The sequence below is a fragment of the Peromyscus maniculatus genome, chromosome X (assembly GCF_049852395.1).
Source record: "Peromyscus maniculatus bairdii isolate BWxNUB_F1_BW_parent chromosome X, HU_Pman_BW_mat_3.1, whole genome shotgun sequence".
NCBI classification, from domain to species: Eukaryota; Metazoa; Chordata; class Mammalia; order Rodentia; family Cricetidae; genus Peromyscus; species Peromyscus maniculatus.
In genome coordinates, this window is record NC_134875.1 from 35,635,743 (window position 1) to 35,764,859 (window position 129,117).

The window sequence follows — 129,117 nt, forward strand, 5'->3', positions numbered from 1 at the left end:
ACTAGAAAAAATCATCCTGAGTGAGGTAACCCAAACCCAGAAAGACAGTCATGGTATGTACTCACTCATAAGTGGATTCTAGATATAAAATAAAGAACAATCAGACTACAACCCATAGAACCATGGAGGCTATATATATAGCATGGAGGTTCCTAGGACGACTGTGGCTTATAATAAATTTCGGTTTTACTCAACTACTGAGCAAGCCTCAATGAAACATCTCATTATTAAGATAAGAATACATACTCTATCAAGATGATGATAGAAAAATAAATAAATTAATTAATTTTAAACAATAAAAAAGTGGGAATATATCGGGGGTTGGGGTGGGAGGGGGGAGAACAAGGGAATCTGTGGCTGATATGTAAAATTAAATTTAATAAATAAATTTAAAAAAATCATTGTACTAAATAATTATTATGAGTTTTTTCAATTAAATATTCTTTAAAATGTAAAAAAGTTTAACCCATCTAAAAAAACATAACATCAAATATATTGTCACTTAACAAAGTCACTAAAATGCATAAGGCAAAGTTAGACAACTAAATGGAAAAAATAGGCAAATCAACTAATATCCTATTCTTGGGAATGAATACACAAGAAAATGGAGGACTTGACCAGTAATAGAAATTGAACAGCTTTAACAGTTATGTGTAGAACATTCTTTCCTACACCAACAAAACCCATATTCTTCTCAAGTGAACACAGAATGTTCTCTTGAGGTAAGTAAATTATATGCTAGTCTAAAAACTAAGTAACAGTACACTTAGGATGTTAGAAATAATATAAAAAATTCAATCGCTGTACAAACACAATATAACGAAGTTAGAGGTTGACAACAAAATTTCAGAAATTCATGAATAAATGAAAATTAACAAACTGATTATTAATCTATGAGTAAATTATAAGGGAAACTAGAGCATAACTTCAGATGAATGAAAATGAAGGCTTGGTATATCAAAACTTACAAGATACAGCCAGCACAAAAAGGTAGAGAAATTTCTCATTGTAAACACCTATATTTACAAGTGAGGAAAGGACCCTCGCCCACCATGCATGAGGCGCTGGGCTCAGTACCCAGCATGTAAAAGAAGAAAAAGGAAGGGAAGAGAAGGGGGAGGAGGAGGAAGATGAGGAGGAAGGGAGGGGGAAGAATCTGTGTTGTTGGCACTTGCCTGTAGTACCAACACTTGGAAGGCACAGGTGAAAGACTCACTTGAGTCCAGGAGTTTGATACTAGCCTGGGCACAGTGCTCAGACTCATTTGGACAGGAAGCCAGGAGGCAGAAAGGCCACAAGTTATTAAATTAAGCTTTGTAGTGAGGAAGCTAGAAAAATAGAGCAAACTAAACATTAAGCAAGCAAGAGGTAAAGAATTAAAATGAGAAGAATGAAATGAAAAAACTATGCAATAAAAGTAGAGAATATGAGCAAAATCATAACCTTGTTCTTTGAAAGGATCTATGTTGACCAAGAGGAAAAAAGGCCTCGGATTACTAAAATCACTTGCTAACTACATCTACAAAGGAAAGAAGTAAGCGATGTTTTTTTTAATTCTTAGAATGCTTTATTTATTTCCTTATTTATTATTATTTATTATTATTTATTATTATGCATATGGGTGCTTTGCCTGCATGTATGTCTATGCACCACATGCATGCAATGTCCACAGAGGCCAGAAGAGGGCGGAGAATCCCCTGGGACTGGAGTTACAGACAGTTGTGAGAAGAGTTGGTGGATGGAAAAGAATATGATCAAAATACATTATATGAAAAAAAACTAAAATAAAAATATTTAGAAACGAAGTGAGAGAGGATATTTCTCTTCTTTCTCCCCCCCCCCAAAGCAAGAGTTAAGAAGGGGGATAGGCATGTTTCCTTGACCTCTAATGCACCGTTGTCCGTACAGAACTCCCGTTGAAATCAAATCAGAAGATAATGAAAATCAACCTTCCTTTCTTTGAAAGAGGACTGGCTACTCTTTCAGAGGACTCAGATTCACTTCCCAGAAGCCACATGGTGTCCCACAACTGCCTGCCAATTTTTTGAGGTTTATTTGTTTTTAATCCTATGTGTATGGGTGTTTTGCCTGTGTGTCTGTGTACCATGAATGGTACACATGGAGGTCAGAAGAGGGTGCTTGATTTCCCACTTGGAACTGGAGTTAAGGGCAGTTCTTAATCCCATTTGGTGCTGGAAATGGAACTCGGGCCCTCTGAAAGAGCAGTCAGTGCTTTTAACAGTTGAGCCATCTCTTCAGCCCCTACCACAGGTCTTAAAATGACACACCATCTCCTCTCCATTTTGACACAGTACTAAATCTGTCCTTACATATCAAGTCTCCATATTATAGGAATCTGTTTGGAAGTACTCTTTTTTTTTTTTTTTTGTTCCTTCTGGCCTACTTCTGCCAATATTACACTATCTTGTTTACTGTGTGTGGCTTTATGGCTTTACAAGGAGCCTCTGATCTTGGGCTGAGGAGCTGTACAAGCATGAGGAGCTGAGATGGGAGCATGTAAGAAGTTGGGCAAGGTGGTGCACATATGTTCTTTTAGTACTGGTGGAGTAGGAGGAGATAAGAGGATCCCTAAAACTCATTGGCGAGCCAACCTAGCCAACTGGTGAGCTCCACATTAAGTGAAAGCCCATGCTTGCACACACACACACACACACACACACACACACACACACACACACACACTCACACACATGTTTATATGCATACATACATGAACACACGCATAGACAAATAAACAAAATATTTGTTTTAAGAAATAAACCTCATATTTGGGAAAGTAAGTCTTTTATTTTCTGCTTCTTCAGAAATGTCTTAGTTAATGCTTGCATTTTTCACATGAATTGCAATATTAGTTGTTTTGGTAAAAACACCTGTATATCATTATATTGAAAATGACAGGGTGGAAACAACAAAATCACATTTAATGTGAAATATGAATAATTTATTCCTCCAAATTGTGAATGTAAACTTCCTCTATTCTGAATTTAATAGTCTAAAACTAAGTCTGGAATTTTTGTGGTGCTGAGGATGGAATCCAGGTCTTCCACAATGCTGGGTCAACATTTGTTGCCTTTCCACTAGTAAATTCAGCTTTGTGCACAGTTACGCCTTTATACATATTTGTGCATCTAATGGATCTAACAGATTGAATGCATCGTAACAGACTGAATTGTGGGTAAAGATGACTTCTAAAGAAGCCTCTGTCTATTCCAGGAAGGAGAGCACTCCAGACTGCCCCGAGGGTGGGCAAGGGGAGGAGAAATGGTACGTTAGCACTAATGAGTCCAGATATTAGAGGCAGCCCTTCGCTGTTGCTGCTCTGCGTGGTGCTCCCTCCACCCTGGAGGGTGTGTTTACTTTCTGTTTTTCTTGTCTGCTGGAATAAACCTTGATTACTTGCTTGCTTTACCTGACCTCCAGCATGAATTCTTCTTTAGAGGCAGGAATATTGAGCGTGCTGCGGTTGGGATCAGAGGGAATGTGAGAATAGGCATTTTTCCCCAGCCTCTCAGTTTTCTTTGTCACCCCCAACATACTGCTTTCCAGACACCTCAAACTCTTCACCATTCTCTTCACATTACAAGGACTTTCATGATGCTGAGGCCATATTAATGCCATATTTAATGCTTTTTGCTCTGTCCATACTTACTGTTCTCCCAAACCACCCATGATGCTACTTGAAGTTCCTCAAGACTCTTTTTAAGAAGATTCATTTATTTTAAGTTGATGAGGATGAGTGTTTTGCTTGCACGTATGTCTGTGCCTCTGAGGAGCTCCGCCGAGAACAACAAATGCCCTGGAACAGGAGTTGCTGATGGTTGTGAGCTGCTGCTATGTGGGTGCTGGGAACCAAATCTGGGTCCTCTGGAGAGCAGTCAGTGATCTTAACGGCTAAGCCATCTCTTCAGTCCCTTCTCAAGATTCTTGAAGGCACAGTTTATCTTTCTGGAATTTTTTTTGTTTTATATGTGCTAGAGGGTTTGCATATTCATTTACAAGTTTGTGTTCCATACTAGGCTGTGAATCTATCTGGGGTGGAGTAAATGGGATATTTAATTTTTTTTTATCACTAGTAACTAACACACACTAATCTACTCAAGGAGCCAGAGATATGACACAGGGGTTAAGAGCATGTACTACTCTTCCAGGGGACTTGCATTCAAGTCCCAGTACCCATTTAACTTGACTCACAAACACCTGTAACTCCACCTCCTCAGGGACCCAACACCTCTGGCATCTTCAGGAACCTGCACTTATGCGCGAACACACACACAGATGCATAATTAAATATAATTTTTTAAAAGTTTAAATAGACTACTCAATAAATACTAAACTAATTTTCAATTTACCTCCCCTCCAAAAACAGAATCAAAGAAGAAAAAAGAATCAATTAAGCATTGAAATAATAAAGGCTCTAGTGGTGAAGTTGATGACCAGGAATGAAATCTGTGGTCTGTAGCACCTACGCCCAGAAAAAAAAAAAAAGTATGACATTAGGAAGCAGTGCTTTGTAGAGCCATTACATGAGCCTTGAAAATTCGAGAACTTTAGAAACACCAATGAAAGATTGCCCCCAAATTGTGTCTTTTGGGATTTGGAATCCTGTGCATTGCTGCATAGCAACGTCAAGAACTACAAAGGGTCTAAGGTTTCATTTTATTCTATTTGTCAAAGTTAGCAAGTTAGGCCATAAGATTGTTTTGTAAGTTTGTGGTATTACATAGGTATTTTTAAAAACAGAGATATTCTCTTAATGTCAGAACAATTATGAAACTCAGAAATGAACACGGATACAATAATATTATTAGATGTGCCAAATTTTTATTTTAAATTAGGTTTCAACAGTGCTGAACTAGTGACATTTGTAACAAAGGAAAAAAAATGGTCCAGGATCTGATCCAAGACTATACACAGTATTTAATTACTATAACCTTTTAGATTCCTTTAAATCTTTCACAGTTCCTCAATCTCTGTCTGGATGTGACTTTTTCAACAACTAAAGGTCTGCTATTTTTAGAATGTCTCTTAATTTGGGATTTTCTGCTGATCCCTCATTATTAGATTTCGTTTAAGCATCCTGGACAGGAGTGTCACGGAACTGCTGTTGTTTCTTTCTCCTTTTAAAGATTGATTTATTTCTTTTCGGTGTACGGATGTTTTCTGTGCATGTATGTCTGTGCACCACTTACATACCCAGTGCCCATGGAGGCCAGAAGAGGGAGTTGGAACCCCTGGAACTGGAGTTGCAGATGGCTGAGTCCTCTTGGGAGTTCTGGGAACTGAACCCACGTCCTCCACAAGAATATCAAGTGCTCCTAACTGCTGAGACATCTTGCCAGCGCTGATGTTTCTATACAGTGCATCATACTGGAGAGTGCTTTATCCTTTGGTTCATAATTTAAACTTTGTTTACTTCTTTAACATGGCCCCAAACAGGTGACTCCTTCATTTCACTGTAAAGTTACACACCACATTGCAATCAATACACATAATTGAATAAAATAATTATTTCACTGAAATAAATACATATTTATGGATTCTTTGAGACTTAAGAAAGCACTTTTTCCACCCATAATTTCACCTGCTAGTTTCAGCAACTGTTCATGGTTCTTGCCCAAAACAAAAATTATTATGGTGGTTGTCAAATGGTAATTTTTGAATTCCATCATTCCTCTTACATTTCTTAACTGGTATTTTACCATATGAAAGTGTTTGATTTAGTATGTACTTGTGAACAGTTTTTTGTCTATGGATTAAAGTTTATTGCTATCTCTATGCTGTTAATGAATTTGTCATGTGTTTGGCCAGTTGGTATCCTTTCAGGTCAGCTTCTGCATCCCTTTGACATTTATCTATCCGGTCTTCAGTATCTCCTTATTTTCCAGTAGTGTAAGCCATATGCTTTGTTTCACCCTGGATTCAGCGATTTCTCCAAGTTTTCTGTTCCTTTACTTAAGGATGATTATCTAGATATCAGAATACATGACATAGATGTACTTATTGCTACTGGGACTTATTAGTTGTCAGGAGCAGCCACATGGTTCAATAGTCATGAATTCACACTGACTACAGTGCTCCAGTGCTCCAGATCCCAAACAACAAGGCTACCTTCTAACCATCCTTCTTTCTATTTTGTGACTCCTTGCTCTGACACCAAGAAACCTCATAATTGTTATTCTCAAGTGTATTTACAGCAACTTTCAGACCTGTTGAACTATATCAGTGCATAAAAATATACCTAGTAAGTATTATTTCTTACAATTTCTTTGTGTTTAACTTGATGACATTCAGTCAAAATGGTGTGTTAAAACATTTCTTTGTATATTTTCCTCTATGCATAATTCCCAAAATGATTGTTATGTATATGAAATATTGCTAGGTTTGTTTGCTTCTGCTTATTTTCCATTTTAGATTCCCATCTCACCCTCTTAGTTTTGGAATTTATTTAGTGAAACAATATCGCTGTATAATTAGAAAAATTTTTGAAGCCCTTACACATTTTTGTGCAAATATTGCCTAGTATTTTCATTGTATTGCTTCTGTACAGCACCAAACATACAGCACAGCTTTACTTTGCTTTTTTCAGATGCCCCCCACTTAACAGCACTTTCCTACTGTTCCTTCTTGTGACTGTGACTTCTTTCTGAAATGAATTTCTTTTCTTGAAGTATAACCTTTTCATTTTTTACTGTGCTTGCATATATGAAAGTATCTTGATTTTAATACTGTGCATGCAAAATAACTTTCCTGTTCATCAGTTCAAAGTTAACAGACTTATTAGCCCTTTAAGGAAATTCTTGTACTGCCTTCTGCCTTCCATTGTTGCTATTGAGAAGTCTCCTGACAAACTCTTTCCCTTGTAGGGGTCTCGTCTTTTCTCTCTTACTGCCTTTTTAACGCTAATTTTTATGGATATAGTTTTAGTTTATATATTGTTGTGAAAATAATGCAAAGATAAACTTTGCCTACTATTGACAACTTCTGAATCATTAAGGGGCCCACATTCAGAACATAACATTCAGGAGCAAAGCAAAATATTTTAGATAGGTACAGGTATAAATAAAGATTTACTGGTAGAAAGATAAAAAGAGCTTCAGGTACCCAGAATTAGGATTATACATGGATTCTGTTTAAATCATGTTAGAAGGCTTTAGAAAAAAGCCTAGATTTGAGCAAAAGTTCAAAAGATTAGTGAAACAGACAAATTTTTGTCTGATGGATACAACAAATGTCCTGAATGAAAAATAAAGCAGCTGCTAGGCCAGATAGACACAGCTGTGATTCCATATCAGCAAGGAAGATGGGGACTCTATTGCCTTCAAACTATGGATGACTGTCAAGAAGCCCGTTAAAAAGCCAAGGTTTTCTGGTTCATTTCCCCTTTTGATCATGCCTTCTTCGCCTCAAGTTTCTCTAACTCTTAAGTATTTCTGTTCCTTAGAGTTCTGTCCTAAGACCTTCAAATCCACTTGAATGACATCTTCTACATTTTTGTCTTTGTACTAACTAGACTGCTTGCTTCCAAGCTTCAAATTTTAATACAGCTTCCCTGTATTACAAACTGCTCAAAACTATCAGAGTGATGTCAGAGATAATGATGTGGTAAGGAAGAAAAAAATGTTCCACAGAAGGAACAGGGTAGTGGTTAAAATTGTAGGAATCAGGTTTTTTTTTTTTTTTTTTTTTTTTTTTTGTCGTCTAGGTTGTGATAAGAATAAGCTTGGGGAATGGCACTTGTTCCCCAGCATTCACATGGTGTCTCATAACTCTAGTTCTAGGGAATCCAACACCCCTGACCTCTGTAGACATCAGAAAACATATGGTGAAAATACATGCATACAATGCAGGGAAAACACTCAGAAACACATACGTGTGTGTGTGTGGGTGTGTGTGTGTGTGTGTGTGTGTGTGGGTGTGTGTGTATACATGAAGCTCTTTGCTGTTTTAACTTGTGACATGACTATTCCCTTCTCTCCAGCTCTGGAGTTTTTGAAAACTGACATTCTAGAATTGTGTGGAAACACAAGTACTGACAACTGTTAGAAGAGGCAGAGTGGAGCTGCAGCTCCTATAAAGCCCTATGCCCTTATTATGGTCATTAATTGCCCGGTCTTATCATTTTCTGGAAGAACCTATTCAAAAATCTGTCCCTATTTGAACTAACTCAGTTTCTTTTCATTGAGTTGAAAATAACAAGTGGCCGGGCGGCGGCGGCGGCGGCGGCGGCGGCGGTGGTGGCGCACGCCTTTAATCCCAGCATTCAGGAGGCAGAGCCAGGCGGATCTCTGTGAGTTTGAGGCCAGCCTGGGCTACCAAGTGAATCCCAGGAGAGGCGCAAAGCTACACAGAGAAACCCTGTCTTGAAAAACAAAAACAAACAAACAAACAAACAAAAAAAACAAAAAAAAAGAAAAGAAAAGAAAAGAAAGAAAATAACAAGTGGTAATTGTTTGAAACCAAAACCATTTGATTAAACAAAGATTGGTACAAACAATGTAGGATGACCCCCCCAAAAAAAGATCCCAAAATGAAAAATTTGAAAATAAAGGTCCATAAGGGTGCTGATAAAGCTCTGCCAGACCTGTCGAACCTAGAAAGCTACAGACATGAATAGGGCTGTATATTCACAAGAAAGACCTGCAAAGAGCTCAGATCTTCACTTCAAGCTGTACTGAGGCTCCACAGAAATAGATATCAAGAAGTTTCAAATTGTGAAACTGAGTATTGAATGCCTCTGAGTGAGCACAGAGCACCTCACATAAAACGATCAAACTTCCTGGTTCCAGCATTTCAAAAACGATCTCTAATCATTAGTTGATCACCAAACTAAATGGAGACTTCAGTTATCACATGTGACAAAGAGTATGAACATCACAGAATTGCTTCAACAGGCCATCACATAAACAAACAGGAATAATAACAAAATAATTAGTGATTGAAATATACCCCAGGCTTATGAAAGAATCTAATTTCTGTGATTGCCATATTATATGACTTATAATATCATTATTAAGAAACAAAGTTGAGACATAAAAAAAAACAGCAAAGGATGGGTGATAGGCTGATGGAGAAAAATAATAAATAGAAATGGTCCTTGAGAAAGCCCAGACATAGTACTTATTATATTAAGTTTATGAGTGCTGAAATAGAGGAATTCAAATCTACAGAAGCAGTATATGATATCACCAACTAGAAATTATCAGTAAAGAGGTAACAATTATAAAGTAGAAAGTGTGGAGTTGAGCTGGGTGGTGGTGGCACACACCTTTAGTCCCAGGACAGTAAGGGCTACATAAAAGAAAGATCCTGGCTTGATCTGTTTGGGAGGCATCTAGGCAATGGTACCAGGTCCTGGGCTCATTGCATGAGTTAGCTGTTTGAAACCTGGGACTTATGCAGGGACGCTTAGCTCAATCTGGGAGGAGGGGACTGGACCTGCCTGGACTGAGTCTATCAGGTCGATCCCAGTCCTCGGGGGAGACCTTGATCTGGAGGAGGTGGAAATAGGGGGTGGGCTGGGGGGAAGGGGAGGGGGCAGGAAGGGAGAGAACAAGGGAATCTGTGGCTATTATGTAGAACTGAATAGTATTGTAAAATAAAATAAATAAATAAATAAATAAATAAATAAATAAATAAATAAATAAATAGAAAAAAAGAAAGATCCTATCTAAAAAAATGAATAAAAATTTAAAATAAAAAAAGAAGAAAAGAAAGTGTGGAGTTGAAAAGTAAAATAAGTAATGTAAACTAGTCACTATAGGAATAGGATTGAGCAGGCACAAGAAAGAATCAATGAACTCAAAGATAAGCTAGTAATATTGTTAAGCACAATGGATACAGAGAATAAAATAAAGCATAATAAACAGACTCAGACCAGCTGGCCATGGCATACCAACATGAGCACAATGGGAGGCCGAGAAGGAGAAAGGAGAAAACATGGGGAGAAGCATATTTGAAAGAATGCAAAAACAAATCTGAATTTCTTTATAGTTGCATGATAACATGAATCTACACATCCAAGAAATGAAACGAACTCCAAATAGTATAAATTCAGAGTTCCATGCCTAATTATATCATAACCACACCATTGAAAAACAATGAAGTTTGCAAACAGAAAGGGAAAAGCAACTCATTACATACAAAGGATTTTCACCAAAATTAAAAGTTACATTTCTTATGAGAAACTGCAGAGGCTAGAAGGCAGTAAAATGGCATTAGATATATTCAAATAAAATGATTGTCCCCCTAAAGACTCTATCTAAGTTGAAAGAGATAGTGCATACCTAAAATCCCAGCTACTTGGAGTCTGATGCAGGAGAATCACCAGTTCAGGGCCAGCCTGGGCAACATAGTGAAAGGATCCCATGGAAGGATGTGATTAGCTTGTTTGAATAATTTCCTGGGCTCCAGAGAAGGACTGATGCCTTCTCTCACATAGGGATAAGCAAGAACTGTGCTAAGATCACATATTAAAAATTGGGGGTTGGCTAGGGATTTTCTCTACAGGAGCATAGTGGAGGAGGGAATTTATGGTTAAATAAAGCCTGTCTTACAAAAAGTAAGACTATTCATTAAAATGTAAAAGAAGAAGCTGAGTAAAGTGGCACATGGCTGTGATCCCAGCCCTCGAGGAGCTGAGGTAGAAGAATCACAAGGTTCAGGCCAGCCTGAGCTAAAGGAAGATATTAGCTCAAAGAAAAAAAGGAAAAAGAAATAAAGTCATTTCCAGATTAACAAATAGATATATTGCTGGTAGACCTGCCTTACAAGAAATGAGAAACTGGGAGCATTCATGCTGAAATGAAAGGACACTAGTAACTTAGATCCACATGAAAAAAGCCAGGAACTATGTAAGTACGCATAAATGGCAAGATGTTTTTCCCCTTTGTATTTCCTTATTTGGGTCACATCTTTAATTCATTGGTGAAGGATGGATGGATCCTCACAGGTTTATCAAGATAGTTGAGCACATGACACGTGATACTGGTCAGATAAGACTGACAGTAGCTTTGAAGTAAAAAATATTGACAGCCCCAAGGAGAAGAACACTTTGTGACATGCAAGGCCACAAGAAATTGTACTTGATAACAGAGTGAACAGCAGGGTTTGTGGGAGACAAGACCTTGTAGGATCATGATTTTTATGTGCTCTCTGGTTCCCACGGAAAGATGTGATTAGCTTGTTTGAATAATTTCCTGGGCTCTTCAAGGACTGATGCCTCCTCCCACATAGAGATAAGCAAGAACTGTGCTACGAAGTTCATATATTAAAGATTGGGGGTTGGCTAGGGATTTTCTCTACAGGAGCATAGTGGAGGAGGGAATTTATGGTTAAGCTATTTTATACCCTTGTGGTTTTTCTGGATGTCAAAGAAGTGCTTAATTTTAGGGCTTGTGGCAGGATTGACCCCTTAGTATCATCACACTGATTTAAACTGGTGGCAACTGAGACTTGTGGAGGAGTAGAAGCATCTTCCTAAAAAGTGAAGTAGGTATTTAATTAGGTTCATGAGGGTCATGTGGTTAGGTGGTCTTTGAAACCCATGAACATTACAGGTATCCCCCATATAGCTAATAATGGCATTTGAAGGACCTATATGATATTGATGTAGACAATACTTGCCATCCTATACATAAATTTAGATTTATTAGTGCCTATGGTAAAAGTGACATTCAGTGGGGTCCATTTGTCACTTTTCAACTTAAGAGTCTCTGAAGAGCCCATTATGCTTTCAATTAAAGCAGCTGCCCGTGGGGTGGGAGTTCTGCTGAATGCCTTCTTCAAGAGCCTGGTATTTTTTTCTCTGAAAAGCAAATTAGTGCTTTTCCTGCTATCAGGGCTTGAAACTGCAAAAGGGATAAGAACTATTTTGGTAAGTGCATTTACTGTGACCTTAGTATATGCAGAAATATGTATTATATTGATTTACATTTTGAGGATCTATAAAATAAATTTCAAGAGTCCTTCCTTCCAAAAGAGACAATTTTAATGCAATAGTTCAAGAGCTTATACAAAGTGTACGTAGGACCATTTGTTGACCAGGGAATCCAGTTGACTGTCTAAAGTGTGACCAATTATGCTAACTCTTGGTCATGTTCTTCTCAGAGAATTTCTGGCAAACAGAAGAATATCAGCATTCTATTGAACTCTATATTGTGTGATGGTGAGATGTTGTCTATAATGAATGAATTCCTACCTAGCCAAGGGCTCCTGAAAAGGTTGCCTTCCCTCGATACCCTGACATCTAGCAAATGATGGAGGATAAGAAAGTCCAGTCTCTCCTGTTGATAAAATTTACTAGAGGGCCCAGATTTAGCGAAGAAAGGAGGCCTCAGTGGCTTGCCTATGTAATGTGTAATGGCAAAGCCTTGTAAAGGTTTATTGTGTCCTTTAGGAGATGATGGCAAGCTACACTCAGAGGTTGTTGAAATAGACATTGGCTAGAAATACAATCCAACCCTATAATGACCTAGTATTTACTGATTGCTAACTGGATAGCTTCATCAATTTCAGTAATGTTGGCTATTGGGCATAAGGCCCTTAATGGATGTGACTTGTATTGAAGTGCAGCTACCTACTGAGGCACCATCTTTTCAGATTTAAGAAGAGGCAAATTTGGGATGTTAAGTAGAAAAGCAATTGGAATAGTTGCCCCTTTGGCGGTTAAGTCTTATACAATACTTTTTCATTATTGAAGACCTTGCTATAAGTCACACTGTGCCATATTAATTATTTTAATGAAACTATTGCATCTCATTTAACTGAGCCAAGTTTAAAGTGCCAAACATTTAATTTTAATTTATTACTCAGAATGACCATGCCAATTTATAGGATTTTTCAGCATAATGAGTACGATGACCATGGGGAATTTAGGCCAAATAATGTTTCTGATAGTTGAGTTGAGGCACATCTATGTGCCCTCTCTATTTAATAACTTCCTTACCATGGGAGGAGGGAGGAGAAGGGGATCTGTGATTGGTATGTAAAATGAATAAAAAAATTTCTTAAGAAAAAAAGAAAAGAAAACTTCCTTAGTATTGTGGGGAGTACCTTGTTTAAAGTTCATGGACCTCTAAATATAGCTATAATTTGATCCTCTATATTGATTCAATGTATAAAGCTTTACTAATTGGTGCATTTCAGCAAAGGATGATGTCACTTCAGAATCTATATTGTAATATGGAGGTACAAAGGCTAGTCTGCCTCATTTTGTGCTTCACTGTATAATCTTAATAAATTTTGGATTTCCAGTTTTGTCATATTCTGCATCCACATTTCAATCTTTTTTTTCTACCTCCCTGAAAACTGGGTCCTTTGTTGCAATGACAGCATTAGTAATAGAGTGACAGTGTCAGAGAGCATTAGGCCTGCCATTCTGCCATGGTTCTATTGCAGGCTCCCAGTTTCCTCCCCCTTTTCTCCAGAAAACTTCACTTACAGTAACTCAGTGGTGATCATCTTTTTACACAAATCACACCACATGATTTTTTTTCTGATTTAAGAGACAAGTGCAGAAAGCAATCACAACAAATCTACACTGCTACTCATCTGGTGTATAAAGATGTGATTTGTAATTTATATGACAAGCGTGAAGGGAGGAGAAATGAATGGAGTAGACTGGACAAACGTTCTTTGTCTCTCTTTCCCTAGTATTTTTATTTTTTTTTAAAGTTAATTTTTAAGTTAGCATAGAAAGAAACAGGCTTCATTACAACAGAAAATGTCTGTTTAAAAAGGATCCAAAGGATCTTATCCAGATGTGAACCTTACAAACTTCAATATCAGCCATCCAAGCAAGATTTGTCTACTTGTGCTATAGTGCCTCAACTGTTATGGGGACAGTTAATCACTCTGTGACTAAATTTGAGGCCCACTCCACAGGAGGGAATCCATGCCTAGAACTGTAACCCAGACAAACGCTCATGGCTCGGGAAGTCGGGCCCTAAAGGAGTACCTAATTGTTGTTTAGTTAAATTGACATAGACTCAAACTGCCTTCTAAATCCCTATGTTCATACCCATAGATAAAAGCTGCTCTCAGCCTTGATCAGCGAATAGCAGTGAATGCAGAGACTCTCAGCCTTAAATAAGATATTTGTAACAGCCGCTCTAAGACTCGTGGAGCATCATGGAAGAAGAAGCAGAAAAAATGTCAGTTTCAGAGGAGAGTGAGAGGGATATGGAATGCCATCGTCTGGGCATGGCACAGCCATTGCTATGTTTTATAGCTACTGTCTCAGCCAGAACTGTGAAGGGAAAGGAACAATTCAGTAGTAACAGTTGAAGACCTCAATATCCTACTTTAATACATTTACATAGTAGATCAAAAAGGAAAGAAGCAATCTGAGTGATATAAACCTGTTAGTCTTTTTTGTTTGTTTGTTTTTTCCAGACGGGGTTTCTCTGTGTAGTTTTGGTGCCTGTCCTGGATCTCCCTCTGTAGACCAGGCTGGCCCTGAACTCACAGAGATCCACCTGGCTCTGCCTCCAGAGTGCTGGGATTAAAGGCATGTGCCACCACTGCCCGGCCTGTTAGTCCTTTTAAAGATTCATTTTATCATTGATTTTATGCGTGTGTGTAGTGTGTGTGTGTGTGTGTGTGTGTGTGTGTGTGTGTGTGTGTGTGTGTGTACAGGCATGGAGGCCAGAAAAAAAATTGGTTTCTTGTAGTCAGAGTTACAGGTGGTTGTACGATGCCCAGCTTTTTATGTGGGTACTGGGATCTGAACTGGGGTCCTCATGATGGTGTAGCAAGTGTTCTCAACCATTGAGACATCTCTCCAACCTCTAAACCACCTACTCTTGACTGAAATCTATATAAATACTCTTCGTCATGTATCTCAAGTGTTTAACACATAGGTTGGGACATATAACCAGATATCCATTTGTTCAATGAGTATTTATTGAACTATAATACTTCTGGTACTACCCTCAGCATTAGGCATACAACAATGAACAAAACCAGTCCCTGACTACATTCATAGAGAATGCATGAATGAATAAATTCTTTAATAATTAAGTCAGTAACACTTCCTCCACACCTCCAGCCTATGACCCCTTTCCCAGTCTTTTCTCAGTAGCCAACACACACTGTTTTCAACATTCTTAAATGTTTATATTGAGAAAAATTGAAACAGAGTCTTGCCATGCAGTTCAGAGAAGTCTCCAACCTGTGATCCTTCTGCTTCAGGTCTTATGGGTGCTAGAATTACAGGTATGTGCTGTTAACCCTGGCTGAAATAATTTTTCAAAATCTGTCTTTCCTATTTCAGAGAGCAGGATCTGCATTTTCCTTATTTCTAGTCCCTAGAAAATACCAAGTGCTCACGGAGGGTCTGTTCTACACTATTTGCAGTGTCTTAACTATGAGGAGCATTTCTGCACACTTCAGCCCTTCCTATTCCATCTCTATAGCTCTCCTTTGCCACAAACACAACTTAATATGGCTAGGAACACTAATCAGGCTTCTGTTTTTTTTTTTTTTGCATTCCACACTTATCTCATACACAAGGCCCTTGGTTAGTACATCAGGAGAAGTGCATGAATCTTGAAGTATTCTCAATGTCCCACAGAACACTAGACTGTTCAGTCTTTGATGTTAGAGAAGGTTATGGTTGTATTCACTTTGACCTTGCACAGCTCTCTTCTAACTGTGGACTGTGGACTTCCTAGTTTCAATTAGTGCACTTATTTGGACTCAGGTAATTGTTATTCACGGGACACTCTGGAGAGATTCAGTGAAAAAAATTGCAACTAGGGAAATAAAGTCCAGCAAAGAAATTGTGACCAGCTCAACTGTATTATCTCTTCTATTAGGAAAAATATCTTCCACTACAGAGCCACACATCCTGGCGAGGAATGCCTCATGCACTCAGCTTGAATACAGAGTACATTATTTGAGTGGTAAGAGATGTCAGTCACATAGGCCTATGCTGAATTTTCTACATATTACAGAGTATAATAGTGAGCACAGAATTTCTGCAAGTCAGTATAATCACCTCTGTGCTTCTGATGGGAAAATAGGGCAAGAAGGGTTAATTAGGCCTGAGAACTCCCATCATGTTCTGTGAAGAGAAGCTTTCTTTTTTCACTTCATTTAAACCTTGAGTATACCTATGAGGGGAGGGGAGGGAGATGTGTTTGTGTGTGTGTACAAGTGTGTTTTGAGGAAGCTGTCAGTGAAAGCCTTGAAGCCACAGAGTGCTGAGAATGATGGATCTGAGGGTACTCTGGGAATGGATAATGATGGGGGGGGATTGCTGACAAGAAAGACCCTAGGGGTGGGAAGGAAGAACTGACAGTTTGCCTGTTATGACCCTATGCATAGCCACGGAAGGGCCGATGGTGTTTGTTACATTTCCCTACTAGTTGATCTAGTTAGTGTCCTAGTTGGGGCCCTGTGGTTGAACTAATAATGTACGTGCCCTACTACAATGCCAACACATCAAACAAGCCACCATTAGAACAGGATCATTTTCCTCCAGGCAGCTGCTTGCTGCAATCATTCTGCTGATTAAATTTCATTCTGGAAAGTACTGCACAGACATTAATCAGGTGTCACAGCCACTCCATCCTATAGAGCCAAAGCCTCTCTGACCTTTAAAAATACACCAAACAGTTGCTAGAACACATCTCCCGGGAAGACAGAGCCTCGGGCTGACCCACAGAAATCTATGCTATTCTGCCCTCTTCCTACCAACCTTCCTCTCATTTAGTGAGAATAAAGACTACCAGAGATCTTTCTGACAATTGTGCTTAGGGGTCTCTGGTCAGCTTCTTTCTTGATGATAACATCATCTTCTACATATGTGGGTTTGAAGGCCCGGAAAGGTTTCCCCATCACAATGTAGCTCCACTCTCTGACATTTTTACTGTAGTAAGAAGTCTTCTTATACTCTATTATCCCCAAATCCAACCGAAATAGTATAAGATGAAACTAGTTTATCTGGAACAAATAATTCATAAGGAATATTGACATCTTACAATCAGAGAACCCTTCCTTACACCTGTAAGATAAATGATTATATAATATTGCATTTCTTTACATCAATCCTGTGAGATAAGATATTATGAAATATTGCAAACAAAGATCTGCATGGTCCCATTTTACAGGCATTAAAACAGAGGCTCAGAGGCATTTGTTGATTTGGCCAAATACATATAGATAGAAAGTGGTCTTCTGATCCTAAGATTGCCAGTACAAATGAATACTAGTAGCTAGATGTTATAAAAAGAGTAAGTTTTGATGGGGGTGTCACACAATGGCTAAGGAGTTCACCTCCAAGCAGGCTATCAAGATGAGGGCCTGTAGACAGCCTAAGAGCATGTTTGAAACAATGAGTAATTGTTTCAATTTGGGTAAGGGGAGGCAGACAGAATGGTAAATAACAGAAAGCAGCAGGTCTCCTTTACCAGTTCCGATATTCTTTCCTCCTTTCCTGTCAACCAATAGGTGGCAGATGCCTTATCTGAAATTAGTCCTTCTGCCAGAAGCTGGAGAGATGCTGGGTGTGACTTGAGAAGCGACAATCACACATCTGTGTTTGTGCTACTCTGGGTTGGGCTGCCCTTGGTCATAGGTACCATCAGCCTCCCTCTGCTCCCTCTCTTCAGACAGTGCTCATTCAAGTTCAGGATATTAATACCAAGATAGGACATTATAACACTGTATCAATAATGTAAGACAGCTCCCTGTCCTTAAAGCACAATGTAATTTAAAATGCAGTGTGTAGTAGACTGCAACTTAATTGGAAAGGATGCCTTGGACTATTCGGGATGCTACAGAACATTTGGCATAGCCATTAAAAACTGTTCTCCAGAGCCCAGGAAACTAATTGCAAATGGTTAGGTAATGCATATCTGATGGAAGGAAGATTTTCCCTTAAATTGATTCTGTGGTGTGCACACAGGCATGTTTACCACATTGCTTATAGGTATGAAAAACTGGAACTAAATTAAATGTCCAATCATGGAGGGGTTTGTTTTTAAACAAACAAACAAACAAACAAACAAACAAACAAACAAACTAAAAAACTAAAACCCTATGGAATAATATGCAGCAGGTAATAAATGAGGTAAATTTATATAAAGTGACATAGAAAACAGATCCATGAAAAAGTGTTGGGTTTCTTTAAGTATGCTACAGAATAATATTTATAGTACAATTCAATTTTTGTTTGCTACATTTATAAATATGTGTGAATCCATGTGCTTGTTGTAATATATACATCAGACTTTCAATAGAGGTTACTATCGGAGAGTGAAATTGGGGTGGGGAAAATAATTTTTAAAGCAATTTTTGTATTATTTAAGATTTGCCTGTGGATTCTACTTCTGTCATTTGGGAATTTTTGTTAAAGGAAGGTGGCCTTTCCTCAACACTCCCCTCCTTGGTATAACAAATTCTGGGTTCCTGACAGAGAGAGCAAACAGGCATGGATTTGGGTGTGTTTCACCTCCAATAGGATTTCTTACAGGCTCAGCTCTATTTCATTTAAACAGTAACACACCAAAATGCAGTCTTGCAGGGAAATCCTTTCTAGCAAACATAGTTGATGGCTGTATCATTTCTCTATTCTGTCTTGTCCTCAAATTTCTGTCCCCCTTCCCAAGTTTTCTGCACAAAGTTCCTTTTATCCTCCCAGACCGGCCAGTTTTCTAACAAACTGTTCCTTTCAGACAATCCCCAGAGTAGGCAGCCCTCTACCGGTGTAGTTTCAGGGGCATAAACAGCAGTACCAGGATAAGTACATGCCCACCTGCCAGCACGAACAAGCATTAATCACACCAATGAGAACTACAAATTCCCTTGAAAGAGGTGTCACATTTTCTGAAACTTGTACGAAGGCAAAGGAGACTGAAAAATGAGGTGTGTGTGTGTGTGTGTGTGTGTGTGTGTGTGTGTGTGTGTGTGTGTGTGTGTGTGTGTGTGTTGGGGAAGCAAACAGTACACCCAGAGTGACTCCAGGCATACACTGCTTGGCTGAGAATATAATTAACACCCACCCATTTATTTAATTTGTTTATTGAACAGAATTGGTTGGTTGGTGGTAATTTTATTAGGGTGATTTTTTTATATATATATTTGAAAAATACAGGAAAGCATAAAAAATAGCTGTTTCCCTATTCAGATCCAGTTAATGTTGCAAGTGTCCTTTGAGTCATTTTATCTGCATACTTGTGACATTTTAAACAAAACTGGGATCAAAGCATACATGCACATCTTAGCCTACCCCTTCACTCATTGTTCTGTATGTTTTTGGGTTCTTAAATATTTGAAGACACGATTTTCCTAGGTGTGTTACAAATTCATCATGTGGCTGTGGCATCATCTCCTTAATCATTCCCCTAATTTTGAGCATTTCAGGGCTTTTTCCCTACAATTTTTAGGCTGTAAATAACATTGCCATTGCTGTCCTTGCACATAAATCTTAGTCCAGATTTCTCTTTCCCTAGCACAGATTCCCAGAAGTGGCATTACTGGGTCACAGAGTGTAAACATTTTTCAAGGTTCTGTGGAGCAGTTTTAACTGGTAGCAAATCTATTGATCCCCAGAAACTACTGAACACAGACATCCTCTCCAGGTTAAACCTGAACGAAGCACTTGGACCCACACACCCCTGCCTGTGACAATGCCACATTTAATTAGGAGTTTAATGATTTTTTTTTATGAGAAAAAGGGAAAAGGATGTACTGAGCTCAGTAATTAATTAGAGGAAGGAAACAGGGTAGTTATGGCTTAGCTGAATTCTATTGTATGTATTAACCCCACCAACTGCCACGCCATCAGGTAAACCGGGGCATTTAAATGATGAGATACCCTTGAATGTTCCCCCAAAATAGTTCCTATGGGTTTAAAGCTGTCCCCTTCATCATCTTCCCCCTTTTCTTGATGAAGGAGTAATAAGCATGGGGAATTTTTCAGCATGGTTGTTTTTCTTTAATAAATATTTACTCTACAAAATACTTTAATTAAATTTACTCCTTGACTGATCTCACTCTGATTTCGACATTATTATTAGTATTAGAGTCTATTGCATTTATTCTAAAACTCCAGCATTGTCTAGCTCTTTTAATATCACACCGTCTTCAGTGTACCCATTGTTTTATGCCTCATTGTTCTCTGTTGCACTTTGGTGCCTTCACATTAGGGAGACGTGAAATTCTGTGGGAAAACAAATACTTTGACCTTACAAAGAAACTATCTCCTTCCTGTAGTAGGAAACAGATTGCTCATTCTTCAGAACACTCCTACAAGAATCCAGTAGAAGTATGTATCCTTGTATCATTGTGATGTTCGCCTAATGTTTGCAAAAAGAGTCATTTGAAATAACAATGATTTTGTTTTCTTAATTTTCATAGAATTCCCCTGATGCTCTTCACCACACATTAGTGATAAGAACGGAGATGGAATTTCCACTCCCTGCCTGTAACAAGTCAATATGTATCATAAAGTTGGAGGAGGTTTGGTTAGTTGAAGATGGACTTCCGTGTGTCGCATTTGTGAAGTGTTAAACATATCACAATGATTAATAAAAGATTTACTGCTTTGTTAGTTCAAAAGTAAAAATATTCACAGAAAAATTCTGGAAAAATGAAAACCAACCTGTAGACTCTTATTTTTATTGTAATCAGAACTGTGGGGAGCTGGGAATCTGCTGCTCTGTGTAACTAAGCAGGTAAGGAAAATTTTATATTGTCTCCATTTATTTTAATAAGCAGAAAAAATCATAACTACAAAGTATTATATTCAACAAGTATTTAAATGCCAGCTCCATAGCAGGTACAGCTGAGTAATTAGTGTAGAAAAACTGAAAGCTACATATAAAGACTAGGTGTGTGCAAAGGAGAGCAACAGAGAATATAACAAGTGGGGATTTAACAAGGCAACTCCATGTAGTTTATCTGGTAGTTAAAAGAGGTTTATTTCGGGGTAACTCACCACCAGTAAGGGGGTCGGTTACAGGATCCAGGAGAGGTGAGGTGCAGTCCAGGGTGGTTCTCTGGAGAACTCTGACTTGGTCTGTGATCCAGCATCCAGGAACATGAGGAACCAAGAGGGCCAGCACATAAGGATCCCAGGTCTTAAGGGCTCCTGTCTCAGCCATGCCCCAGGGGCAGGTCATAGGCAGGTGTGGCAGTTACTGGCTGCCTCACTAGGGGCAGTGCTTCAAGGTCAAAGCTGGAACAGCTACCCACTACAAACAAGAGGACCTGGGTTCAATTCCCAGCACCCACATGGTGGCTCTCAACTGTCTGTATCTCCAGTCCCAGGGAATCTGACATCCTTCTTTGGGCACCAGGCACTCACAGACATACACTTGAATAAAACACCCAAAACATTAAAAAAAGAATACAATGATGGAAACATGTGAGTAGTTGGAGGATTCTAAGATATTTGTGGGCTGTATGCTGTCTGTCTCCTGGGACTGCCTTCAGCATCTGTATTCTTCATCTGTGGTGCCTACTGGGTGTGTTTTGCTCAGTGGAACCTCAATTTAGCTTCTTGACTGTATATTTATGACTCTATCTTGGTGGATCTTCAGCTAAGTATCCCCTTTCCTATGGCAAACCCAAATGGTATGGTGAACTCAGACACTTTCATGTGCTTTGCTATCAATGTTTTGGGGGAAAATCTGACAATATGTATCTAAAGGTATTTGGGATTCAGGAGGCCTCAGTTCTACACAAAGAACTACAGGCAACTGAGGAAAGTTTGGAGCAGAAGAGGTGATCCTCCCCAGGGAAGACCACACAAATTGGTTGTCTGGTGCTAAATGGTCAGCTTGGAAAACATACATACAAGTAACATATGGGATTGACAGGCTATATTTACGAATATATATGTATATACAAATACGTACATACATGTAATAACAATTGATGGAAAGAGAAACCATGAATTTGAAGAAGAGATGGGGTGGGGTATACAAGAGGGATTAGAGGGAGGAAAGGGAAGAGAGAAATATTGTAATTAATCTACATTACAAAAATAAACAAAAAATATTTGGGCTTGATGATAAATATTAGAGTACTGGTAACGTCTTGGAGGATAACTGAGAAAGGTCATCCATGTCAGTGTGTATGTGTGTGTAACTGTATCAGCATGTGCACTTTATGTATGGGGATATGCATTTTGTAACTTTTGATTTAATAATCCCACTGTAGTATTGTAGCTTCTACTAAAAGGACAATGCAAGATTTAGTTCATTATGCTACTTGGAAGTTTGAAAACTGGAAACCTCTAAAATGTCTGATAATAGTAGAGTGGTAAGTAAATGATGGCCCATCCACTTAAATATCACATTATGATAAATTGCTCAATGCTGTTAGAAAATAGTGTTTGATAATCAAAGCTCACTATAAAATGGAAAACAATAACAAAGAAGAGACAAAAACAATACCACTGTTGTCCCCTGGTGCTATAGTTGTTTTCCTGGTACCTAAAGAAAATGACCAGCTGACAATGAGAATCACTCAAGTTTCATGGTTGAAATGAAACCAACTACGGTTCTCTTGAATAAAGACTCATCTTGTGTTGTAGACACTGGGTACTAGCCATTGACCTAAAGTAGTCTGGTAGATACAATGCCTAAACTCAATTAGGAATGTGTGGACTCTGAGGTGCTCCATTTCTCTGAAGCTCCTCTGTATCTTTGGTCAACAGAAGTCTGAAAGCTGAGAAGTAAGTGGTAATAATCAGTGTATAGAGAGAATAGTTTAGATGCCCATACATATAGGCATGTATGTATGTATGATTATGATATGAATATGTGTGTGACCATCCATTTTAAATATACATACATAATAAGTGTGTGTGTGCGTGTGTGTCGATATGATCCTTCTGGTCCACAGTCCCAAATTTGGAGTTTGGAACGTACTACATTAATTTAACTAAGTCAAATTGATCATCAAAATAAGGAGGTGATTGTTTTGAGTATTCCCAGGGTGAATGTATTAGAGACAGAGAGAGCACCATCTGGCATTTTTCTCGTCTGAAGGCTTCTGGGAAGAGTCTTCATTATTGGCTTCAAGAAGATAGAGAGAATTAGGCTGCAGCTTCTTTGGCAAAGTTTCCTGATGCCGTAAAATAGTTTGCAACCTAGGGCAGCACTGTATGCTTGATTAAGCTTGCAATGAAAAGGATTTATTTTAAGCCACTATAATAATTTCTTTTTTTAATCAGAAACTAACCAAGCAGTTTTACAGTAGCCTCCATTTGCATGAAATACCTGTTCCTTCATCTGGATGGTTTGTCTATTGGTAAAATTTATAAGAGTCTATTTATGCATAAAATCTGCACATGTTCTGAAAGGAAAAAAAAATTGGGATGAATTTCTTGAAAAATTGCCCTTTGCTTCTAATTGTCCAGCTCATTCTGAAGTCAGATAAACTTTATTTTGATGAGAGAGAAATTTATATACCTGAAGTAAGGTCCCCACGGTGTCCCCCTACTCACTAGTTATCATTCTAGCCCCTCTCCTTTTCCCAGATCCAAACATTTCTGGGGAGGAGACTGCTACTACTCCATGGCCTGTCACAGCCACTGCTGCTATCTCTGCCTGTGGTCTCGAAGTCATTTTTAACTTGACTGAGTGCTATGTTCCATGTTCCATACCGCTCCTCCGCTGCCAAGAGATAGTATGGAAGACATATACAGAACGCAAGCCCTTTAAACAGCTGGCTCCTCTAGTTCTTTTAGAAATTATGTTCAGTTTTCACACAAGACTCAGGAATACAGATACTACAGAAGGCAAAGCTTTGCCCTCCCCTCATTAAGCGTTCCTCACTGATTTGTGGCTCTTTTTATAAAGGTCCAATACCATATGCTCTCTGTCTCACTTGATGGGTAGGTGCATTTCTTTCTAAAATGAAAAAAACTTCCTTGAGTCCACTTAAGGCAGCATGCTACAGCAACAAGCTTGTGTTTGGCATTTTTTCAGGCTCTCTGGCTGTATGGTTGCTATAGGGGAGCCGCACATTGCTAAAGAAGGTGGTGGTGAATAGTCTTTTAGACTGTATAAAAATCTCTTTTCCTCAAGGCTACTTTCACAGAAGCAAAATAAGCTAATTATGAAGCACTCCTGAGAAATCAGTGCTGGTTGCAAGAGTTCCTCGCATTAAATATGAGATATTCGGAGTGGTAGAAGGAAGAGCTAAGCAAATGGGTCTGAAAGACAATCATTGCTACAGTATAAACACAAGTTTTCTTTCTGCCTTCATGGAGCTTCTGGAGAATGACCCACACGCCAAGCTTGATTAAGACACACATCTTTACAAGAGTGGCCATCTTGTCTCTATCTAGGACATATGCCACAGATCTTTAAACCATGTCTGTAGTGTAGGGCTGCTAATAATACTTGACACAGCATTCAACCTGGCCCCCGGGGTGCCCAAGTTCTTTACAAAAGCCTTCCTTTTTAACCTTCAGGAAGAATCTTTTCTTCCTTTGGAAGGTGAGAAAGGGCAAGAACCTTTGGTTCCATTTCCTGGGTAAGGAAACAATGTTTGTCCAGAGTCTTCCTTAATCACTCTGTGCATCATATGTTTGGAGACAGGATTTCTCACTGGACCTGGGACTAGACAGCAACCCCTGGGCTTCTCCAGGTTCTGCCTCTCCAAGGCTGGGTTTTCAAGCAAGTGCTGCTGCACCTGACTTTTAACTTGGGTTCTGGGGCATGGGACTCAGTCTTCATGTTTGCAGAGCAGACACTTTACACATTGACCCATCTCCCAGACTATTTGGAGAATTTTATACTTAACTTGGATTGAGTTGTGGGAGCAGGGATCTGGACATGCTTTCATAGCAAAAGCACTTGACTTGAGATCCAGGTGTGAATCACAACTCTGTTACTTAGTAGTTGCAAAGTCACAGAGATTTTTCAACTTATATTCAGTTTCTTCATCTAGAAAATGGGGTTACTAATAATTCCCCTTTCTCCCTTGCATGGCTACTATGGTCTAAAAAGCCTACCTGGATATAAAATTGTCCTGAACAAAAATGCAAACTTGAATACTGACATAGTGTCATGTTTTCTTTAGCAGAACCTCCTTCTAGCTCTTAGGGGGCTGTTGGTTCTAGAATTCTCAGTTGTGATGAATAAGGCTGTGTTCTCTGTCTCTAACTGCATAATTTTATACACTCTGGTCACATCTCTTCCCAGCCTTCATCATTCTAGACTAAAGAGTAGGAATTTGTTTAATCTATCTTCATAAGGCATTCTGCGCCCCCCCCCCAACCATCACCATTCTTTTGATTATAGAGTGGCCCTTCTCTGGATCATCTCCAGCTCCATTATGTCATTCTGGAAGCCGTAAGATCAGACCTGCATAAGTGTGTGTGTGTGTGTGTGTGTGTGTGTGTGTGTGTGTCTGTCTGTCTGTTTGTCTGTCTGTCTGTCTGTGTCCCTGTGAGTGTTTTCCAGCTCTGAACCTCTGACTCTGTCCCCCTCCCCAATTATAAATCTTGTAAAAGGTTTGTTGTCCAAGACCCTCTCTTTAAACTACAGAGGCCAGTTGGCCCCAGGCTGAAGCCTTCTTTTTTCTCTGCGTAGCTTTGGCCCCAAGGGGCGAAACCGTCTCCCTGTCTGGCTTGGGAGGCAGGGAGGTGGATAACTAGGATGGGGAGGCCGAGGGGGAGGGAGGGGGGGGGTCTTGCGCAAGCGCACAGTGCTGCAAGGACGCCAATGCTGCTGCCTCCCTGAGCAGAGGGAGGCAGAAGAGGAGGGAGGGAGAGGAGGGGAAGGGAGGGGGAGGCAGCACTTGGGCTGCAGCTCTCAAGCCCAGGCAGTCAGTCTCTCTCAGCGCTCAGAAAGACCGAGAGGCAGCGACGGAGTAGGATGCTCCGAGGGGCGCTCTGAGCCCTTTTGAAGCAGATTCTGGGACCGGGGCAATTGGATAGCTTTCACCATGCATCAGTCCCTGACTCAGCAACGGTCCAGCGACATGTCCCTGCCCGATTCCATGGGTAAGTCTAGCCGCTAGTCCTGTCCTCCAGGCGGGCGGCGGCAGCAAGGGGGTAAGTGCGTTGTCCTCCGGACAGCCAGCTCCTGGCTGCCCCAGACCAGAGAGAGGGCAACCGGGATGGGGGTCCACAAACTCGAGTGTCTGGGAGGCGGACCAAAGCCCCAAGGGAGCGGCCCAGCTGTGATAAGGGTGACGCGCAGAGACTGGAGCACCAAGCTAGGGTCGGAGTAGCCCTACCTAGCCCGGAGTGTGAGTGTGTGCGTATATGTGTGCGTGCGTGTGTGTACAGACTTGCAGCCAGTGGTAAATCCCAGCTGTGTGGGCATCAAAACACTTCCTTCAACCTGCGACTTCGCTTTCAATTCAATTCTCCTTCTTTGCAAAGTCCTCATCACTTCTAAGATCACGACTAATGATAATTAGAAGAAGCAGGGTTTTCATCGCCCCCCCCCCCCAAACTCTCTAGGTGCTATCCTCAAATTCAGACCTGCAGTGGTGGGGGGGCTGATTTACACTTCGCAGACGGGGGTGGGGGTGCAACCCCAGGGAATGGGGGTGGGGGAAGAAAAAAGGGGATGCTGGCGGGACGGGAATTCCTGTAGAATCACTCAGACAGCCCAGCCCTGACATACGCAGCAGCAAAAAGATCAACACTCCTTGAATTTGATTCCTCTCCTGCTCCAAATACACAGAATGTGTGCGAGTGTGTGAGTGTGTGTGTGTGTGGGGGTGGGGTGGGGTGGGGTGGGGTGGGGGTAAGAGCACAAGAAAAGAAGATCCAGCGCAAGCCCGCGCATCTTCTGAAGTCCCGCTTTTCCTCTTCAGCAGAAAGAAGGGGGAGGGGCACCTTTCAACACCTTTCTAAAAACTAGGGGATTGCTACCGTCTTGCACCAACTTGGTGGCTTCTCGAGAGTGCTTTTCAGTTACTACAAACGAATTAAAAAAACAAAAACAGAAACAGTTTCCTTTAGCTGTTAGACACCTTCTTCCCAAACCCTGTGATTTCGTTGGGAGAGATTAATTTGAAGCCTGGGAAAGCGGGAGGGTATTCCACCTAATCTTAAAATTTGCCTTGGATACACTTCAACAAAATTCAATCCGTCTTTTCTATCACACTTCACATCCTGCAAAACTCCTCTGTCCCGAATTTCTGCCATTTAGTTCTTCTCAGATCTTCTCCGATGAATTTGCTGGAACATCCACAGGGGAGGGGCTGGGAGAAGATTGAGCCCAGTGTGAGCTCTCTGCTGCCTGCAAAAGACTCAGTCGCAACAAATTTCGTTCAAGGAAGGGGCCCCTGAAAGTGTTATCACCTGGATGGTGGAAATATTCTCATTTCCAGTGTTTTGGCATACTTAGTATAAGCCCTGTGCTTTTCATTTTTAAGGTCGTAGTTATTTGGAACCGGGTACAAAATGAGGCCAAGGACTGGGGTCCAAATCCAGAGCCTAGGGGTACCAGACTCTCCAATACCCCCGCCTCCCATGCCACCCCACGCATACACAAGCACACAGAACACTAAACGCACTCCTTGCCTTGGCCAGCTGTGGCGCTAACATAGCCCAGGCTTCCAGACATCAAGCTACAGCGCGAAAGAGAGCTGGACGCAAGAGGGCGAGGGTTCCGCAGAACCCATTCTAACTGCGTGCAACAACCACCTGCAAACCAACCCCCACCCCCACCCCCACCCCCACAGTCGTGTGGCTGCAGGGACTGAGCAGACTGGAGGCCCAGGGCTCAAAGGCTTGCTACTTGACACTGCTCTGGGGGTTTCAGAAGAAGATGAAGAGAATTCTCTCTTTTATTCTCAGGGGCACCCAGCCCGTCTTGCATTTCTTTAAAGGTCTGCGCAACAAGAAGCCGAGTGGGCTTGCCAAGCTCAGGTTCGCCACTGCAGGGAAGGGAATCATAGATCTCACACAGACAAGGAACCATCGCCACGAATCGCATTTTGGTAAAAATCCACAGGCAGAAGTCACTAGAAAATTCTTGAGTAGAGTGATAACTCTAGGCTCCCACAGTTTGGACAGGGATTCTCCTCGGAGTTCCCTGGCGTTGATCCCGCAGCCCAGGCCTGAATCAGCATCTAGGGTACTCTCACTTAACTAAGCTCTGGCAAAGCCACCTTCTTGTGCCAACGGGAGGAGGAGAAGTGATGGGTTTGTGTTTCTGCCTCCAAGGGCAGCATTTCTGAGGGGATTTCTTTTGCAGACACAGGTGCAGCCAATATATAAACAAGCAAACAAATAAATAAAATGTAACACGTACCCCACACTACACACACACACACACACACACACACACACACACACACACACACACACACACACACACACTTCTGCACTACTTTTGCTGGTTGCTTTGGGATCATCTGTTAGGCCAAGGCTCTAAAGGAAGCAGGCACTTGGGAATTATGAAGATAGTCATTTAACTGCTGCGCCCCTCCATCATCTCCCAGCAAACCCCTCCTCCACTTTGGCAACAGCGCCCTCAGGCGCTAGTGCACCTCTACTACACCAGGGCATTCTCTCCACCCTCAAAAACACATTTGTAACTTACCGAGCCATTTTTGATATCTCCGTGTCTTGAATAATTTACTAAAGAGGTGAAGGTAGTAGATTTCAGCACCTTCAGGTAAGTGTTTGGGAGACTGGCAGAGCATTAAGGCTCTTGTGTGGGCAGCCACCTGTTTCCAGGGATGCTCAAGTCTGGGACTTCTGAGACCCACTCTGCGGCAAAGCTGACTCAGGTAAGCAAATCCTAATCCACTCAAACATTCAAGCCCAAGAATTACCCTGTCACCAACATGGCAGTATACAGAGCAGGATTCGGAGCATCTTTGCTACATCCCAATAAAGATTACATGGCCTCTTTTCGGAGGGGGCTATCAAGAAATACACACAAGGTCAAGCACAAGTGTGCAGAGGTAGCATCCTATCTTATAGTAGCTCACTGCTCGGCTCCTGTCAGATACACAGCCCTGGAACTGGTGGACATCATGTGAGTTGTAGAAGAAACCTGCTGTCACACAATTCGTATACTTACTGAGTAAACCCTCTAGGACATTCGAAACTGAGCTAATGGGTGATTGGAGTAGGGGGAGCTTGATTAAGATAAATTTCATGGTGGAGGAAGTTTTGAGCTTGCTTCAAATGAAGAGAGGGATTCAGATGCAAATACAGATGGGGGGGGCTTTGATTAGAGGGACCGGAGGAGGGAGAAGCTGATCCTATCTGGAAGGATGAAGCCAGCAAATAATTGGATGCCTCTCGAGCTATATCCTGGCCCTCCGGTGTCTGGGGTGGAGGTGGGGCACTGCAGAGGGGGGAGGGCTGCAGCAGCTCTGCAGGGAGACTGCTGGGGGTGTAGGAAATGCCAATAAGGAGGTCTGGGACTCTCACTGCTGCTGGTTGCAATAGCTGTTTAAATAGGAATATACTAGGTACCAAGTGGATATGGTGGGGAGGATCTTAGGATTTTGACACTAGTTAGCCATAAAGCTTTCAATTCTGGGGAGCCAAAAAGTGTACCCAATTTCAAAAAGTTAATTCTACGAGCATGACCAAATTTCTTTGCACAACTCCCCCCCCACACACACAGATGTTTTCACTAGAAGGGAAACAATTCTGAGATGTCATCACTTGTTTATTCAGCAACTATCAGCTACTTATTTACTGTGTATCTGACACTCAGCAAAAGGCTCTGTTCTCTAGCCCTTGAGGCTATTTTAAAGTAGCTCATGGTGTCTGAGCTTTTTTGTATGTTGATTTTTTTTTTTTTTTTTGGTTTTTCAAGACAGGGTTTCTCTGTGTATCCCTGGCTGTTGTGGAACTCACTTTGTAAATCAAGCTGGCCTTGAACTCACAGAGATCCACCCACCTCTGCCGTTTGAGTCCTGGAATTAAAGGCCTACATCATCGTTGCCTGGCTTTATATGTTAATTTGTTAAACAAAACCTGAATAAGATGGTCCTGTATTCACAGAATCATCTAAGGCCAGCCTCAAATTGTACCCTAGTAAGAACAGGGTTCTCTTGCCTTCTAAAATCAACAAGCAGGCAAATGAAATACGTACATACAATTATCTGCCTTTTAGGATCCCTGGCCACAACTTCTGAGTACCTTAAGGTATGTCTTGCTCCAAGTAGAAATGGACTTTATTAAGTCAAATTGAAACCACAGGTAAATTGGGAGGAGGGTCTCTTCATTTAAGAAGAATTTACCCAGAAGTTCTTTAAAGTAGTCACTTCTCAGCCAGGCAGTGGTGGTGCATGCCTTTAATCCCACCAATTGGGAGGCAGAGGCAGGCGGATCTCTGTGAGTTCAAGGCCAGCTTAGTCGACAGAGCAAGTTGCAGGACAGTTTCACAGAGAAACCCTGCCTTGAAAAAGCAAAAAGCACCGGGAGGTGGTGGTGGTGGTGGTGGTGGTGGTGGTGGTGGCGGCGGCGGCGGCGGCGGCACACACCTTTAATTCCAGCACTCAGGAGGCAGAGGCAGGCGAATCTCTGTGAGTTCGAGGCCAGCCTGGTCTACAGAGTGAGTTCCAGGAAAGGTGCAAAGCTACACAGGGAAACCCTGTATCGAAAATCAAAAACAAACAAACAAACAAACAAACAAAAACAAAAAAGAAAAAAGCAAAAGCAAAACAAAACAAAACTCCCCAAAACAAACAAACAAAAAACCAAAAAATAGTCACTTCTCCAAGTGCAATTTAAAATATTTTGATTTTATGTAGTTAAGGTCCTTATAATAGAAATAAAAAGTGACTGGCAGAGCAGAGAATAGCTAGTCAATCTAGTGTCCTAAGAGTTGTCTTAGCAGTTTGGTCTAAAACCAATCTTATCCGGAGACAAGCCCCCTGTAGGGTGGAAGGATCTTTGGGTTTTTTAACAGACAGAATTTCATTTCAGATTCTAAAGCAAAGGGAGAAAAGGATTTTCAAATGACACCATGTGGCTTGCTGAGTCACTTTTCTGACCTGGCTTCTGTGCTTTTAAGAATTAGAGTGAATTGCAAAGGAGACTCCAGGGCTGTGGATAAGATTAAAGGTCACTTGGTAAGAATGAGCAGGTCAGCGAGACAACAAATTAGTAAGATCATGCAGCCATACATACTCCTCCAATTTAGTCTCTAAGGTTACACAGTTTCTGTGTAAGATGCTCTTACTTTATTCTAGGGCAGAGAAAGGCTAGAGTTCCCATGTGCATGACAAACAGGAGAGCAAGAAAAGAATGGGAGGCTGTACTGGTAAATTTATGTTAGAGTCCCAAAGTGGAACCCTGAGAGACTCACCAAGTATGTATCATGAAATAAAATTAGGAACCCTGGTTTACAGACTCCTTTGGGTGCTCTGAAGTCAACAAGAAGGATAAGGAACCTGCAGGTAGATGAAAGAAATAAATCCTGCCCACTCCAACCCTACCCCTCTACTAGTCTCTTCCCAGAACTTGGCAGTCCAAATTGCCAGCCTTTGTTCATTAGTTTAGCCACAATCAGGTTGTCCTTCGCATCCCTGATAGCTACCACAAACAAAGGACCCTGATGTCACAAGTGTCTAGGGGCCTTTCTGTTTTTCTGCATGGGGGCTGGCTTCCTATTTCCCTGCAGAGCACACTCCTTTACAACTCCCCTTGCCTCTGAGACCGGAGCTTTAGTGGATGACAGGGCCTGGCCGGCTTGAACCGCCTTACATTTTGATGTAAAACAGTCCTAGAATAGTATTGTATTAGACTTGTACCTGATGAGTCACATCCCTTAGTTTCAAGGATGACGTCAGGGGAGACCGCCAGGCTCTCCTGTCTCCCTCAGAGCCTTCAGCAGAGATAACGCTGGGAAACCCAGGGTGGCATTTTTGACAGTGTTCTTCTATATGGAAAGATAGCTTCAGGAGGCTGTGAGAACAACCCTAACCCCTGCTCTGCGTGAGCTCTCAATATCAAGTCTCTGGGGTCTCTCTGGACTGGTTTTCACCCATACTTCTACCCTCCTCCTTCCCTCAACTCCCAGTAGTGCAGTCTGGGCAGCTTCTCTGCTCTATAACTTGCAGAGGGCGCAGTGAGGCTTCTCAGAATGCTGGGTCTTATGAACAGCAGAACCAAAGCTTCTCTTTAGGGCCATTCATGATATTTAAGGCATGGGTCATACAGCTATCTACCGCTTCTTGTATCCCTATCTTCCTTATGGCTTCAAGAGAACTGGATCCTAATAGTGTTGAGCATTGGGTTATTATTTTTTTTCTGAGAACTCCTAGGTGGTTAATTCTCCCATGGCATTTCCTGTTGAGGACCCCTTCCTTGTGCCAGAGAAATGTCTGCATAGTATAAGGCAGTGCTTGGTTCCTTAAAACATTTAAAATTGAAAAGTGGGCCTAGATACCATTTTTCTAGCTGACTTAAGCTTGGTTTGGAAAAAAAATATTGGTTGGTGCTATCATGTCTGATAAGCCCTGAGTAGGAAGGAGCATTTATATTTATGCCATCCTCACATAAGCATAAATGTGTGTAAGTTATAATCCTTCTGATCTGCCTTCATGATACAAATCTTCGTGGACTAATAGCCTTCAAACATTTACTTTATTTAGCACATTTGTTATGTGGCAAATCTGGCCAACACACCATTTTTAAGTTTATGCATGAGGTAGCAAATGTCAGAAATAAATGAAAAATAAAATGCCAGTACCTGGCTCAGTTCTGATATTTACACTAAAAATTAAATTTCATATCTCTAGCTTCTAAGAAAAAAACATTCTTGGTTATCTACCGGCTTTAAAATATTTTCATTTAATACCCTCATAAAACACTTCTCATTCATCATATGCTTTTATAATCTGCCCCAAAAAACCCTCCACTAAGTGAGTATGACACATCTTTTATAGAATGTCAAAAACACAAAATTGTTTTGCTGTTATGTAACTGGTAAGTTTTCTCCTGTTGTTTATTTTCAAGGAAGCAACATATTTTTATTAGGAAAGTGGCACCTGCAGACTGCAAAACAGAAAGCTCCATTCTTTCCCTGTAATTCCACTCCCTAGAGATATCCCCAGTTACCAACAGGGAGAGGAAAGAAAAAGCCTATAGTAAATTTTCTCTTCTTTTCCCAGATGAAATGAGCAATTTCAATGTCTCTATTCTTACAGGAGCCTTCAATAGGAGGAAGCGGAACTCCATTTATGTCACTGTGACTTTGCTTATTGTGTCTGTGTTAATTCTCACGGTGGGCCTCGCTGCAACTACCAGGACCCAGAACGTGACTGTGGGAGGTTACTACCCTGGAGTTATTGTAAGTACAGAGAGCATAGGTCAGTCTCTGGAGCTTGATGGCTACAGAGTTCATGACTCCACTGTGATAATTTTCAATTCTGGTTGAGTTTCTAGTGTTTGCTGAGATTCCCTCTCTTTCTTTGTAACTGCATGGAGAGGCAAGTCTCCTTAGAAAAAACAGGACTGACTGAGACTAGTCCCAGTGTCTCCCCTAACCGGGACTGAGATCCTAATCATGTCATTTTATTGTCTAGGGCTTTGGTTTTCTGGTTTAGGAGATGGTCCTTTCTAGCAGCATCGGTTTTAGCTAAGTGCCTGCTTTTCAGTGTCTGTTTTCCTATATGTGATAGAGGCCACCTGATCTTGCCTGGAGTTTAAGGATACTGGCACCTCCACTTTTTATGGCCAGCAGCACTCATTCACTTGCAAAGTGGTCCTCCTAGGAAAACGTATGGGAGACAAATTCTTAATACATGCATATTTCTTCATTTGTAAATGACATACACACTCACAAAATGTATGTAAAATGGAAATTCAAACCTTAGATGAAAATGAAATTCCAATTTTAGTGTCTTTTTATACAAACACTAAAATGTTACAGGATGTTATGCACTTAGTGTGAAGTTTGTCATTAAAGATAAGGCCTATAAGCCCTAATTTCAAATGGCCCATGAGCTATTTGTGAATATTTTGGCTGGATTCTTATCAGACATGTTTAAGTTGTCATCGGAGCCACTGGTCTTTAAACAATTCTTTAAAAGATGGCTCTTACAATGTGTATGACTAAAAGCTGGTACAGGAGATAGAAGTAGCAATGCTGCCATTTTTCATTGGTCATTTGTTATCAGGATCACCTACATTTGTAATTCCCCAATAGGATTTCCAAATCTCACATCCATTTTGTTAGTACTAACTTGGTTAAAACTTGATACTATAATCTGCTCATACATAATGCCCTACCATTAACAATTCACTGCTTGGAACTTGCCCTCTTTGAAAAGGATAGCACCTATGATCTAGCCTTTCTAGAGATAGACAGATGCCAGTGACAGTCCATTTGTGGAACGTTAGTAATAACTTCTGTTTTTTAATTCAGATAAACAATACATAAGAATCAAAGTTCTGATGGTTTCCTTTCTTAGTCCAGTGGATTGTTTACCCTCCCCTGCAATCCACTTTTTTCAACAATGGAATTCGCTACATCAAAATAATCTCATTGATTAGCTTGGTAACATAGTGAGACTCTGTCAAAACAAACAAAACCCGCCCCTATGAATAATGCCGTCGAACCCCTAAATCTTCAGTCTAGAGATTGAATCTTATTTTAATACCAATTAAGTGATTCCTGAATTGTAATTTCTAGAGAACATAAAGACATTAAAAATGATGTATTTTTTTAAAAATATATTCTTTAAATAGATTTTTTAACTGAGCAAAGAGATCAGACATGGTTTTAGGTCTCTGTCTTTCTCACTCTCTCACTCAGAAGAGAAGGGGTTAAAGATGATGCCTTTAACAAGCCTTCACTGTGAGTGACCAGCTTGGAGCCTGTTGCCTAGGTCACCAATTCTATTCCACCGTCTCCTCAAGAGCCCTTTCAAAGACTGGGCTTGATGTTGGGGCTGACATAAGCTGAACCTCCTTCAAGCCCAAGGCTGCTGACGAAAGTTCTGCAGTTTGGGGGGAAGGTATGGCTCCCCCCAACTTAGGGCAGGTGTCTCACAGACACCAGTTGGTACCCAGTGCCCTTTGTTAAACATGTGATGTGAGAACTCACTCTGTCCACTTCCTGTGGTGAGGCAAGAAAATCAGCTGTCAGCAGAATTGGGCTTTATTTTTAAAAGCAAGCAAAGGGGAGGGGAAGAAAGGAGGGGGGGGGGAAGAGCATTTCAGTGGCTTGGAAAGGAATTGACAGGCTCTGTGTGACTTTGTGTGCTTCAGGTAAGCTGCATTAGTGAAATATCTCCAACTGAAGAGCAAATGCTCAAGCAGAGATCCAGAGTAGCTGCGGGCGAAGGGAGGGTATTTTTCATGTTAGTACAAACCTTTTCCGTAGAATATCTGGCTGTGGGAGGCTAGGTTGGAATATATTAACAAAGGAATAAGGACTCATGATTGCTGTTATTCAGGCACTTGATGTTCAGCTAGCACTAGAAATTGAAGCAGTAGGGGCATTTCATATTCTCTCTCTCTCTCTCTCTCTCTCTCTCTCTCTCTCTCTCTCTCTCTCTCTCTCTCTCTCTTTCACTAAAAGCAAACTTAATAAGAGAGCCACCCTGAGAGGATTGTGTAACCCCCCCCACACACACACACTCATTGGTTTAACTTTTACAAATTTGCTCTCTGAATGTCTGTGGATCATTTCTTTAAAATGGGTTTTAATTATACAGAGTGAAGCAGAGAAGATAGCAGTTTGAACAGTCAAAAAATCCATTTACGTTTATAGGTCAGATAGTGTTATAGCAAATACAATTAGGACTCCTACCTCTGCAGCAGTAAATGAGAACCTGGATTTGCCTGGAAATGGAGTGCTTCGCTAATTGAATAGTTTTGGTTATTAGGGAATAACTATATGAACTCTTAAACCTTTGATTTCCCCACCCAGGTATGGGCAAGAATGATCTGTGAAAACTGCAGATCTCTCCTCCATATCCCCAGAGATTCTGATTCTGGTGGACTCTATGAATGTGATTTCTTTTCATAAGCTAATCTTTGACCAAAAAAGTAATACAAGCTAAATATACATTTTACTAGTCACCCCAGGGAAATCTAATTTAGGTGGACCAGCATCGAGATGGAGAACTAAAACACGCTAAAACACACTTAGCAGTAAAACCAGGTAGAGCACAGACCGCAAAGAGGATTCTGCACTGACAAATTGGTCATTTTGAATATACATTGTAATTGTATGGATCTGTGAAAACATTTCAAGTTATCCTGAACTCAGCCATTTTGTTCTCCACTCCAACTAAATGTATTAACAGTACAAGCAAACTCGAATATTCAAAACAGATAAATTATGGAGAAAATATTCTATTAAAAGAAAATTTGACACACATTTCATTTAAATATTAAGACCTTTGGCATTTCAAATACAGCAAGGTGTTTAATATGCAGCAAGGTACATTATAATAGCATGTTAGCTAGTCTACCTGAGCTATAATGTAGTATTGTCATTCTAAGATGTGTATATACACATGCCTCTTTAAGGATGAGCTAACCTGTGCAGGTTGAAATGTAAGGTTTTTAAACATAAAAACTGATAAAGATGAACTGGCTTGTGATTTTTTTACTGTCTTCCAATGTTTGAGGCATCTTCCATTTCAGAAGAGTTCTGAGGGGCTTTCTACTTTGAAGCCTAAAAAAAAAAAAAAAAAATCCACGAGCCTTGGTTATTGAATCAAGCTGAAAGAGGCCGAGGGAGAGGTTGCTGCATTCTTCTAAATCTTTTTGTACCAGGAGAAGGACGCCTCTAAATGTGTTTCCCAAGCAACCCACAAGATGGAGTTGGCCCCTTGATCAGTGAGGAAAACCTTTCTGGCACTCTAGTCTCAGGGTTATTGTCCTGCGAGGCCCTGTGTTTTCTTTCAGCATAGAAACCGGGAAGTTCAGATCCATTTCCTGGAGAGTGTTAGTTGATTGAAAACCATCTAGAGTCACAATGGGATATTAGCAGACAGGGACAATGGGAACAGTCAGTAGTGCAGAAGCCTTCTCCAGGCCCACATGGCTTTCTTTGCCTATACACATAAAGACTATGGAAAGAAATGTAAGGACATTGAACACAGGAGCCCTGGAGAGTTGGGTTTTGTGATTGTTGTAAATGAAACAGACATTCGGAAAGTTCAAGTTTGTTCTATTGAGTACATTTGAAGGATGAAATTTGAATCCTGATGTGCTGAACAAAACTTGTGAATGCCTCAAGTATCTAACCTCCACTGTCTCCTTGTTAGCCCTGTAGCATACCACTCAACTCTGAAGAAGCCCTCAGCCTGGCCTCCCATTATTTCTCTTTTCCCAGCATCACCTGTTTATAATTTGGAATTTTCTGCCTTGATACTACCACTTATACAGTTTTCCAAATGTTCTCTCTATTGTCTCCACTAAATCCTGTCTATCATTCTACTTAATGGGAACATTTCCAAGCTGCTGGGGTCTACAGTGTTGTCTACCATCTCCGAACTCTCTACTATTGAAGCCTCTTACTGCTGGTTCCTGGAAGACTCATCTTGCTTTGTGTTCTCTGTTGGACTACATTCCCATTTACCTTTGTTTGTACAGGTCCACAGTTCCTTAGGCAAGATACACTTCCTGATTTAGACTTTAATTTTGGAGAAAATTATAGTGATATACCTTCTAGCATTCCAGTAGGGAGGTCTTTGGAAAGCACATATGATCAAGTTCCTTCATAGTTCTATCATAAAATATGAATTTTAATATAAAGTATGGTAAAGATTATAAAAAAACTCACACCAGTTCAAGATCAAGCTTTACCACTGAAAAGGTAGGTATCAGAAAATTCTTTCAGTTTCGAGAGATATTTGAATTTCATGGTTATAGAAAAGGGTTGTGGACTACTTTAGCTAACTGTAGCATGGATTCCTTGAACCTAAATCTCACTGTTCTTGGCATCACACCCCACCTCAACACCCAACTCCAAACCATAGATCAAACACAAGATATGCCACAGAGTACATGCCCAGTTAATATTTATTTGAGCCTCTGTCTTGGGTGTCTGGGTCAGTGCATGGGAATATGAATAGGCAATAAAGTCCATTCCTCAAAGCATCCTTCAGCTAGGTGTGATGGCTCATTCCTGTAATCTCAGTGCCTGACAGCCTGAGGCATGAGGAATGACAAGTTTGAGGCCACCTGAGTTACAAAATGAAGGTTTGTCTAAAAAAATAAAAGATAAAATCCTCAGACTAGAAATCCTTAAAAAAAAAAAAAACCCTTTTGATCTGACTCCGATTTTTAGTAAGTTGTCTTTTTTACTTGACAAAGAAAACAAGTTATTTGTTCAGTTAGTGGGAAACAACTATGGAAGCCCAAAGGTCTACACCTTTCCTGATTCCATGAAACCCTTGAGGAGGAACCACAAAAATACCTTGCCTTTTGGAAGTCTCGAGAGCTACCATTACCATTTTTAAAAAGTTTGTCTTTATTTTATTTATGTGTATGGAGTTTATTCCATGTTTCTTATTTCTTGCACAACACCAGAAGGGAGCCTTTGAACCCCTGGAATTGGAGGTACAGGTGGGGGCTAGCAACCAAACTCAGGTCCTCTAGAAGAGCAGCCAATGCTCATAACCACTGAGCCATCTCTCTGGCTCCTTGAGAGCTAGCATTTGATTAGAAGCAGCTCCCCATTTTCAGGAAACTGGTAGCTTTTTTCTTTTCAACCTCCAAGCTCTCCCTCAACTAGGATGTCTCACTCCATCCCTGCAGAGAACACTTTCCCTAAGGAGTAGTGCCCTCTTACTTCAAGGTAACTATTCTATAAACACTGGCCTGGATGTGGTAGCACTTGCTTTTAATCTCGGCACTGAGGAGGCAGAGGCAGGTGGATCTTTGTGAGTTCAAGGCCAGCCTGGTCTATAGAGTGAGTTCCAGAACAGCCAGAGCGACTGTCTTCAAAACAACAAAACCCCGCAAACAGCTGCTGACCTCTAAGGCTTCAAGATGTGGCTGTTGTTAATTAGATAATCTGAGGGCTAGTCCTGGCTTTGAGATGAAGGTGCTGTAAGAGGGAATGAGTTGTTACAATTCTCTAGGCTTCTGCTTTCCCTCTGTCAAATGAGAATGATAGTAACACCACTAAACTCTGTATCATTCCTATAATCAAAGCTGGGACACAAGTATACATTTAATGTAAAGTTCTTCAAACACAAGGTCTTTCAACAATATTGAAGGGTTTATCCACCTACCATCTAGGTAAGTGATTTCTTTCACCCATCACTCAATAGATGTTAGTTCCTTGCCCACTAACCTCCACACATCCTATGAGCCCATATCAAATGCTTCCTATTCTATGGAAATGTAGTAGTACTTTTTACTTAGCAGCCTACCTGGTGCAAGTAGTACTACGTACTTCACCTTGTTTGATCCTTACAACAACACTGTCTCATAAATACTTTTATGATTCCCATTTTTAAAATGTTTTTTTTTGATCACATTTATTTATTTAATTTTCAATTTTGTGCCGGGGTAGGGTGGGGAACATGAGCAGACATGTCACAGTGCAGGTGTGGAAGTCAGAGGACGATTTGGAGAAGTTGTTTCTCTCTTTACACCATATGGATCCTGGAGATTGAACTCAGGTTATCAGGCTTGGCGTCAAGGACCCTTCCCTGCTATGTCGTCTCACTAGTCCCATGATTCCCATTTTATAGATGAGAAAGCTAAAGCATGGAGTGTTTAAGGGACTGACCCAAGGTAACATGGTTTATGAGTAGCAGAGCAATGGTCTGGAATGAATTACTCTGAGCTCACAGAGTGCTTTGCTTTTTATATCCGATGGTCCTTAACTTACAGTCTGGGTCTTTCACTAGACTGTGAGCTCTTGGGTGGGGAGTCAAGCGTGATGTCTCTTTCTAGATTGGACATAGAATTTTTGTTGAGTTTTACAAAATGGAGTAGATTGGACTGAATTACACTGGGATGAGAAGACGGGATGAGGCAGGAAAGGTATGGCGGCAGGTGCGAGAGGCAGCTGGTCACATCATATTTGGAGGCAGGAAGCAGAGTGATTTATGCCCATGCTCAGCTACCTTTTCCCAGTCCATGAAATGGTCATGCCCACACTCAAATTGGGCCTTTCCCCCTCAGTGAAACCTCTCTGGAAACACCCATACAGGTGTGTTTCCATGGCAATTATAAGTTTTGTTTTGTTTTTTGAGGCAAGGTCTCACTATGTTGCTCTGACTGGCCTGGAACTTGCTTTTTAGACCAGGCTGGCTTTGAACTCATGCTTCTCAATTCTGTCAAATTGACAAGCATTATTAACCATCATACTGTCTTAGGGAAAATATTGTTATTTGGGTTCAAAGATAGTCTATGAATATCTGTGGAAACAGAGAAGCTTTTTGATTAAAGGATGTATTTTCCCTCTATGAAGTTACATTCTGAATTTCTGCAGTCTCCACAAGTGGCTCAGAATGCCATAACATAACATAATACTGCATAGAATTCCTCTGTAAAAACAAAGCTATGGAACATATTGGAGAAGGAATGAGACAAAACATGGAAATGTTTATGAAATAAAAGAAACAGTGACAGAATTTCCCAGCTCAGATCACATTAGTGTGGTTCAAAAGTTAAATGTCTTTTGGGTCAGTGAGCTGCCTCAGCAGGTGAAGGCACCTGTCACCAAGTCTAACAAGCCGAGTTCAATCCTTAGGGCCCAGGTGATAGAAGGAAAGAACTGACTCTTTGAAGTTTTCCTCTGACCTCCACTCACACACCATGGCACTCGTGTGTGTGTGTGTGTGCATGTATGCACATAAATGAATGTAATAATAAGTCTTAAAAACGTAAATATCTTTAAAAATGTAATACTGAGGGAAGAATGGCTCAGTGGTTAAGAGCACTGGCTGCTCTTCTGGAAGATCAGGGTTCAATTATTCCCAGTACCCACTTGCTCACAACCATCTGTAACACCAGTTTCAGAGAATATTGCACCCTCTTCCAGACTCAAGGGCACTGCACACACATGGTGCATAGATACATGCAAGAAAAATAGCCATACACATAAAATTACATATTTTTAATTTAAAAGTCATGCTTCTAATCACTAGAACAAAACAATATTTTCTCAGTACTTACTGTATACTGTGCTATGCAGTTATTTGAATGTACTGTTTGTGTTAGTCCTTACAAAGCTCTATAAGATAACATTACTGTGGTCCCTTCTGCTTTACAGACAAGTAAAGAGGCTGAGTGGTTAGTCAATTCTAGATTGCATAGACATTAGTAGAAGATCTGGGTTTGCAAGCCAGGCTAGCATGATGAACATGATTACACTCATATACTCTGAGGCAACACATTTTATTTATACTTGAAAGAAGATTGGGAAGAAGAAAAGTATATGTCAGTTGTGGCATGAGGCTAATCTCAGTAGCCTGGGATGGGGTGGGCTATCATTCATACACATCAGCTTTGGTTTCCCAAGAATGATTGCTGGTCCTGCAGAAGGAATCATTGCTTCCTTTCAGTCTCTTCCATTTTGGGGATCCCGAGGCAAACAGTTCCCCAACATGGTCCCATCAGGCCCAATCCTTGGGTTCATTAGATTTCGCAACCTAGGTGGAAAGCTTGGGAGTCAGGTTGAAACAGATGCCTCTGTGAGCCAAGGTAAAGCTGTAGGTATAACCTAAGGCTGTTAGTGAGGCTAAAGAGAAATGTAACTACATCACTGAACTTGTGTTAAGATTTATTGGTCCATTCTCACCACTTTTTACTTCTTCCATTTCCATATCCATCAATAGCTATTGGTTAGCGATCATTTTCAGCTGAGACCGGCAGGCTCAATCCACTAATGGCAGAGCCGAGAGGGCAGTGGGATCTTCTACACTGAGCCATAATCCCAGCCACTTAGACAGGGAAATTGTTTTTCAGGGTTTTACACTGCCATTTCTGTTCACCCTTTAATGAATGCTTTCTGTCCATAAATGAAGCAGAGATGGAAAAAGAGGTGAATAAGTGCTAACATAAATTGCAGTAGGTCAACCACAAATATAGGCTTTCAAAAAAAAAAGTTCTTTTACATTTCTATTTTTTTTAGTGTGGGTTAAGGTGCTTGCTGATTCCTAAAGTACTTCCTGAGTTTGATTAGTATGCCCGATGCATCAAAAATTGCCTTTGCAAACCTTTATTCTGTAATCCATGCTTCAGAGTGCAAGGTCCTTTTCAAAACCAGATACAGATCAGGCAATAATGTGCGCTTTCCACCATTATATGTCTCTTACTGAATCACCAGTCATATGCTAGGTAATGGATATTAAAATTGAAACAGGCAGGCTCTAAAAAGCTATAGTTGACCTTTCCTTTTAGTTTGGGGGCACATGAGTTTCTTTTTCAGTGTGAGTCATACCTACAAGAGAAAACTGCAAATAATAGAATATACTTTCTTTGTACATAGTGTGTTTGTGTAAGAAGCTACATGTGGCTTTGACATTTACACTCCAGTTCTTTTCCACTATCCTGAATCATGGCCAGGGACTAGAATTACTGTGTGGGCAGGTTGATTGTCTTCTTAAATGCTATGTTGCCTTACAGCTTGGCTTTGGATCATTCCTTGGAATCATCGGATCAAACCTTATTGAGAACAAGCGGCAGATGGTAAGTTTTCATCCTTCTAGTAAGCTCAATGTTTATGTAGATAAGTAACACATCTCTTAAGCTTGTGCAAATTTGGCCACAAAAGAAAATGTTACTTTACCTTTTCCCTTAAGCCTCAGAGAACTGATATGGGACTGGTTTGCATCTTGCCCAGTGTCTCCTCACTGACTTACCCAATCTCTAAGGTTTCTCCTTAAAGATTCTTACTCTCAAAAGAATACTTCAGGCTGTTCAATCAGACTGCTGTTCTGGCCTAGAATGCCTGTGGTTCTGTGGCATACAGTACTTCAGCCCTGAATTATAGTTACTTTTGTAGCTTCCTTCTAGGTTACATAATCTTTTGGAAGAGTTTTCACAAAGGGTTTTTACCTTTTAGGAGATTTTAGTCTAGGGGACTTTAGTTAAGAAAACAAGTGTAAACTGGGCATAGTGATGCATGCCTCTAGTCCTGACACTCAGGAGTTTGAGAAAGGAGGGTCAGGAGCTCAGTTCAAGATCACCTTTGAATACTTCTTGAGTTCAAGGACAGCATGAGCTACTTGAGACCTTGTCTCAAAACCAAAAACCAAAACCAAAACTAAAAAGAGAAAGAAAGTAAATGTACTTGAGACATAGATCAGACAAATTAAAATTATGAAGTCAATCTACAATCTCTTTGAGTCTTTGCCATCCATAGCTCAAAGCCAAGTGTGTTGTAAAGCTGAGAGGAAATATCAGCATCAACAGAAGGTGAGGTTCACTGTCCTAATGGGATCCCCCAAATGCAAGCTGATGTATTTTCCCAGCTGAATTTTGAGAAGGCTTCCTTGAGGGCAAGGGGTAGAATGGATAGGCTGAATTGCAAGCATAGCACAGTTTTATAGAATTACAAATCAGGAAGCCTGGTGAGTGGTCAGACGCTGGACTGATCAGACTCCCTGTGGACAAGTCTTTGTGGCATCCAAACTTTGGCAATGGGGTCTGTTTAATATCAAGCTTAATCAAATGATGTAATAGCTCTAGGGACAGAACTCTAACCATGCATTTCCCCCAGCTGCCAGGGGACTTCTAATAGTTTCTTCTTCCATTTTACCTGGACTTCATTCCTTGCCAGTTGCGTTTTCACTTTGGGCTTGACTTATTCAAAACAACGGGGGAAGTTTTAATTGTAGAGCTGATCGTAGCATAGCTAAGAATGCCAATTTCATGACGTCGTTCATCCATTATTTACCGATTATCTGCAGTGCTGTGAAGTGAGATTTATGGAGAGAGGTTTCTGAACAACTCCCAAAGGAGATAAGTATTTCCTCTCAGCCTGCTGAAGTAGGTGAACCCTAGGGTACCCTTGGCTTTGATTTTTTTCCCTTCTCCCTGGGGAACAGCTTGATGCCATGTTATTTCCTCCTCTTTCTCCCCAAAAGCCTCAAGAAAGAAAAATGCTGATTCCAAATAGTTCAGAGGGTCAACCATGGCAGATTGTGGGCTCATGCATCATGTCTCCTTGTCCTTGGAGACATTCTAAAATCGTGATGCTTCAACACCTTGGGTTGAAGCATTGTCTTGGTATTAGAAGTCATACTTTAGGAAAATTTGTTATCTAATGTGATTAATGAATTTGACAATCTGGTTTTGTTTTTTAAAATTTTCTAACTAGGTATGGTGGTGCATGCCTGTATTTCTAGCCTTTGGGCGACTGGATCAAGAGTTTAAGGCCAGACTTATCCATAAAATAAATTTGAAGCCAGCCTGGCCTACATGAGGCCATGGCTCATAAAAATGAAAGAAAAATTTTACATATACCATCCATTTCAGAGACTTCAATCCTTGCAAAATCTCTCTGACACTTAAGTGTTAGTAAGTTGAATGTCCCCTTTCTTCAATGATGTAGAAGGGATGTAGGGTTATGCAGGACCCAAGAATCACTCTTGTTATCATCAGTGTCCACTGTGTCATCAAGCAGCAGAGTTAGGGGGTACAAAAAACAAAGGACTAGGAGTTTCTGGGTACTAGTTCTTCCATAGACTAAGTAGAGACACTGGACACACTGTTTCCCCCTCACTGTGCCTCCATTTCCACATAAATAAAACATAGGGTTGGATTACATGATGTCCAAGGTCCAACATTTTTCTGAATCTGAGGATGGATGGGCTATGCAGTCAAATTCCTTCATGGACAGCATGCTGGATACCAGCAAGCTTCTTTGTTTGGTGCTCACAGAATGAATTTATGAGCTCACCCTGAAAATTTATACAAATATTGCTTCAGTTGACCCTTCTCTCCCTCCCTGCCTACCGCCATGCCCACTCATCCTGCATGACTTTACAAAAAAGCATCCCCCATCAGTGAGTGACAGACTAGAGTTCTGCTTTGACTGGCAGTCTCTGGGGGATTACCTAGTCTCCAAAAGCAGCAATAGTGGAAGGCTAACAGACATGTTTCTTTTATTCCCTCCTGCAGCTGGTGGCTTCTATCGTGTTTATCAGCTTTGGCGTGATTGCAGCTTTCTGTTGTGCCATAGTTGATGGGGTCTTTGCTGCCAGACACATTGTGAGTATTATTAGCCTCGAGATGAAGTAATTGCACAATGCTACAAACTCCCAGTGAATGCGTACTGAGTACTTTGAGGGGCACACATGTACAAGGGAGAAGGAAGCTCTTCTTTCTTCAGTAGCTGGTAGTCAAGGTGAGAACATCAACGAACAGTTCAAGCATCTAGAAAGCTGGGTGTAAACTGGCAGAACACACCCCAAGTGCCAAAGTGGTACCTACAGTTTATAGTGTCTTGGATTCCAGAGCACAGGGAAGGCTTTCCATTGGCAATAGGGATGGGCATAGCCTTTTGGCATGTGAAATTTGGAAAGGCAAAGACAAGGGCATGGGGTTAGGGGATGGTTTAGAACTAGTCGTGAAGGTAGGGATAGAGAAGAAGGAAGTCATATGACTTCCTGGAAGCAATAAAAGTGTCCAACCTCCTACCCCCATTCGACAGCTACAAGAACAGACCACGAGGATAAAGTTACCTTTCTCAGATACCCAAATAGTGCTGTTCCTGTAACAGTGGTTGGATTGTAGTGGCGGACTTGGATGTCTGGAGAAAGATTAGTGCTAAAGCCTCTACTGTGAGTTCAGTCCAGGCGTCAAATGTTTCCCACTCTGCAGAAGCTATGTTAGGGTCATTTTTTGCTCCTGAACCCTAAATGTATGCTTCTTATCTGGAGAACTCTGGACTAAGAGCATGCCCATTGAGCTCTATAAAGAAGAGCTCAGTTCTTTGACAATTCCAGGCATGTATATAAATACATCCTGGTTACTGTCTCCATCTCTCCTCTTTTTATCCCCCTCACACGCCTATTAACAGCCTCTCCTCCCTCCCTGTCTCTTTCCCAGATTCATGAGTTTTGATTTTGTTTGTGGCTTTGTTTAATTTGTCCAGGGACATCTGTGTGACCATTTTATTGGGACTTTGCATTGTAACCTGGTGGAATCAGGAATCACCAATGGGCACATAACTGTAGGCAATGACACCCCTTTTACTGAATTTAACAATAGGAAATAGTTCAGCAATATGTCAGGGCTTCCTGGGACCCTGTTGTATCCATGCCTGGCTGTTAATGGGCCCATTCTTGTACATACCCAGAAAAGTCATCCATAATTGTTGAAAAATGTGTATTTTCCCCTGAAGATGGCATTTTGCAGCCCCTTTCCACAGCTTCTAGCTCCTTTATTCTTTCTGACCCATCTTCTACAATATTTCCTGAGCCTTGGAGGGAATGGCATAAATGTCATGTTTGGGGCTGAGCACTCAACTGTCACTGATTCTCAACACCTTTTGCAACTGTAAGTCTCTGCATTTATCACAGTTCACTAGAAAGAAAAGCTTCTATGATTAAGGCTGAAAGTGATAATTGTCTATTTGTATCAACATATATATTTAGAAGCTGGTTCAATGCTATGTCAGTTCAGTTAAACAATGGAATTAAGGTCTCCCTTAGGGCCCGTGACTTCCCTCACCATGCACTTTTAAGCAGAATACAGTATGAGGTATAGATTTCCTCCTATGGGTTGGAGGCTTCAAATCCAATTAGAGAGTGCTTGACTACCATGCTTAACAGTTCTCACTAGTGGGTACAACATGCCTGGCAGGTTGGTATTATAGTTCATAGTGTTCAAAGCTGGGTAAGACTATTAACCCACCCCCCCCAGCAGCTTACATAGTGCCTTCTGGCCCTTGTCCTTCTTACCATGTTCTGTTTCACACTGTTCCCGATTTCTGGCCCAGGAACAACTTTTCCATTAATCATAGTAAGCATACTTAGTGCCTAGAACACATCATAATTTTAGGACCCCACAAAAATGCAATTATTTCTTCTCAAATAAGAAGAAAAATGGTGAACTTTTAGGTTGAGACAAAATATCTGGCACATACCATAAATATATTTGTTTTTATACCAATGCAGTCATAAAACATACTTTAAAAATACTTTTCAGTGGAAGAAGGGGACTAGAAAAACAAAACAAAAGAGACTTGGACATAAGAAATCATTAAGCAGCCCCAATGTGGTTCAAAGACCAAAATCAAGAGTGAGATGCAGCAACTCCTAAGCCTCCAGAGCAAACTCAGTTTTTCAACTGAATTAAACTTGAAAATTAAAATGTTTCATGAACTATTGGAAATTATGTTTTCTAAAATAGTTGAATTAGAGCAAAATTAGCTTATCAAAATTTTCTGTGGATCAAATGGCATGTTGCTACATTTTTGTCATTGGCTAATTGTTAAGGTCATTCAAAGACATGTCAAGACATTTCAATTGGATCTCCTTCTTGAACTCTTCTTTCAGACAGAAGAACCAGCCCATTATTTTCCAATATCAAAGGATCTCATTATTGTTAATGCCATCACCAGCCTCTGAAACACTAGCGTAGGAAATAATCTGGGTAGGGAGAAAAATGAGGTATGAAAAAGAGATGCCCTTTCTCTGATTTGTTGTGAGAGCCAAGAATATAAATATAAATATTATCCCCTCTACCAGACTTAAACATTCTGGTTTCAGCTGAGAGGAGTCATCTTTTTTTCCAACCATTTTTTGATTCCTAAATGATATATCAGTAATTATTAACGGTTACAATTTTGTCCCCTAACAGCAATTGTGGTGATCTTTGCATATTACTCACTGCATATATACATGTTTTTGTAGCATTGGTTGCAGTCAATCATAGTGTGCATTCTATTTTGTATTCAATAGGAACCATCATAATAACACTAATTCCTTGTTTTTATGTAGTACATTAAGGTTTTCAATGTGTCTTCACATCTATTATTTTACTCGAGACCTACAGCAATCCTGTGAGATATGTAGGGCAGGCATTATTATTCCCATTTGACAAGCAGTACTCACTCTGAAACAGTCTCCATGGCAACATAGGCCTAGTGGCTTAGAAGCCTATAGTAGATTTTGATGACATCATGAGCTAAAATGGCTTCCTTTTCTTTTTCTCTTCTACTCACAATGTTTTAAAAATTGATTTACTAAAATATAGTTTATATGCTATAAAACTCACCTATTTGAAGATTATAATCCAATATTTTTTAGTATATTCCCAGTTACATGGAAACACCACAGTTTTAGTTTTTTTCATATCAAAAAGAAACTCTATATCCTTTGCCCATCATATCTCCCCATTCTCTCCAGCCCTAAGCAACACTTCTAATAGCTATTTCTATTTTAGAAATTTCATACTAAAGGAACTCTATGATATGTGGACTTTATGATTGGCTTCTTTTATTTAGTATAATGTTTTCAAGGCTCATTCAGGTTACATCATGGATCAGTGCTTCATTCCTTTTTATGGTGCAATAATGTTACACTGTATGAATATTGTAGGGGGAAGTTTCTCAGTCCTGCCTAGACCCACAGTCCAGACAAATCTCTCCCACCCAAGCTCTTGCAGCCCCTTATAAAATAATCACTCAGAGGCCTCTATTAATTATAAATGCTCAGGTTTGTTACTAACTAGCCTTTACATTTAAATTAACCCATTTCTATTAATCTAAGTGTTGCCACGTGGCCGTGGCCTTACTGGTTTGCTGGCCTGTTGCTCCTTGGGTGGATGGATGGTGTCTATTCTTCCCACCTGTCTCTTTCCTGTATCTCTGCTTGGATTTCCCACCTGCTTCTAAGCTGCCTTGCCATAGGCCAAAGCAGCTTATTTATTAACCAATGGGAACAACGTACATCCACAGGGCACAGAAAGACATCCCACAGCAGGATATACCACATTTTGTTTGTCCATTCACCAGTAATGGACATTTAGGTTGTTTCTACCATTTTACTATTATATACGATGATGTAGTTAACATTTGAGCACATGTTTCTGAATGGTCTTATTTGCATTTTCATTTCCTTTTCACTTAGGAATGGAACTGCTAGGATATATGATAACTATGTTTAATTGTTTGAGGAACTGCCAGACTATTTTCCAAAATGGCTGTACCATGTTATACTCACCAGCAATATATTAAAATTCTGATTTCTTCACAGCCTCACCAATTTTCATTATTATCATCTAATTGTGCTAGTGAGCATGAGCAAGTACCTCATTATGCTTTTGATTTATAATTCCCTTCTGGGCTTTTAACATTTTGGATTATTGGTTCAATGAAAGGCAATGGTGAAAAAAAATTCCAAGTTCTATTGAGTGTGAGTACAGTTTTAGTGACTTTTCCCTTTGATGTAATGACACCTTGGCAATAGCAAGTTAAGGACGGGCTTAGTTTTGCTTCCAGTTTGCGGCACAGCCCCTCTGGCAGGGAAGGCATGGCGGTAGGGACCTAAAGCACAGGTTTCACCTGCAGCTAGGAAGCAGGAAGGAGAAATGCTAGATCACAGCTCACTTTCTACTTTTTCAGTGCGGGCCACCAGCCCAGGGAATGGTGCCACTGTCAGTCAGGGTGGGTCTTCTCGCTCCATTTAACCCAACCAAGATCATCACTCTCAGTCGTGATCATACGCTAACCCAATCTAAATGATTTCTCACAAATATGCCCAGAGGCTTGTCTCCAAAGGGGTTCCAGAGTCTGTCAAGTTGATAATCATTAACTATCACAACAACCAACTCATCTCTAAGTCTTACAGCCTTTTGTATGTTCTGAAATTGGTTAGTTGTACTGTAGCATTATATACAACAAATTTCGATGGCACCACAATGCTGTTAAATCACAGATCCTCCAGCTGTCCTTCTGTCCTAGAAGCCAGGTCACACTCCCCTGCAGTCTCTCCCTCTCTCTTCCTGGGCAGAAAGTTGATAAGAAGGTGTACTGTGATCTTTCTGAGTTACTCCTCTCTCCCTTTCAGCTGTCAACAAGTCCAGCTCCCCCTGATTCCAAGACCTAAGACAACTCAGATTATAACTTTATTTTTATCAGTGCTTACGACTTCTGGCATATTTCACATGATGTGGAATTTATCCCCACCCACCAGAAAACCTGTAAGAGTAAGAAACTCTTTATCCTACAGAATCAAATGACCTGTGTCCCTACAGGACCCAACCATGGCTGCCTAAGACCATGACACTACCCTTACTAATGAACATCTCTTTTGAAGGATAGTCACAGCTTCCTTTCTACAAAGTTGCCTTCTTTTAATATATGACACAAGGTAAGGCTGGATACATCTTCAAGAAAATATTTCTTCTAACACAGAACCTGCCCAAGGTTCATTTGGCAGTTGTCACTGGCCCCCAAATCATTTTGGGGGAAGGGGATTATTCCACAGTCACATTTATTGGACTACTTAATGAAAGTCACATTTAGGTCCTAGCCAACTTAGGTGGGTTAAAAGCCACCCGCCCTGTTGGTAAGGCCCTTTAATATCATCTCACCATATTTCTTTGACCTGAGTGAATCTAAACTTTTCAAAGACCTAATAATTTCTAACGCATCCCTCTAAAGTGTGTTGTTCTTTCTTTTTCTTGTTTTGGATCCCCTTTCCTTCTCCATCTCCCCACCTATGGTCATCCATTAGCTGGAAAAGTCACTTTGCTCTCTTGTGTCACAATTTATTTCTCTTCCCAGAGTATATAATAGAAATGTACCTTTCAGGGTTAGAAAGAGAGTGAAATTAAGCGGTAGGTATGAGCATGCCATCTAATATATAGCAGTAGCCTTTTCCATCTCTTCTTGCCAAGGTTGACAGTCCTTCAGGCTAAAGAGGTTGCAAGCTCAGGCGCAGTGACCTCTTCTCACCCCTGAATTGCCTGTTCTTGCCCTTCTTCTGGGAGATTAAGTGGAGAATAGCAGCCAGACATAGCTAGTGGGCAATCATCTTGCATGCCTGTCTTCATTTAAGGGAAGTAGCTGAATGGCTTCTGCAAAGCCGGTCACAAGGCTATGGCCAGCACCATGGTCAAACCTTTCCTTGAGCACAATAACAATGAGTCTCCTGTTACTCTAACATAGAAAATAAATCCTGCCAGTTGTGAGCATGAGAGTCTGAATTCCTCTCTAGTCTGACTCCAGACTGAATTAACAGCAATGTGTTTTTGTGACACTGAACAGCAAAGAGAATTATGGAGCATGAGCTAATGGAAAGCCCAAGGTCATTGATGGGGTCACAGAATAGAAGGCAAGAGGTACTCAATGCCAAGTAAAGGGGATTCTAAATCACAGGTATAGGGAAAAATAACCATCAGGATTGGAACTACAAAGAGAAGTGAGGGCAGAAGGGGAAAGGCAAAAGATAAATTCATTCTGCCTGGGCACTTTGAACTAAACCCCTAAGGCCATTTTGCATAAACTGTTGTCTTATGCCAGAGTGACTTTGTCCAAAGACCTCTACTACACAGGGATGCTTAGCATCAGTTCTGGAAATGACTGCACCTTCTGGTTACAACTTTCCAGGCATCTCTGGCTTCCAACCTTCGTTTTTGCAAGCTTCATCAGAGAGCTGGCCAAGCTAGCAGAGTAAATCAATCGTCCTTGATTTCCACATTAATTTTTTGTCTTTGCCTTAAAAGTACATTTTAAGCTCCCTGGCTTTATCTAAGTTGTGTAGGTGAGTGAAAATGGCTTGTAGTTCAGTTGAATTAAAATCTCCAGCTGACTAGGTAGTTGCCCATCCTCCAGCTTCTGGCTTATTCACTTCTTCCTTTTGCAAAGGCTGTGGAAATACCTGCAGGGGGGAGCACAAGTCAACCAGCCCTTATCTAGTCCCCAGGTGATAATGAGACTTCATAGTTGAAGCTGCACTCTCTGTATTTAGAAGTGTAATATTGCAATAACCTGGAGGTTTGAATCTTGCTCCCTAGGGACTGTTTGCAAGAAAACAAAGCCTAGAAGTAAAAGAAAACCAGAGAGGAAATTTCAAAAAACTCATTTTTCAATCAGCCTTCCTGGTTTCTCATTAAGTGAAGCAGTCCAATAGAAAGCGGTTATTAGAATGATTTTGTCTGATCCATACATTCTCAGGCGCTCTCATAGACAACTTTAAGAATTTAACCCAACCTACTGCCTCCCCCCTCTTTGTGTGTGTGTGTGTGTGTGTGTGTGTGTGTGTGTGTGTGTGTGTGTGTGTGTGTGTTTTCAAATCTTTTATTAGCAGGCAGGGCTCTTGGTATTTCATTTTACAAAACCAAAACCCTTTCGGCTTGGTGTTTCCCTTTATAGGATTTGAAACCACTCTATGCTAACCGGTGCCACTATGTTCCCAAGACATCCCAGAGGGAAGCTGAGGAGGTGAGCCACAATGATGCTGCATGTCTTTACCTCATGGGAAAGTCCCTTGTTTTATCTGAAACGACCTTTCTTAAAAACTAGATTTATTCATTTTATTATTTTATATGTATGAGTGTTTTGCCTGCATGTATGTATGTGCACCACATGTGTACTGGAGTTACACACAGTTAGTTATGAGACACCATGTGGATGCTGGGAATCGAACCCTGTCCTCTGCAAGAACAAGGGCTCTTAACCGCTGAGACAACTCTCCAGCCATGAAGCACTCTTTCTATATTATTTCTTTCCACAGGCCTAAGGCTTACTGCTAGATGTCTTAAGTTGTTTGTTCAGTGGGTCAAAATACAGTGGTACTGAGGACATGTCATAGATTGGAGCCTCAGGAGGCCTAATCAGATTAATTTTGTTCCATGGCCACAGGCCACAGGCTCTGACCCCAGCCAGTAGTCTCTCAGTGTGTGTCCCTTTCCCATCTCTGCCGATGATGATTCAATTGCCTGGTGCTCATCTCAAAGAAGATATGAAGCCCACCAGGATGCTAGCCCTGTGCTGAGAAGGCAAAGCATGAACCCCACATGTGGGAAGGGTCTGGAGGCCGAATCAGGATAACTCAGCACTCTGTTCTATCTCAAGGTTCTAAGGAGACCCAGATTGTTAGTCTGGCCTTCTCATGACACCACTAAGAGCCTGGCCGAATAATCTTTGAGTAGGCTCAGGAGAGTATTTTTTCCTGTTTCATACTCCCTTGTGTTCCATGTTGCTTCAGCTAGAGGCATTAACAGTGGCAACATTGGGGGTGGGGCACTTTGATTTCAGCACATCATAATCCCATCCCAACCAATGGATTCCAACATATGAAATGCTACCTGTTTCTGGGAACTCTGACAATTTGGTACTCTGTTAACCTCAAAATGAAAGCCACTCACTGTGAGGACACACCCAAGAGCACATTAGCAGCACAAATTGGACTCTATAGGGGGAAAAATAAAGGAGACAAAGTTGGGATGGTAGGGAAGTGGGGAGGGATCTAAGAAGAGTGAGAAAAGGGGGTTAACAGGATCAAAATGAAATGTATGAAATTCTCAGAGAACTAAAATTATAAAAATAACATTAAAAGACAGCACACATGTGATTGAAAAAGAAAAAAAGAAGACAAATGGAGGCAAAATGGCCACTACATCACACAAACTCATGGGGAGCCACTTTACATAAAACACATCATGAATTGTATTCTTGGAGTTAGACAAAGTCATAGTCTTGCTCACAAGGATATTAAATGCTTTTATTATGGTAGTACCGTTCACTTCCCTCCATTTTCGGTTAGTAACACAAAGTTGCCATTTTTCTAATTGTTCCTGGGTTAGAAGGAGGAATAAAATGTGTGTGTGCTAACAGCATATCAAAAAGGCACTAGGCACTTGGATGAAGGGCCCAGTAGGAAGGAAAGTGCCTATGACTATTTCTGCAACAAAGCCAAACAAATGTGAAAGTACTTTGCTACACCCTTAGAGGGAAGGGAACTTAAAAATTTTTTTTGTAAGCAAGAGAAGGTAAATGCAGATTATTCCTTATGTTTTTAGATTCTCGAAATGTTTTTGTAAACTCTAAAAGTGTAAGACTGTTACAGCTATCCTCTCGATTTCATTGCGATAGCTTTGTAAAAATTTGCCGACTGCACAGATCTTCGCAACGGTTTCCATAAGTTTGCTTGTAATCCTGTTTCTCTTAACTTGATTTTTCCCATATAAGGTCATAACTTCCTCAGCCAAAATTGCTCCTTCTACAAGGGCTTTGAGGAACCTTACCCAGGCAGTTAAAGAGGTATTGTTATATTTCAATGCTCATGTAATGACCCCTCTGCATTCACTTCTACCAGATCCTCTTTTATTTCATGTCCTGATTTGCTCACCCTTCATATCCTCATCCCCTAATACCCATTTAGTATTCCATATACTGTTCCATCTGTTTTTCCTCTTGTCTACTGCCACCCAGCTCTATAGGTGCTTGCTTTATGAACAAACGGAGCTACCTCTCTGCTTAGCCTCATCTTTCTTTTGCATGGGTATGCTTATGTCCCAGCCATCATTTCTGTCTCCATCAGTCACTAACTCATGTTTCAGCTCAGAGGACCACTCCTCCTACCCAGTGCTAGCTTCTCTTATTGTTGTTTTGTGTCTTCAGGTGAACTGCCCTCAACTTAGCCGTGGACTTTGCACACCTCGAATCCGGGGCAACACCTGCTTCTGCTGCGACCTTTACAACTGTGGCAAGTGAGTGTGGTGCCATGGACACAATAGTAATTGTTTGGCCATGTTGGGTGCTAGGAGAGCCAAGGCTGGTGAAGGGTGTATGGTGGGAATCATAGAATTAAAGGGTTAGGGTCTGCCACAGATTCCACCTAACCCGCCTTCTCTGTGCAAGGCATCACGCTGGCTACTTTTGCAAACTTCATCTCCTTTAACTTTCTTTACATTTCAATTTTGCCTATAAAGTCTGTAGAGTCATCAGCACATCAAAGATGAGAAAAGTGAAGCTTAGAAGAAATACACAATTGACTAAATACAATATAGAACTTGAAAATGGAAGTAGGACTCAAACTCAGCACTATATCTACATTCAACAGCATCCAACAAATGTTTATTGAGTACCTTCTCACAACCTGGACCTGTTCTACACACTGAGGATTATGCAGTAGTTAAAACAATGTTTGTCTTGTGGAGCTTATATTCTAGCAGGGAAGAGAATATAAACACACATTAATACCTAATATAATGTTGAGTCTGATTAGAGCGCTAAAGAAAAATGAATCAGGAAAGGTAGACACCAATGAGGGAGAAACTGTGTACACAAAGTACATATTGGATGTCTCTTTGTGAAGGTGACATTTGTGAAGGGACCTGAATAAATCTGGAGAGCAAAACAAGAAGATACCCAAGAAAAGAGTTTTCAAGCAGAGGGGACAGCAAACTACAGAGGCTCTGAAGCAGGGCTGGTACCATTCCAACTCTCTGCCTTCCAGTTATATCTCCTCCAGTTCTTTCTTTCAAAACATTAGGTGATAAGAACACAGAGTTCATGCTTGTAGGAAAGACAATGAACAATTGATAGGCGAACATAATCTAATAGTGTAGTGAGGATCAGTGGACATAGCAAGGACCCTGGTGCCCTAAGCAAATGAGGGACAAAAGATAAGGAGGACTTTAGGATACAAACTAAAAACAGGTAAAGGTGGGGAAGATAGGCTTGCAAGTTGTCAGGAGGTAAGGAGTGCAGGGAGCTATAGAAAAATGCAGTGGGTGGTGAAGGGAAAGCAGGAGCCAAGGTCAAATATTAAAGAACCCTTTGGCCTTGACCATGTAAGCAACTGGGAGCTATTGGAAGTACACAGCATAGGAAATGAAGTTGAACTGGCAGACACTCCAGACAGCTGGGATGCTGGAGAGAATGAGACCTAGACCAAGTTGGTTTAGCGGCAATGGAAAGCAGGAAGTATTTTTTTTTTTTTTGTTTTTCAAGACAGGCTTCTCTGTGTGTATTCCTGGCTGTCCTGGAACTCAATTTGTAGATCATGCTGGCCTTGAACTCACAGAGATCCACCTGCCTCTGCCTCCCAAGTGTGGGCCTAAAGGTGTACGCCACCACCGCCTGGCAAGAGGGAGTAGCTTTTCAAGAACAATTTAGAAGGTGGAATTGGCAGAGACGTGTGAGTATGTGATAAAGATTATGAGCGAATAGCCCTACATATAAGGTGTTGTTAGATAATGCTTGTCTATGCATGACTGTTTTCAGACTTCGTGTAGGAGAGCTGAAGGCCAAAGGAGGGAGGGAGGAAGTAGCAGAGGATCTAGATGGAGAGGCCTTAGAGGGCAGTGGTGTACTCCTACACATTCCCTTCCTGTTGATATTCAGAGACTGGTTTCTCTGACAGGCTGGAAGTGGAAAGAAGCACGGGAGAGCTCACCCTAGACCTTCATGATTTTTGCTAATGCCAGTCTCATTTCCTTGAAATATCTGGCAACAGAGAAAGAGAAATTCAAAAGCACAAACGAGGTGTAAGGATTATCTGGGGTGGACAGGAGATGCATAATTATTCATGTTGTAATAAATAACCAGCATATATAAAGGTAGTCCCTCCTTAATAGGGATGATTGAGAGTAGGCTATCATTATACTTTTTGAGCTCATTTTTCTGAAAGTAATCAAAGGGACATAAGAGTTGGGATTATTTCTGTTCACTCCCTTGTTATCTCCCCACTCTCTTTGCTACTTTCCACCTACCTCTCCCATGCCTCTCCCTTCCTGCTCCATGACCTCATGGAATAGGGCTGGAGGCCGCCAGGAACTGAACAGGGTCTGGAGACTCAGAGAGAGAGATAAGAAGTCATCTCTCCTGCACACAGAGAGAGGGGGGGAGGAAAGGAGGGAGGGAGGGAGAGAGGAAGGGAGGGAGGAAGGGAGGGAGGGAGGGAGGGAGGGAGAGAGAGAGAGAGAGAGAGAGAGAGAGAGAGAGAGAGAGAAGAGAGAGAGAGCTTTGTCTCTACAGTGGATATGTTTCAGAAAAAGGATTAGATACATAAAAGGTTACTTAATGCCATTTATCTGAGCCTGTGGGTGAATATTGTCTCCCTATTTTTTCCAGTGGAGACACAAACCCAACTTATCTTTTTGTTAATCTAAATTTCACAATAGCCGGCTTTCATAAAGCAACTCATGCCAGTGTTGTTTTTAAGAAAGGAATTTGTTAAGAAGTTGTTTTAGACTGGACTTCCAAAGGGCAGGGGCTATAATTCCACTTCATCAGTATCCCCTGCCTCCAGCACAGGCATGACTAAAGAAAGAACTGATGAAAGTGGAGACAAGCCGGGCAGTGGTAGCACACGCCTTTAATCCCAGCACTCGGGAGGTAGAGGCAGGTGGATCTCTGTGAGTTCAAGCCCAGCCTTGTCTACAGAGTGAGTTTCAGGACAGCCAGAGCTGTTACACAGAGAAACCCTGTCCAAAACAAACAAACAAACAAACAAACAATCCACTCCAAAACAAGACAAAACCTTCTTTTCACCAGAGAAAGAAAATATTACATGAGGCAACTGACACAGGTCATGCTGTTCCTAAAGATCTTCAAGCTGGGGAGTAGCTTTAGTCTGCCATGTATCTAGAAGGCAGACCCAAGTCTGAGTTGCCAGGATCCCAAGGACAAAACCAATAGAAAAGGACTTGCTTACATTTCTATCAGTTCAGAAAGTAGCTATAAGACTAAATAGAGGACAGACTTGCAATGAAGGCAAAGCTTTTTCCTTGACCCAGGTTTTTTTTTTTTCAGCCAGAGCCAATGAGAGTTAAATTCAAGGCCTAAATATAGCTAGCAACTAGCATTCTGAGGCTTGGAGACTTTAATTTTGCCGAATGCATATTTGTTTTCCTCACACGAAGCCTATTTTTAATCAATTGCCAGCTCCTCCAGTCCATTTCCTGGAAAGGAGGCCAAGAAAAAAAAAAGTGGGAACAAAAACATCAGGCAGTCATTTGTACAGTGCTACAGAAACAGAGTGTCTACTGTCCCCTCGAACCCGCAGACCTTCACTGACGTCATGGGTGGTGAGGTTTAATACCAAACATAGATTATTCCATTTAGCTTTGTGCAGGAAGGTGGCTTTCTCTAGGACACAGCTTCTCTGCAGTGGCCTTTCAGAACGTCTCTTCCTTCCATCTAGTCACTCCTCTTTGGAGAGGTCAAGTCAATATCGCTGGTTTTCAGTGTGTAGCCTAAAGGAAATGGAGTGGTTTCTGTACTGCCTCAGCTAGGAATACAGTGATAGAGGACAGCTTACTTCCATTCCTCATTCCCTTTAACAGACCTTTATGACACTCCTACTCTGTGCCAGGGGCTGTTCTATAGAAACTCAGTTTGCCAGAAGGGGAACTTGAAAATAGGGTGAATGAGAGAGACAGGGAGGAAAGGAGGGAAGGATGGAGGTATGGAGGGAGGGAGGCAGAGAGAGATAGAGAAGGGGAAGGATGGAGAGGAGAAGATGAATTACCACTTCAAGTTGACTTTCTCTTAGTGAAGAACAGAAAGACACCTTCTTGCTTTCCCCAAGATCAGCTGCTAGTGCCTGTGTTAAGTAGTAATTTGGCCCACCCAGTGAGTGGAGTGCAAGAGAAAGCGAGCCCATTTCTAATGAGCACTGTCCTGATCAATGCAATGATAAGGCTTTGTACTCAGTTACTCATTCACTGTGTATTCATCCATGGTCTTTAATATTTCTAGCACTGTTCTAGGCAGCAGGAGAGACATAAAAAAGATGTAGTGTGAGAGATGGCTGTCTCTTTCAAGAGGTTACAAGTTTAACAGAGACAGACATCATGGTGGCCTTGGACTTGGTTATACTGTACTACTCAGCATGGAGCAGCCTCTCAATACATGTTAGCTTAGATGGAAAACTAATAACCAATGAAGAAAAAAGAAAAGACTATCTGAGGCTGTGGGTGTTCAGGGGAAAAATCTCATGAATGGGTATTGGAGTCCTTGAGAAGGCCCTGTTGAAACTTTGAGCCAGTGGGGGATCTAGATAGGCCGGGAACTGAAGACAGTATCTTCTAGAAGAGAAAAATCTGAACAAAGGTTTTGAGGAAGCTCCCGGCAGTTCCAGCCTGGGTCTCTGGAGAACTACAGCTTAGCTAGAGCGTGCACTGCATTTTTAACCCAGACTGTAGCAGATGGAAATTCGGACAATTTTTCAATTAAATTTTTTTCTTATGATATATTTATGTATTGTGTGTGTGTGTGTGTGTGTGTGTGTGTGTGTGTGTGTGTACATGCCACAGTGCACATGTATACATCAGATGACAACTTGTAGACGTCATCAGGTTTGGCAGCAAGTGTCTTTTCCCACTGAGCATTTGCATCAGCCCTGGATCATTTTTTGTCTTACTGATAGTGAAGAGCCATGAAAAAGTTTTGAAAAAACAAAACAAAACAAAAAACAAAACAAAACAAAAACAAAAACGAATGACTTCAAGTTTTAGAAAACATTTTAGGAAGATTAACCAAGTATCGATAGAGTCTGGCAGGAGTGCCTGGTAGTCATGGAGGCCCAAGGGTGAGGGTAATAGGAAGGCAAAATATAATTTAAGGGTACATTTTTCCCAGAAAGTGGACCAAATGAAATCATGACTCTCAAATAGAAGGAAATCACATTAATTTGCTAAAACCTATACTATGATTAACCATTAACTTTCTTTTGCTTCATGGTTCAGTTTTTAAAAATTAAATAGCTGCTGAACCCACTCAAATTGAAACCAACTATAATCTGGAAAATTGACTACTCTTTTCTTTTTTTGAAGTGCCAAAGATGGATCCAGGGGACTGGTACATGCTAGACACACGCCATGCATGTGTGGAGGGGTCAGTCCTCACCTTCCATCTTAATAAGGCAGGGTCTCCTAGTTTATTTCTGCCTCTGCTAGCTGGCCTGCAAGCTTCCAGCCAATTCTGGCTCCTCTTTCCATCTTGCCATAGGAGTGCTGGGATTACAGATGCTCCCACGTCTGACTTTTAAAATGTGGGTTCTGTGGATAGCACTCAGGTCATCAAGCTTACAAGGCAAGCCTTTTTATATACCAAGCCATCTACCAGGCTTGGTCATGCAACATTCTAATTAGGTCTCCCAGGCTCAGAGAAGTTAAAAATGTTTTTGTCAGCCAGGATTCAAATGCAGCTTGACTCCTGAGTTTACTAGGGTATACTGCCTTCCTATATGTACTATTCACTTACGCTCAGTAGCCTAGAAGGTAGGCAAGATAATTGGGAGGATGTCAGAAGGTGGCTTCGAAGCCACTAATGTGCCCCTACAACCCAGCACTCACTATTGTACATATACCTGCCCTTTTCAAAGGGATTGAACCTGTACAGATGCATCTTTGGGGGGTAATAAGTAATGTGTACACTCTCCTTCCCCACCACCAGTGCCAATTCATAGGAGACACTCAAGGTATGCTGATGAATAGGCTCTTCAGATATGTTCCTAAAGATATTGAAATTCAATTTAAATTCAGATGACTTCAAGTACTCTTAAACTTCTACTCTGAGGGGCTGGAGACACAGCTCAGTGGTTAACTGGAGTTACAGGCAGTTGTGAGCTGCCTGATACGGATGCTTCGGAAACCAAGGTTGGTCTTCTGCCTGTAACTCCAGTTTCTGGGGATCCAATGCCCTCTGGTGCTTCTGTAAGCTAGCACATACATTCATAACCACACACAAAGAATACAGTTGATACACACAGGCAGACACATGTAAATACACACATTGGTGATTCTGATGTAGTCTGCCCTGTAACCACACTGATTTCCTTAGAGAAATTGTTTTTAAAGAATCCTAAGTTAAATTTATTTGTAAACTTAAAAAGTCAATCTTGCATGAATAATCCCTCTCTGGTTCATTTTGGAGATTAACCCTTGATTTTGTTTTGGTATTTTTTTTCACTTTTGGTATTCCAATAACAGGGAAGTCTCATGTAATAGCCTTCAGATGTTAGGGAATTGCATTGTATGTTTAATTTTAAGCACCATGTTTCACGTTAGCTGCTTTGCATTATCCAGAAGGACAGGGATTTCCATTTAATTCCTTTATCAGGTATTTATGCAGTACCAAATGGGTGTCATGCATGGCAGTTGTGTGAGTTTCTTTTTCCTGAGATATGAACACATGTCTCTTCACCCCAGAAAGAGCAGAGATAGATCAAAGAAATTATTCTACCCAAGTTTAGCTTAGTAAACCAGTGAGTTTATCTTGTCACTCATCCCTCAGCACAAGAGAGATGATTGATTCTAGCTCCTTCTCCCCCACTGAGACAAAAATCTGTAGATGCTGAAGTTCTTTGCATAAAATGGATACTATAACCTCCACAACCTACACACAGCTTTCTATATATTTTAAATCACCTTTAGATTAATTATAATTCCTAACCCAATGTGAATGTCATGAGATGAGGTATTATACTATATTATTTATGGAATAACAACAGGAAATGATCTATATATGTTCATACAGACCCATACTTTAAATTTTTAATCCATGGCTGATTGAATTTGTAGATGCAGAACCTGCGGAGATTATATCTTCCACATATGTATTTGTGGATAGAGAGTACAAATCAGTCTGTATTAAGTAATGTGACTCAGAGTAACTAGGCTGAGTGTGAGCATCTTTAGACAAGGTAGCCGAGGAAGACCTCTCCAAGGACATGATACTCTGAGTTTTGTGTTACAGCTCAGTTTTAGTAGTGCATTAGCACATCGAACATTTGCGGGGGTGGGGTGGGGTGTTGCTTTTGAAAGGGGAGGCATTGAAGTCTTTGAAGCCTCAATCGGCGTTCAGCTTTACCACTTATGATTGACCAAGTTCCCTCCCTGTGCTTCACTTCCTTCATTTGAAAAGTGGAAGTGTAACAACATCTGCCTCAGTGGTTCTCAAGGTTCCTAAGGCTGCAAACCTTTAACACAGTTCCTCATGTTGTGGTATCCCCCAACCATAAAATTATCTTTGTTGCTATTTCATAACTGTAATTTTGCTACTGTAAAAGGGTCGTTTGACCTGTAAGGGGTCTTTATCCAGAGGTTGAGAACTGCTTCTCTACCTTATAGAATATTGTAAGCATTTGCAGTGTTGACAGGCATTGCTGTGATAATAAAAATTCTTTATAATATGCTCTGTCCAGTCCAATAACCACTATCTACATATGGCTAGGAAACACTTGAAACATGAGAAGAACAAATGCTTGAATTTCAAAATTTACTTACTAAGTAGTCACATCTGGCTAGTAACTACCATATTAGACCGCCCAGATTTACTGAATTGACATATGTAAAATGCTAAGCACTGAGCCTGATAGATAATGTGTCAATAAATGTCATTTAGTCATTGTTAATGATGGTTACAAGAGTCTCTCCAACAGGCAACATTTTTAGACACACACCAACCACACTTTTATTGCTTTGTTGCACACTCCAAGCCAACTGCAATGATACCCCTTACAACAGAGCCCCACCTTCCTAGGCATCTTTTTTTCCCTGAGCTACACAGTAGTCAGATCCTGGTGGTGGTGGCAATGGAGGGAGATTTTCTGCTCCTAGGAGACTGACTGTAGTGTGCTTCTCCCCATGCAGCAGGGTGGAAATCACTGGTGGGTACTATGAATACATTGATGTCAGCAGCTGCCAGGACATCATCCACCTGTACCATCTACTCTGGTCTGCCACCATCCTCAACATCGTTGGCCTGTTCCTGGGTATCATCACTGCTGCAGTCCTTGGAGGATTTAAGGATATGGTAAGAGAGAAAGCAACTTTGCATTTTGCAGTGCCTTCTGTTTGGAGATGGGGAATGAGGCTAGGATGTTAGGGGCCATGGAGCTACATAATTTCATGGGACGAATCAGAATGTAGCATATGCAGCTGCCTTCATCTATCTCAAGTTGGAGTGAGAAATGCCATCAATTTGTGTATATTTCTTGTTAACATGAACTTCCTGTTATCCTGAGGCACACTTGAGGGGCAGGGGGTTTTCAGACTTCCCATTCACCCTGCTTGTGCAAACAATCTATTATACCTTCTCCACACCTTCAACTTTCCTGGTTAGTTTTCTCCTTAATGATCTTTGGGAGACAATGAAGGAAAGAGAGTTTATGTTTAGCTGTAGGTAAGATCAATGCTAGTCTCCTACAGGAACTCCACCATGCAGTTTCTCCAGTAAAGGCATCGAGGCTTTTCTCTCCTTTTGTACCTGAAGACTCAGCCCCAGGCTAAGCTGCTTGCCAGATCTTGCCTTCAACCCCAGTCTACCCACATTCCTGTTCCTCTCTTTGAAGTCTTCTCCATATTCATGTGCATGACTGCAAATGTGCACCAGCACTCAGAACCCTCAATAATGTATGCTCCCTCGATAACAGAGGATGCCCTATTCTCTTTTGCTTTCAAAACATTTCTAATAATTTATTTGCTGTGCTGGTAAACTTTGATCTCCAATTATGGAGCTGTTAGTTTTGAGCTATGGTTATTAACCTGGTTTTATATTAGAATCACCTGGAGTATTAAAAAGCAAAGCAAAACAAAATAAAATACGTTCACATGCTTGGGTCCTTTCTGCAGACATTCTGATTCAGTTGGTGTAAATGGAAATCCATCTCTGAATGGTTTATTGAGAGTTCCCCTGGTGATTCTGATCTGTAGGCGAGGTTGAGGACCACCGCTTCACATATCCTTAGAAAATTATTTTGTGCCTAAAAGAGACTTTCTCTTGACCCAAGGAAGTAAGACAGGCAATTTCTAGACCCTTGGCTATTTATGTTCCTTTTGGGGTCCCCCCAAAACAGGATCTTGAATAGCAGTCTCTAATCTGACCCCAGATAGATAGTCAAAAACGCACCCAGGTTAAGAGAAACAACTGAGTTCTGGTTACAAAGTCCCCAGTAGAACTGACCTGATTAGGAATATTGGGTATCCCGCTGGTGAATCTGTCAATGAGAAATCCTTCCCCCGTCCATCCCCAGTCTATCATTCTCTCTTCTCTCCATCTCCCATGAATACATTTCTCATTCCCGCTGCTCTTACTTTAGAAAACACAAGCACAAAGAAGTAAGGTAAGCATTCACACAGCTGTCATGCTAGGAGAGAGAAGGAGTTCCTGTCACCCGGAGCCCAAGGAATTGTTTAGGAGACATAGCTGTTTCTGGCTTGAAGCTTCTTTGGAGAAAAAGAATTGCCATTCTCCTTGGATGCTTTTCCCAGAAGAGTCTCATAGTGGTGGGGACTGCCTGAATAGGAGGGGTAGAAAGGGCTGCAGTGATGCATGAATGTTGCTTTACCTACAAGGTGTCCCTCACTCTGATCTTACCCCATAAAGTCATGGTGCTAAAAATTCTAGTTTGTTTTTTTTTCTTCCATATTTTTGGATAGGCATTGCCCCTTTTTTTCTTGTCTGTTTTCAAAATTAAGATAGTAACATTTAATTTTTATATTATTATTATTATTTATTTATGTGTTTATATATGTGTCTGTCTGTATATGTGCATGTGCCTGAGAGTAGGGGAATCCCCTGGGGCTGGAGTTACAAGCAGCTGTAAGCTGCCTGATGTGGGTCCTGGGAATTGAACTCGAGTCCTCTATAAGAATAATACATGTTCTTTACCACCGAGCCAGACCCAGATAGTAACATCTTAAATAGGCTGGCTAATACGCTACAGAGGTGTTAAAACCTTGTATTAAGTAATCTCTCTGAGTGAAAGATTCAATAATTTTCCATGGTGGCAAAAGAAATTGGGAAGTGAAGTCAAAGTGTGCCTAAGAAAGATAACTTTCTTCAAGAAAGTTCTGCAAGTTGGGAAGAAGGAAGGATTTAGGAGGTGGTGTTCTAAGAAATAAAGCCCTTCCAAGGTTGATTTCCCTCAGCTTAAAAAAAATCCAGGAGGACATCTCAATGACAACATCAGCCTCTTTTAAGTATACAATTCAGTGATTCAGTACACTCAAAATGCCACATGGTTTTCATCTCTACTTAGTCCTATGGCACTTTCATTACCTGAAACCTGTAACCATTAGTCAGCTACTCCTTATTCCTCTTGTCCTGAACCATCAGAAACCACTAATCTGCTGTCATTAGGGATGTCTCTTCTGGATGTTTCCTTTTGGCCAAGGGGAAATGCTGTTACAAACATTCATATAAATGTCCGATTTTTTCATGTAAACTTGAAGTGGAAGTTTTGGGTTGTATGGTGTTTTTATGTTTAGCTTCCTGAGAAAGAGACAATCTAGTTTCCTCATCAGAAATTTCATATTCCTGCCATATGTATACAAGGATTCCAACTCCTCTACACCCTCATTGACAAAAGATTCTAGCAGGTACACCATTGTAGTTTTCACTGGCCTTTCTATAGTAGCCGATAATGGCAAGCCTGACAATGTATTTATGTTCTCTGGAAAAATTGTCCATCTTAGTTTTTTACATCTATCTGTCTGCCTGTCTGTCTATCTATCTATCTATCTATCTATCTATCTATCTATCTATCTATCTATCTATCTATCTATCTATCATCTATCTATCTATCTACCTACCTACCTACCTAACCACCTAATCTATCTATCTATCTATCTATCTATCTATCTATCTATCTATCTATCTATCTATCTATCTATCTATCTATCTATCTATCTATCTATCTACCTACCTAACCACCTATCTATCTGATTTATAGAGACAGCCCAGGCTAGCCTCAAATGCATAATCCTTTCTCTATATGATTAAAAAAATGCACAATCCTCCTGCTTCAGCCTCCTGAGCACTAGGATTTAAGCTTGTGCTTCTTCTTTTTGCTGTTGAGTTATAAGCATTCTTCTCCTGCTACAGATACTAAACCCTTACCAGATGCATGATTTACTGCAGCACATATGTTTAAGAGACTTCTCTTTCCCCATTTAGCTCTTAGTTTTCTTGTCAAAAATGAGTTAAGCTCACATACATAGGTCTATCTCTGAATTCTTCACTTCAGTTGTTTTTTATGTGCGGAAGATAGGGGACTCTGTGGATGGCTCTGATAGTGGCCATGGGCCCTTCCCAAAGGCCATTGTACATTTACTGTTGTTTAATCTTCATTAGATACCTTCAACATTCACTTTGAGGAGATCTTAAGTACTAGAACCACTTGACAGATGAGAAAACGGATCAAGCAGGCTCAAGTGGACTAGAGCACAGATTGACTCTTTCTACTCTATCCCTTCTTCCCCAACTGACATTTGTCCAGACCTTTCTGCTTCTTCAAGTTTTGTAACAAACACCATATGTGGTTTGCTTGGGAGCTTCCTTAATAGTAACGGTGGGAAGCAAGGGAAATACTGAATGTCATTAAACCATAAGCCTGGAAGCTCTGTCAGAGACCCACGGGGAAAATGAAAGATGAAAGCAAAGATCATGGCACAAGATGGTTGGTTCATGGAATAAGAGAATCCTAGTGGGGGTAGGACATAAGGCCACCAAGGAGATGATGTCATCAAAATGAGAACACAATGGAGAAAGTCCTAGAATACAAATGTGTGAGCCGAAACAAAATCCTTGACCCAGGTCCAAATGCAGTTGGTGACTGGCATGTCTGCTCCCTTATTACAGTGCCCTGGAGTCTGCAGAGAGGCTCAGGGGTGCTGGCTGATGGAAGGATAGGAGCCAAGTGCTGTGAGCTGGCAGCACTTAAATCCAATGGGCTAGGAGCCGCTGTTTGCAGAGTCGTTGCAGAATCCTGAAATGAAAAAGGATGTCTTCACACCCTAACCACAAATGCTTGAGAGTGATCCTAAGGAAATGTTCAATGCAATGTTTGTTGATCAAAGATAGGAGGATTTCAGAGGAATCTTTAAAAAGTGAACATAGCTGTCCATTCTGTTCCTGAGTGGTATCTCTGGTTTAGTATAAGTTAGAGAAGAATACAAGCGGCACTCTTTCCAAAGTCCATGACCATTGTCTCAGCAGACACAGTTTTGTCAGGGAAGATTGCTTTCACCGTTTCCTGTGCCTCTGAGTAACCTTTGGTTTGACGAGCTCAGAAAGTTCCTGATCAACAATGGGGAGTGGAATCTTAAAATCTGAGTTTCAGAATTATTTCAGCTGAAACACACACACACACACACACACACACACACACACACACACACACACACACACACACACACTCCTATGTGAACATATGAATACTGACAAGCATGTTTTAAAATCCTGCCATCTATTTGAACTATAACCAGATCATATGACCATCTATGTTGCTTTATCCCTGCCCATCTATTTCACCATTGCTGCCCTGCCCATTTTTTCTCTCCCCTCTGGCCTGGACTGTTGAGCATCTTTCCGGAGCTCACTTACTCCTCCTCTACGTGTTCTTCTGTGCTTCTTTCTCTGCAATATTTCAGTTTCTATCAGACATGATCCTGGACCCCTTTTACAGATGTAGTCACATTGTTGGATTGCACTCCTGTGTTTAGGCTTGATTTATCTGAATAAATGGTTTTGTTTTGTAACAGATGGCAGGGTAGGTTTCTAGAGGACAGGAGACCAAAGAAACATACTTTCTGGTACTTCCTCAGGGGTGGAATGTCTTCTTAGAATTTTGGGGGAGAAAGAAGGACACTTCCCAGAGATCTTCCTCTGTAAAGTAAGGCAAGATCTCAGGCCTCTCCCACATAACAGGCATCTGTGAGGTGCATTGTAATTAATGACTGAGGCCTATAGCTCTTCACACCCCTAGGGATGTGAACTGTAATCCACCCCAAGCAACAGAGCAACAGAACTGTGCTGAAACTTTCTGTAATGGACTATCCCTGTCAACACCTTGACATGCTTGCCTGCTGCTGCCAAATCCTACCCACATTTTCATGGCTCCTGCTTGGTGTTAACGTGGAGTAGATACATGCTGGAAGGAAGAAATCCATCTTGCAGACAGCTTTTGCCTGTCCACACAAATGGAAGAGGGTTCTATGACATGGGAAATGGAAAAGGAAACCTTTTGCCCCTCACTTTGAGCCATGTGGTACAAAGCACAGTTCTCCTTGGGAACTAATGAGCAGGTCTCTAACCTGGATGACAGTGGTTTTAACTCTGAAAGGGCTACACCTGCCAGCAGATTATAGCAAAGATAGAAAGCATTCACACACTGCTTTATTTGCAAAAATAATGAAAGCATTACCAAAATGATTTCAACATTTCTGTAGATTTGGATTTTCAGGCTAAAAAGTTGTGGGGTATGGGTAGTGGACCACTGGCTCAAGGGTTCAGGGTACTTGCTGCTCTTGCAGAAGACCAAAGTTCTGTTTTATTAGCTACGTGGTGGCTCACAACCACCTGTAACTCCATCTCCAGGGGATCCAGTGCCATCTTCTGATCTTCACAGACACTGTCCTCACACATTCACATACAGACACATGCATATACATGCATGCATGTACACATACACACATAAATAAATTTAAATCTTTTTTTTTTTAAGTGGCGGGGGTTGGAGAGATTGCTCTGTGGTTAAAAGCACTTGTTGCTACTGCAGAGGACCGAGGTTGGGTTCCCAGAACCTACATGGTAGCTCACAAGCATCTGTAATTCTAGTTTTAGGGAATCTGATACCCTCTTCTAACCTCTGTGGGCACCATACAGACACTCATACACATAAAATGAAATACATAAATCTAAGACAAATACAAAGTTTAAGAAAAAAATGACCCAATATGTATTAATTGGAAAAATATTGGCATATATAATAGAAAGTTGAGTTTCCATTTTCCTCCAAATATTACTTTCCTCTGCAGAGGTAACTTTAAATAACAGTTTGCTATGAATATTTCCAAATTAATTTCTTTGCATTCACACACATAAATATGTAACTGAGGTTTTTAAACATAAATGAGAGCACACTACATTAATTTATCCCAGTAGCCTTTCTTTTCACAGTACTGGGGATTGAACCCAAGGCCTTGCACATACTAGGCAAATGCTCTACCACTGAGCTATATTTCTAGTTCCGTAGTAGCTAAAAAAATAACAGCAGGGGCTGGAGCGATGGCACAGTGCTTAAGAGGACTGGCTGCTCTTCCAGAGGACCTGGAATTCCCAGCACCCACAGAGAGGTTCACAATCATCTGTAACTCCAGTTCCAGGGAACCTAACATTCTCTTCCAGCCACATGTGTGGGTGCACAGACATACATATAGGCAAAAAACCCATAAATAGAGAACAAATAACAGGATACTCTGGACAGCTTTCTCTGTCACTAAATATAGGTTTTTGTTTACCTAAATATAAGTGTTTTTTAATTACTAAATATCAATATTTTTATAATATCACTATTATATACAAATATCAGGAATATTTGTTTATATCACTAAATACAAATCTTTGTTTATCAATAGCTGGGTGATATGCTATAATATGTCTCTGATATGGCTTAATTTAACCATTCATGCAATGATACTGGTGTATAATATATTGTTTCTAATTTGTTTTTCTGCAGAACCCTACTCTTCCAGCACTGAATTGCTCTGTTGAAAATGCCCATCCTACTGTTTCTTACTATGCTCGTCCCCAAGTGGCATCATACAATACCTACTACCATAGCCCTCCTCACCTGCCACCGTATTCTGCTTATGACTTTCAGGTATGTTTGGAGAGAGAAAAAACCCTCTTTGCTCCCTTTGCTGTAACCCCATCCTTGTTATTGTTCCTGACTTATTTATAGACCCTTCCCATTGCTTTTGGAATTGATGGGAATTAGGCAGACACTCTACCCCAATGGACTTCATCGGCTTGGGGGAACCAGTGACTAGATTAAGGACCAGCAGGGAGGCAATGATGGAAGGAGCAGGGAAGTGGGAGGAGCATGAGAGAAGAAATAGAATGGGAGGAAAACAGAGGAGGATGGTAGGAGTGAAGTATCCCAGATTGTATTTAAACACACTAAGAGAAGATCATTTGGCTGGGAGATGGCATAGCCCTGATGCTTGACCCAAGTGTGTTCTCAGTCACACAGAGGTATGAATCAGACCTCTAATGAGGAAGTCCCTTTGCACACAACTTTCATCTCATCACTCGGGAGGCAGAGCCAGGTGGATCTCTGTGAGTTTGAGGCCAGCCTGGTCTACAGAGTGAGTTCCAGGACAGGCACCAAAACTATACACAGAGAAAACCTGTCTTGAAAAACAAAAAAAACAACAACAAAAATTCCCATTTTCAACCTTTTCTTTTGACATGTGACTGTAGAGAAGTGGAGGCATAAAAAGGGCAAAAGAAACTCACAGTGTGCAGTGAGGAGGCACTTTGAAAAAACATGTCAAATGGGTCTTTGCATATGAACAGTGATTGTGCTAGACCATAATCAACTCTTAAATGGGAGAGGGTTATTTTTGCTCACAGTTTTGGAGGCTTCAGTCTGTGACCAACTGGCCATATTGTGTAGGCTTGTAAATGTTACATTACCCCTCAGAGTGCTGGGGACTAAACCTTCAATATCTGAACCTATGTAAGTCATTGTAAACTATTGGACAAGTATGACACTAAAACCTGGCCAACCAAAAACTGAGACCATAGGAAAATCCTTTTATTTTATTATTTTTAAAAAGATTTGTTTATGCATTATGTATACAGTGTTCTGTTTGCATGTATGCCTTTATTCAGGAAAAGGGCACCAGATCTCATTATAGATGATTGTGAAGCACCATGTGGTTGCTGGGAATTGAACTCAGGACCTCTGGAAGAGCAGCCAGTGCTCTGAGCCATCTCTCCAGCCCCCAGAAAATCCTTTAAAGGAAAGAAACTCCAAATGATTTTTTTCTTCACTTGATTACAGCCCATAAGTGACACAAGGGGACATAAAGCATCACTTTCTTAGCTAATGTTTGCTAAGCTGAAATCCTTGGAGAACCTAATTTCAGCTTTAGTTTAACGAAATAATTGAAACTTTAAAATTATTAGTTGCATTTGGTTTGGAGTGGGTCTATGGCTTTATAGTAATATAATATGAATATAGACATGTTCACTACTGTTAAATACAGTATCACTTCCAGCAGAGAGCATTAAGGCTTAGAAAAATTATATTAGAATTTGACTAAAGCCTTATTAGCTACAGGAAGATGGCTCTAGTACTTCTTATCCAATCCTTTTTGCTCAAAAAGGCAACTACAAAGAAGAGCATAATTTCAGTAGTGACAGAGGCAACATATTTCTCTTTTAAGAGAATTTAGGTATGTTGAAATTTACACAGGGATGGTACCATTCCCTTGGGGCCTCAATAATAAAACAGACCATCCTAGGATGGAGAGATTGTGGGCCCAACACAAGAAGTCTTCTATTTTTCCTTTCCCTTCTTCTTCCTTTCCTTTCTCCTTTCCTTTCCTTTCCTTTCCTTTCCTTTCCTTTCCTTTCCTTTCCTTTCTTTCCTTTCCTTTCCTTTCTTTCCTTTCCTTTCCTTTCCTTTCCTTTCCTTTCCTTTCCTCTTCCTTCCTTTCCTTTCCTTTCCTTTCCTTTCCTTTTCCTTTTTCCTTTCCTTTCCTTTTTCCCTTTCCTTTCCTTTTTCCTTTCCTTTCCTTTCCTTTCCTTTCCTTTTCCTTTCCTTTCCTTTCCTTTTCCTTTCCTTTCCTTTCCTTTCCTTTCCTTTCCTTTCCTTTCCCTTGTTCCTTTCCTTTCCTTTCTTCCTCCTTTCTTTCCTTTCTTTCCTTTCCTTTCCTTCCTTTCCCTTTCCTTTTCCTTTCCCTTTCCTTTTCTTTCCTTTCCTTTCCCTTTCCTTTCCTTTCCTTCCTTTCCTTTCCTTTCCTTTTCCTTTCCTTTCCTTTCCTTTCCTTTCCTTTCCTTTCCTTTCCTTTCCTTTCTTCCTTTCCTTTCCTTTCCCTTTCCTTTCCTTTCCTTTCCTTTCCTTTCCTTTCCTTTCCTTTCCTTTCCTTTCCTTTCCTTTCCTTTCCTTTCCTTTCCTTTCCTTTCCTTTCCTTTCCTTTCCTTTCCTTTCCTTTCCTTTCCTCTCCTCTTTCCTTTCCTTTCCTTTCCTTTCCTTTCCTTTCCTTTCCTTTCCTTTCCTTTCCTTTCCTTTCCTTTCCTTTTTCCTTTCCTTTCCCTTTCCCTTTCCTTTCTTCCTTCCTCCCTTCCTTTCTCTCTCTCTTTCTTTTCCTTCCTTCCTTCTTTCCTTCCTTCCTTCCTTCCTTCCTTCCTTCCTTCCTTCCTTCCTTCCTTCCTTCCTTCCTTCCTTTCTTTCTATTTCTCTCTTTGTTTCTTCTTTTTATTTCTAAAAACAGTTATTTAGTGTGTGTGTGTGTGTATTGTGGTGTCTGTGTGTGTGCACGTGTGTGTCACAGCATATGTGTGGAGGTCAGAGGACAACTTGTTCTCTCCTTCCACCATGCATGCTCTAGGAATCGAACTCGGGTCATCAAATTTGGAGGCAAGCACCTTTGTTTGTTGAACCATTTCACAGATTCCTATGGTTCCTTTTGAGACAGGGTTTCACTAGATAGAAAAGTTGGCCTTGAATTTGCAGCAGTATTTATGATTCAACCTCCTAAATGCTGGGAATATAGGTGTGAGCCTCCATAATGAGCTATTTTTATTTTCATATCAAAGTAAATTCTATTGATTTTAGGAAGTTGAACTTCGTGATGAACCTTCTAACTAGTAATACTAATATCCCATGTGACAGTTACCACAAACTCTTTTGTTTGGGGGGAGGGTTCAAGACAGGGTTTCTCTGTGTAGACTTGTGCCTTTCCTGGAACTCTCTTTGTAGACCAGGCTGGCCTGGAACTCACAGAGATCCTCCTGCCTCTGCTTCCAGAGTTCTGGGATTAAAGGTGTGCGCCACCACCACCCAGTTTACCCACAAACTCTTAATAGGAAATCCCTCTTTAAGGTACTTAGACAATGGTGTTTTTTACCTACACATATGTCTGTGTGAGGGTGTCAGGTCCCCTGGAACTGGAGTGATAGAGAGTTGTGAGCCGCCATGTGGGTACTGGGAATTGAACTCAGGACCTCTGGAAGAGCAGCCAGTGCTCTTAACCTCTGAGCCATCCCTCCAGACCCTATTTTGTTCATTTATAAATAAGATTATCTCTGTGACTCTGATGTGATCATTTCTATTCTCTCTCTCTCTCTCTCTCTCTCTCTCTCTCTCTCTCTCTCTCTCTCTCGGTTAATAGAAGAATGAGAAAGATTCATGGTGGTTTTAATCAACTAATTAATTGTGTGTGTGTGTGTGTGTGTGTGTGTGTGTGTGTGTGTGTGTGTGTGTTTACATGTATCCCAGGACATACTTGTGAAGCAATGAGGACAACTTTCAGGAGTTGGTTTTCTCCTTCCACCATGTGGGTCCCAAGTCATATTCAGGTCAAGCTTGGTGACAAGTGCCTTTTACTGGATTATCCATCTCACCAGCCCCTCACAGGGGTTTGTTTGAGTCCCTCAAAATCATGTCTTCACTGTGTAATGATCCTATTAGGAAGGCTAGGAAACATTTCTTGTGGTCAGAAATGGGCAAGGATTTGTTGTGGGTCAGTTGGCACTGAGGAAGTTGTGAGATCTGAGTGTGAGGCAACAGACTATTTCAATCTTGCATTCCAATCCCTCACTTCTAATGAACTTCCTGCACTTCAGAACAGGAAGGCTATATGCTGAGACCGCTTTAGTCTCCTTTCTCTTCTCCCCAGCACTGCTTCTCTTGCCCTTTGAGATCATTTCCCCACGACCCCTTCTGTTTCAGCTAAGCCCAAATTCTATAGGGCATTATCACTTCCTACTTCTGTTCGGAAACTGAACGCAGTATAGTTTTATCTAAAACAATGAAGGTTCCTGGCCATATTTTTCCAGTCTGGAATGCTAGGTTAGTTCCTCTACTTTACTCATGGACTTGTCCCTTTCCTGTCCATTTGGTGAATTGCCAAGTTTAAGCTAAAAAATCTCAGCCCATGAAAAATGCAAACAGCGCTGCTTATGTTCTTTATTCAGTACCTGAAAGTACACGATGTTTCACTGAAGCCATTAAAAGTGACTCATTATAAATTGAGCCCATTTAATAAAAGGATTGCTTCAACCCTGTGGGGGTGGGAGGAGTTAATGGTGCAGGTTACCTTGAAGCTCAGAAAGCCATTTCTGCTTTTTCTTTATTTCCCCCATCCCTTCCTTCTCAACTTTTCCCTTTCTTCTCCTTTTTCTTTCTTCCTCATTTTCCTTCTTCCTTTTGTCTGCTCCTCTTCCATTTCTTTCCTTTTCTTTCTATGGCAGAATGTAGGGGGGATGCTTTTTTAAAAAGACACAACTTCTCTAACTAGTCATTGTCACTAGGCAGTGCCAGGGCACCTTTTGGAGTAAAAGATTCATGGACCTCATGAAGAGAGGTGTTCACATGTTCACAGAATGTGCATAGATATTAAAAAACGTGAGTAGACATGGGGCAGGTGAGGGGGTAGGAGATAGAGAGACATCTGTGTTCATAAAGGGTGGCTCCCTCCGTAGCACCATTAGAGTACATTATGTACCCTCTTAAGTACATCAGAGGGTGGCCTGTAGGCCATCCAGACCTTGGAGGCAGCTCAGGAAGCCAGAGCTGACAAGACCAGCAGTGGGCTGGCTACTTAGATGTTCCTTGTGCTTTGTGGTGTGCAGAGATTCAAAGCATTAGTAAAGTTCAACTCTCAAGCAGGAACCAAAATGCATCAAGCCAGCTCTCCAGCAACAAAGCCAAGTATTTCTCAAGGTGCTTGCCTGTTGCTAGGAAACTATGCACTGGTACTGTGGGCCTTTTTCCCTCTCCAACCCCCAAGGGTATGTGGACTGCAGCCAGTTAGCTCCTTGGCTCTGCCAGGAACCTTCAAATTTATCCTTTAGATTTCCAATTCTGACCTCAGAGGGGAATGAGAATCACCTCTTCTCTGCTACCCACCCCCTAATATTTACCAAACATGAGATTGAGAAGAGAAAGTCCAGAGGCTGTTTTTCTGCCTCCTCTATTTTCACAGTGTACAACTGCCACCCACAGCAGCCGCTGCCCACCCACAGCAGCCTTTGTATGGCTCTCAGGACACAACCGACTTCAGCTCTACTGCAGGGAATTGTCCTTCTCTCCTGTGGCTGTGAACGCCTTAAACTGCCCTGCTGCCTCTTGCCATCCCTAGAGTGGGATTTAGAAGGGCAGAGTGCTATATACATGCTCAGGCACAGAGATCCTTGGCCCTGTGGCTTTTCCTTTCCTCTCTGGTTAAGAGAAACACTCTTTAAAAAAAGATTTATTTATTTATTTATTTATTTATTTATTTATTTATTTATTTATTTATTTATTATTATGTATACAGTGTTCTGCCTGCATGTATGTCTTCAGGCCAGAAGAGGGCACCAGATCTCATTCTAGATGGTTGTGAGCCACCATGTGGTTGCTGGGAATTGAACCCAGGACTTCTGGAAGAACAGCCAGTGCTCTAAACCTCTGAGCCCCAAGAGAAACACTCTTAATAGAAGAAAGCAACATGAGAGGAGAAGGGAAAGGAAAGCAAGATGTATTACTCACTTTTCTTGTCAGTGTGATAAAATAGAAAAAAAAGGTTATTTATTTATCTAGTTTTTTTTTTTTTCTGAGATATGGTCTCACTATGCAGTCTTGACTGGCCTGGGACTTTTTATATAGACCAGGCTGACAGTTGGCTCACAGAGATCCACCTGCCTGTGCCTCTAGCTCCTGAGATTAAAGGCCTGTGTTACCACACCCAGCCTAGGAAGGGGTTATTTTAACTCACATCAGGTGGTACAGTTCATCATGATGAGGACAGGATAGTAGCAGGATTAATGTCATAGTCACCTTAAGTGAACAAGTTTGCTCAATGAGCTATTAGTGTGTTTTTTTTTCCCTTCAGAACATAGCCCTGTTATTAAACAATGCACAACTGGACCATTTTAATAAAGGATATCTTCTTGTATCGAGGTGGCAGTTTAGACTTAGGAAGACATCTTGCTTTTCTCAGGTCCACTCTCAAGTTGTATTGTCTTTAAAGGTCCTCTAAGTTCTGTCACCTAGTCATTCTTAAGCTCAGAAAAGTGACCGGGTGGAATAGGAAGAGGATGGCTACCCTCTCCTTACTCCTAACATGATGGGATGCAGGTATTTCACTGTCTCATACAGGACCTTGACATCTAGACAATGCTCTTCCAGGAGTATAGAGCTCTAGTATGGGGATGACACTCTGCCAATTTGTCTCATGCTTTGGAAGCCTCATGCCAGGGCTTGTCCAAGATTGCTACAAGCATGGAAAAATGATGTGATCTACTCCAACTCTGTCTAGAACAAGTAAAGATGTGACCCCCCTTCCACCCACCTCCATGTTGAAATAGCACTTGAGCTCTTGAGCAAATTTAGTGTAAAAAACCCAGATCCTCATGGAGCCCAGATACACTAGAATACCTACAGTCCTCCTATTCTGTGTGCTGACTAGCTTTGTTCTGAGACCCTGAATTTGTTTCCTAACTCTTACTGTCCTTGTAGTTCTCTCCATATGTCAGACCTCATCTTAGCCTTGCTCTAGAAAATTGCAGACTCTGAAAATGGATTGTAGTTTTAAAAGGCATGCCAAGGTTACCTAATATATTCTCTTCAAGTAACAGTCATTCATTCAAGATTTATTGAGCATTTACTTTTTCCTAAGCACTGTTCTGAGCTCTGGGAAATAGAAAAGTGAAAAAAAGAAAAAAGATCAACTTTCTCTGAGCAGGAAAACTATTAGGGTTATAGGTGGTCATAGGCCAGGGAAGAGGGAGACAAGTGATTCTTATTATGGCAATTCACTGGTTATTTTAATATATTTGTAAATACTGAGTTTTTACTATCTGATGAGGACTGTTTTCTTGCTTAGCTGATGCTCACTCATCTTATCACATATCGAACCTCAATTAAAGACAAAACAATGGGCATAAACAGATTCATTAACTGTGCCGAGCAAGATCTCTTGTTCAGTGACAGGCAAACTTCTAACTGAGCCCATGAAACCAGGACTCTACACTGGATCTGTTGACAGCTAGCTGTACCATGCCCCTCCCTTCAGAAGTCAGTTCCCTTGAGAGCAAATTACATGGGAAGACACAGGAAGAGACATGGGCAAAATAACCTTGGCTAACCTGACTCACATTTTTCCTTGGAAATTTAAGAGATATTAAATCAGCATATTAGGCATCAGATACTATGGCATTTTCAAACAAAATGTGTTTTAGCAATTCCCCTCCTCTCAAGTCCTCAACCCTGCTATCTCTGGTGCCCCCTCTATCGTCCCCATCTCTTTCCTTTTTCATGTGCTATGTGTCTTTCTGTCTTCACTCTCATCCTTCTTTGCCCCCTATTTTTATTCTCTCTTGGTCTCCTATTTTTCATGCTTTACCCACACTTCCCCTCCCACCCCCATATTCTTTACAGGTTAGTATCCACATATGAGAGAGAGTATGAGGTTGTTGTCTTTCTGAGTTTGGGACACCTTGCTTAGCATTATATTTTAAATTTTTGCTTAATATTATAATTTTCCTGTCTCACCAGGTTAATTTTAAAAAATCTACAACTGCTCCTTTCCCAAAGTTAGACAACAAAAAAGGGAAAATTGAAGCCCCAATCTCTGCAAACTGACATACTGCTCCTCATTCTTATCATTGGTTTTCTCACCCCCACGCCTTTGTTAATCATTGTTTTCCGATCTATAGTGAGTTTGTGCGTAATAAAATGGATGGTAATTCATATGGAACAGGACTTCACAACTTGAGAGCCAAGCAAGCTAATTGATTTGTCTAACCTCAGTTTTAGTCTGTGACATGGGCCCCTGAGCCCTGGACTTCCCAATGATATATTCCTACAGAAGGTTTTCCTAGGGATCAATTACTTAACCTCATTAAACATCCTTAAGCCACAGACTTTTTGAAAGACTAGTTGTAATGCTTTGAGCATAGGTTAGGAGAGAGTACTGATGGTTTGAGTGACACATGCAGAAAATGGAGTGAGATCTTCAAGAAACCACACAGCAGAAGCAACATGATTGAATAACTGTCTAGATGTAGAGGGGGAAGAGGAGGATCCCCAAAACTTACCGCATGAAGTTTGCAGCCCGAGTGACCAGATGCAGAGCTGTCATGTACTTTACTGACACCATAAGATTTAACAACTATTTTTCTAAACAGAAAGAGATTTGGCCTATACTCATTTTAAAGTCTGTTGAAGGAATTGCAAATTCACTGCCTAAGCTGCTGTTTTTTTCTTCATTACACAGCATTCCAGTGTCTTCCCATCCTCCCCTCCCTCTGGACTCTCTGACGAGCCGGAGGCCCAGTCTGCCTCTCCTTCGCCCAGCTACATGTGGTCCTCCAGTGCACCGCCCCGTTATTCTCCACCCTACTACCCACCTTTTGAAAAGCCACCACCTTACAGTCCTTAAAGAGGAACACCTGTCTGCTATTGAGATTATTGTGGCTTTTGTATTTCTGCTTTAGTGGAAGTGTGTAGGGCACAACATCTAAAGTGTGACTCTTACGCATAAAGTTTTACAACAGCTTGCCAAGCTAGGGAAAGAGGGATGAAGCTTATTCATTATCAGGGAAGGGGATGATTGGCTAGGCCAAACCCAGTACTTCCAAGAAGGGAAGTAGTTGTACTAAGTAAAATTCTGGCTAAGATTTTTGTTTGCTCATGTCTGGATATTGAAAAAAGCTGCCCATATCTTACTCTGTTCTTTGAATCTTGTAAAAATGGCTGTTGTGATCATTCAGCTCAGCTTTTGTTACTGGTACCTCCTAAGGGGAAAAGTGCAATAGTCCCTCATCTTGAGTGTTGGGAGAACAGGAATGGCTGATCCAGAAGCACTGAAATACAGAGCAAGCAAGCGTGTGCTGTTTTCAGTAGATCTCGGTATACATCTGACAACTTAGGAGACAGTGTTTCTATTATATGTTGCATTATTACAAAATACATTTGTTACTGGAGATATAAATCTTACAGTTAAAATTCAGAGTTTAAAATGCTAGATTAGATTGGGTCGTGATATGAATTGTTACTTATCTTTGTGACTATTTAATCTTCAGATATTGTGCTTTAACCCCAGCAAACCGCACGATCCTGCACCCAACCCCTGAAAACTCATCTGTATTTTAATGCCACTGCGCTTATTGGTCCTTTTTCCCCCGTTGATATCAATTGTGACAGCATTCAATTCAAGATTATGAAAGTGTTACAATGTCATTTCAAGTCTTCAAGACCTCAAATGTAGCCAACTTGACAAATTCTTAAGTGTTACGCATTTAAAATCCATCTGGCACATTGTGATAGTTATACAGCTGTTTTAATTATACAGAGCTTTAAACCTTCAAGCTGTTGAGTTAAAAACACTTTGGCACCCATGCCCTCACTCTGCATGAACACGTTCACTGGGATTTTATTTTAACCTGAGAACTGGTTTAAAGGAAGACTGATAATCCTACACTTGTATTATGTAAAGTACAGGAGCTACAGAGGATCCCTAATTAGACAGTTGTGCAAACACAGAACCCACACTGGAAACGCTTCCAGCCCATTTCGCTGCCTCCCATCTTTGACAGTTAGAGGCAGCAGACAAATGCTGGTGCTCCCATCTACCTTGTAGACACCTGGTCTCACGAATCAGGGCACAACAAGTGCACTCACTGTTCACAGGAAATGTCGGCAAAATATTCAGTTTAACCTTTGGCGTCAGATTGTCCTAGCCAGATTTTCAATCCAAAAGACCACAACCCTTTTATGTTACAGAAAATTACGGTTAGTTTTAGTTTTGAACATAATACAATTCTATTGGATTTCAAAAAAGGACTAATAACCAATTGACTTCTTATACAAATACCACCTTGTACTATCTAACAGTATTTTTGTCATTTACACTTTACCCCTTGCTTTAGTGAATGTGTATATTTTTAAAGGCACCATTACAAAGTATATCTTCAATGATCACATTTCTTAAACTATTAAGATTCTATGACTCATTTCTATGTATTTTTCTTACTTTACAAAATAACTTGAAACAGTATAGATTTTGTAACACTTAATTTGAGCAGCTTTTTTTATTACATTGAATTATATAAACTGCATGTTACTTTAGGAAAGATTAATATTTGCTGCTTCACTATTCTGCAAAACATTTGCTGTAATGACGGAATTTGTATTTCCAATGTATCTTGACTGCATTTTATAACATTTACTGCTTTCTTCCTAATTCTGCTTTCAAGTATTGAACTGGGCATGAAGTATTAAAATATTAATTCAGAACCTGTATAAACTAGATATTGCTTAAAATCTGTATCACTGCCATGTTGGAAACCCAGACGGCTTTTGTGATGTTTCAAATTAATAAAACTCTCCTCCTCCCTACCCACTTACAGGCATTCTCATGGTATATACAAAAGTACAGTGGGTACACTAAAACGACTGGCAATGCCAGCTCACTTTTGATTGTGATGGTTCGAGAAACAATGGGACATGCTTAACCAATACACAAAACCTAATGACAATTTCTGCCATGCTGTCATCAGAATGACAACTTCTCTCCTGCTATGAAAACACAAACAGAACCCAGAAAAACAATAGGATAGAAAGCCTATAGAATTCATTCACAATAATCTTGTAAAAAATGCACTCAAAAATTAGAACGAATACACTTTATTTCATCCTAAGAAACTCTATGAACTGGTATCAAGTATGGTTAATGAAAAGCAGAACTTAAGTCATGATAAGGAAGATTGTACAAATTATGAACATTGTAGTATGGGGGGAAATGAACAAGGTATCATATGCCTAACAGAGGTAAGGAAGCCAGTGCTGTTGAATTTGCATTAATTCCTCAGAATACACATACCATGATGATACTTTTAAATGCCTAGATCAGTGTCCACTTATTTTAGGAACAAATTCTTCAGTGACTCTATGGAAGATAGTCATCACAAAAACGATAACCAGATATCTTAGCTAATCTTGCAAGACTGCTACCGACTTTCAAAAGTTTGATTCTTTCAACCAAGTTACTATTTCAAACAGATTCTATCCAGAATAGCTATAGGTAATTTAGCATTTGAGCAAAAGTGAAGCCAACTTGAAAGAAAAATAGGAAATTCAGTAGTCAGAAGTAAAAAAAAAAAAAGAAAAATTTCACAGTAGGTTTTAAATAGCATCTTGATACAAATTTCTAATCCAATAATGCCTATGAGTAAAGAGTTTTTGTCCAAAGGGGTATTCCACAAAGCCTCTGAACTGTGAGCCAGACAGTGGTGGTGCATGCCTTTAATCCCGGTACTAGGGAGTCAGAGGCAGGTGGACCCCACAAAACTCTGAACTTTTGACATGAAAACTTATTTAAAAAAAAAAACTCAAAGACCCCCAAACACGTGTAAGAGTCTTCTTGGCAAAATTACAATTGAACTTTCTAGAATTCCTCCTCCCTACAAACTCCAGAAGCTATGTTCAGTAGGCATGACATTTCTAAGTTCTTATTCAAAATTTAGAGTACAGCAGCAGTGGCAAATAATTTTACCAATGTTATTCAGAACAGACAGTTTTTCATTATTCCTAGTTTGTTATAGGATTGTAGGGAGCTGGGTGGTGGTGGTGGTGATGCGCGCCTTTAATCCCAGCACTCAAAAGGCAGAGGCAGGCGGGTCTCTGTGAGTTCAAGGCCAGCCTGATCTACAGAGTGAGTTCCAGGACAAGTTCCAAAGCTATACAGAGAAACCCTGTCTCAATAAAACAAAGAACCATAATAGGCTTGTAGGAACTAGCAAGTTTTATCATAGCAAACTAATTTACCTAGCAGCTGAGACTGAAACATCACTGTTGCTCACACAGGTAGAAGTAATTATGTCTAACTGCTGAAACTGAATTCATGAAACTCAAATTTCAACGGGGAATATTTTTAAGCATACCCTATATTAAAAAAGCAGTAACATCAATATCTACAGAGAAAGGAAATAGATACCATGATCACAGAGATCAGAGTCTAGAGTTATAAGGTGATTTTCAGTTTTCTAAGAGTTTATGAAAATGGTTTGAAGGCCTAAGCTTAAGAAACAGAAAACATAAATGTATAGCACTCTACTACTCTGTAAGTGGGGGCTATCCTTCTTTGTATTATTGCAAACACTGATTCTTCATAACCTCAGCTACCAACTTAAGAAACACATAAACTTTTATCTTCACACCTAGTTACCACCAGAAGAATGACCTATGTATAAAAAATTATGATTAAAGCTTTAAGTTCGAAGTCAAGAAATAGATAAAAATACACTGTAAGGAGAATGAAAATACCTATGCTGAACTAAGAAATATAAGCAATGTCACAAATGACTAATAACTATGCAATGCAACCATTTTCAGTATCTATTATTTTTTCCATTGCAAAAAAAATTAGGTTAAATTTTTACAGAATTGTGTTAAATCTGTTATAAATGCTAAGCTATATATCTGTTCCAACCTGCTTCCTTTTATTACTACTCTTGGTAAGTTTTAAATTCTAAGTATTTAAATATGTGCCATCTTAAAAGGAAGAAAGGTGATATTGTTGTCAAAATAAACAGGAACTGACATGCCTGCAGTATTCCACATGTAGTTTCTGCTATAATATAACAGCAGTTTGCACATAGATCAGAACTTATTTTAAGGGGTTTAAAAAAAACCCCAAAAGACCTTGTTGAAAGGACAATGTTAGATTGCCATTAAAACTACCTAAAATGAAAACTTCCTACTGGAGATTCTAACGTGAGTTTTTAAAAATGTATGTCAGGAGCCTCCCACCCAAAACACACAAGTCTCATCTATGGAATCTCAACATTTACTAGCACTATATATAAAGATGCATGTGGTGGCTTTCACATAGTAAATTCACAACATTTTGTGGGAACATTTTTTAACCATAATTAACAAAAATCTCCATAAAAAAGCAGATTCAAAATAAGCAAAAAAAAAAAAAAAAGAACTTTGCATTACCTCCTGTTTGCACTACATGCATGCCTGCTAGCTCATTTTCATTTTGCTCAGGGTCATTTTAAAGGTATACAGTGGCCTTGCCATCAAAATCTCTTACAGACTACAGCAATGAAAGCAATGGTTGATCCCAATTAGCTAGAACTCACTCATTCTTCATAGGACAGACCTGTTTGCATGGCTATTTTATAGTGGGAGGGAGGCAGGAGGCTGATCCCCATTTGGACCTGACAGAACAAATCACCAAGTTAGGACTTACTCTGAAATTTACTACAACAAGTTTTGGAAGTTCCTTACCTTTTATGCTGTATACAAGACACAACACACTTAGGCTTAACATTAAGAAAACTGACAATTCAGCAGTAAAGTGCTAACATGGAAGGGGGAATAGTATAAGCTGTACCAGGGTATATTAGTAACTTCAATAATTCTCAAAGACCCTTTAGACTGCTTCAAATTCTATTCAGAAAACTCTGTGTACCTTTAAAACGTCACGTCTTTTAAATGAGCTGAAAGCTAAACTATACAGATACTTCAGGGGGTGTTCAATCTCTACTCAAAACTTTTAGAAAAAAATTGCTTCTAAAAATTAACAATGCAACTAGACTACTTTCAGATGACATGGCAGATCAAATTAACACGTTTCCACCTTAATTTGTTTCACAGGTCTTCTGAAATCCCTGCCCCTTAATCTAACCCTTTCTGATATTTCAAAAGAGTTCAGTAAGATTCTGGTATTATAAATTCAAATTCAGTACTGCCATCTGTTACATTCTGTTTAAAAATGGAATCATTTTCTCTTTGAATAAAAATATCTTCCCAGTTCATTGGCTTGTTTTGAGGAGTAGATGTGGTCCCTACTGGAGGCTCTTTTCCAGCATCAACCTTATACCCAATAGCATCAGCCTTCATGACAGGCATAGAACTTGATTTATCAGAAAGATATGCATACTGTCTGATCTGTAAAGACTTGCATGGATGTAAGCGATAAAGCTTTGAGTCCCCAGAAGGATCTTGACTATGAACTGACTTTATGTGTGAAGACATAAACTGATAGTTGATGAAAGACTTGCCACATGCTAAACACTGATACCTTCGTTCCCCTGTGTGATGAATTTCATGCTTTGTGCGATATTCTGCAAGAGGAAATACCTTCTCACAGTAACGGCATGGATACTTCTTCTCCCAAGAATGAATATTAAAATGTCTTCGTAAGCTTGTCAGACAGACATATGACCTTTTGCATACAATGCAGATATAATAGACCCTTCCATCTACTATTAACTCATAGTGATCATCATGTTTTACTTTCATACGCTTGTTTGAAGGCTCACTGCCAGATGTTTTTGGTAGCTCATTCTCAAGTTTGGCCTCCCCTTCATCAGGGTCATCTTTGACAGGGATCACTATGTCATAGGTATCTTCACCGATATTTGCATAAACCTTGCAACCAGTTGATAAGCCTTCAATTTCAGTAGCTGTATCTAAAGTAATAATCTTCTGACCCTCCATTAGATGCTTTGATCCTAAACCTGGATCATTGGTGTTTCTAGTAATTACATCTGAAATTTTTAAAGAATTGGAAGGTGACTCTTGAAGAAGTACAGGAGTCTGCATCTTCTGTGTCAATGAACCATCAAAAGTGGTACTTTTGGAGGTATCAGCCTGTGGGACCAAAGATGTATTACTGACTGCTGAGTCTGGACTGGAGCTGATGGTGACATCATCATCATCTATAATTTCTTCCTCTTCCTCTTCATTGGCCTTGTTTCCTGTTAAAACAGCATTGTTTGGTGTCTGCTGATTCTGTACAAGTAAATTGACTGAAGAGGACATATGATTTGGAAGTGAAGAACTGACACTGGGTGGCGTAGTAAGTGGAGCCTGATTTAATAAGATAATGTTAGGAGTCAGATGTGTTGAAGCTGAAGACACCAGCAATTCTTCACTTCCTTGTGTCTGGCTAAGAGTTGCCTGATTTACAGGAGTGGGAAGCGTCTGAGCAGGTGTGATGTTTGTTAAAGGTGGAGAGTTATTGCTAGCACAAGGTGTCACTTCTGAAATAGCAACAGGGGCTGGATTAGGCTGGACCTGTGTCACCGTGTTGTTACTTGGCAAATTCTCCTTTGCAGGCAAAATCTCAGAGCAGAAAATGACATCATCATCATCATCATCAGAATCAGTAACAATGATCTTTTTCATTTCATAATCTTCAGCAGATAATGAAAAAGACTCTGTTATAATGGGCATTACAGTAGCCCCAGTATCTTGGGCTTCGTCTTTTGATTTTTGTATGTCAATGTTTTTGTCACTAGAATCAGGAGGTAAGGTTTCAGCAGTACCATCTTGTGCTGATATGCTTTTAACCTGTGACAGTGGGACACCAAGCTCTGCTATAAATTTCACTCCTAGTAATTGCCCCGATTTAATCAACTCGTCAAGTAAATCTGCTCTAACACGGACAATTTTAGAACTATAGATATAATTCAGAATTTCTGCAAAAATCTCTGCTCTTATAAAGCTCAGTTCAACAACTTGCCCAGCAACTGAGAAGAGCTGATGGAAGTATGTACTTGAAGCTGAAAGAATGTTCCTATGGGCCCGGAATTTTCGGTCTTCCACAATAACAGTAACATCACAGAAGAGTCCATGGCCACGTTGTTCATTCAAGGAATTCAGCAGACTGCCAGAGTATTGAATGTCTGTAGCAGAAATCAGTTTTCTACTCTCCATGCCTAGAAGGGGCGGAAGGGAAGAGGGTAGATTAGGAAGGGAAAAACTAAAAGTACTTAATTATTTAGAATTTAAGGCACAGAAGTATTAAACGGTTTACTTAAATTTAAATCCCAGTTTGGTTTAACATCTTGACTTTTAAATATGCTGCTTCCGTACACCAGCTTTGGACCATGTGTCAAACCTCGTGACTTACTCTGAGAAAAGTCAAAACAGTTGTAAATTGCTGTGTGGATGTGAACAATAATCCCCTTGGTCACCTTCTTTTGAAATTCAGAAAAACGTATTGTCACTAATTACCCTTTTAAAATTAGAAGTCACTTTCTTAGCCCCAATTTTATTTTTTCTTTAAGAGATAAGAATTAATATTTAATTAAAAAATCTTCATCATAAACCATACAAGTTACTTCTTCTACAAATGAATGATTTAAATGCCAAAACAGTTTAGTGTGTTTAGTATTAAGTCTGAAATTTATAGTCTCTTTAATTTCAGCTAATCTTATTAGTAAGATCATATTCCAAAGTTAACCCTGACAACAAGGACAATAACAAACACTGGCAATTCTTACCTCACAATTTCCCATCTTTTTTGTTATCTACCCCTTGCCCTTCCATGCCCACCCCTCTACACTTTCCAGAGGGGCAGTGTTAGAGCACCAAGTGAAGGCAACACATACTCTCTTGAAGGAACAAGAAAATGGAAAGGAAAAGCATTTCATTTCTTAGTGCTTACTTACATAAAAACTGGAAACATCATACTTTGTTGGTAAAAAATTATGTGTACTAGTATAAGAACTTATTTCTCTTCAAATAAGTTAGTTAAAACAAAAACAGTAACTTATTGGGACACAGGCAGTATTACTACACAGAAGGTAGTTAGTGTCTCTGTTGTGTGACTCTTTTTGCATTTCACAGAAGACATCATAGTAACAGTGTAGTCAGAGTGTGTAACAGTGTGGTCAGAGTGCAAAAAAGCCATATGAATTTCTTAAAACATTTATAAGCACAAACACATGTTATATGAGAATATTATGCATTAATCATTAATTGCTAAGTACCATTGGTAAAGAATTATTTTGCCATTAGTATGCTTTCCTTTTAAAGTTACTGAAGAATATCACTGTCAAGGTAATTATGACACACACGTGGCAGGCAGAGTATCTCTCTATTTTTAAAAAAAATTTCAACATCATAACTTAAAATCAATCTATAGGCAAAAGCTTAAAAATCAAGGATCTTAAAAAACATATTAGCTGTTCCATTTTAACAGAACCAAGGAATTATAGGCTATCATAAAGGCATTCATCATCAAGTGTGACCTTTGGACAATGTACCAACAATCCAAAATATGAAGATTTTGACAGAAAACACCTTTAAGTGGAGAGGGATGTGTATATGGCCACCTGATTTTTACCGTTTGCAATTATTATTTTTTTCCAATGTCGGAATGTTTCAATGCAGGTGTCCAGGTGACACTGGGATTTGGTTTCATTTTGTTTAGGTATTCATCCTGCTCGTCAGGGTTGGCCCAGGATCAACCCAAGTGGGTCTCAAACCTTTCCTCCCCAGAGATTTACAACCTGACTGTGGAAAAGACATCCTATTACCATTGTGTGACAAACCTTTGATTGTGAGCAGCTTTGGAGGGCTGATGAAAGTAGGGAAGAGATAAAAACCACCCGCCAAAGAGTGAAACAAACCCAACACAGGGCTCCCTGAAGCCGCTGAACACTATTTTTCTTCCACCACCTCCCTCTTCCTTTGAACTTAGATGCAATCGAGTTTTTTAAGGCCAATTTACGTGCAAAGGCTAGCTTCTTGCAAATAGAGATGGAGGTGCAAATAGCAGAGCGAAGGCGGGAGGGATGGGGGCTGGTGCTGGAGAAAGTAGAAGGCCTAGATCTGAAAGGTACAGCGTTGGGGGTAGGGGGTCAGGCGAAGCAGTAGGTATTGTTATGTCCTGAGCTGGGGACAGAAGAGGATGATGGGCCCTGTAGCAAAGCTGTCTAGTCAAATTAGGAGGTAGGTGGAAAAAGAGCACCCCACCCCCAACCCCAAAGGCTGGCAGAAGGGAAAGGGGAAAGTCAAGTGGGTAGCTGTGGTGGGGTCCCCTACGCTCCAAGGCCTAACCTAGGGTGCCAGCGGCTGGAGCTCGGGACAGCTCAGGGGACCACGCCGCGCCCTCCCGGTTCTTCCCCGGGCGCTCCCGGGCCCACACAAAGAAAGAGCCGAGGAGCTGAGCCTCCGACTCTGCCGCTTCCTGGTTCAAGTGAGGCGAATGCAAACGTAGGCGCGGCCAGGGCATGAAGGCGCAGGCGGGCTCCTACTCCTCAGCCCGGACCCCAGCCCTTTCCTCACCTGCTTGGCGGCGCGGCTGCTTTCTCCTCTTCCGGCTGAGGAAGGGTCAGAGTCCTCCCACAAGAAAAAGCCGGACTCCCGGCGCTTCTGCTGCCGCTTTAAATGTCGCTCCAGTCTCCGTCGACGTCGAAGCGACTACCACCGCCGCGGCTACGGACGCCCCACTTGGCCGACAGAGGGCGCAGCGCGCGGGCGAGCCGCCCTCCTCTTCCGAGAGCTGTCCGGGGCTGTCCGGAAGAGCCCGAGTCCTTGGCGGCTTGGCTTCAGCGCCACGCTCTGCCTTCGGCTCTTTCCGTAACTGAAAGCTCTTAAAGTGCTCTGCTCTTTTCAGGGCACAATGCGGTGTGGGAAAGGGATTGCGCTCTGAAAAGAGCATCTAGCATTGCTCCCAGTGGGAAGGAAGTTAGTCTTGTTGGCTCAAACTCTGTGTAAGCCCCCAGGGCTTAAAAACTTTCAGAGTTTCACTTCTCCAAATTTGAAATCTGTTGTGTTAGCCTATTGCTTGAATGATAAGCCACCTTGAAATATAAACTGTGTGTTAAAAAATTCTTAAGTCATACTTCAAATTGTAGGATAACAAGGTAACCAAATTGCACTGTCTACTTTTAAGAAGAAACCTGTATTTGGATAACTCTTGTTAAGCAAATATTAAATGGTACAGTACCTTATTAACATGAGTATTAAATGGACCAGTATCTTATTAACTCCATTTCTATTAACAGTGATCACATTAGATCTGCAGCAAATACACACCAAGTAAGCTAAGTTTCTCCCTTTTCAGAGGGCTCAGTAGGTCCATAAACATGGATGAAAGTATTTTACAAGAAGGGAAAAACAAACCAGTATCAAATGAGCCCTATCTGAAAGGTAATAATATTTGTGTTGTTTATCATTATTTCCATAGCATTTCATCCTTAGAAGCACTAAGAGTCTTACATGTAATTGTTAGTGATTGTTTAATGAGTAGGTTATATACCTGAGTAAAATCCCATTGCATATAGTTAATACATTTTCATTATCCATTCATCAGTTGATAGACATCTAGGCTGTTTCCATGTCTTAGCTATTGTGAACAGAATAGCTACAAACATGGATATGCATGTGTCTTTATAGTAGGAAATACTGTCCTTCGGATATATGCCCAGGAGTGGTAGAGTTGGGTCATATGATAGATCTATTTCTATTTTTCTGAGGCAACTCTACACTGATTTCCACAGTGGCTGTACCAATTTGCAGAAACTCCAGTGTATTTAGTTACTTTTCTATTGTTGTGATAAAACACCATGACCAAGGCAACTTATAGAGAAATAATTGATTTGGGCTTACAGCTCTAGAGGGAAAGAGTTCATGAAAGCTGAGCTGAGGCAGCAGGTATGGTGGCTGGAATAGCAAGCTGAGAGCCCACATCTTGAACCAAAAGCAAGAAACAGCAAATTTAAATTGGTACCAAGCCCTTTAAGCTCTTAAAACCCACCCCTAATGACATACTTACTCCAATAAGACCAACACCTCCTAATTCTTCCCAAACAGTTCTACCAACCAGGAACCAAACATTCAAATACTTGAGTACATATATGAGGACCATTCGCGTTGAAAACACAACAGGCACCCAGATAAAAGCCAGTTTGGAAGGTCTGTAACCCTGGAGTTCTCTGGTCAGCTAGTTTAGTCACTAGGTGAATTCTGGGTTCACTGTGAGACCCTGTCTCAAAAGATAAGATATAGAGAAATAATGGAAGATATTCACATCAATCTCTGGCCTCTACAGGTGTGCACATACATATGCATACACACCTTCATGCATACGTGCATATACACTACATATGTATACATATCGCATAAACAGAAAGAGAGAGAAAAAGAGAGGAGGGAGGAAGGCAGAGAGAGAGAATGGATATTTTATAATGAACTTATCCAATTTGAGAATGAGACCAAAGAATGAGATTAATTCTGACTATGTGACAGAATGAGATGTATAAGACTGAACACAATATAAATCTATTCATTAAGTTGCTTAATATGCATTAAATACATATTAATTAGTACCAACTTGGGCCAGTCAAGGTTCTAGGTATGTGGATATAATTATTATCAAGGAACAATTCCAGTCTTCATGAAACTTATGTGCTAATGGGAAGAGCTGTTGTAGAACATTATTTTAAGATGTGTTGCATTTGTTTGCACTGTGGAACATTTAATGACGCAAAGATGTGTTGCATTCTTTTATGTTGCATTTGTTTAACTCTGTAAAGCTGTGTTACTGTGCCTATCTAAAACACGTAATGGTCTAATAAAGAGCTGAACAGCCAATAGTGAGGCAGGAGAAAGGATAGGCAGGGCTGGCAGGTAGAGAGAATAAATAGAAGGAGAAATCTAGGAGGAAAAGAAGAAAGAGCAAGAGAACAAGGAGAGGAGGATGCTAGGGGCCAGCTACCTAGCCACACAGAAAGACACAGAATTAGAAGGAAAGAAAAGAAATACAGAAATAGAGAAGAGTAAAAGCCTAGGGGCACAAGGTAGATAGGATAATTTAAACTTAAGAAAAGCTGTTAAGAAACAAGCCAAACTAAGGCCAGGCATTTATAAGTAATAGTAAGTCTCCATGTGTATTTATTTGGGAGCTGGGTGGCAGGCTCCCCAAAAGAGCAAAGAGCCAAAAGTGTTAAAAACAACAACCAACAACAAGGAACATATAATAAACACGTTAATATATAATTTAAACACATAATATAGCATCAGTAGCATCAGTTTGGTAGTTTGAATGAGAACTGACCCCATAGGCTCATATGTTTGAATACTAGGGTCCCCAGTTGGTGGAATCATTTGGGGAGTACTACGAGGTATGGCCTTGTTGGAGGAGGTGTGTCACTAGGGGCTGGCTTTGAGGTTTCAAAAGAGTCATGCTATTACCAGTTTTCTTTCTCTGCTTCCTGCTTGCAGATCAAGATGTGAACTGTTTTGCCACCATGGCCTTCAAAAAAAGATTATATCCAAAACCAATAGGTTGAGCTTATTATTGTTCTTTCAGGGAAAGAAAACACACACTCCAGGAAACTATGGAGTATCTCAGTAACAGGATGTTAGAAAGAACCTGTTTGAGCTGGTCTTCTGATATATGCCTGTGAGCCCAGATCTGTAGGAGGCTGAGGCAGCAGAGTTGAAGCTTCAGGGCCTTCCTGGGCTACAAAGCCAGTTTAGGGTCAGCCTTGGCAATTCAGTGAGCCCTTATCTCAAAATGAAAATTAGAAAAGAGCCTGAGAGCTAACACAGTGGTAGAGAACTTGCCTAACATGTGGGCTCAGGTTTAATCTCCAGTACCAAGAAAAAAAAAAACATTAGAGGAGTTGGGCAATTTGAAAGTGAGCCTCAGGACATAGGTATCCCCTAGAATTCAGATACAATCAGAAATTAGGAACAATTGTATGGTTGTCTAACTCAGTAATTCTTATTTATAGTGGGTACACATTTAAGTGAGATTAATACTGTAATTGGGAAAATGGCAGTTACCTATGTTGCACAATATGGGACATTCATTGCTTCCTGGGTGGCACACTGACCTTGTTTTGCCTGTGCTTAGACAAAATCATTTCATTTAGTCTCAGTTGATTATTTTCCTATGACCTTGCTTGGGGTCTTGTGGGTTTATGTCTAACAACAGAAAAATCTGCCAACCTGTAAATGATATCAGAGGTTGTTTAAACATCACTTTCTTAGATAGCAATTGAAAAGCCTAAGACTATAAGGAGCAACTCTTAGAAATATTGAAGGAAGGGAGAGGAAGAATAAAAGTGACTGTCACCCCTCTTCATCAGTAAGTAGTAGTTTAGTTGTGGCTAGATACATAACTCAGTAATAAAAGCACTTGCTTAACATGTGAAAGCCAAGTTTAATGGCCAGCAACACACACACACACACACACACACACACACACACACACACACACACACTAACAAAATTTACACAATTCATGAATATCTCTGATCAGAGCATGGTGGTGCATGCTTGTAATCCCTGCACTTGGAACCTGAGTCAGGAGGATTATGAATTAGAGGCCAGTCTGGAATTCATGACTGGTTCTGAGCTAGTCTAGGCTACAGGGCAAGCACTTGTCTCAAAACAAGTGGTCATTTAATAAATATGTTAAAATTTCTTTATTTATTATGTGGGTGGTGGGAAGGGCACATTCATGCCACAGCATGTGTGTGCATGTCAGAGGACAACTTGAGAATCAGTTCTCTCCTTCCATACTGTGTGTTCTAAATTTTGAAGTCAAGTTGTGAGGCTTTGCAGGTAGTGCCCTTATTTACTGAGCCATCTTGCCACACTCAGGGCTATTATGAGACATATTTATACTAAAACAGTATTTGTTCTTTATTTGAAATTCTAATATAAGTAGATCTACTGTATATTTTCCTTTACTAAATCCAACAGGACAAAAATAAACACATTTGTGGGTTAATCAGATCCTCTGGCTCTATGTAGGAAATACTTTGAATACCTTCTCCATTTTCTAACTATCTTAAAAATCTACAACTGGGTGTGATGGTGCATGTCTTTAATCCCAGCACTTGGGAGGCAGAGGAAGGCAGATATTTGTGAGTTCGAGACTAGCCTGGTCTACATATTGAACACTGGGCCAGCTAGAGGTATATAGTAAGACCCCGTTTTTAAAAGTAATAAAGTGTTATACTAATTTCAACCTGTCACTCATGGCTGTTATGTTTTGTTTTAATTTTAAAGTAAATAGTTCATGTAAGACACTTAGTATAGTACCTGACACACAAAACAGTCTATATGACTACTTAGGAATAATTACTTTGATGTAGGATCTTCTTACGTAGCTATGGTTGTTATTTCATACAGAGTTATTATCCTTAGGACATATTTATGCTAATCATTATTTATTTATTTGAAATATTCTATTTTTACTTGTTTGATTTTGAACTACTATATTTTCTTTTGCTGAATCCTATAAAACCAAAATAAATACTCTGTTGGTTACATAAGATCCTCTGAATTTGTGTCAGAAATGTTTTTGAATACTTTGTTCTTTTTTGCTATTCTTATTAAAATTTTCCTTTTCATTCAAATAGATACAGGAAAGTATATAATTTTATGTGTGCCATTGCTATATAGCATATATGTGCACACAGCTGTGTATATTGTATGTACATACATGTGACACATAAGTGTCCACAGTATGCATCCACACAGTATGGGAGACAGTAAGCATCAATGTTATAAAATATATAATACATATAGAATATAATATATATAATAAAATATATAATACTCATAGAAAGTGTATGCAACATAAGTAGAACTGATACAGCCACTCTGTGAAGTATTTGCATATGGTCCAGCCTCTTGTCCTTCACTTGTTATAAGCATTGGAGGTTGAACAAAATGTGGTCCCTAGTCCAGTTTAGACCCAACAAGCTAAATGTAGAACCCAAAGATGAATAGGATTGGTTGCAGTGTCAGCTTATTTACACTTATGTACGTACACCTTCTTCCTGGCAGGAAGTCTTAGGAACCTGGGGGAGACTTAACAAAGTACTTGTAATGGTTTCCTTAACTTTGTGTGATTCTGCAAGGTGTTTGAGCCATTGCAGCACTTGGTGAATGTGTGCCCTGTTCTGGTGACTTCCACATCTCCAATGTTCTATTCCAAAGAAAATCCCAGTGGCAGGACTCTGGCAAACTCTAATATGTACATTCCCAGGTGGGGGATGGTGGCACTGTTCTGGCTTGTGATCTTGGTTGGGTTTCAGGGTGCTAATGACCTCAACCATCAGGGAACAGTTCGAAAACTCATTTTGCTGCTTCTGCCTATGGTCCCCTTAGCAGATTCTTTGTATCTCCTTCCTTTCAGCTTCCTTGGCTTATCTGCTGCTACAAGCCCGGGCAAAAACACAAAGAGAAGGACTTCAGTATGGGATAGCTGAGTGAGGTATCTGCATTGCTGTGAACTCTTTGGTCTCTTCACAGTTCTATTGTACTTTATGTGTGCTCTCTTTTCTTGTTTTCAGTCTATCCACAAAAGCTCCTTCCTTTCCTTGTTATCCTCTTTTCTCCATTGGATTCCCACTCATTCTGGGGTCATGTTTGTAGGTGTGAAGAACCCCCTCCTTCTTCTGCCTTAGATATTAAATGGGACTTAGGAGAGAAGATCTAAATATAGCATTTTTTTTGCGTTGCCACTTAGATTTTTTTAAAATGTTTTGTTTGTTGTTTTTGAGATAGTCTCCCCATTGGCTCTATTGTCCAGGCTAGCCTCCAACTCTTGATCATTCTGCCTTTGCCTCAGCAGTGCCGGAATTACAGGCGTGTGCCATCATGACCGGTAGTGAGCATGCTTTTATTTGCCACTAGACTGAAAAGCAGACTTTGCAGTAACCGTAGATTGTCAACCACTGTGTGTCACACCTGCCAGTTTGAGATTTGTACTAAGTTGTACAAATGAAAAGTCTTTGTATATTTGTGATCAAGGGCTTAAGTTGGAAATGGAAAAGAGCATTGTTCTGAGACAAGAGAACTGTGATGTGCTAAACTGCAGAGAAGACTGCCCTGAAACATGTTTCTAGTCTCAATTTTGCCCTGGAAGAATAAGAGGATGAAAGTTTTCCCGTAGTGAGAGTGAATTCTGGACTACAAAAATAGCTGGGGGAGGAGAAGGAATAGAGTTGTAATTATTGTTATATAAGCAATTATTCATAAGTATTTATGCCCAATCAGATAAACTCTTAAGAGCACTATGTGATAAAATATTAAAAACAAAACAGGCATTGAGTGACAGGTTGAAATTCTCATGCATCTATTCTTAGTTCTATATTCCACACAGATGCTATAATCTCCCCATCTAGGTTTTTTTTTCTCCTGTGAAGGTGAGTGGATAGTTGTTCAAACTCAGGATTCTTTAAGTGTATGAACACTACAACTCTATTTTGCTGTCTAGCTGACATAACTTCTGTTTTTTTTCCAGACTGCCATTCTTACCTGGCTAATCACTCTCTGTGCTCTGTACTATTCTTGGTACAATCACCAGAACATTAACACTGGAGTGTGCATTTATACTAAATTTTTAATAACTATTTTAAATGTAGGGACTGGAGAAATGGCTTAGTGATTGAGAGTGCTTGTTGCTCTTCCAGAGGACCTGAGTTCGGTTCCCAGCACCCATGTCAGGTGGCTCACAACCATCTATAACTCAAAGCCAAAGGGATATTCCCCTTCTTCAGGTCTCCCAGGGTACCCTAACAATCCTGGCATCTACTCACACCAGCATACAAATGCTCATAAATAAAAGTAAACCTTTAAAAAAGTTATAATTATCTGGACCTGTTGGAATTTATTTCATATAAATTCTATTTTACATAAGTCATGGTTATATAATTATATGTAACAAATGCTATAAAATTTTATACAGTTTTGGCCCCGAAGACTTCCCTTCTGGACCAGAGGTGAGTACCCGGGTCCAACCCGGACCGCATCCCTGGCCACCAGCCACCCCGGGAGGACCTGCCCAGCTTGGCGCCGGGTTCTGGCCACCGGGCAGCTCCCCTTCTAGCCCCACCGGGAGGGATCCCCATTTCCAAGTCCCCGGCAGCCCCTGCAGTCTCCACGCCCTGCCCCCACGCCCATCTGCCCAAGACCCCACCCACTTCCTGAGACTTAGAGACCGGCCCCCAGCTCCCAGCCTGCCCCCTAAGACTTCCCTTCTGGACCAGAGGTGAGTACCCGGGTCCAACCCGGACCGCATCCCTGGCCACCAGCCACCCCGGGAGGACCTCCCAAGCTTGGCGCCGGGTTCTGGCCACCGGGCAGCTCCCCTTCTAGCCCCACCGGGAGGGATCCCCATTTCCAAGCCCCCGGCAGCCCCTGCAGTCTCCGCGCCCTGCCCCCACGCCCATCTGCCCAAGACCCCACCCACTTCCTGAGACTTAGAGACCGGCCCCCAGCTCCCAGCCTGTCCCCGACTGCCATTCTGGACCAGAGCTTGCCCCTGACTTCCCTTCTGGACCAAAGAGTTGGACAAGAGAACTCCCTTTTGGACAAGAGAGAGAGTCCTCCTGAGTCTGTCAGATCTTTGTGAAACAAGTCCACTGATAAGACCAAGAAGGAATCACAAGGAGATGGGCAGACGTCAAAGCAGAAGTACATACAGCAAAATGAAGAGCAATACAGCATCACCAGAACCTAGCTCGCCTCCAACATCTAGACCTGAACACCAAAAATTGGAAGAAGCAGAAGAAAGTAGCCTTATGAGTAACTTCATGAAGAAGGTAGAGGCGTGTGTAGAGGAAAAGACAAGAAAATTGGAAGAACGCTGTAAACAACTAGAGGAAAGGGCAAACAAATTAGAAGAAAACAATAAAGCCCTCCAAGAAAACAATAAAGTCCTGGAAGAAAACATTAAAATCCTGGAAGAAAACAATAAAGCACTGAAAGAAAACCATGAAAAAGCAATGAAACAAACAAAGGAAACAGTCCAAGATCTGAAAAGGGAAATTGAAAAAATGAAAAAGACACAAACAGAGGGAATGCTGGAAATAGAAAACCTGAGTAAAAGACCAGGAACTTCGGATGCAAGTATAACCAACAGAATGCAAGAGATGGAAGAGAGGATTTCTGGCATTGAAGATACAGTAGAAGAAATAGTTCCATCAGTCGAAGGAAACACTAAAGCCAACAAAGTCATGAACCAAAATGTCCAAGAAATCTGGGACACCATAAAAAGACCAAACTTACGAATTATAGGGATAGAAGAAGGTGAAGAATACCAACTCAAAGGCACAGAAAATATATTCAACAAAATTATAGAAGAAAACTTTCCCAACTTAAAGAAGGAAATGCCTATGAAGATACAAGAAGCCTATAGAACACCAAACAGACTAGACCCCCCAAAAAAGTCCCCTCGACACATAATAATTAAACAACTAAATGTACAGAATAAAGAAAGAATATTAAGAGCAGCCAAGGAAAAAGGCCAAGTGACCTATAAAGGTAAACCCATCAGAATAACACCCGATTTCTCAATGGAGACTTTGAAAGCCAGAAGGACCTGGACAGATGTAATCCAGACACTAAGAGACCATGGATGTCAGCCCAGACTAATATACCCAGCAAAACTTTCAATCATCATAGACGGAAGGAACAAGACATTCGAAGACAAAACCAGATTTAAACAATACCTATCCACAAACCCAGCCCTACAGAAAGCACTAGAAGGAAAATTCCAACCGAGGGAAGTCAGATACACACTTGAAAACACAGGCAATAGATAAAGCCACAACAGTAAACCCCAAAGAAGAGAAGTACACACACACTACCACCAAAAATAACAGAGATGAAGAATCACTGGTCATTAATATCCCTTAATATCAACGGACTTAATTCACCTATAAAAAGACATAGACTTACAGAATGGATACGAAAGCAGGACCCATCCTTCTGCTGCATACAAGAAACACATCTCAAATTCAAAGATAGACACTACCTAAGAATAAAAGGCTGGGAAAAGACTTTTCAATCAAATGGTCTTAAGAAACAAGCAGGGGTAGCCATCCTGATATCCAACAAAATAGACTTCAAACTAAAATCAATCAAAAGAGATCAAGAAGGACATTACATCCTCGTCACAGGAAAGATCGACCAAGATGAAGTTTCAATTCTGAACATATATGCCCCAAACATAAGAGCACCCACATATGTAAAAGAAACATTACTAAAGCTTAAACCACATATAAAACCCCACACATTAATAGTGGGAGATCTCAACACCCCACTTTCACCACTGGACAGATCTCCCAAATCGAAACTTAACAGAGAAATAAAGGACTTAACTGATGTCATGACCCAATTGGACCTAATAGATATCTACAGAACATTCCATCCTAACAAGAAAGAATATACTTTCTTCTCAGCACCCCATGGAACTTTCTCTAAAATCGACCACATACTTGGCCACAAAGCAAATCTCAACAGATACAAAACAATCAGAATAACCTCCTGTGTTCTATCAGATCACCATGGTTTAAAGCTAGATTTCAACAACAACAAAAACTACAGAAAACCTACAACCTCATGGAAACTGAATAATGCTCAACTGAATCACCAATGGGTTAAGGAAGAAATAAAGAAAGAAATTAAAGACTTCCTAGAGATCAATGAAAATGAAGACACCACATACCCAAACTTATGGGACACTATGAAAGCAGTGCTAAGAGGGAAATTCATAGCACTAAATGCCCACATAAAGAAGTTGGAGAAATCGCACACTAGTGAATTAACAGCACATCTGAAAGCTCTAGAACAAGAAGAAGCAAAGTCTCCCAGGAAGAATAGACGCCAGGAAATTATCAAAGTGAGAGGTGAAATTAATAAATTAGAAACTAAGAGAATAATACAAAAAATTAATGAAACAAAGAGTTGGTTCTTTGAGAAAATCAACAAGATAGACAAGCCCTTATCCAAACTAACCAAAAGACAGAGAGAGAGAATCCAAATCAACAAAATCAGAAATGAAAAGGGGGACATAACAACAGACATTGAGGAAATCCAGAGAATTATAAGGTCATATTTCAAAAACCTCTACTCCACAAAACTGGAAAACCTAAAAGAAATGGACATTTTTCTGGATAGATACCACATACCTAAGTTTAATCAAGACCAGATAAACTATTTAAATAGTCCAATAACCCCTAAGGAAATAGAAACAGTCATTAAAGGTCTCCCAACCAAAAAAAGCCCAGGACCAGATGGTTTCAGCGCAGAATTCTACCAGATCTTCAAAGAAGAGTTAATACCAATACTCTCTAAATTGTTCCACATAATAGAAACAGAAGGAACATTACCAAACTCCTTCTATGAGGCTACAATTACCCTGATTCCTAAACCAAACAAGGATGCAACAAAGAAAGAGAACTACAGACCGATCTCCCTCATGAACATTGATGCAAAAATACTCAATAAAATACTGGCAAACAGACTCCAAGAACACATCAGAACGATTATCCACCATGATCAAGTAGGCTTCATCCCAGGGATGCAAGGGTGGTTCAACATACGAAAGTCCATTAATGTAATACACCATATAAACAAACTCAAAGAAAAAAACCACATGATCATCTCACTAGATGCAGAAAAGGCATTTGACAAAATCCAACACCCCTTCATGATAAAAGTCTTGGAGCGATCAGGAATACAGGGAACATACCTAAACATAATAAAGGCAATATATAGCAAACCAACAGCCAACATCAAATTAAATGGAGAGAAACTCAAAGCAATTCCACTAAAATCAGGAACGAGGCAAGGCTGTCCACTCTCCCCATACTTATTCAATATAGTACTTGAAGTTCTAGCCAGAGCAATAAGACAACATAAGGAGATTAAGGGGATTCAAATTGGAAAGGAAGAAGTCAAGCTTTCCCTATTTGCAGACGACATGATAGTATACTTGAGTGACCCCAAAGATTCCACCCAGGAATTGATAAAGCTTATAAACACCTTCAGCAACATAGCAGGATACAAAATCAACTCAAAAAAATCAGTAGCCCTCCTATATACAATGGACAAAGAAGCTGAGAAGGCAATTAGAGATACATCACCCTTTACAATAGCCAAAAATGACATAAAATACCTTGGGGTAACACTAACCAAGCAAGTGAAGGACCTATATGACAAGAACTTTAAGTCCCTGAAAAAAGAAATTGAAGAAGATCTCAGAAAATGGAAAGATCTTCCATGCTCATGGATAGGCAGGGTTAACATAGTAAAAATGGCAATCTTACCAAAAGCAATTTACAGATTCAATGCAATCCCCATCAAAATACCAACACAATTCTTCACAGATCTGGAAAGAACAATACTCAACTTCATATGGAAAAACAAAAAACCCAGGATAGCTAAAAGAAACCTGTACAATAAAACAACTTCTGGAGGCATCACAATCCCCGACTTCAAGCTCTACTATAGAGCTACAGTAATAAAAACAGCCTGGTATTGGCATAAAAACCGACATGTGGACCAATGGAATCGAATTGAAGACCCTGACATTAACCCACACACCTATGGACATATAATTTTTGACAAAGAAGCCAAAAGTGTACAATGGAAAAAAGAAAGCATCTTCAACAAATGGTGCTGGCATAACTGGATATCAGCGTGTAGAAGGCTGCAAATAGATCCATATCTGTCACCGTGCACAAAACTTAAGTCCAAGTGGATCAAAGACCTCAACATAAATCCAGCTACTCTGAACCTGCTAGAAGAAAAAGTAGGAAATAGTCTTGAACGCCTTGGCATAGGAGATCACTTCCTAAATATAACACCAGTAGCGCAGACACTGAGACAAACAATCAATCAATGGGACCTCTTGAAACTGAGAAGCTTTTGTAGAGCAAAGGATACGGTCAACAAGGCAAAGCGACAGCCTACAGAATGGGAAAAGATCTTCACCAACCCCACATCTGACAGAGGACTGATATCCAGAATATATAAGGAACTCAAGAAATTAGACATCAAAAGGACCAACAGTCCAATTGAGAAATGGGCTTTAGAACTAAACAGAGAATTCTCAACAGAGGAATCCCAAATGGCTGAAAGACATTTAAGGAATTGCTCAACTTCCCTAATCATCAGGGAAATGCAAATCAAGACAACTCTGAGATACCACCTTACGCCTGTCAGAGTGGCTAAGATCAAAAACACTGAAGACACTTTATGCTGGAGAGGATGTGGAACTAGGGGAACTCTCCTCCACTGCTGGTGGGAATGCAAGCTTGTACAACCACTTTGGAAATCAATATGGCGCTTTCTTAGAAAATTGGGAATCAATCTCCCCCAAGATCCAGCTATACCACTCCTGGGCATATACCCAAGAAATGCTCAATCATACCACAAGAGCACTTGCTCAGCTATGTTCATATCAGCATTGTTTGTAATAGCCAAAACCTGGAAACAACCTAGATGCCCTTCAACTGAAGAATGGATAAATAAATTGTGGCACATATACACAATGGAATACTACTCAGCAGAGAAAAACAACGACATCACACGGTTTGCAGGCAAATGGATGGATCTAGAAAAAATCATCCTGAGTGAGGTAACCCAGACTCAGAAAGACAAATATGGTATGTACTCACTCATAGGAAGATGCTAGATGTGGAACAAGGATGACTAGACTGCTACTCACATCACCAGTGAGGCTACCTGGAAAACGGGACCCCAAAAAAAGACACGGAGAAATGGACAAGATCTACATGAATAGCCTGGTCATGAGTGGGAACAATGAAGGGCGACAGTCGAGGGAAAGAGTGGGAGATCCTAGCTGGATCAAGAAAAGAGAGGGAGAACAAGGAATAGGAGACCATGGTAAATGAAGACCACATGAGAAGGTGAGAAGGGGAGGAAGCAGAGAGCTAGGGAGGCCCACGGAGATCCACAAAGATACCCCCTCAAAAGACTGCTGGCAATGGTCGCGAGACGGCAGGAACTGACCTACTCTGGTGATGGGATGGCCAGACACCCAAATAGTGGTGCCATAAACCCCATCCAAGGACTGAGGAATCTGAAGGCAGACATCCACGGCTGGGCCCCTGGTGGAGCACTGGGAGTCTAATTAGTGAGTAAGAAGAGGATTTATATGAGCGAGAATTGTTGAAGCCAAGGTTGGATAAAGCACCGGGACAAATAACCAAATGAATGGAAGCACAGGATCTATGAACCAAAGGCTGAGGGGCCCCCAACTGGATCAGGCCACCTGAACGGGTGAGACAGTCAGTTGGCTTGATCTGTTTGGGAGGCAGCTGTGCATTGGTACCAGGTCCTGGGCTCGTTGCATGAGTTGGCTGTTTGAATCCTGGGACTTATGCAGGGACACTTGGCTTGGTCTGGGAGGGGGGAATGGACCTGCCTGGACTGAGTCTACCAGGTCAACCCCGGTCCTCGGGGGAGACCTTGATCTGGAGGAGGTGGGAATGGGGGGTGGGCTGGGGGGAGGGGTGGGCGAGAGGGGGAGAACAGGGGATTCTGTGGCTATTATGTTGAACTGAATGGTGTTGTAAAATAATAATAATAATAATAATAATAATAATAATAATAATAATAAAAACCAAAAAAAAAAATTTTATACAGTTTTGTTTTAGGAATATATATGCTTAAATATATGTATATTTCTGTTTTTATATGTTTATAAACAGAATTCTGACATTGAGTTATAGGTTACATGCTTAAATCCATGAGGAGATTAAGTATGTGTGTGTGTGTGTGTGTGTGTGTGTGTGAGAGAGAGAGAGAGAGAGAGAGAGAGAGAGAGAGAGAGAGAGAGAGAGACAGAGAGAGAGAGAGAGAGAGAGAATTTGGAGTTCTTGAAATATGGGGACTTTCTTCAAAGAATCTTAGTTATAGATTAAGTTATGTCCACTGTAACAAATTTGTATGTTGGGTATCTAATTCCTGGCATGACTATGTGGGGATAGGACCTCGAAGAAAGAAATTAAGAGGAAGCCACAGTAGAGATTAGAGATTTCATTCTTCTTGTGCACACAAGAAAGGCTATGTGCAGATACAGGGTGAAGGCAGCTGTCTACCAGTTAGAAAAAGAACACATACTGAGAACCAACCCATAAAGGTATCTTGTACTTGTAATTACAATCTCCAGAATGGTGAGAAAATACATTTTTGGTGCCTAAGCTATGTTACTTGTAATATTTTGTTACAGCTGCTCTGCTTGACTAATACACACCTGGATGAGAGTAAGTTGTTCAAAAGCATATTTCTAAAGTATGTTAGAACATTTATTAAATAGGGAATGTATTGTCAAAAATTATTTAAAATATTAAAACCATTTTTCGTACAAGTGAGATGGCTCAACAGGTAAAGGCACTGGCTGACAAGCTGGATAACCTAAGTTTCATCTCTAGACCCACATGGTGGAAGGAGAGAACTGAATTCTGCAAATTTTCCTTTGTCCTCCACATGTAAGACTATGCATATGCCCCACACCCTACATACAAATATAAAGTAGGTATTTTAAGTCAAATATATTCTCTACCACTCCCCTCTATCTTTCCTCCCTGCCCCAATTTGTACCCTTTGTTGCCATACATACATACATGCTTTCATTTTATACATACAACTATGTGAACTCTAGGAACCACAAACACATATTTGTCTTTCTGAAACTCTAGCTGTTTGTAATCAGGTACAGTGACATCATCAGTGTTATTCTATTTGTTCAGATTGGCTTTTACTATCCAAAGACTTCTGTGCTTGCAAATGTTTTTTTTTTTTTCTATTTCTGTTAGTAGTGGAATTGGGATTTTGATTAAGATTTCATTGAATTCATAGATTGCATTGGGTAGCCATTTCCACAATATTAATTCTTTCAATCTATAAGCATGGGAGATCTTCCCATTTTTAGGTGCTTCAATTTCTATCTTGAATGCTTTAAAGTTTTCATTGTAGAGGTATTTAATTTCCTTGGTTATTCCAAGGTATTTCTAAGGCAATAGTGAAAGGAATTATTTCCCTGATTTCTTCCTCAGCAGGTCTGATATTGGTATATATGAAGGCTACTGATTTTTGTATGTTAATTTTATATTCTAACACTCTGCTGAAAGTTCTATGAATGTTCTGGTAGTCTTAAGGATTTTGTATGTAAGGAATCATGTTCGTCTGCAAATAAGGATGCTTTGATTTCTTCCAAAGTTTTTGGCAAGTAAACTTTAAGTACATCTTGCACTTTTCTTTTCTTTTTTTTTTATATGATATAATCTGTTCTAATAGTTTTCTTTTTCATGTGTGCTCGTGTGTCTTTTTTTGTGCATGTGCATGTGGAGGTCTGAGGTTCATGATGGGAATCTTCTATAGCTGCACCATGGAAGCAGGGTCTCTCAATCAAACCCAGAGCTCTCAATAAGACTTATCTCCTTATCTAGGAGTGCTCCTTTTTCCAAGACTCAAAATGGACATGGTGGCTTTGCCTACCTGGTGATCCCAACTCCAGTCTGTTTGTGCATCAGTCATTTTAACCTCTGAACCATCCCCCAGCCTTTCTATCTCTTACGTTTTTGTTGTCCTTTTTAAATTGGTTTCTGCCTTTTAAGCCACAGCTGTTGTAATCAGCAACTGCAGCTCCACCACTACCAGCAGCGGTTAGGCCACAAGGGCTGTAGTCAGAGGGGATTCTGTTCCCTCAGGCTCCAACTCTTGTTACAAAGGGAACTTAACTAAACCTCTGTCCCTCTAAAGAACTCAAGATTCAAAGGTTAAGGTGGAATTCTGCTCTCCAGAGAGGCTGATTAGCAAGTAGCTCACCTCCTCTCCTTGCTCCTCCAAAAGGCCCTCCTGCTGCTTCTCCTCACCCCTCCTTATAAATCCTTCTCCACCTGGCTCCTCCCCACCACTTCCTGTCAGCTAGTTGCTGACTCAGCCTCCTGACCACAGGTGAATTTTACTTAATCAAACACATCTTCGTATCATTAAACAAATGTTCCAGAGCATAACCAAAAGTAACACATCTTAAAATAATATTCTACAACACATTTTAAATACAGAACATACATAAAAATAGACATTTTTTGCCATTTGGGGGTGATGAAAATGCATTACATGAAATTCTCAAAGAAGTAGTAAAAAATAAGGAAAAAATCTTGTTGCCAGTCAGCTTTAGCATATAGATTTTTCTTTTAATGTTAGTTAATATCGAGGCATATGGTGCTAATTTCTTATTAATAGAAAGGTTCATTGTGAAAGCAAATAATATATTAATGTTGAATTATTTAACCTACTAGCACATGGCATGTCTGATGATATATTACAGGAGGATTTTTATTATTGTGTTATTATTTATTTTTATGCTACTGGGGATTGAACCTAGGACCCCAAGCATGCTAGGCAAGTGCTTCACTACTAAGCTACATTACATGCACTTCAAAAAATTATTTTATCTTTATTTTTTTTTTGTGTGTGTGTCTGTGTGTGTGTGTGTGTGTAGAAATGTGCACACATGCCATGAAATGTGTGTACACGTCAGAGAACAACCTTGAGTGTCAGTGCTCACCTTTCATTTTGAGACAGTGTCTCTCTGATTGCTCACTACTGTGCTACTGGGCTAGCGGGCCTGCATGTCTCTGGTGATTCTCCTGGCTGTGCCTCCCATCTAATGTGGGCTCACTGGAATGACAGACACTTGTGCTGCTGTGTTAATCGTTTACATGGGTTCAGGAGATCTGAATTCAGGTTGTTAAGAGCTGTATCTACTGAGCCATCGCCTTAAGCCCCACTTTTTACTTTGTATTCTATTTTGAGACAGGAACTTGCTAAATTGCCTCGGCTGCTCTTTTTTTTTTTTTTTTTTTTTTTTTTTTTGGTTTTTCGAGACAGGGTTTCTCTGCGTAGCTTTGCGCCTTTCCTGGAGCTCACTTGGTAGCCCAGGCTGGCCTCGAACTCACAGAGATCCGCCTGGCTCTGCCTCCCGAGTGCTGGGATTAAAGGCGTGCGCCACCACCGCCCGGCACCTCGGCTGCTCTTAAACTCGCTTGGTAGCCTAGGCAGGCCCTAAATGTGTGGTCTTCCTTGTCACAGGCTGCCAAGGAGCTGAGATGATGAGCTTGTGCCAGCAGGCCTGATTACAAAGAAAAATATATATATTAAAGATCAGTGTAACCATATGCCTTTGTTTAGTCTCTTATAGCCATATGGCCATACTACCAAAATATGAGTGCATTTTCTCTTGTTTATTTTCAGTGTTATTCATAATTCTCTTTTCTAGTGCTGTGTCTATATTAGATTGAGTTGAGACAATGTTCTCTTTAGGTAAATTTCTAATCTGTAACAGGGTGACAAAAGTATAAAATCTGAAATTCGAAAAACCCGGATCCTAACAGTCACCACTAAGAAAGTTTTATTTTCCCCAGATCATAGTTTTGATTCGAAATGTCATTGTGCATAGAGCCAACCCCATTGGCAGAGGTGTGGGTAAACCAGCCCCGAATCTGTGAGCATGGGAGAGCTGCCCCTATTACTCATCTGTCATGTGGCTGCATGGGTGGGGGGAGAGATGCCCCCCTATCCCCCAACCAGGCAGGTGGAAGAGCTGGCCCTGAGGTCATACGAGCAGGAGAGCTGGCCCTGCCCCTCATCAGCTGCAGCACTGTGGAGAGTGACCCCTACACCTTACTTGGGTAACACAGAAGTAGATCTGACCCTGAAGATGTAGGTGTGGGTGAGCTGACTTGAGGATATGAAGGCAGGAGAACTGGCCCTGCCCCTGCTCATTGCAGCAAGGGCTGAACTAACCAGGGCAGTGCAGGAGAGCTCACCCTGGTGGTGAGGACAGGGAGAGCTGGCAGGCTGACCAACCCTGCAACTACCCAGGCCCAGAACCAGGGTTATGTGTTAGCCCACTCCAACATCCACCCCATCTATGATCTGCTGGAGCATGTGAAGGAGCTGGTCCTGCAGACCCAAGGCTGCAGGATCTCCATGACACAGGGCAACATCAGGATAACCAAGAGGAGTCCAGTGAGGGCCCAGCATCGATAGTGCAGCAGAAACCAGAGGCCTCAAACCAGACCAATGACTCTGCAATGAACACTAGCAAGTAAAGATAAATGGATAAAAGGGGTTCTGTATGACTCACTGTGTCACACTACAACTTCCATGATGAAATTTATTTTTCCTTCTCTTTTTTTATCTTAAATTTTATTTTATTTTATCTTGGGTGGAGGTTGCAAGGGCAGAGGGTAGATAGGAAGGGATGGGGAAATAAATGGGATGGAGATGCATGGTGTGAAATACACAAAGAATAAATAAAAAGATGTCCTTGTGCATGTTAGGCAGATGTCCTAACACTGAGCTACTTCCCTACCCCTCAAATTTTATTTATTTATTTATCTCATTTTTCTTTAAATGTGTTAAAATATACCAAGTATTGTCATTTTTAAAAATTATGTTTATTTATGTATTTCCTAAATTTTATACCTCTACCATAACATGCAGAAAAGTGACCTTTCTGTGCCCTCTCCTGACTGATAATTTTGCCTCTTCCTCTGATGTCACCCAGGTTTTCTGGCTCCTGTTGCTACTTCCTCATTGCTGAGGACTGATATCAGTCATAGTGTATGATGTGAGCATGTCAGTTTCCTACTTGAAATTATCCCGCAGCTCCCTTAACCTTCAAGACAAACCTCAAACCCAGCCTGATCAGTCTCTAGTCAGGTATGCCATTCTCTCTCTTGCAGCATTATTTGTAATCTCCCTGTGTCAGCGGTGAGGGAGCACAGACACACAGCTCTACCATGCCACCCTCAGCAGCCTGAGGCATTCCCCTTAGCTTTTAGGAACCTGACTCAGGCCAGATGGGGATTCATGGTTTTCATGCTGAAAAGAATTCCAGGACTAGCCTGTACAGTAAAGCAGAATTGGTGATTTTATTAGATATTTTAATATAGGCTCGAGCATGAGGGCTAAAAAGGAAGAAAGATACTTAGAGGAAAGTAAGAGTAAGTGGGGGTATGTGCTTCCCATGAGAGAGGAGGGAAAAAAGATGTGCTGGCATGTGTCTACAAGCTTCTTCAAGAAAAAGGAAGCAATTAGCTGTCTCAGCACTAGTCACATACATTCTTTTGATGGCTCTTTAGATATAGCTCAGAACGTTGCTAAGAAAAATTTTATATTCCTCTCTTCCCTGTTTGACAAGAGAGATACAGAAGGTGGCTACAGAAATCTGTTGGATGGAATTTAGAATCCGATAAGGTAAAATCAGAAGCTGCTAGGGTTACACAAAGAGTTTATAGTACATGTCCTTCCTCTTTAAATGAGATTTCTGTTGAGATTACTAGACTATTTCAGGTTTATGGTTGAGAAGGGAGAAGATCTTAAGTTGCAAATTGTGCTGGAATTTTTGCTGGTGAGAGGCTTCATCCAGATGCCCGGGTAAAGGGCATCTCTCTTTCTCTCCTCATGGCTCTCAGTTTTCCCTGCGTTTCTGTTCTGCCTTAAGTATTTCGCATGCTTTCTCTTGACTCTCACTTGGTACAGCAGGCCCTCTGCCTTCAGAGTCTGGCTTATGCAGTGCAGGAATGGACATGCGCTACTTTTGTAATAAACTGATTTCAAGAACAACTAGCTTGTCACTGCTTCCCTATCAACCATCCCTCAATTACTTTCTCCAAATCACTGTGGTTTTGAGGCTCACTGCTATGCTCTAAGCACCCATATTTCTCTCAGTTGTTCCACATTGTGTTCACCTCATTACCCACCTCTCACTTACACTACACTGAGCTCCTGATCTATCTATCTATCATCTATCTATCTATCTATCTATCTATCTATCTATCTATCTATCTATCTATCTATCTATCTACCTACCTACCTATCATCTATCTATCTATATCATATCTATCTATCTATCTATCTATCTATCTATCTATCTATCTATCTATCATCTATCCATCTATTTATCTCATCTATCAATCAATCTATATATCTATCATCTATCTATCTATTGGTATATCTATATATCTCTATGTATGTATATATATATATTTCTTCTTCCTATCTTTTTCGTTTTCCTTTCCTTCTTCCTTTTTTCTTTTTCTTCCCTTCCTCCTTTTCTTCTCTTGTTTCCTCTTCCTTTTCATTCTCTTTCTCCTCTTCTCTCATCCTCCTCCCTCTTTCTTTCCTCCTTCTTTCCATCCCAACTCTCTCATTTTGTTTTTAAAAACTGGTCTCACTACTATGTTACCCAGGCTGGCCTTGAACTTCCTGGTTAAAATGATCCTCCTTCTCAACTCCCTAAGTAGTTAGGGTTACAGGTGTTTATGAAACACTGTGCTCAGTACCTATTTTTCTTTTCATGATATAATCTTCCATTTTCAAAAAAAAGCAAAAGGAATCATATGATTAATACTATATATTTATTGGTTTGGTTCCATGTCTCTTACTATTTTGATATATTTACTTCAAATGTGAGGTTTTTGTTGAGGTATTCAAAGTAAATTATAAATATATTCATGTGTTCATGCTAAATATTTCTATGTGTATCTATTTAAAAAGACGTGCCTACTAAACCAAAATACTATTAACTCACTAAATAGATTTGTAATAATTCCCTATACCTTCTAATACCTACTATGACTTCAATGTCTGTGTCTTCACTGCCTAGCATGACAAGTAGCAATAGATGTTTGAATGGATAAGAAAATTTTGACTTTATTGCATTTCAATTTGCAGATGAAGATGTAGGAAGGAAAAAAAACAGAAGCCAAGGAAAATATTAACATGAAAATACAGATGGCTACTTTTTCATTTAATTTTTATTATGGAAAAGTCAAATATATATAAAAGTAGAGAGAATATATAACTATTTCCCAGAAATATAGTGTTGATCTTGAACCATTACCAATCTGTGGAAAGTTGTCGCCATCCTCCAGTTGGAAACCAATACAAGTGTCTTCATTTAGCCTCAGATTCTCACATTCCTATACAAGATAGACACTATTTGAAAAACCCAGTTGCCATAACATTATCGTACCTAACAGTAATTCTTCAATTTCATTACATCTCATCTAATTCTTTAAAATTGTTTTCTATCTTCAAAGTTCTGTGTGAGGAAGGCAGCATGAAGAAAGCCCAAATCTGCCTTTTTTCAAGATCAGTTAATCATTGGGATATCGATTATATTTATGGTGTTAGAAATGGAGCCCAAGACTCCAGACAGCTTAGGTAGATGTTCTACCACTGAAGCATACCTTCAGCTCAATAATTGGAATGTTAAAATATGTGTTGGGGGGGGCTGAGGAATTATGTTCTTCCTCTCATTTTAATTTAATTAATTTAATTCTCACAATTAGAGAATTCCCTTTTAGTGTTTAGTCACCAGGAAATAGGGTCCTAATGCATGATTTCCCACTTCTGAGCTGGAGAACGTGCCTGCTGATATGTGGATGTGGGGGAAAAAAAGAAGAGCTCAGTCTAGCTTGAATGTAGTCTCCTCTTGTGTTTGTTTAAAATAGCAGGATCTCTGCATCTGAATGGCTCTAGTTTCTCAATGTCTTCAGCAGAAATGGGAGGAACTTGAACAAAATTGGAGCTTACCAGATGTGTGTTTGGCTGCCATCTTCCCATAAAATCCTATGAGGAGCATCTTAGGAAATTTTCTTTAGTATCTAAGCTGTACTTAAAATGCCTGTATTTATGGTACTTTCTCTGCACCCCCCCCCTCCAGGTCTCGGATGCAAGTGTACCTAATGAATTGCACTGTGTATGTCTCCTTGTTAATGCTGCCCATGCCTGGTAAAAAGATTTAAAAAAAAGTGTCCTGACAGCCAACCCTCATCTTGCCAACTAGACTGTTTCCTCCTTCCTAGAAATAGTGCCATTTGATCCCCAGTGAAGTTAAATATCATTAAAATTGGACCCTGGGTTTGGTGAAACACTTCAGTGCTTATGAGTAAGCATCACTCTTGCAGATGACCCCAGTTCAAGTCTCAGCACGCATGTCAACAGGTCACAACCATCAGGGATTTGATGACTTCTGGCCTTTGTAGGTACCAGCACTCATGTGCATGCCTCCTCTCCCACCTGCATATAATGCTAACAGAAACTGAATCTCTAGTTGATGATCATACTTCCTGTCACAGCTTCTCACACCCTTAGAATTTCCTTAGAGGTAGAGTATCTTTTTTTATAATACATTTTTTAACATACCTGGATTAATGCTAATGAAATTTTGTAGGTTGAGGTCCCTAGATAGCCAAAGATGGGGGCTGGTAACCTGAAAGTTCAAATGATTAGAGTATTAAAAAGGTCGGAACTTTTAGCCTTATCTACCAGCTTACAGGAGCAAGCATGCTAAAGTTGGGAGTTAAGCTACACTTGATCAACTTCTGTATTGCTAAACACATGGAGAGTGGTATCCCCAGAGAAGGCATGAGCACTCCATGCTGCCCTCACCCTACCTTGCCTCTCTTTCCCCTTCCATTTTCTGTTCCTTTGTATCCTTAAAACATACTTACAATAGACTGGTGAGTTTAAATCCTATGCACTGCTTTAGGCAATTAATTGAGCCTGAGGAGGAAAGTTGTAGGAACTTTCAAGTTACAGCCAGTCAATCAGAAGTACAGGTGACAGACTAAAACTGGTGGCTGGCATCTGAAGTGGGCAGCAGTCTTATGGAAGCAAAACTCATGCTATCTCCGCATATATAGTGTCAGGGTTGGATTAATGTATAGGGCACTCAGGTGGTGTGCACTGGAGAAACTTGTGTCAGAAGAGTTCTATGTTCTATGAACTATGCAAGGATAGAGAAAAATGGACTTTTTCCTCACTTAAGCCTCCTATTTGGGGGTTGGGGGTTTAGCTCAGTAGTAGAGTGCTTGTCGAACAAGCACAAGGCCCTGAATTTGGTCCTTAGCTCTTGAGAAAAAAATAAAAGCCTCTTATTTGAAATACCTATCCTTGGTGTGAATTAACTGATAGGATCACATTGGATTTTTAGATTGTTTCCTTAAAGTATGATTAATGGGTAATTTATTCCCTGAAATCTCTTGAGAGTTAATATTACATGATGAGGGATGCCTAATCATGGCAACAAGGAAGTTCGAATTTTGTCTGCCTCAGACACAAGGCTTGCTGAAGCTGTGGAAGCTGCCTTGATACTTCAACCCTTTAATACTATGGAAAGTTAGCCTAAGTTTAGATTCATGGAAACTCAAGACAGCAGCCCACTCAGGGATTTGTAGAAGATGCAGGCCATTGTTAATTCCACATCGACTAAGCTGTCCAAGCTCTTGAAATATTTTGGGGATCAGAACACTGTCAGAACACTGTTCCACCTACCTGCAGATGCAGGATTCCAATGGAAGACAATGCTGCCCAGACTCGTGGGATGACCTTGCCATCTCCATTCCTCAACCAGAAGATTCCATTTTCATTGCCAGTTCCTGTAAGATGAAAATAGGACTAAGTATTTTAGTCCAAGTTCAATAACAGTGTGAAGATGAGATCACAGAAGTCTCTCCCCTAAATCCCAGCAGAACACTTTAGTAGGCATTACTGTCCACTTAGCATCCTGGTTATGTCATCCATACCCTATGTAATCCCTTTGAAAGTTTCCAAACTGGACTCTTTGCTTGATTTTTCACTCTTCCTATTTTAGGGTTTAAGATCCTTTTACCTAAGTATATAATCTAAAGAAAGCATACCAAAGCCCATTTTAGACAGTGGGGTTCAGGTGTACCAGTGGTCAAGCTTGCACAGGTTGGGACTCTGGTTCTTCAAATGTGTTGTACAGGAGGCATTTATATATAGGGATGCAGCTTGCTATAACAATAGCCACCCTGACCATAACTGCCCCTTTGCCTGACTTGGCAAGCATTTCCAACCATATAGCAAGCTAAACGTTTAGTGCCAGCCATTGGCCCCAGGCTGTTTCTTAACTGATGTTTGTTTCATTAATAGATTTTTTTCTGGCTGTCCTAGAACTTGCTATGTAGACCAAACTGGTCTTGAACTCACAGAGATCCACCTGCTTCTGGCTCCTAAGCACTGAGATTAAAGGTATATGCCGTTACACTTAGCTAATAGATTTGTTTACTTACTTACTTACTTACTTACTTACTTACTTACTTACTTACTTACTTACTTACTTACTTACTTATTTATGAGATGGCCAGGTACATTCTGGTTGCCTGTAGGCCATGTATATTTGGTTGAGTTTATAAACTCAGTCACCCTGCACTGAGGCATGAGGAACATTCTGTCTTGGCTGCTGCCAAACACTCATTTCACTCTCTAAGTTCCCAGTAAATTGCATCCCATACTGTCCTGGATTTTTTCCACCTCTGTATTCAGTCTTTTGGCTCATTCCATCTTTGTCAGGCAGTTCTCATACACCAGATTTTCTTATAACTCCCTGTGTATCTCTTGAATGTTGATGCTAGTTTTTTTTTGTTATTATAATTTAGCAGAAAGGGATGTTTTGTTGTTTTGAAATTACCACAAAGTGGCGAGGAATCGGTTCTGGCTGTACTCTGAGCATTGTGACCTTAGTCAAGCCACTTATCATCAGAGCTTGCAGTTACTTGAACATAATTATAAGAATGTAGCTTAGATTTGAAACATCTTTCCAGCGCTAATATTCTTTGGCCTAATACATCTAATTTGTGATACATTCCCCCACTTTTAATGGTGCATGAGGTTTGAATGTGATAAATGGTCTCTTCATAATTTATCTGTTTTCTTTAATATGCAAAATTGCTATTCCCACTATTTCGTTCCCATAAATCTTTTGAGAAAGAAAAGCTAATTCATTTCAGCCAAAAAGTGTCTGATCACTCTGAAAAAGGGTCATTTCCCTGAAAGAGATGTTTTAATCAGTACATCAAACAGACAGATAGTGCTGAAACACCATACCCTACAATGCAAGCAAAAACAGAAGCAGAAGAAGACTCTTCAGTCTCTACTTCTGCCCTTCTGCAAGATTCTTGGCATCAATTTTTAAAATTACCTATATACCTGATTAATGAAAATAATGATGATAACTAGCTTTTTAAAAACATATATCCACAGAATCATCTAAAATATGTTTTTTTTCAAGACAGGATTCTCTGTGTAGCCTTGGCTGTCCTAGAACTCACCCTGTAGACCAGGATGCCCTCCAGATCACACAGACCCACCTGCCTCTGCCTCCTGAGTGCTGGGATTAAAGGTGTGCACCACCACTATTTGGATTCATCTAAAATATTCTTTTTGGGAAGTATAGTGAACTAAGAAGAGAGCAAGAAGAAGAGTAGTTTGTTTCTCAGGAAAGTAGTGCCTGTTTCCATTGGCTTACTACCTGTAAAGAAATTAACACAGGGAGGCTGTTCATGCCTGGAGTGTCCTCATGTGGCGCTCTTGGGGCGCCCTCTGCTGCAGAGTTGGGGCTGTGCTGCATCTGCCCCAATGCTCCTCCTGGTTGCAGTCAGACTCTCTCACACAGCCCTTTCTGTTCCTGCTTTCTACAGACGGTCACATTATACCATTAGTGGGGTTGTGTAGATCTGTAAAGTGATTTAAAGCCTGTTGGGTAGGCACGAGTAACATGCAGCTTGGGAAAGAGGAGGTTCAGCCTGTGAGGTTGCTGTGTTATTAAGTCATATTCTGGCAAAACCCATGCAACCTGCACCTGCACACACTCTCTCCCCTCCCTCCCTCCCTCCCTCCCTCCCTCCCTCCCTCCCTCCCCCTTCCATCCCTCCCTCCTTTTTTTCCTCCCTCTCTTCTTCTCTCTCTTCCTCTGTCTCTGTCTCTGTCTCTGTCTCTCTCTCTCTCTCTCTCTCTCTCTCTCTGTGTGTGTGTGTGTGTGTATGTGCACATGTATGCACTTGTGTGTTATGGACATGATTGTGTGGATGTGTGCTAATGTGTGCAGTGTTTGTGGAGGACAGAGGTCTAATAGTGGAGGTTTGTGGTGATGGTGGCAGGAGGGATCCTAGATCTACTATACTCTCACAGCTATATGAGTGCAAACACGGTGCCCCAGCACCCACCTCAACGCTGAAAGCTCTATAGCAATAGGGTCATCTTGCTTTTGATATGCAGTGATGGTTCTTTCCAGAAATCATCTCTTTTTATCAAAGCCCTCTGACAGAAATCATTGGCAAGACCTTTCCTATACAAAACAAACTATTAAGTCACACCCGGGGGTAGATAGTTCTAACGCCAGGACTTTGGGGTTCTGAAAGAGGAGGATAAAGAGTTCAAGGCTGCCTGAGCTAACCTGGGCAATGCAGTGAGACCTTGCCTCAAAACAACAACAACAACAATAACAGCAGCAGCAGCAGCAGCAGCAGCAGCAGCAGCAGCAGCAGCAACAACAACAACAGAAACCCTAAAATTGATTATTGCAGACTATGACGATCAGTGAACTAAAAGGTAGCAGTATAATTTTACAAAGATGACATTCTACAAAATGGGATCATTACTGAAATAAAAACAAAGTTATCAATATGTCACAAAACTCCCAAATTAAAATCAGGTCACTAAACTTTATGAAATTAATTTCACTGTGGCTGGAGAGATGGCTCAGCAGTTAAGAGCACTGGCTGCTGCTCTTTCAGAGGTCCTGAGTTCAATTCCCAGCACATGAAGGATGGCTCACAACCATTTATAACTCCAGTTCCAAGGAATCTGGTGCCCTCTTCTGGCCTCCCCAGGCTCCAGGCACATATGTGGTGCACATACATACACGCAGACAAAACACTCACACACATAAAATAAAATAAATCTTTAAAATTTTAATTTTATTATTGAAATTAATTGAACTTTTATTGTGTTTGAAGGAGAGTCCAGGCTTGCTTGAAACTGACTGTGTAGCCTGGAAGAGCCTCAAACAATCATCTTGTCCCAGCTACTGTTATTTTTTAAAAATATAAACAAATTGTAAGAATTAACTTGGCAGCTGTGATTTCTGATAGTTATTTCATTATGTTTCTTTTTTATTTGTTTTATTTTTGAGGTTATAATCACAGTATTTCTCCCTTCACTCTCCTCCCTCCAAATCCTCCTACATAATTCTCCCCATTTTCCTTAAAAGTCATGGCCTCTTTTTTCATTAATTTTTACTATATGAATATGCATATATGTCTATGTATATACATGCATATTCATAAATATAACTGCACAGTCTGTATACTATTACTTGAATGTATATGTTCAGGTCTCACCATCTGGTATTGGATAATCAGTGGCTGTGCTCTTCCCTGGGGAAGACGATTTCTCTTGCTCTCAGCTTTTCTCCATTGCCTATGGTTCTTTGGCTAGGGTAGAGGCCTGTGAACTTTCTCCTGTCCACTTTTGTTGCTGTTGTTCTTGTTTGGATCATGCTAAGGCTGTCATATCACTGAGACTCTATGGGTGGAGCTTCTTAAAGAAGAGTTAACATAAAAATGCAAAATGGAGAGATGAATCTGCACTCTTGAGTTTTAGTCTGTCATCTGTTGTTGTTGCTTTATTTTCAAGTTTTGTTGCCTTTTATAATGCAAAGGAGCAGAAACAAGAAATTAGGTGATATGCAAAGAACAATTAGCACAGCTTAAAGAGTTTTCTGCCCAAGAGTGTGCTCTAGAGATGCACAACCCTCGGTGGAAATGGAAAGTGGTTCATATATGACATGACAGAGCCGGGCGGTGGCGGCGCACGCCTTTAATCCCAGCACTTGGGAGGCAGAGCCAGGCGGATCTCTGTGAGTTCTAGGCCAGCCTGGTCTCCAAAGCGAGTTCCAGGAAAGGCGCAAAGCTACACGGAGAAACCCTGTCTCGAAAAACAAAACAAAAACAAAAAACAAAAAACATATATGATATGACATGATAGAATTAGGTCCTAGGAAAGCTGAGAAACTTATTTCAGGAAGTTGACCATTCCAGTTTGGTATGCCACAGTTAACAACAATAATAACAACATTTTTTTTCTAGTTTGATTTAAAAAACTGATGTATGAGGACTAGTGGTGTATTTTACTCCAAGAGTTCTTATCTGGTATGCCGAAGCCTCTGAAGTGAGTCGCCAGCACAATGTAAAAATAAAGTTTGAGGTATCGATGCACTAGAAGATAATGTTCAAAATGACTTGAACAAGTAAATGTTCTAAAACGACATGACAATAGTCCATGGAGGTGAAAACCAGTCCTAGTTTCCAATGTTAATATTTTTTTTTTCGGTTTTTTCGAGACAGGGTTTCTCTGCGTAGCTTTGCGCCTTTCCTGGAGCTCACTTGGTAGCCCAGGCTGGCCTCAAACTCACAGAGATCCTTCTGGCTCTGCCTCCTGAGTGCTGGGATTAAAGGCGTGCACCACCACTGCCCGGCCCAATGTTAATATTTTAACCCTATGTTTTGTTTTGTTTTCTGAGACTTATAAACATTTTGCTCAGACTGAGGTGTTACATGAGAATCTCTGGTCTAAAGAGGGAGCATCTCCTACCAAAAGAATTTTCTATCAACAAATCTAATATGCTCATATCAACATGAATGGGTCAAAAGACAATTTTAATTTATTTTGTAGTATGTTGATCACACAGTCAGCAAGTTCGTGTTTGCAACTCCCAGACTCTTCCCCACGTGTCTGGCTCTAATGCCTTTGTGTGGCTTCTACAGTTTGGAAATAGAGTCAGGGCTGATTTGCATAATCATAAAAAGGTGCTGTGCATAAAGAAGAACAGCTTGCAATCCTTTTCACTGCATTTTCTCTGAACAGAGGTGAGGTAAATTTGGTATATCAGCTAGCCCTGGGTGTTTCCAGCTGTTTGTGTCCCTCTGGCCAGCCCATCCAATCCTACAGTCCCCGGGGAAGTTTCTTAGACCCTGGCCCCTCTGTCCAGGTGTTCTCCCTGGGGGAAGTAGGGAAGCCTGATGACTTCCTACCCTCACTCTGTGTGCCAGGAGGCACCATTAGGGATTTCCAGTAAGAGGGGTATCTACAGCATTCTAGGCATGAATGGTGCAAGTGACTCCTGGGACTTTTGCTTTGGAATGTGTCTCCATTTAGGTCTGCAAAGAAAACTGCATGCTGTAGTCTGTGCTCCTGGACTCAGACTAGAACAGAGCACAGAGAGGGAAAATTTGAGCCTAGAAAACTCTGCGGTCATATAGTAAATTGAAAGGAAAAACCAAAGTCTTGACAATCGCCTGCAAACCCCAAGTGAATCTCCCCACTGTTTAGAATTTTGAAGCTCTTATCTACACTTTCTTCCTTTCCTTTCACCTTTCTTTCTTCAGCCATGCTTGTGCGTTGTTGGTTCTCAACTGCAAATATGTTCCCACCTTGACTTTGGGCTCTTTCAACTTGTTCCCTTTGCCCTGAACCCTCTCATCTAAGTATTCTCATGGTTCATCTTTAAAAAAAAAACTTTTTATTGATTCTGTGTGGATTTCACATCATGCATCTGAATCTCACTTATCGCCCCGTCTCCTTTCATCTGCCCTCTGCCCTTCAAACCTCCCTCACAAAATAAAACAAAATTAAAAAAAAACCAAAGCCAACCAAACAAATAACAACAACAACAACCATAGAAGAAGAAGGATGAGAAGGAGAAGAACAATCATCATCTCATGGAAGCTGTGGTATAGCCCAGTGAGTCACAGTTTACCCTTTTGTTCATACATCTTTACATGCAAGTATTCATTGCCATGAGTCATTGGTCTGGTTCAAGGATTCTGGCTTCTGCTGCACTATGGATAATGGGCCCTCACTGAGGCTCCTTTTGGATATCTTGTTGTCCTGTGTTGTGGAGATCCGGTAGCTTTGGATCTGCAGGTCCAGTCCCTTCACAAGCTCCAGCGTGTTTATAGATGAGGTGGTTGTTGTGGTGGGCTAACTCATAGCCCTCCTTCTGGGCCTGGGTGGTAGCTGGGTTGGTCAGCCTACCAGATTTCTCTCATAACCCAGGTGAGCTCTCCAGCACTGCCCAAGCTAGCTCATTTAATGCAGCCTACAGCAAGGGGTGGGGCCAGTTCTCCTGTTCTCAGACCCTCAGGTCCTGCTCACCTACACTCACATCACCAGGGCCAGCTCTACTGTTTTGCCCAGGAGAGGTGCAGGGCCCACTCTCCCAGTTGCTGAAGGGGGCATATGAGGAGGCTGAGTGGAGTCATCTCTCCTGCTATCATGCCCTCAGGGCTGACTCACCTGTGCCCTTGCCATCAACGTTAGCTCTAGTGTGCTGCCCAGGGGAGGTATATGGTCTTCTCTCCCAAGTGCTGTAGCTGGTGAGGGGCAGTACCCACTCTCTCACTCTCAAGACTTCAGGACCAGCTCTCTCACCCGCTACAGGTGGTGAGGGGTGGGGGGATGGGGAGGTTTCTCCTTCACGCATTCCACCATATAGCAGATGAAGGGTGGACCAGATCTCCCATGCACATTCATGGGGCCAGATCATTTGCAGCCCCATCAATAGGGCCAGCCATACTGTGCTGCCTGGGCGAGGTGCAGGGCCATTTCTCCCTAGTTTTGCAGCCATTGAGGGGTGGGACCAACTCTGTGCAACCCTATCCTCACTTCCTTTGATGGATAAAGGAGCTATGGACATTAATACAGACCGTGATTGCAACAGGGCCAGCAACCCAGACATGGCCCTGGACAACACCATGGCCCCAGGGAATAGTGCAGGCCATGTAGATCTCTATGGCTCCAACAGAGGGACAACCCTCAGACACTAGCATGGCTCTTGGTAGTGGCCCACCTGGTGACCACATGGCCCTTGGTGGCAACACGGGCCAAGGACATCAACACAGATTCTGGCTGAGGTTGGACCATAGACCCACATATGGTCCTTGGTAGCAGCCTGATCCAGTAAGATACCATGGCCCCTGGTGACAGTGTATGTTACTCAGGTCTGTATGGGCCTGGCAGCAGCACAGCGCTTGGACACCAACATGGCCACAGGTGGCAGCCCAGATCCTAGGCATCTGTGTGGCCTTTGGTGGCAACACAGACCACAGACATCAACACAGACTCAGGTTGTGGTAGAACCACAGGCCCAGCTTGTCCGGCAACAGCCTGGGCCTGGATGTCATTGTGGCCTTAATTGGCATCACAGGTTACCCAGATCAGTGGCAGTGTGGCCCCCAAATAACAATATGGGCCCAGGTGGCAGCCCAGAACCCTGGTATCCACTCAGCCTTGCATGGTAACAGGAGTCATGGATGTCAACACAGACCCTGTCTGCAGTAGGGCCATGGACCCAGACATGGCCCTCGACTGAAGTTTGATCCAGATGACACTATGGCCCAGGATGTTGGCACATGCCACACAGTTTTATATGGCCCAGGCTGCACGTTGACCCTCAAATGCCAATATGGCCTCAGGTGTTGGCCCAGACTACAGGCCTCTGCATGGCCCTTGGTGGCAACAGGAGCCACAGACATCAACACGGACCCCCACAGCTTTGTCAAGGTCTTAGACCAAGACATGGCCTTCAGCAACAGCCCAGGCTCAGACATTCATCACCTTGGACCCAGGTGGCAAGCAGGCCATTCATATTAGCCCATTCCTCAAAGCCCTTGAATCTTCAGTTCCGCCTGTCTTCCAAGCCCATGAACCATTCTGCCTCTCTCTCTCTCATTTCCCCACCCTGTATTTGCTCAAGATAATGGTGCCCAACCACATGGCACCAGAGGCTCATGGTTGATTTCTGCCCTCACATGCCAAAAGGCATGACACTGAGCTGTGGCTGTCCTCTTCTTGCATGCCCCTGGACCTTGGTTCATCTTTTTGAATCTCCATCCTCTCTGCTCATCGAGGTTGCTTCTGACCTTCTTCTGACTCCACTACTTTCCCTTCCCTACTTCTTTCATTCCTTCCGCACTGGTCACTTACTAGCTTCTTCCTCATGGCTTGTAAAACCTGCTTTTTTCTATACCCCAGTCCCACCTGCTTAGGGGTGGCACCACCCACAGTGGCCTGGGTACTTTCACATCAGTCATTAATCAAGAAAATGCTCCACACACTTACCTATTAGCCAATCTTACAGAGGCATTTTTTCAATTATGGTTCCCTCTTTTTTTTCTGTGATAAAATACCATGATCAAGACAACTTATAGAAGAAAGAGTTCGTTTGCGTTTATGGCTTGAGAAGAATAAGAGTTCTTCACTGCAAGAGGCATTGCAGCAGGAGCAGGATGCTGAGGGACCACATCTTGAACCACAAGCAGGCAACAGAGAGTGTACACTAGGAATGGTGTGACGCTATGCAATCCCAAAGCCTGTCCACAGTGACACACTTCTTTCGACAAGCCTGCACACCTCACAAAGCCTCCCCAAAGAGCTCCATCAACTGAAGAGCTTGAGACTGTGGAGAATAGCTCATTCAAATCACCACATCATTTTATAATCCACGACACATAATGCAGGCTGACCATCATCTGGGTGAAGAGGTATGCATTTGCAACATCAATTGCTGCACACTAAATTTTCTTACCTTGAGCAATGTCCTTGATAATAGACCAACTATCTTGTATTGTTGGTGCCAAATCAATCAACAGTAAGCCTGAAAATCCCCATAGTCCTATTGCATGGGCAATATTGAACCTTGGTATGGAAAAATAGCTCCATAGAACATATATCTTCCTTTTATACAATTTGTTTGTTTGTTTATTTATTTATTTTCGGTTTTTTGAGACAGGGTTGCTCCATGTAGCCCTGGCTGTCCTAGAACTTGTGCTGTAGACAAGGTTGGCCTTGAATTCATAGAGATCCTCCTACCTCTGCCTATTAAGTGCTAGGATTAAAGGGGTGTGCCACCATTGCCCAGCACACATCATCTTAACTATAGCCATAATGGTGGTTTTTTTTTTTTTTTGGACTTCAGTAAGCTAACATGAAGTGGTTCTACATGTTGGTCATCAGATGAATTCATTGCAATTTGTGTCATTGATAAAAACTCCCACCATGCCCCCACTGTTGGTCATTGTCGCCCATGACTGGCAACATCTCCGCCTAGTCATTTCTTCGTGACCCACGCCCCATGATTATGTGGTCATGTAGTCACGCAGAAGTGACCGTGTGATCTCTGCGCATGGGCCTGTGTGCGCAGGTGCATCCTCACCTTTATAAGGTGGCACCATGTTCCCCTAGTCTCTTTCTCACACGTGTCTTTCCATAGGACTGACATCACATCTACCCCTTTCTCTTTGTCTTGAAAAACTCTTGTTAGTGGATTCTGTCATGTGTTGTAACTTTTCCTTTGGGGCAACAGTGCTGTAAAAACCAACATCTGATGCAGTGGCCCAATAGGAGCTTCCATGCACTCTGCACCTGTAAACCTGTAAACTGGGGAGTCTGCTCTGTCTGTGACACCCCACTGTCCATTTGCCTGGCCGCAGGATCCTGCATGCAACACCGCTGCTCCAATTGGTGAGTCCCCTGTTTTTCAGCCAGTGTAAACAGTCTCCTGGATCTGTGGGAATGACTGTTGAGTGTCCAGCATCCTTCCAGTATTCTTAAAACTGGGGGAACTCCTGATCATGGTCTTCACTGGCTACGTTCAGCCCTATCGAAAGCTTGAATTTCTAGCCATCTCCCATGTCTGCAGTTTGAGATATTCCTCTCGGTCAGACCCCTACCTTCAGGTACATCATCAGGCTGTGTAAGGCCAACACATTTTTCTGGCTTGACGAAGCAGAAAATGCTGTCTGGATTCCTGGAGTCTCCTTGCCTTCACAGGTCTTAGGTCCCTGCCTTAAGGTTGACGAGTCATCTGGCAGCTTGTGCCTGGTACAGATCCATCCTTGGCCTTAGGGACACCTGGGGCCTTGGCTCAGGATCACATTTTTTTTTCTGCCTCTCTGCTGCAGACATGGGAAATAAGGCTTCCAATCCCATCAGTCCCACCTCTCCCCTAGGATGTCTTCTTGAAGCTTTAAAACCTCTCACCTTAATGCCTTCCTTAAAGATTCCTCAGCTTGTCCATCTCTGTACTAAGAGATGGCCCAAATATGCCTTAGATAATAACAACAACAACAAAAAATGGCCGCCGAGTGATTCCTTAGATCCTAATAATTTACGGGAATTATCTAACTTCTGCCAGCGAACAGGCAAATGGAAAGAGTTGCCCTATATCATAGCTTTCTTCTATCTAAGTGCTAAACTGTCTCTTCTGGATTCCTTCTCTCCTGCTCATATGCTCTTAGCTATGCCTGAACTGGACGATTCTCTGACTCTGGAATCTCTGGCCCTTGATCCTGCAAATGAACCTCTGCCTATCCGGCTTTCTGTTCCCAAACCTGCCCCCAGGGTACCGGTTCCTCTGGCTTCCCCCTCCTCTTCAGCAGCAGCAGCAGCAGCAGCAGCAGCAGCAGCAGCAGCAGCAGCAGCAGCAATTTCCAAAGGCCCGGCCCTGGCTCCAACCTTTATTCCTCCTGCTACCTGCTGTCAGACTGCTAAAGGGCCTGACCCTAGTCATCCAAACCTGCCAACCATTCTCCCTTTGTGAGAAGTGGCCAGAGTCGCTGGACTGATTAAGGTCCATGTACCATTTACTCTCACAGAACTCTCTCAGATAGAAAAGAAACTGGGTTCTTATTAAACAGTTTCAATATATAACTCAATCTTATAGTCTCATCTTTCATGACATATATATGAAACTTGCAAATAATCAGCTTCCTGAGGAGTGTAGGCAGGTGTGGGAGCAGGCTAGGATGCATGCAGATGAGTTTCACCAAACTAACCCTGCACACCCTCCAGAGGCTGAGGCGGTTCCTGATCAGGATCCACATTGGGATTATAACACCCAGGGCGGTTCTCTTGCCAGAGATAGGTTTATTACCTGTCTCCTCACAGGCCTCCGTAAGGATGCCTTAAAACCAGTAAACTATGAAAAACTAAAACTGATAATTCAAGATAAGTATGAAAGTCTGGGACACCCAGAACCCTTCTATCGCTAGGCACCATCAGCCTATTACTATCCAGTTACAGGACCCTATCAGATACATTACCCAAGCTCAGTACCCTCTCTCACTCCAGAGCCTAAGAGGACTTAAGCCTATCATTTCTGACCTTCTCAGGAAAAAGCTGCTCCGCCCAACCTCTTCACTTTTCAACACCCCCATACTTGCAGTTAAAAAGTCTAATGTAACCTACTGCCTGGTTCAAGACCTCCAGCTCTTTAATTCTGCAGTGGTCCCCCTCCATCCTGTAGTGCCTAACCCTTATACTCTCCTGTTCACTGTCCCTTCAGGAACCTCTCACTTCTCAGTTCTAGACCTCAAGGATGCCTTCTTTTCTATTCCTCTCAGTCCCCAGTCTCAAAATATCTTTGCTTTCACCTGGACCGACCCTGACACTCACCTGTCCACACAGCTGACCTGGACTGTTCTGCCACAAGGACTCAGGGACAGTCCACACCTATTTGGTCAGGCTCTGGCCTCTGACCTGCTTTCTCTGTCTCTCCCTGGCTCTAAACTAATACAGTATGTGGATGACATTTTACTCTGTAGTCCATCCTTACAGGTTAGCCACACTAACACCTCTACTCTCCTAAATTTCTTATCCAGCTGAGGTTAAAGGCTATCCCCTAGGTCACCTATTTGGGACTAACCATTACGCCAACCCACAAGGCTATTACTATAGATAGAAAGCATCAAATTCAGTCTCTTGCAGTCCCTTCTACTAAATAGGAGATTCTGACTTTTCTAGGAATAGCTGGCTTCCTACTGTCTTGGGTTTCATCTTTTCTCTCCTTGCTCACCCCTTATATGAGGCAGCTCAGGGCTCTCCACATGAGCCCCCCTTCACCCCATTACTAAACCTTTCCAGAAGCTCCAACAGGCTCTTCTCCAGGCTCCAGAGCTTCACCTCCCAGACCTAATCCATCCCTTCTCTCTCTATGTAGCAGAGAAGGAGGGATTTGCCCTGGGAACTCTAGGGCATCAGCTGGGACCCTCCTTTGCACCTGTATCATATCTGTCAAAGAAGTTAGACCTTACCAGTCAGGACTGGGCCCCTTGCAGCCTTGCCTTGGCAGCTGCTGAGCTCCTTATTCAGGCATCAAAGAAGCTAACTTTTGGGTCACCTATTACTGCCTTCTCTCACCATAACCTGTCCCATCTCCTAACTTATAAAGGCTTACGAACTTTACCTCCTTCCTGGGTTCTTTCTCTCCAGGTGGCATTACTAGAAGATGCCACACTTACTTTCCAGACCTGTCCACCTCTTAATCCTCTTAATATATCAAGCCTCCTCCCTCAACCTAATGCTAACTATTCTCCTTCTCATTCCTGCACTGAAACCTTGGAGGAACTATTACCCCACCCTTCACACATACAGGAGGGCACATTGCCTCAGGTTACTTATCCCTGGTACACATATGGCAGCTCCTTTTTACATAATGTAAAAAGCCCATAATGTGGGCTATGCCATAGTGTCAGATACTGAGGCAACAGAAGCACAGGCATTACCCACACACACCACTAACCAACAGGCTGAGCTGATAGCTCTCACCCGTGCCTTCCAATTGGCACAGGGACATTATCTAAATGTTTACACAGACTCCAATATGCTTGTCATATCTTCCTGTGCCATGCTGCTATTTGGAGGGAGCGAGGCCTCCTCACAGCAAAAGGGGGATCCATATCTAACTCAGGGCAAATAATGGCCATGCTAAAGGCTTCCCACCTCCCAAAGGCTATAGGAATTGTCCACTGCCAGTCTCATCAGACCAATAGCTCCATCATCTCTAAGGGAAACAACCAGGCTGACCATGCAGCCAGAACAGCGGCCCTCCAGGGCCAAGTCTCACCTCACCCACCACAGGGAATCCATACAATGCAGCTCATACTCTCACAGGGAACCCCTGACACTAGGCAAATTCTTTCCTAGCTACACCAGCTTTTTCACCCTAATAATCTTGCTCTGTCTCAATTTGTAGAAGCTCACCTGCAGCCTACCTCTGAGGACTTACAGTTCTTAAGAACTATTACTGCCTCTTGTGAGATCTGCCAAAAAACAGATCCTAATACCAAGTACAGAAGTCGACCTTTTCCCACCCACCAGTCTGGAGGTTCCCTTCCAGGGACTGACTGGCAGCTTGATTTTACCCATATGACCACCATCAGGAAAATTAAATATCTCCTTGTGATGGTGGACTCATTTTCAAATTGGGTAGAGGCATACCTGGTTTCTAATAAGTGGGCTCAGACAGTTGCAGACCTCCTTGTCCAAGAAATTATTCCTCATTTTGGGATTCCTGTTTCCCTTCAGTCTGACAATGGTCCGGAGTTCACCTCTCAGATTTCCGAGACACTAGCTAAGGCTCTTTACATTCCTTGGCATTTTCATATCCCATACCATCCTCAATCCTCAGGAAAGGTGGAGCATACCAACCAGTCTTTAAAATCTGTTCTTACTAAGATGTCACAGGAACTTCACCTCCACTGGGCAAGATTATTGCCTCTAGCTCTTCTCAGGCTCAGGGATCTTCCTAAAAAGCCTCCTTCAATTTCTCCATTTGAACTAATGTATGGAAGGCCAGTTCTAACACCAGGTCTTCTATCCAACCCTTCAACCATTCCAGATAGCCTGTTAACTCCCCTTTTATGTCACCTAAGGTCTATCCTGTAGAGCTTCACAGACCATTCCTTACCTCAGCCATGTGACAGTCCTTGCCCACCCCCAATCCACATTGGGGATCAGGTTCTTCTTTCTCTTACAGTCCAGTGCCCTTCACCCCTTTTCTCTAAATGTCAGGGACCCTTCAAGGTAATTCTTGTGACCTCTACAGCTGCTGAGCTCAAGGGCTTTCCTCACTGGTTCCATCTGTCTCATTTAAAACTGTTTATCTCACCTCCATCCCAGAAAAATCTCTCTTCATATACAGTGACATGGACAGAGCCTTGTTCTCTCAAGCTCCAGAGGACATCAAGATCCACTTCCTTGTCACCAATTCCAGACAAATGAGGTATCCATTACCCCATAAGCTCTTCCTTTCCTGATTGGGGCCACAGAGAGATGGAGGCAAAAGGACCATCAAAAAATATCCAGGTGGTAAGGAAAAACACAGTAATAATCAAAAGATATTTACATTCCCAGACCCAAAAGTGTCGGGGCTTTGCAAATACAGACTCTAATGTAACAGTCTATCACTGTTGAATGCTCAGCAATTGATCACCTGTGTGTCCTGAATGCTAAACTAATAAAGAAAACAGGTGCCTTAAATAATCTACCTCTAAATAAGCTTGTCTCAGATAAAAAAATTAAGCAGAGTACTAAACATTACTATGGTCACTAATTTTCTCATGGCTGCCTCTTAACATGTTCCCCTGGTCTCTTTCTTGCACGTGTCTTTCCACAGGCCTGGTCACATCTATCCCTTTCTCTTTGTTTTGATAAAACTTTTGTTAGTGGATTCTGTCCTGTGTTGTGACTTTTCCTTTGGGACAAGAGCACCCTAAAAACCAACAGTCATGCCTTAGAGACACAAGCCAGTGCGGGGTACACATAAGTAGCATTTCATTCAGCACAGAGAACCTTAACAACGAAGGCTAATAGGTTTCCTAAATTACAGAAAACCATGTATTTTCCGTCCATCTTGAAGACAGGGAGTATGGGAATCATAATCACCTGTGTTGTGGCATATAAAAGTCCAAGAATGCAATTCCCTCCCACTATCTTGTTTAACTCTGCAACTCTGCAATTCAAATGGTCTGAATAAAAGTCCAATTTATCTCCAAATCCACCAGGCCATATGGGGGCAACATTACCATGCAGATATGCAATGGGACACTTATTAAAACTCCACTTCCCTGTAGGAATGCAGCAATCTCCTTGGAGGTATGGCTACAAAGCAATCAGATCCATAGATCTCTTTGAAAAGGCCTTTGGAGCCAGGCAGTGGTGGCACAAGCTTTTAATCCCAGCACTTTGGAGGCAGAGACAGACTCTGTGAGTTCAAGGCCTGTGTGGTCTACAAAATGAGTTCTAAGAAAGGCTCCAAAGCTACAGAGAAACCCTGTGTCAAAAACTAAAAGGAAAAAAAGGGCCCTTGGCCAGACAAATCCAGAAGATGGTGCCCAATGATTTTTTTATACTACTTTTGAGAGACCCCTACCCCAGTTCCCCCTAAGGCCTGGAGAGCTGAGGAAAGGGACATCTTAAAATAGCCAGAACCAAGTCAGTTCCCCTTTTCCAGATAGGGTAAAGTCAGAAGTTTTAAAAGTACAAAATCAGACTGTCTGGTGGTAGCTAACCACGAGATGCCCCCCTCCCCTGAGATATGACCAAATTTTGGAGATGGGCTGTAAAACTCCTTACAGAGCAAAAAATAAGATAAAAGTCCAAACTCAGGAAAACTGGACCAATCAAGGGTGGACCCATACTAACCCCCTCCTCTCTGAAGAATTTTGTGGTTTTTGCCTTCAAAAGCTAATCTCCCCAAGAAAGAGGAACTCTCCTCACTGCCTCGCTGCTCCGGGCACTGCGGACAGGGGTTCCTTGCTAGCTCGTATTGTGCCAACAAGTAAACCTTGCTGTTGCATTCTGGACATATCTGGTCTCCTGGTGGTCTCTTTGGGGGTCTTTATCTGGGCATAACATCTTTGGGGGCCCGTCTGGGATCTCCAGAAGACCCCGCCGGGAACCCCAAGTTCCAGAGGTTACTTGACTTCTACCGGTAAGAGCACTTTCTTCTGTTTGTGTCTCTGTGTCTCTGTCTTGTTATTTTTGTTTCGTACAGTCGATGGTTGGCTGATTTGTATTTGCAGGCTCTCACTAGGACAGACGTGTCTAGACAGTGATCCTGGAGGGAAAGAGGGACGCCTCCTTCCCCAATTTGGGCAAGGGATCCTCTGGTCCCGAGCCATTTAAGGGCAAGGGACTCTCTGGTCCCGAGCCATTTGAGGCCACCTCAGAGGTGACCATTTGGTTTCAGCAGCCTCTTCCGGGAAGTGATCAGGAGCCTCTCCTGACCATTAAATGACCCGTTAGGACTGTTTTTGGGCATCTCCCTCCACCATAGGAGGAAGTGCCAATTCGTACTTTGTCCCGGGAAATTGTTAAAGTCTTTTTGTGTCTTATTGTGGTTGTGGTTTTGCTGTTCTCTCTTTTCTTTGGTTTTTATCTTCAATTTTCTCACTCTACTATGGGGAATACTCTGTCTTCACCCCTAGACTTAACTCTTGCTCACTGGCAGGATGTTCAAGAGACTGCCAGCAACAACAACGTGATTGTTAAGAAGCGAAGATGGGTTACTTTTTGTTCAGCTGAATGGCCCACTTTCAACGTCAGGTGGCTAGCAGGCGGAACCTTTGATGCAGCGACCATCCACCGAGTGGAGGAAATTGTTTTCCGCCACCGCTCTGGCCACCCTGACCAAGTCCCCTATATTGTTACCTGGAGGGGCCTGATAGACAGGGAGGGGGGACCCCTTCCCTGGGTTAAACCGTTCTTACCCTCACAACAGGTGCCAGGCACTCAGGTCCTGGCCACCAGGCCCAAGAGCTCCCAAGCGGGCCAAGAAATGGAGAGGAGGCCCACTGCTGTGTTTCAGGGGGGGACCCCTGAAACAGAACTCTTTCCACCTCCCTATTCTTCCCCTCCCCAGGTCCATTCTACAGTGCCTATGGAGGAAGCCCAGGAGCCTCAGCCATCGAGAGCCAAGGGGGGGGGGCGGCACAATCCACCCACAGTAGGAGGGGGGAACCCCCCAGCCAGACACCACAGTGGCACTTCCCCTTAGGCCTG

The 129,117-nt window shown here is 41.2% G+C and overlaps 2 protein-coding genes across 4 annotated transcripts; one reads left to right on the forward strand and one right to left on the reverse strand.

The window, feature by feature from the left end:
- The first annotated feature begins 25,686 nt into the window (after positions 1 to 25,686).
- On the forward strand, positions 25,687 to 80,336 carry Tmem255a (transmembrane protein 255A). 3 transcript variants are annotated; one of them, XM_006981570.4, is made up of 10 exons: positions 25,687 to 25,987; positions 33,124 to 33,266; positions 42,524 to 42,586; positions 45,023 to 45,112; positions 52,227 to 52,295; positions 54,045 to 54,116; positions 54,477 to 54,565; positions 62,459 to 62,621; positions 69,328 to 69,471; positions 78,083 to 80,205. In XM_006981570.4, the coding sequence occupies exons 1-10, from the start codon at positions 25,930 to 25,932 to the stop codon at positions 78,245 to 78,247; spliced, it is 1,056 nt and encodes a 351-aa protein (XP_006981632.1). In that variant the 5' UTR covers positions 25,687 to 25,929; the 3' UTR covers positions 78,248 to 80,205. The 3 variants fall into 3 exon arrangements, with proteins under 3 accessions (XP_006981632.1, XP_006981634.1, XP_006981633.1); XM_006981571.4 differs by lacking the exon at positions 78,083 to 80,205 and adding an exon at positions 80,217 to 80,336 and having other exon boundaries at positions 25,733 to 25,987; XM_006981572.4 differs by lacking the exon at positions 52,227 to 52,295 and having other exon boundaries at positions 25,725 to 25,987.
- Positions 80,337 to 80,477: 141 nt separating this feature from the next.
- Zbtb33 (zinc finger and BTB domain containing 33) lies at positions 80,478 to 88,049 on the reverse strand. Its single transcript, XM_006981575.4, has 2 exons — positions 87,898 to 88,049; positions 80,478 to 85,541 (listed from the first exon to the last, which is right to left on the reverse strand). Exon 2 carries the CDS (start codon positions 85,537 to 85,539, stop codon positions 83,527 to 83,529), a length of 2,013 nt encoding a protein of 670 aa, XP_006981637.1. The 5' UTR covers positions 85,540 to 85,541; positions 87,898 to 88,049; the 3' UTR covers positions 80,478 to 83,526.
- Between the last annotated feature and the right edge of the window lie 41,068 nt (positions 88,050 to 129,117).

What these genes read in the sequence shown, in the direction of transcription:
- Tmem255a (XM_006981570.4), top strand. Translation starts at nt 25,930, where the DNA reads ATGCATCAGTCCCTGACTCAGCAACGGTCCAGCGACATGTCCCTGCCC. An exon ending in GACCTTTACAACTGTGGCAA is followed by an intron (nt 54,566 to 62,458) that starts GTGAGTGTGGTG and finishes CTCCCCATGCAG; the next exon opens with CAGGGTGGAAATCACTGGTG. An exon ending in TTGGAGGATTTAAGGATATG is followed by an intron (nt 62,622 to 69,327) that starts GTAAGAGAGAAA and finishes GTTTTTCTGCAG; the next exon opens with AACCCTACTCTTCCAGCACT.
- Zbtb33 (XM_006981575.4), bottom strand. Translation starts at nt 85,539, where the DNA reads ATGGAGAGTAGAAAACTGATTTCTGCTACAGACATTCAATACTCTGGC.